The sequence below is a fragment of the Larus michahellis genome, chromosome 1, assembly GCF_964199755.1.
Source record: "Larus michahellis chromosome 1, bLarMic1.1, whole genome shotgun sequence".
NCBI classification, from domain to species: domain Eukaryota; kingdom Metazoa; phylum Chordata; class Aves; order Charadriiformes; family Laridae; genus Larus; species Larus michahellis.
Genome location: NC_133896.1, coordinates 193,511,177 through 193,655,355, shown reverse-complemented (window position 1 = coordinate 193,655,355; position 144,179 = coordinate 193,511,177). Strand labels below are relative to the sequence as shown.

The following is a 144,179-nucleotide window of genomic DNA, read 5'->3' as shown; positions in this document are numbered from 1 at the left end:
GACAACGCACGCTGGCCCCAGGGGCTTCACTGACATCAGGGCCCGAGCTCACCCATGCATCCTTCATGTCTCTCGTGTTTTTTCCTTTCCCTTCCAATTTCCAATACACATGAGGAACAAATGTGCCCTGGGCAGCAAGCTTCTGGGAGCTTGCTGCCCTACTCTGATGGTGGAAAGCATGCAGGTTTTGGCACCTTGCCTAGCAACAGACCCTCAGCAAATAATATACCTCCGTTTCCCCCAAGACAGCCCAATCACTTGTTTCTTACTGTCTTTTTATTTTTTCCCCAGGGCATTTCAAAATAAATAAAAAGACAGGTGCCAGAGTCTATTTCCTCTTGCCTCTTAATCATTTCACATTTATCATAACACAGACCAGTGCTTTATTACATGGGTTCCTATTTCCTCATACGGGCATCCCATATCTGAACCTCGAACTCTCTGCCTAGACAAACAACTCCGTGGCAAAATCAGAAAAGGTTTCCCTTTGCTATTTCAAATCCATTGAACAAACACCAACAGCTTCATCTGTCCCAAAGGAATAAAATGAATTTAATATCTCCCAGGATAAAAGGCTGTTGTTCAAAGGGTTCTCCCCCCTGCCAGCCCTGAGCCAGTAAAACCTGAGCTGGCCCAAGTACTCCCTAAAGTAGTATAAGGTAAAGGTCTTTGGGCAACCAGGAGCAGAAAAAGCTCAGAAAAGGCCATTGTTTCCCCTCAAGGGAAAGACCCAGGCTGAAGATCCTCCTTTCAAAAGGCAGGAGTCTCCCACACACCAAGGTTCACTTCCCAAAAATATATGGCTGGTCTTCAGGTTTGCTCTGCACAGCAGCAGCTGTGCCTTGTGCTGGGCTGATCTAGCAAGTGCTGCTATTGCTTGGTCAGAAGAGCATCTCCCAGACCCTGCCATTCATTGCATGACCACCCAGCAAGGAGGCCTGACCCTGCTGCTGTTTGCTGGTGGTGGCATTGGCTGCAGATGCCCTGGCACTGCTTGCACAGCACTGGGGCATCCACAGCCAGTGCCACTGCTGTGGAAAATTGGGAGTCCCATGAACCCCGCGGCATGCTCTCACCCTGGAATTCCCCCGCCCTTGCTCAAGCTACTTCCACTTCATTATCTGTAAGAAGTGTCTCCCGGTTCCTTCCATGCCGGAGGAGAAAGGGATTTCCCCACATGCCAGTCTGCTCGATCTAAGACCACACCGTGAGACATCTTACTATGACATGTGATGAAGGTATTTCCAAGTGAGGGGGAAAAGGACGTATCTTCGGGCAGAGGAGGTAGCTCTGCAATGCTGTGACTACCAACACGTCTATCCAAAATTTCACGTGTGATATGGAAAAACTCACACTGTCATGTAGGGAACCAATCCTGCCTCTTCAGTGGCCTTCTGCCTTCTTGTTTGCACTGAAAGCCTTCAGTATAAGACACTGATGGACGATCACTTCGCTAGAGCATTTATCCGATGAGCTTCAGCCTCTCCACTAGCAAAAGCTGCTATTTCAAGGCTGAGAGTTTGATCAATTTGCCTAAGCACAGGTGGACAGTGCTATTTCCAGCTGCCTACAGTATCTAAGGCACCTGCACAGGGACAATCATACTGGAGAGGCAGCCAGAGGCCATGCCAGGCACCCGAGGGTGCCTTGGATGGCACTAGATGTTTGGGTTTAGGCAACTGAATCAGGTCTACAGTGTGTACACAGCAGGCACCTTGCCTAGAGCAAGAGTTGCAGCCTCATGCTCAAGTCAGTGCAGCCTCCATTCAGTAAACTGAACCAGAGACATCCTCATGCTTTGGAAGGATGATAAAGTGCATTTTGGGGTGTGCCAATTTGGGGTGGGTCATGTCAGTGTGGCAGGAAGAGCTGCACCTCCAAGAGCTTCCATTTGAAGGAGCGCAGTGTGAAAGCTTGGCTTACATGGAGCACCAAAAAATACAGGGGCAAGATGCCGGGCTTGGAGCTGTAGGCTAATGCAACAGCCTCCACTTCAGTTTCTCTCACTAGTGGGTTTACTTCAAAGATGTTGATGCTATTTTTGAGTGTTGCCTTATATTTATTTCTCCTTGTTATCTGTGCAGTGAGTTAAAAAATGCCATATGCCTGTTTTTATATTCTTTGGGCTTCACCCCCACGCACACCCCATACACACACAGAGTTTCCAGTTGACTAAGGAATGCTAAACATTTATCTGTGGCTCAGCACAGCCACTGGTATACCAATGCATACATCCAGTGTGGGTGTACTGAGAGATATAGATGCCATATGGAAACCACATCTGACACATACAGCTTGGGACAAATGGGAGAGAAATCTGTGCCACTCACGCTCACCATGCAAGGAATATTTTCTGAAAATCATTGTTTGCTTTGGCTTTATATCTCTCTGACACACCAAAGCAGAGGGAGAGATGGGGCTTGACTGTGGCATGGAGGGAGAATGGGTCGCCCTCCGCTTCCTCCCCTCCCCCACATTTGGGAACGGGCAGGACCCCGCCTAAGGAGGCAGTGGCGCTACGCCCACCCACCGACTGGCAGCTCCACGGCATTCCCATGATTGCCAGGAAAGAGCTGGCTGCCATCCTGCCTCCCAGAGCTCCCTCCCTTCAGGGGACAATATACACTTCACCTTCTAAAAACTGGATTCCCAGATACTTTATACAGCCAAATGATAACTGATAGGCAAAGAAGAGAAATCAAGCAGGGCAAGGAGTTTAAGGTGGGTTGAGGAAAAGATAAGTTAGAAAGAGGATTTAATTATACAGATGCTATGGTGATTAGGGTCATCCGAGTAGGTAGATGGATTTGCAAATCCAGGAAGTTTTGCTCCAGTGGCAATGAATTCTTCCCCCTCCGTCCTGCCTCCACTCAGAGCTGGTCTAGACAGCACAGCACTCTGAGCGCCTAGAGGTAGCCGACCTTGGCAGTCCCCCTGCTGCTAATGACAAGCGGGGTTGTACCAGCGCTGATGCAACTTGTTCGGATGTTCAGGGCAGGCTCAGCCCCCAGCAGCGTTCAGGCGGTCTGGAGGGAGGCTGCTTTTCCAGGGGTGGGGAGGAGGAGAGCCGTGATTTATGAAGGAGGCTGGCACCGATCCACAGAGAGCTTTGCAAGTGGGAGGCTCCATCACCCACTCTCTATGCAAAGAGACTCGTACCACCATCAGTGGAAGCCTGGCTGAACAAAGACCCAAGGGCTGGGCTGGTGGAGGGAACATGTTTTTCTGTAGTGTGAAATGAATGCAGAGCCGAAAAAGTTGGTTTCGGGTGGAGCCGGGGTGGTCGTGCCTCCCAGTGGCTGTGGGAGATGCAGGCAGCAGCGCTCCCCTCAAGCCCCACAAGACCACAGCTGCAACACGGAGAACTGAGCTGGGCAAATTCACTTGTTTAACCCCTAAAATGAAGCTTCTAGCTGACTGTGGTTGCTCATAAATCTTCTCAGATGGAGTGAATAATGAGAAAATGTCACAGGTTTTTTGCCTCCCCAGCATCAAAGCTGTCTCCAGTACTTAGAAACTGCTGGGGGTGGGGGGTAGGGGGGATGGTGGTAGTTGTTGGCATTTCCCAGACAAACATTTCCCGCAGCAAACATTATTCTTTGTCAGTCCAATCCAACCTGAAAACCTGAACATCAGCACAGTCCTAGAGAGGGGACTAGTTCATGTCCATCTAAAGGGGATGGAGAGGAGGAAAAGGCCAGGAGGCAGAAACAGGCCAGGTTACTAACACATGGAGGGGAACTAAAAGCGTTTTGCAAAACAAGAGCCAAGGAACGTGCCTGCTCTCCTTCTCCTTCAAGCAACTGCACAGCAAGGTGCTGACTGTAAAAACAAAACAACATTACAATGCAGAGGCAGGAAAAAACCAAATCCCAATCACACAGAGGCAGAGAAGGAAAAAAATTAATCAAGTAATGCCAAACCTAATAATAACATAGTCCTCCCCATCAGCCTCCCCGAAAGAGAGGAAAGGAAAACAAAGGCTCTGAAACACTAAACACAGGAATTAATGGAAAATATCAAACAAATGTAAGAATAACAAGGAGTGCAAGACTGCACACTGGCCTCCACTTCCCTTTCCCCCCTTATGCATACAGGGACAGAGAGGGAAAGCAAGCACCGTTCCCCAGACATGGTATTTCTAGAGTTGGTAGATTGGAAAATTATTTGTAAGCCATTTGAACCAAGACAGCTAAATTCTACTCTTCTGAATGGTCTCAACTCAGTGTAGTCATTCTACTGAATTGGGCACGAGGTCAATGCGATTGTATTTGAACCATCCTCTGAACCCCTACACTGAATTGGACTTCGCAGTGTATGCAACCCCCTACCCGAGAGGTGATTGCTTCGAGAGACAGGGTTCTTACTGAAAAATAAAAGGCTTGGGCCATCCTGGAGAGAAGCATCCTGGCCTGCATTGCTGATGCCAGGGTTCCTACACCCTCAGTTTGCATGCCGTACCAGCTAAGGTCAGGAGTGAAAGAGAGAGCAAGCCAGCCTGGCAATCTGTACCCAGAAGTGGCTGTGGGAAGAAGTACAGGATTGTTCTGGGATTTTGGTTGTTTTATGGTGGACAAGCAGCAGCTCGAGACAGACAATGATGGAGAAGGAAGCCAGGTGAGCGGACCTGCATGCCTGGACCTCAAGTGCTCCCAGGGAAAAGCCTGATGTGGCGCATGTTCCCCCCTGCTCCTGAATGGCATCCTCCAGCCAGGCGTGGGGACAGGAACCCGCCACCTTCTGCAAAGACGGTCTGTTGGGGCTGCCACATGTCATCCCACCCGGCATGGTGCCCAGGCTCAGGGCAATATTTTGCTGTGTTTTTGGCACCGGTCCTGACTGAGGGATGGGATTCATTTCACCTAACTCTAAATGTCCACAGAGGAGACGTTTCCAGCTGAAATAGTCACCTGAGGGCTGCCCTTGGTATGCACTGCAGAGAAACAAGCCTTTCTAAGGTGAGATACACCTCACCTTAAAGGAGGTGTCTAAAATAGGTCAAGTGTGTCAATCCTAACAAGTACAATTGCTCTCCATTGCCTGTTAAGAGAGCGTAGGTTTCTAGTTCAGGTGAAGGTCTATAGTTATATGAGATTAATTCCATCCCTGGTGACCTTTGGTGCTTCTCCACTTCAGTTTCATCTTCAGGACAGCAATAATGATACCTACCCTGCTCTGATACATCTTCTCCAAGTACAATGCTATATAAATACGGAGTTTTGATTATTAATATTATTGTCCTTTAAGAAAACAGTAAAAGTGTCTCCCACTTCATGGTGGTGGTGGTGGGGTATGTGTGTGTTTGTTTTAGCTGCATTTATTTTAGCTCCTTAATTTCCTGTGTACATATTCAGGGAATGTATTTATTTATATTGAATTTATTTTCATGGATCAAACGAATTGAGAGAGAGAAAGCACACTCCCCTCAAGCAAAGAGACACACAGCTCATATTTGCCTTCCCTTCTAGCTCCCAAACCTTTTTCCAACCTCAGCCACCATAACTTAGCTTTTTTGAGGCGTGCGGTGATTCAGCCTAAATCTCCGCTTTCCTCTTCAATCCCTTCCCACTGTCTATCCAGCTCACCCAACCCAAATTTCCCCACCCAGCCCTCTCACCCAGCTCTCCCAAAGCTTGCCTCTGCTCCCTCATTGCAAGACCATTGAGACTGCAAGAGAAGTAAAATCGCTACACCCAGCGTCCGTGTTTGGACATGGCTGTGGCATGGGAGGCAGCAGTCAGACTGTGGGGGAATCCCCATTCATCCAGTCGCTCCCCTCAGCATGACCATATAGAAAGGAGCAAAGCCTTTATGGATATAAGTCACAAAGCCTCGCTGAGCCAGCTATTTGTAAAGGGATGAGAGTTGTGCAATCACCAGCAGATTTCCACACAGATACAAAGGTACATCCCTAATGCAAGACCATCATCCTGCCAAATTTTGAATCTATGTCACAGTGTGGGGGAGGCGAAAGTTCTCAGAGAAAAGGCAACAGAGCTTTTTAATATTGATGAAATAATATTTATTTCTCCAGTGTTCCTCATGGAAATGGATGAGTCTGGATGGGTTTTTTTCATTCCTCACCTCCCTCCACATCAAGGTAAAACATTTGAGGCAGGTGAAGAAATTCTACATGGCTATGAGAACCGTCTCCAGCAACTTCTGTAATAGTGGGGCTGTTCACACTGCTGTTCACAACTAATAAAACACAACATAGCATCGATTACTCACAAACTTCATTCAGCTTCAAAGTTCAGATGATGGCTTCTAAAGTGTTTTACCCTTACTTCCCAATAGACAAATTCTGCTCTCACAATGAGATGGACTTTACAGCCAACTATGCCAAATCTTACATAAACAAGGTAAAAAAATTGCCCACACTGGGTCTTCATCTGATTTTTTCTTGGCCCCGATTCAGTACATGTGAGTAAGCTGAAACACTGAGTCCACACAACCCACATTTTGGGGAAGTTCAGCTCAGTACTCGCACACAGTGGCTTGCAACATGCCTTTTTCACAGAAGCCACAGTAATGTTCCTAAAACTTGTTAAGAGTGCAAAGATGACATGAAGAAAAAGGCTTTGAAAAGCTAGCAAAATAGATACACTTTTAAGGACCACTTATTGTATGTGAGCATGTGAACCTGCCCCCTGTGTTTTGACACTCAACCCTGGTCCACTTTCTGTTCACTTCCCACGCTTATGAAACACTACCCTCAGTGTCATATTGGCCATTTTTCTCACACAGCATCACAAGGTCAGTCACTAAGTTTCTCCAAAGCAAGGTCATCTTTGTCTGCACATTTCTGGGAGCCCAACCTATACCAAAAGTTGGGAATCTACGGTTTCCCCACACAACCTCCTGCAATATTTCACTATCCCCACTGGTGATCTAACCTCAACATTCCTTGCCACTGTTTAAACCCAACCTATCTTCCCCACCACAGACATGGAAAACAGATGGCTTCCTTCCATTATGCATCAGTCTTACAGATATCCAAAGGCTATTATCATCCCTTCAACTCTCCAATACTCTTTTCTTTCACTTAAATCATGCCTGCCATTCAAATTTTCTTCACAGCACAGGATTTCTAGACCATTGACCACTGGTTTGGCTTTTTTCTGAATTTCCTTCCACAGGTCTACTTTTGTTTTGAAACCCAGTCTCCAAAACCAGGTATATGTCATACCTGAGAATCCACTAGCAGTGGGCAGGATGGACAACTGATAGAGCATGTCAGACCAGACTTCTCCATGCATTCATGGAGTGAAATCATGTCTAGTTCATAGGATGTGCCTTGACGTGAGGTCTGGGTTGTTACCATGACCCTTACATCTCTGTCAAGGCTGTATGGCAGAAATTGAGTTATAGTATTGACTGAGGCACTTAGCCTAGCCTGCCTGGGTGGTGAGGGAAACAAGACATACCATTCAGGAGGGAATGAAGAAGGGTGGGCACCCTGGACCAGTGTCGGAAGGAGCTGGCTAAAGAGGCCCCAAGGTATGACTTGTGATTAAATAGTCAGAGGACGTTAGGTTTTGGTTCATGGCATGCAGAATGAGTGCCTTGCAGAGAGGATACCCGCCAGACCTCCCCCGGGGAGCTGGAAATCCCCACCCAATGGCACCAGTCAGGCTCCTGCATCCGGACCACAAACCGTAGAAGGGCAGCTTGCCAAGTGGTTCGTTCAGGGCGTCCGCGTACTTGGCGTGGCTGCGCTTACCGGTTTTCAGTGTGCTTTGAGCCTTTCCTCACATCATCCTCTTCTCAAACCACAAGGCCTGGCATATCTCTGCTTCTGCTTATATAATGCTCCCAAATTGGCTTTCACATTCTCTCCGAACCGCACACAAAAACCTTTTGCCTTAGAGCAAAACACTCTTCTCAAGCAAGGAGGAACCAGAGCAGGCGCTGAGGTTAGACGACCGGACTCCCGCTGCTCAGGGACGGGCAGCCCCACACCGCAGCATCCCCTGGGAGCAGGGGTTTAGCGAGGTCCCCAAAACACCTGCTGCTCCCCCAAATTCCCCCGCCTCAACCTCAGCATGCATATAAATTGTTGCAACTATGTCAGAAGACCAGGAATGCATCATGGAAACACTTCCCCTGTAACCGTAGCTGGGTGTAACGTTTTTCAAGCGCTAAGCGCTTATGTTTGTGCAACAGCGCTTCCGTACACCGTGTTCCACCTGGATCGCGGGAAGAGGAGTTCACCGTGACCCCGTCACAGCATCATATTTAGGCACAGTCACACTCTCCTGCCATGAAGGAGGTGAGGGAGGGAGCGGGGAGCTGAAAACTCCCGTTTAGTGCCAGCTGAAGCAGTGAGTTGAAGTGACAAAATTCAGGTTTCCACCCACTTCCTTCTAAATTTGACATTTCGTTGCTATCATTTTCCACAATTTATCTCAGGAACATGCACTTTTAGGAATAGCAGTGTGAATCTAGCCCATAAAACTCAAATTAAAGAAATCAAGTCATTGTACTGATAAATGTGCCAAACAACAACACAAGCAGTTCAGAAAGGACATCAGTAAGGGGACTTGGGCTACCAGGACACTGCAGAGGTGGGACTGACGAAGGGATCAGATTGCCAACAAAAACACTCAGACACACCTCAAATTTCTTCGTTCAAGGGGGAATCTGGTATTAATCCAATAAATAAGGGATCAACTCTACTTAAGTAAGGGATAGATACACCTCTGTTTAATCTCCACTTAAACAGCGATAGACAATGCTTTTATTAGATCAACTGTCTCTTAAGTGTAACTACTTCATGGCACGTGGCAAAACAAATGGAGCAGAGACCAGGCAGCAAACTAGGCTGAGCGCTTACCTACCATTTGTCAATATCATGAGACTCATGGACGGTTTTTAAACAGCAAGGAGTTAACGAAACTAATCAAAATGCTACACAGATGGAGTGACCTGCATCTGGGTGTTGTGTTGGGGTTTGGGGCCAGGACATGCGCTGCGGAAGAGCTGCAATGGGGTCCTGGGAGAGCTATGGAGAGGTTTCCGTCAGTCCCTGGTAGAGATGCTTCTAGCTGTGAAACAGCTCAGTGCTCCATGGGAGGAAACGAGGCCCAGGGATGGACCCTACAGACTGAGTATCGGAGAATTTAAGCAAGGATGGAGAGACCCAGGCAGCCTTCACTGTTCCAGTTAATCATTCCGTGAAAGGTGGAACAGCCTGAACATGAGAAATTGGAAAGAAACCATCCCAAAATTCTCAACAGCCTGGTAACTGGAGGAACATTCAGGTCCCATGAGAAAGCAGAGGGAACAATAACCACAGCTACAAGAGGAAGAGTGGCACATTGCTCCTCCCATCATTTTGTGCGCCTCGCAAGGGAAAGTTTTCCATCGCATCTGTTCCACTAATTTGCAGAATATTGGTGTCAGCTCAAAACTGCATTTCTCAATTGTTAAATTATTGGCCAGGAAGAAAATGGGGAGGCAAAGGGAGAGGTAATGTCCAGTCCTCACCTGCAGCTCTTGGAAACAGATGGAGCTGAAGATGACTTCAGAGAACAGAATCAGGCTCCTCTCCTGCTGCCGGGGATCTCAGGGAGGTGGAGGCATCATAGCAGTGTGACAGCAAAGATGAGAGCTTGTGGTCCCCCTGCTCTGCTGCAGCTCCAGCTGCAAAGGTGGGCAATGCTGGTCCAGCAGACCCCAGAGGTGACAGACACATCTGCCAGGGCTCCATCAATGCTACCAGTTCCCATCCTTGACAGAAGGAATAGCTTGGAGGTTTGTCCTCCACTTGGCACTTATCCTGCCTCCAATGAAGTAAGATGTTTTTTAAGATAAATATGTTGCCCCAGTTGAGAAAAAAACATCATAATTGGAGTTTGTTACAAGCTCATAGATTTTGCCAAACAAAGCCTAAGCAAAGATCGCAAGATTTTTTGGAGCAGAAATCAGAATTTGCTGTTTGTCTAAATAATGCCCCATGCAGTGGGATCCCAACCTATCTGGGTCCTCCAGATGCTCTGAAAATAAAATAGGTTACTTAAAATATTAATATATTTCAATAAAGCTACTACTGTTACTGATTATACTGCTATTATATCAATACCCCTACTGGTTATTAGTCCTAAAAATTGTAAGATTAAAGTAATAATAAGCCCAACAGAACTGAAACTGACTTTTTAAAATGGAGATTCCTGAAATCTCTTGCATTTTGAGCTGAAATTCAAGAAACAGTCCCATCATCTCTATCTACTGAACAAATCAATGTTAGCCTGTGAAGGAGCGGTTCATTTGCTAACGGGCCACCAGAAAGGCTAACAAAAGTTACTATGTTTGTAATAGTGCCAAAGGACAGTATCTGGATAGACAGCTTTAAGCCTATCCTAATACTAGCTTTTTTCCTAAAAATAAATCAAAACTGTCTCCTTCAGTAACTAAAAATAGGTGCTCTCAAGGGTTTAAAAATCTAGTATTGACCTAGACAGTCCAAATGCAAGAAAAAGTCAACACTGAGAGGGGCCCAAAGGAAAACCTCAGACCTGACCAAGTCTGGTTCATATAGATGTCCCATATAAGAGAGAGGTGATCTCTGAGCTCCCTTTGTCCTGGGGACTTTCTCAGCCCTGTAAATGGTGATGTGTAGGTTGCACCTATATAACAGTGAACTTTCCCAGGCACAGAAACTCTAGTACCTACACCACAAGGATGGCTCCTGGCATGCTTTCAGCTCGTAGCCACCAGCCCCCAGGACTGGCTCAAGAGGTCTGTGTTGTGGAGGACCCCAAGTAGGAGAGAAGAGGGCTGCTCCTGGGGGTGGCCTTGCATGGCAGGCACCTGTGTGTCCCACCCCTGTCTGCCACTGTAGAAATGATGTCCATGATGTGAAGACCTGCTCAGACCTTCCTATCATTTGCAGCATCGATGCTCGCTTCATCTTCCGGCTGTCTCCTGTTGTTGTTGTTGTTGACGTTGCTGCTTCTTTGGAGGAGCGCAGGAGATGTCGCCACCCATGTATGAAAACAAAACTCACTTTATGTTACATCAGTAGCCTATTGACATGCAACAGCATAGTAAGCTTTCTTCCTGATAAATAAAAATGATTAGCCTAACCGGGTTGTTGTATATTCATCATTCTTGATACCTGGCAAACATTCTGGTTGTCAAGCCGGTAATATCTGATACATCTGCCCTGTTGTTTATCTCTCAGGCTACACTAACTCCAGCACTCTGCCCTTGTCTTCATTCTTTGCCCACTCTCTCAAAAGGCCTGACTGAAAACTACGGCCATATTTCCATATTTTTAAGTATGTTTTTAAGCTGCGCTAATAGTGGACTTTTGAAAGCTTATAAAAGCTGCAGCTCATACTTAGTACCGTTATTAATTCCCACCATTTACTACCTGCTAATATAATAAACACTTGCTTAGGGCTATATTCAGACTACCTAAAATAGCATCTAGCACTCCAGCTTCAGAGCCAAAGCTCAGGGGAGGAGAAGAAGTTTAGGTTGGCTCCCCACAAAGCCTTTGGAGATAAATAGTCCCAGTGTCCCCATTAGGCACTTTATAAGTACCAGTTAGAAAACACAGTCCCTACATCTCAATTGCCTGGATAAAAAGACAACTCTGCAGCCCTGGATAGCAAAAGCAGCTTGTTCAAGTCTCAGCTCCCTTAAATTTACAGTTTTTAACTGGTGTTTAAGCTAAGCTCATGTAAGGCTCTTTAAAAGGCAGACAGGATACTGCTTGAAGGGCCACATTCAGATAAAGTGGGATTTTAGCTAAGTTTGTATCTGGAATCAATAAAGACTGACAGGCACTTACAAAACCTTTTCAGAGCAATTTAGAGAGCTTACTCAAGGTGCTGAGTGCCATCTTGCTTCTTTATTGGCATAGATTCAGACAGTAAACGGTTCTCACATGATCATGACCATTTCTGATTAATTAAACTATCTCCTGTAGATCTAAAAATAAATGAAAGGTGCCTCTGATCCCAGTTTTCAGCTTTTGCAGTCAACAAAGACAAAATTGTGGTTGTTCACCCTTCCAGCAAGACCTAATGAATTTTCTTTTTTGAAATATCAAAAACAAGAACAGCAACTGAATTATCAATCTTAAAAGAATACTGTTTTATACTCAAATTACTTTAGTAACAACTGGAAAGAAGACATGTAAAAATAGAGAAGATCTTCAGTGCTGGGACTTGGCACTGGGTCTCAGCCTACCAAAATAGATGCAATGCCATAGGCCTTATCCTGGGATCATTAGTTGTCCCAGCTCTTCCCTCAAAAATTGCCACAAGGTATAATGTGACCCCCAACCTAGACACGGAAAGAGAGAGACAGAGGTGAAAGCTGACCTTTCCAGGTGACGAGCAGACAACCAGCTGTGCCAGTCCAAAAGCAGCAGGGCCGCAGGGGAGGCAGGAATAGGGTCGACAGGGTTGTGGGGTCAAGTGGGGAGAGATGACCCCCGCCTTCTCCCCACAGAGGGAGGCTCTGGGTAGCGGGGCGGGAGGAATAGAATTCTAATTGGCTGGGCTTTTTCATTTCAAAAGTAGCAACTCCAATGCTACGTGATGCTTCACTGACCGTATACCCCCTGCCTCCGACGTGGCTGGTTTCTGCAAGAACAAAACACACAGACGTGCATCCCTTTGGCTGAGCTCATGTCATGTAGCCATTCTGCATGAACTCCACGCTGTACCAGGATCCTGGGCCTTTGCTTATAGCTTGCCCAGATGGGTACAGATCACAAGGAATCCAGGGAATCTGAGTAGCATTGGAACCCGTGCTTGACAAGAAACTTGCCCTTGAGCAAAGCGGGGGATGGATTTTTTCCCTCACCTATTGTTTTCTGCACTTCAAAAAGTCCTGCCCTTTCCTTTGCAAGGCTTTATCAAATGTTCCCATGTCTTGATGACTGGAATGAGCACAGTTGAGAGACAGAAATTGTGTGTAGAAAAATAGGAAGGACAAGTGGAAGCCAGAGAATGACAAAAAAGCCTGAGACTGGAGAAAGAGATGGGGAGAGCCCCTCACTTCCCACAACTAACTGTTAAATGGAAGGCTGAGGGAAAGGCAATGGACAACTTGACAAGGAGCCATGTCGCATGTGAGAGCTGGGCCTAACTGAGCAGATTAACACTGGGCAAAACACTGACAGTAGACAAGCAGCCCCAGAAGGAGACCAGCCTGTGGAGCTATCTGGAGAGATCACCAGGAGCACAGGTGAAAATAGGGAATGACGAAAGGGAAGAACTCAGCAGCAAAGAGAAACTGGTGACAAAGTGAAAGTGCTACAGTGCCAAGCAGGACTGACTGGTTCTGGTCAAAACCAACTGGGGAGTTTGCAGTGGGAAGCCATTGGAAGACCTGCTGCATGAGGAAACTGGAACTTGAGATAGCAGAGCTGAAGATGAGAGAATGAAGTTGGCTGGACATGGAAAAAAGGATTGGAACAGGCAGCCAGATTTGGCACAGGATAAGGCAGGAGGATGTGTTGATCCTGTCCACTGAAATAAGCAGTGCTTCTGATCCCACCGCCAGGAAGTTAAAACTGTGCCAGGAGATAGACACAGGAAATTATGATTAAGTTAAAACATCCAGAAAGAACCTTCACTCTTGGTCTAACTTGGAAGAGCTGAATTTTGCAGCCTCGGAGTTCTTGTCACATGCTTTGTGTGCATGTACATTTGTACTGTACGGCACAGGATGGGTTCAGTTTATTCTATGCCAGAAGCCAAGAGTGCGAAACCAGGGCTTTCCTCCTTTGTGATTTACTGCTTCTGACTCTTCAGCTGAAAAGTTCATTGGCCTGTCTTGTTTGTGCTCCATATTACAGTACTTAATCTCACGTCTGATCAGTTGTTAGACAAGGCTCGTCAGGGCTGTCTCATCTCCATTACCTGTCCCCCATCCTAGTTTTTCAAGCTTACTGCTCCACCAGTTTCTCCTTTCTGTGGGAGGAGACCTTACATCACCTCTAGAGGACTGGCTTATTTTTACCTACACTGAATTCAATTGTGCTTTGTTTTCCACATATTTTAAACACTGATGTATCTCTTACTTATTGTTTTTCTTTCCTCAGTGAGACTCAGATCAACAGTTTAGTTTCCTCCGGAGATGTCACCTTCAGCCATGAGCCACCATTCAGCAGAGTCCTTAGCAGGCCACTCCTTGGAAGTGCAGGTCTCGGAGACCACCAGATAGTCAGCTACTACTGAAGTGGCAGGAGAACAGACCTGCCAGCAGTACTAAGAAGAGGGCAACAGTACATACACCCCCAGCTTTCCAGTCCTGCTTCACAGGCAAGACCAAGCTCCTTGTAGAGCACCTGGTGGTGTGCAGACACATCCCAGCCTGGTCAGAGCATTTTCTCTGGGGCTCCAGGCAATTCCACATAGATCTAGCTATGGATTGGGGGTAGCCAAGCAGCCTCAATGTTGCCACCAAAACACTTATGGGATAACAGCCTTTTCCTCTCTCCTGCCTATTCTGGTGGAAGCTCTCTTCTTACAACCCTTCAACTGCCAGCTCCCCAAGCCAGGACCCCTGGCCCATGCATAATAGGATTTCTGCTTCTCTCATTTCCCAAACCCCTACCAGTCCACATGCAGCCCCAGTCTCTCGATTCCTGCTGCCCACTTCCTCCCACAATTACTTCACAGAAGGAGCACTGACTGCTGACCTCTTCCATACTCCATGTCCATAGCCCCTTTTCCTTACTTTCCGAGCCCATGCCTCTCCCACATCCTCAGCTGAAAGAATTCCTCCCCAAAGTGCTCCTGAGATGGCTATAGAATAGATACTGCCGCCAAAACTGCCACCTTACACAAGACCAATTTACCATGTGAAAGTTGACCCTTGCTCAACCATAACAGCTCCTTTGCTCACCCGCATCATCACAGCACAAGAATTTCTTCTTTATCGCTATCCTAGTGCTGCTAAAGTCCATGCAGTCCCAAGAGAGTAGGCAGGAGCAGCTGATGTCTCCTGGACACCTCAAAACTAAGACATATGGAGAGAATCGCTGATGAATTTTGAGATGTATCATGTGAGAGGTGCTTTTGGCTCTGGTTGTCTGAACGAGGGCGAAGAGGTGGAGAGGGTCTCAGATGGGTAGTTTTCTAGTGGAGGTTTAAATATGCCTAACTATGAATCATTCTTGTCTATGCTGACCACAGAGCATCACATCTGTTGTTTTTATGGTCAAAAAAAATAAAAAAAGAAAATGACTAATACATCCTTATATAGACAAGCCACTTGAGTCAAGCCTAAAGCAGAGTCTGCTAATTGGACAAAACCATGGCTCATAATAGCATTTTAACATTTCTCCTGCTTAATGTTTGTGTTTTGGTTAGTTACTGAAGTGTGTTAACCTAGAAGTGGTCACCACAAGAGTTTGAAGTTACAGTAACACCCCATTAAGCAGAACATGGTAAATTCACTTCACACCTGGCTTGCCCGTGGTAGCATTTCACACTCCGAAGGCTGCCAGCCAAGCCAAACAGCAGCACAGGGATCCATGCAATGACTGACAGTTTTACAGCCAGGAAAGCAGGCAGCGTCCTTCTATCTCTTGCAGAAAGCGTGGGGGCGATTCAGGCAAAGACTGTGAATTGACCATGTCCATGTCTGCAGCTCAGATGGCTCTTCTCTGCCAGCACTCCCTGTACAGGTACATGCACACGCGTGCTCTGCGATGGGCAAAGCTGCCCAGCGCATGTGACAAGAACAGCGGGGAGCCGGTCTTCATACACTGCCTGGAGCTGACACAGTCAGATCCCAACAGTGGCTTACTCTGAGGTGGTAAAAAAAACATGATAAAGCACACAAAACACTGAAGTGACAATAGATAAAGTGAAAGTGTTGGCTTGTTGGTCCCAGCCCCGTCTTTCTTTGTTATGACTGAGTTAGAGCCTATGAGGTTTTACCCAGAGCTCCGGGTAATAATTCTGTGCACTCCAGAGCACTCTTCATGGCTGGTTCTGTGGTTTTTAGCCCTCTTTGCCCTTCTTCCCTACCGATACACTCTGTAGATTAAATCACTGTGGCCTCAAATCTCCTCTGCTACCATCCGACCAGTAAACACATAGCAAGGGGGAAAAAAAATCTTTCTGTATTCCTGTAGTTCCCCAGGATCAGCTCCCAAACTTCTTCTGAAATAATGCCAGCTGCTTTACATACGTGCTATTCATGTTTTTTATTTATGTAGGAAAATTTATTTAACCTACAGGGTGGGGTTTGCTTCTTGTCCACTGAATAGCGCTGCCTTCAAGCACGCAAACTTGATCTGTTTGTGGCATCCAAAATAGAAACATTGCTCTAACAGTAATTAGATCAGAGTTTAAAAGGATCAGATACTCATTAAGGCTTTTCCTCAAAGACTTTACAAGCTTAGAGCTTGAAGCTAATCTTCAGTGTCAGCTGAAAGGGAAGCCAGGGGGGTTGGAAGAGGGGAACAACAGCGGTAACTTGCAGTGGTTGCTCTTGGTGAAAAGAAACAAGGGTTTAGTGCTGCAAATAGTTAAATCCATAAGATCCTTGAGGTAGAGCCACAGCCTTGAGACTCTCTTAAGTATCCCCGCTTTCAACAAGACTTCGGTGTATTGTAAAGCAAAAGCTGAACTGCCGAGTGTCCTGACTTTCCCATCCTCCCTCTCCCTGCAAAGCAGCTGTCCCTGCAAGGCAGCCACATTGAGCATGTGGAATATCTTTGGAGGAAAAATCCATAATGAGGGTGCCGAACCAGCCAGATTTCCCCTGGTCTGGCTTAATTCAGGCTTCCAGAAGCTTCATCCTCTCTTTTTTCTCTCTGTTTAGTTTTGGTTATTTCTTCCCTTCTTCCTGCCACACTGGTGCCCCTTCTTCCACACCCTGTTTCTAAATAGCGCAAATGAGTCATGAAATATCCTGGTGAGTTAGCAAGGGTTTTATCATCCATGTTTTATAGTTAGAAAACTGGGGGACAGAAATATTAGGTACCTGACCTAATTAGCTCTAAGAACTGTGTGGCAGGGCACAGACCCAACCTACAGAACCAGCTTTCCTGTCTCTATCCATTGATTCACACACAAGCCTTGCACAACGCATTCCTTGTTTACTTCTTCTGTCCTTGAAATCAACTTTCTGTCTTAGCCTCCTGTCTAAATCTTCAGTTTCATTACCCCTCCGCTTCTTAATGTTCTTTTTTCCATCTTGATCTTTTACTACAGTCCTCAGTCCCATAGGTCTTTACTGGTACCCCAAAGCATCCCCTTAGCAGGGTTCAGTAGATTTTCTTTGTGCCAAAGCTTTGCACGCCCCAGGAAAGCCTTACGTTTAAAACGTACGAAAGGCAGCAAGAAACCTAACAGGCCCTGGCAGATTTATTTCAAACTATAGGGATGGGTTTAAGATACAACTGATTCTTAGGACCTGGTACTTAATATGGAAGATGAGCTGGAGGAAGTAATCCAATTGATCTAAGCCTTAAATATGGCCCAGCTCTGCTTGCTAATTAAAAGTAATAATTACCATAACCTATAAAAGCATTGATTTCATTTTAATGGCCTTTGCAAATTGCATTACTGGTTCATTTGTTTACAAGAGCAACAGATTGTATAAAAATCTATCACCTCTTACCCCTGTTACCATATTGATTATGACGAGTTGTGCAGGATATAAAACTTAGTGCAAACACATCCATATTTTTGCTAATGCTGAACTTCAAATTTCTGTCATATAAAAAGAAGACCAGTTTCCTCTTTAATATCCAAGATGCTTCTCATCTAAATCTTTCTTATAGTATTAAGAATTGTATTTGTACCGGATGAATGACATCAAAATGCTGGTACACAAATGAACTGATTATGAAGATTCACGAGACAAAGTGCAGTTTATAATTAGTGGCCACTGGTCTACTACAAAGCCAGGAACAGAGCACCCTGCTCATAAGCCACTGAGTACATGTGGTATTACCTCTTGTCTTACCTCTTGACACTCCTGAAATAAGAGGGTAGCACCTAAAATATTTTTTCAGTGGTGCAACAACGTTTCTTCTGCATTACACTTCAGTTCCATTTATTAAGATGCGTTATCCACTTCATGCTAAACCCTGACATCTCTTTAGTCACTAATTAGCTAAAGTCCCATTGGACCTGCTGTTACACAGTTCTGAGATTTGTGTAGTCGGTTAGGCCTGGCCTAATCAGAGCAGTTTCATTGTACAATCAGTCCTCAAAGGTATAAAAGTACATAAAAAGGATAAGAAAGAAAAAACAGAGTGTTACCTCACATCATTCATTTCAGTGAGTCAATGGGAGGTCTGAATAAAAACTGGGTAAGAGCTGAGGAAAGAACCTGATAAATCAGGGCAACACAGATGACATTGTCAGGCTATAGAAATGCTTTTCCAATAAAATAAAAAGAGGGTCACCGACATGCTGTGAGAAATATTTTAAGTGCCTCCAACTTAAACAGAAGTAAAAAATAAAAAGGGATTATGCATTCTGTACAGAAAGCCAAGGATGTCAAAGTGAAACAACCACCACAGTGAAGGATTCTCTAGTTCAGTGGTCCTCATAATGGAGAAGGAGAGGAAAGAAGAGCAGACTATCCAGACCCCACCTCCCACCCCTTTTTTCCTCTCCCTGACAACCCCCTGGGGATCATAAGCATTAGCTGAGCCATGAGGAGCCGGAGGCAAGCATGGTGCGGATGCTGCAGCCAGCCCATGGACCAGTCCCATCTCCTACCTTCCTGTGGGATCTGGGGCCAGGCCCACGAAGGGATTTGCCAGAACAGGAATTCAAGGATCGCTGCAGGGAGAGAAAGCAGTGTGAGCAGATACTACCAACTGCTACACTCAGGGAAATGTAGAAAGTTTGGAGGGGAGGTTAACAAGGCAGAGTAGAGGTTATGTATCTGGGAAGATGGGGACTGGAGAGGGAGTAAGAGGAAGGAGGACAAATTATTGAAATGGAAGTTATTGTCCAATTGAATTATTACTGAATTGAAATAAATTCAATAATTACTTAATTTTTTAAATTATTGAAATCTATGTTAAGGAGAGGAAAAAGGAAAACCTGACTGAGGATTGCTGTTCTGCAATGTTTGTGATGGTTGTCATGATATATGGTTTGATTAATGCCCTAAAAATGAAATTTCTACACAGTAATAAGGCAATTTTTTCTTTGTGGAATGAGGGTTCTCCACGTTTGCATCTAACTTCCTAGGTATGTATCTTTGCAGATGCCTCTTTCTCTGATGATTCAGGGTGGGGTTTTTTATGAAATATCATATACAAAGTGTACTTTTTATTCTATTTGTACTTTTAACTCTTACACAAGCAAAAAACTTGTTCCAATTGGTTGTGGATTCTTGTTTATTGATTCATTGTTCAGCTTGAAGCTCGGTGATCAAAATACTCAAAGGGCTTTCAGGAGGTCATCTAGTGGTGCCCAAAGGCAGAATTGACTATACATCAACCATTCTTGGCAGCTGCTTGTCTAACCTGTTCTTAAAAACCTCCAGTGATGGAGATTTCATCATCTCCCTAGGCAGCCCATGCCAGACCATAACTATCCTTATCATTAGAAAGTTTTTCTTCCCAGTATGTAGGATCATCTACTGGAAGACATATCAGTCACTGAGAAATGCTTTGAGATAATGCTGTGCTGTCATCCAAATCCACCAGGTGCTTACTTGGGCCTAACATTTGGTCAGGAATATGCCATCCTTGAAAGATACAGAAATGTTTTTGAGCCACTCCCAAGACAACAACTGATAGCAACCAATTCAGATTCAATTAGCTATTGGCTCCTTAGAGGCAATAAATATCTCAGTGGCTGCTCCTGGATATCTTCCACACAATGAATAGGAATGAACTGGGACCAACACTTCTCCAAAATATTTAATTCTTAAAGAATAGCCATTAAGGGGGGGAAAAAAAATGCCTGGATCAAATACTGAAAGCATCCAGCCCCTGATGAGATCCAGATGGCGTTGTGAAACAGATCAGATTAGACTGGATTAGGCCAAATATATATTCCAAGTTCCTTTGCCAATGAGCAAAAAGAAGAAGCTTCCAAGAAGGCCTACTGAGTTTGTAATTTAAATTGGCACTGCCTGCAACACAATCAAATCACTTTAGTGACAGGCAGCCTCGTGAATGCATGCTTATTTTGTGCATGGCTGTTCTAATGCAAAAAAAAATAGAGTTATTTAGTTGTTTAATGGCGCAAAAGAAAAGGCATTTCCAATGGTGTCCTGACCAGCAGCTCTTACTTGGTGTGCACATTTCATGAAGGAAAATGGAGGCCAGGAGAAACCAATAACTCAATCCATTTTGGCTAATTCAATTTTCCCTGCCTGAGATTCCTGACTTGAAAGAGACAGAGATGCATCTTATTCCTTTATTAACTTTTGTAAGAAAAATATTGAAGCTGTTCTCCTCCTTTCCATGGAAACCAGATAATGAGAGTTAAAAAGAAAAAGAAGAAAAAAAAAAGAAAAAAAAACCAAAACAAACAGAAACTCCAAGTCTCAATCACAAGCCCTCCATTAAAATTTTATTCTATTCAGATCCTAGCACTCACTTGGTCCTCATCCAAATGATGGCTGAGAGATCCTGCTGAGACACCTACTTTTTTTGCTTCTATTATCTGGCAAGAAAATCAGCCCTGTGCTTGTGTGAAGGCTTAAGCACATGCAGGGAGAGTATGATGTACAGGAAAGTTCTATGACCCCAAGAAAGACCTGGATGGCACACGAAGCAAGCCAGATGTGAGAGCAGCTGAATACTGCAGTGGTTTTCAGTTGCCCCACACCAGACTTCCCAGGGGGCTTGTGCCTGGATTCACCCCCTCTAACTCAGGCACATAACTGAAGTGCCTCTTCACCTTTGATGACCTCATTGGTCAGCGGAGGGAGACAGCTATTTCCAGACCACCCAGGACTTGCGTTGCCTTCAGAGGTCTCACTCGTACACCAATGTTGACATGGGAAGTTCAGAGCACCAAGGCTCATAAATTAGATGTTTCCTTTAAGTGTCCAAAATTATATAGGATGCAATCACGGCTTGTTGCACGGTGGGATTCAAACAGGGGATCTTAGCTAGGCACATTTAACACCTTGGGCAATGTAGGGTGGCAACTGAGGGACACAGAAGCCTATGAAAGACTGGGGAGGCCTGTAAAGTGTTCTAAGAAATAACCACTAAGAAAGATTAGAGCTTGAATCCAGAGTACAGAAAGGGCTTTTCACCCCTTTGAGATTCTTCAGGACTTGGACAACATGGCAATCCTGTCTCCTCAAGACTGAGTTGGAGAAGGGTGATGCAAGAGCCTCCCCACCAGAGTACTCCCTGGGGACACAAGAACCCCTGGGCAAGCCCTCCTCCTGCCTGAGGGCATTTCAGACCACTTCTCCTACAAAACAGCTGTAACCGCAAAGGCATGGGGCATTCAGAGGAGCTCTGTCTGGTTTTGGCTATATAGTCACCATCTTGGCAGGCTGGGAGATCAGTTAATTTCTGTAGCTGTGATCAGGACACGTCAATAGGGCAGGTCCTAGAGCAAAACTGAATACCTAGCTAAGGGTCTACTTTCTGGCTCTGTGTGTGTTTGTGCACATAGGAACGTCTCCATGTGACTTTCCCTGCGGATTCTTCACCAAGGGCTAAAAAACTGAAGCCAAGGCTGTCCCCAAATAGTGCACCCCAGGTTTTAGATCAAACCTCTTATTTTCTGGCAGCAGGAACTTAGTCAGCATTTTGGTAACGCTCCCACATTGCAGACACGATCATTAAAAAAGGTTTATGGTTGGCTGCAGTCAAGGCTCCCTGTTAGACCCCTTCATTTTGCAGCGCTGAGGCTGTCTCCCAGAGAGGCTGTGGCAGCACCCCCTAATCCTTTAAACTCAACCTTTCCGGGCTACCGAGGACAAGCAATCACAGGGTCGGTATGGTGCAGCCTGTAGTTTTTCGGTTGCATGTTAGACCACCTCTTTCTCGTCATCCCCAGACCAAGGCTGATCTTTCAGGCTGCAGTGGCGCTGGTGTTATACCTCGCAGGGGGCTGCAAAGGGAGCAGCTGCTGGCATGCCCAAGGGATGCATGGAGCCCCAGGGTGTAGGAGAGCCGTTCCCCGGGCGAGTGGGCTCTGCTGCCGCAGCTGAGCAGCCTGGCCTTGAAGCAGCCCCTGCCCGGTTGGGGAGCGAGCACGTGGCTGAGCACCCCGGCCCCATGGGTCTGGAGTACCTTACCCACCGTCTCCATCCCTCATCCCATCCCAGCCACCGCATTCAGGCACAAAAAGGAATAGCAACCAGGTGTGAACGCAGGAAAAGAAGGGGGTCCTCACCTCTCCACAGATGTTATTTTGCCCAAACCATTGAGTCTGTAAGAAGGAAAACATTAGGAAGAAGAATTATTTAATCTTAGTTTGGACATGACTAGTAATTAAGAAAAGCTTTGTATTACCAACCCATACGTTGTCATGAGATCATATTTCTCAACGATAAACAGACTTCAAAATTATGGTTAGACTGGGATATTAAATTTTATTGATTGAAAATATAACTAAAGATTATAAGCCTAGAGCTGTCAATTGGTCTGTCTTCCATGTATTGAACAGCAAAAATTGCCCTGGCACTAAGAGCTGGGAAAAGAAGAAAAAGAAACAACTGAAGTTGTCTCTGTTTTTCCTTCCCACCTTGAAGTCATCCAGAGCCAGTTCCTTATCCTAATAAGGGCTAGTTAATAACTCGTTTTAGAAAGAATAAGTATGCATACTTTCATCTTGAGCCATGACTACTTGCTAATGAAAAAAATAAATCTCTTCAGGCAGGAATTTAGGAGAGTTTAGAGTGGCAAAAAAGTCACAATTTCCTGAAAGGGTATGCTGAACAATCTAGATTAGATTAAATTATTTTCCTAAATCCTTGGTGAAAACCAGCCCACCTGCAGGTTTGGCACTTTGAGGTGGGTCAGAGCTCTGTGGTCCCCTGTGAGTTCAGCCACATCCGAATTATAAAAGGTACATCCAAATGGAAGCCAGTCAGTGGAAACTCAAAGATTAATTAACGGGTCCGGAAACTCTCAGCCTCCAGATTCCTCTCCTGCAGATACCAAACCTGTACAGAGCAAAAATCCACTTCAGTATTCCCTTCTCCCTTCACTCCTCTCTGAAGGCAGGTCAGATAAGCTTGGTCCATGTGAGACCGCTTTCCCTGTTTGATGTAAGGTGCTTATTTCAGTACCACTGAAGCAGGAATTACTATTAATCATTCATCGCCATCACAATCTTGACTCATCCAGAACTGCAGGGGTAGGTTTTCTTTACAGCTCCAATTAAAAATAGAGGTGGCTTTATCCTTCTAAAAAGGAACTGTCGGCAATGAAATACAAATGACAGAGACTTTGATGATGCCTCGGGATTTTCCATCATTCTCCGCTGTGAGGTTCAAAAGGCTAGCAGGTTCCTGAAAAAAATGTATTCAGAGATACCAACTAAAATTGGCTTTCAGCTACTACAAAAAGTTTATTTATTTCTCAGTGATCAAACTGCTGTTATGATTGGCTGGAATTTGTGTGTTTCCAAAACAAATGACTGGCTACAGGGGATGCTCTAACGAGCAGGGGGCTGGTATCCAGTCACAAAGGAATATGCATTTTTAAATAAAATTATATAGTTGTAATTGCATTTTGACTTCTAGTTGCAATGGACCAAATCACAATAATTTCTCAACAAAAAATTCAACTATTAATTACTGAGCCATGAAAATACTTGGGCCCCCAGATGAATTTGCCCTGGAGAGTTCGAGTCAGGAGATCACTTCTGCTAAGATGTGATGCTATGAAGTGCTTCAAAATGCAAGCACTGGGACATAAGGTTGGCTTTTGAGCAATCTGCCAAACAGCCTTTGCTTTCAAAGACTCACTTCCCACTCGCCAAGGCGGGGAGGATCTGATTTGGTGTAGATGTCACAGTTTATGCAATATCGCCCAGCAGAAAACTAAAATGCACGTGTCCCACACTGACTCAGCAGAACGGGGTTACAGGGATGTGGTCTGGTGAGGAGGGATCACGCACAAGCTCAGGTCACGGGTTCCCCCTTCATGGCCTTCCTCCTCCCAGGCAAACACCCCACGAGTGGCAGCTCCTCCAGTGCCACCACAGTAGATGTGTGGCATCTAGTAGTATGATACCCACATCTACTGTGGTGGCACCCAGCCACTACTGCCCCCAAAATGCACCCGTGGGTATGGGACCAACAACCCAACCAGAGACCCTCTTTGTGAGGTCAGGGATGCTGACGCATGTGAATCATCCTCCTTCCCTCTTTCTGGGTTATTCCTTCCCTCCCCCAAAACCACTGTCCCTCTGTCTTCCCCCCGCACCCCGCTCCCACCAGACCCATGTCACGAGTGGCACTTCTTAATCCTTTCTCAGGGCCCCACTTCCCACACTCCCCAGTCAGGAGCTGTTACGTGTGAGTGCAAACTTTGGCATTTCTTCTGTGTTACGAATTCATGCTCCTCTCTTCCTGAACTTGAGCTCAAAACTCAGCTGGTGGGGACAGCTGTCATCTGTCTTTTTTTCTTTTCGGTTGCTTGTCGAGGGACCACCCTTCACCTCTGACTCACCACCTCGCAGGCAGGCCCAGAAGGAGTTAACTTCCTTGTCACCCTGTTTTGAGGTTTCCTGCTTTGATACTGCAAAGACTCTTCACACAGCAAAGGAAAAGGCAGGGGGGGGGAAGTCCTTCTGGTTCTAACACCTGGTCACGATCTGCTTGCGTGAATAAAAATTGCACTCCCCTTTCTGTTGAGTTGAAGACAACCAGGATGATTTCCCTGCAACCAGAATTAAATAAGCATACAGCCAGGCCAAGTGGGGAACGGGGAACTGCACATCAGTCAGTGTCTGAGATACAAAACCCCTCAGCTGCTATCGGCTTCAGGAGCTCTGTCTATACTGCTATACTGTCTATACTGCAGCGGAGGGATGCACAGACCAGCCCATGCTCACGATGCTTCGGGACTAACCCCTCGATGGCAGACAGGTTACGTCTGTACCACACAGCACATGACCCTGGATCTCTGTCACCATGGTCCCCTATAACACTATTATTATTTCTCGTGCTTTTCTTAATTCAAAATATCCGAAGTGGTGAGGAAGGGGGATCTTATGAATGCTGATAAATACTTAAAGGATGGGTGTCAGGAGGACGGGGCCAGGCTCTTTTCAGTGGTGCCCAGGGACAGGACAAGAGGTAATGGGCACAAACTTGAACATAGGAAGTTCCACCTAAACATGAGGAGGAACTTCTTTACCCTGAGGGTGGCAGAGCCCTGGAACAGGCTGCCCAGAGAGGTGGTGAAGTCTCCGTCTCTGGAGACATTCAAAACCCGCCTGGATGCGTTCCTGTGCAACCTGCTCTAGGTGACCCTGCTCTGGCAGGGGGGTTAGACTAGATGATCTCCAGAGGTCCCTTCCAACCCCTACCATTCTGTGATTCTGTGACTTGGCTCCACCCCAGGGGCATAGTGTTATGGCACTGAGAGTCCATGTTGCATATACCCAGGGTGGCAAGAAGGTATGTGGGCATGCTTGAGGGTACAAAGCCCTCTGAGACAGCACTGCATGACTGTGTAGGGTGAAGGCACACACAGCTGGTGCCTTCCCAGTGGGCACTGTGAGCTGTTCCTGGGACTCTACCAAGTCTGTGTCTTGGAGACAGATCACTGAAGGAGTTCTAAAGAGATACAGGGAATGAGTTAAGCAGTAGGGTCAATCATGGCTTCAGTACTCAGGCTTCTTTCCTGGCCTTTTCTATTTAACACTGTGGACATACCCTGTGAGGCTGAGGGTGCGGAGTGCCATGCGGACACAAACCCTGTCCAGGAATGCCCACAGTGGCATGCCTGCAAGGCTTTTGTCACTGGGAAAGAGGAGATAGCAAGGATATAGGATCCACTTAACCCAGATGAGCTGATCCATGGCAGTTATGTATGAGTCTGCTTTCTGTCTGTAGTAAATGCAAAGAGGGCTCGGCTAAACCACAGTGATAGGGGGTTAAGCTGGGTCAGATTTCCTCCCATGTGCCATAGGGTAGGAACATGCACTCAATTACCGTGCCCCAGCTGATGCTCAATGTATTTATTGTGCCACAATATGCTGATCATATGTCTGAGCCTCAAGAAATGATTAACATTTCTGGTTTGATTAAGTAAAGGTCCCTTTTGAAGCTGCAAATGATGCCGCTACAATCTATCAAGCAAATATGTATTTATGAATATTTAAAAATGCTAGTTATGCAAATGTGCACTTAGGGAATTTAAAAATACACGTAATTAATCTCTTTGGGGTTGCTGTGATCTGTTGAGTGAATACATATCCAAGGAGAATAATCAAGCCAATAAGCCACCAATGACTATTGCAGATGGATACTCAGTTGTATCTCCCTTCTCCCTAGGTGATGGTAACCCACAGTCGTTCTGGAATAGACAGTTATCGTATGTCTTCAGTCAATTCTCTGCTAGGCTGCCATAGCTCAGGCTGGCTGATGAAGCATTCCCTGCCACAGCCACACCTAATCAAGGCGTTAAAACTCATTACGAAATCATTGCTGGAAAAAAAAAAAAAAAAGAAAAAAGAAAAAAAAAAAAGCATGCAGCATCTTTTCTAGATTAAATTTTTGTGTTCACATCCTTCATCCTACCATTCACTTCAGATATTCACTGCTTATTTTTGCAATGCCTGACCCCACAGCGCCCCACTCTCTGGTGGAATCCTCATCCCCAAGCGCATGTGATGCCCAAGGAGCATGGTTGTCTAAAGAAAGAGGTCCTGGAAACCAGCCAAGTTGGGATTCACTGCTTTGTGCTGTTGCTAACTTAAAAGAGACGGTGCTTAAAGTTGTTTCCATTATCTAATAGCTCAGCTCCCACGCTTACTCCTGCATCTTGGTCCCCTTGCCACCCATACTGCATGTATATTACTTCACATCCAGGATGTTTTTTGTGGAAGTCAAGAAGATAAAACAGGAACACAGTAACAGCAGGACAGACATAGCCTAAGAGGCTAAATGGATCAGCAGTGCGTGTCTGCGGGACAGTTAGCACTCACACGCTCACTGGCTGTCTGGCTGCTCTCTCATGACTTCCACCTAAGCCTATCAGCCTGTTCTTGTGGAGCAAACAAATGTCTCTAGGAGCCACGCATGGTCTCCAGTCTATACAGTTTAAAGACCCATTGAAGAAATCTGGTATCTTTGAGACTTCTTTCCATTTGCTGAATTTGACTGAAATTAGATAATGGATTCAGAACTTATTGGGGGCTGGCAGGGGGAGAGCTAGCAAGAACATGCATGCAGTATATATAAATATATTCTCAGAAGACTTTTGTATAATTTTCTCAGAAGGCAGTATTTTAAAAACTATCTTTGCACATAAATCTCATTGGTTACTTACCTGGTGATCTGTAGGAGATTGTTCTACCTGAGCTGGAGCAGATTAAACATATGTCCTCTTAAACTTTCAGGCATTCTGGAGTGGGCTTTTAGCTAGAGTTATTTCATTTCTTCTTCCCTTATTCCATACCAATTGGTGATTGGCTCTATAATCTGCTCAACAGGGCTTTCATCTGAGATATATGAGATCGAGGATCAGATCCTCCTCATTTGTACAGAGTTCAACAGGCCAGATTAAGAAAGCCTCACCCCATAATTCTCCACAAACAACGGTTCACCTTGTTACTTAGATTGAAGAGAAGGATTTGAACCTGAGGGAGAATGCTTTTGACTGCCAGGGTTCTGTTCTTCCTGCCTGCTGGACAAGAAGCCTTTGCCAAGACACACTCTGAGCACATGCTTAAGGTTTGACTGGAGCCCATCTGCCCCATGACTGGAGCCAGCTCAGCACCTATCCTGCATGCGTGCTTAGAATTTAATTTTCTGGGTTCAGTAGTCATGATATTCAAGACACCAAGATAACTTTGTCGAAATACCTTTAGATTCAAGGCCTCACACATAATTGTGGTAATGGCGGGAAAGGCACCATGGCAAGTACTGTTCTCCTGTATCCGTGGCTTTCATGCCATGCCTTGCCTGCTTATCCAGTGACAGAGCTTTGGTCCATATAGGCCACTGCCTTGGGATAATCTCCCATGAAAACTCTGAGTTCATGTTCACAGGATTTCTCACTCATCCTGGCATGAGGAGTGTGCCCTTGCTGCAAGGCTTGCAGAGGATTCAGCCTGCAGCAGACCAGCATCCCTAGGGATCACTGGTATCTACCGCTGGCCTGTCCATGGACCCCATCAGCCCGTACTGCCCACATGCTCCAGCGGTTAGGCTCCACCACAGGAACCCAAGAAAGTGAACAACTACTTAGTCAGCACTGACTCACACCTGGAGGATAACACTAAGCCCCAAATATTACGCACTGTCAGCTCTATATAAGCAGCATAGCTGATTTTTTATATATTTCACATATCAACTAAGACAAGCAGCCAAATTCCAACTCCAGACTTGCCAAAATAAAACAGAAAGGAGAAAAGAACCAGATAAATTTTCAATGACAAAACTGAGAATGCAGTACAGGCATTTAAAAACAATTGCTTTGAAAGCACGTGAGCTGGGTCCATTCTTTCTGGAAGCGAGAAGTATATCAGGATCCTCAAAAAGGCATTTGACAGGCTAAAGACCTGGGATACAAAGAGTAAGGGCAAAATTCATCCTCATGCAGATGTCTATGACAAGTTTGAGCTGCACTGAAGCCCAAACCACAGTCCATGTAGTCCTGAGCACTCTCCATTGCACACGTTGTAACATTAGCAATCTGCATTTGTGGTAGCCACCCCGTGCAGGAACAGTGCTGGTCCCAGAGCAGGTTCAGGAAACATAAGGGCAGCTGGGTACCAATGCAATGCAGGAGGCGATACTCTGGATGGTTACATTCACTTGGCAATTCCTTTCTGAAAGCAAGAGAAGGCATCACAGCCTTTCACAAAACAGTTGGTGAAATCTAGGCCTACGGACAGGCTAGAAGTGATGTTCAGCGTTTAGGGAACAGGCACTAAGTTCATAGGTACCTTTATTAGCCACATCCGAATCCACACTTATGACCACAGGAGCAGCAAATGCACTTCTAAACCCAGCCTGGAAATCTGATCGGTGTGAAAGGGACCAATGAACTTCACCATAGTTCAGCAGAACTGACTAAAGTTTAGGAAATGGCAGCCTGTTTCTAATTTCAGACGTCTGTGAGAAAAGGCAAAATCAGGGCCATTATGTTCAGCAGTGCACTGGCTGACATTTTCACATGCTGAGTTTCAGTCACAAAACCACTTATCTCTAGTGGAAATATTGACACAGATATGAACAGCAAGACTAAATACTTTCAGAAAAGCATTTTATTCCTGAGCTTAAGACCTACTGTTTCAAGTGGCCACAACTAGTAGTTCTCTTAAGCAAATTAAGTCCAATTATCTGATGTCTAAATTATAATCCTCTCCCTCCTCAGCTCCATTTGCAGCAATTTTTAGCACAAGAGCAATAACAGTTACGCACACTTACCTAATTATAGATAATGATCTTTATAAAGAGCTGCTAGAATATGCTAAGCATCTTAGCATAAACATACCCATTCATTCCTACAGTAAGAGTATGGTAAAGCCTAGTGATCATGGCAAATAGTACCCCCGTGGAAGCAATCCGCTCAGTACAAAATACTGTGTTAGTCAAATGACCTGCCTCCTCCCTTTTTTCCATCTCATCGGCTGCAGGTGTTTGTTCCCAGCTCAGAGAGAAGATCTCAGTCCGTCCCTCAAATAAGCAGTTTTTAGGAAACCAACCTTTATTGCCTCTGATTTGTGACACCTTCTCTCTTTGCTGACATGAGAGCGGCCGGTTTGAAGACCCATTTTTTTCCCAGGCCCTGCACTGCTCACACAGTTTCCATGTGGAGGAGATAAAAATTAATGACCAGATTCTTCTGCCAGGGGAGATTAAAGGCACCACTTGTTACAAAAGGCGCAGATTTCGTCAGTATGATTGGGACAGGCAACATAATAGACGTCCCATCCTGTCTACTACCCTTCCTTGATCTTTGAAGTCTGATGCTGGACACTGATGTCACATAAAAATTGAAAAGTAGATGAATGCGTCCTTTTGGTACCCAATGACTGTTGGTGAAACTATACCTTCACCATACTCCATATGCTGAAATTTACCTGCACGTTACAGATTTTCCTCAGAGACGGGGTCATTGCTAGGGACAGGTGAAAGAGAACTCTCATCCACTTGTAAAACCAGGGGCCTGAGCCCAAATGTGGTGCTCGTGGACCTGTGGAAGGCCATGGTCACATGAAGAAAAGCCCTACCTGCAAGCAGCCCTGTGTCCTGACAGTACACAACGCACAACCCTGTATCCCTGGGATGTCCAGGACCCCTTGGCTACTGCTGGTCCCCAACACACAGCAACCCCACAGGCAAAGCAAAAGGCTCCCCAGCTGCAGTAAGCTTTCCAGATAACTTCAAGGAGCTGGAAAGGGAGAGGATAAATGTATTGTAAACCCAGATTCTCCAGCATCTGGGCAGTGGAGCGTGAGACTATCCTGGCGTCAGGATCACGCCTTTGTCTCTCCTGACATTGCATCCTAGGAGTTTAGGAGCAAATGCTGCTAGCTGCCAGGATGGTCTGTGCCACACTTCCCAGCCCTCCCTGCAAGACAAAAACAGGCTCATCTCACAAAGGGCAGCTACTGGAAAGACAAGCTCTCCTTTTACCACCATGAACTCCCACTGACGTGTTTCTGAAAAACAGCTATGCTGCTAAAAGAGAGCTCAAAGGAGCTGAAATACAGCCCTTGAGTGAGCAGGAGCAGCCACAAAGGCCTGGGGAGGTCCTTTGGCCACTTTTGGAGGACCCAGCCCCTAATGTGCTGTCTGGAGCACGCACGTTTTTCACGTCTGAAGACCAGGTCTGCAAGCTCCGGGGAGGCAGGCTGAGCAACAAGTGCATTTCCTCCCCTCGCTGCCAGCAGACCTGAGAAACCACAAACCGCGGGGCTGGGAGGGGCTGTGGGAGCAACCTCTTCACAACAGAGTGGTCCAGCATCTGCACCTGACACAAGAGCCTGCTGAGAGAGACTGCACCGGCCAAAAAGTTTCTGCCAGAGCCATCTGTGGTCCTGCAGCCCTGACAGCACTGGGCTCACTGCCCCCCCCACCCCGCCCCGAGAAATTATTCCTGCTTTGTATCCCTGTGAAATAACAAAAAGAGAGGAAGCCTAGTGCAGATCCCAGGTCCCAGTTCTGTTCTCCAGCCCATCAAATTGCCAGTGGATGCCTCAGGGTTGTAGGCAATGGGGACATGACAGCAGCCTGTGGTAGCAAATTTTGCCACCTTGGTCATCTGCCACCCAGAAACAGAAATTCCTACACAGGGCATTGTGAGAACCATCACACGGGGCACTTAAAAGATGTATTTCCATGAGCTGTTGAGGGTCTGCATCTCTTGAGCATACAAATAAGACACTTCTATCAGGCGAAACACAGGAAGGCAGCACCTTTGCCGCTGTCGGGAGCAAAAAGAGATGCAGCTATAAGAGAAAATTAGAAAATGGCCCCATTAAGGCCGCAGCTGTTTGATGCTGCCAAATTAAAAGATCTAGTCAGAGAAAGGCATGATGCTGAAACAAAGCTGCTTGGAGAGGCCAATCCCATGCTTGGGAAAAGCAGTAGAGATGAGGCTGTTACAAAAGAAGTATGTCTGGTGAAGGACCTGCTTCTACGTGTGGTACACTATCTGTGTGAATATCAGCTCCGGCACAAACTCATATGACAAGTTACTGTACAAAACCTTTCGTAACTTAGAGGTGAGGTTGCAAGACTGCTAACCTCACCAGCACAAACCTCACGGCTGTAGACAAACCCATCGCATGGCTGCTGTTTGCAGCCTACAGCCAGACCCTCCCCACCGTCTCCGTACAAAACAACCATACAACGTGTTTTTAGGAAAGTCACCACTAATAGTGTGCAGAACAGACGAGCTTGTAGCTGGTGTGCTGGGTTACGAAGACTTCCTGCCTCTTACCCAGGAAGGGCATGGTCTGCAGGTGTCATCTGGGGTGAAAAATAAAGAGCAGCTCCCAGTGACTTATTCCTAGTTACCGCTTTGACTTTCAAGGTTTGTGCTAGTGAGAGAAGCTCTTTAGCCATGTTGTATTTGTAAGGAAAAATATATGTCTAGAGAACTCATGTGACAGTAGGAAAAAGAAGTATCATGTTGTTTTGGGCAGGCAGAGTGCAATTGAAGCTACGCACACACAAAACCCCACTCCTTGCAGTGACGGAAGGATGGATGGGTCTGTTTCCAGTGCTGCTGGAAGCAACTCTTGAAGTCCCTTTGCATGACCAACCTTTGCATGTCCCAGGCGAGCGGAACGCAGAGATCCCGGGGCTGAGGGAAGCTTTCCACCAGCTGCTCACCGTAGCAGCTCTGTGAGAATCCCCCAAGAACAGCCTCAGCTGGGTGGACTTAACTGTCAAGAAAAAAGTCGTTTCCTGCTGATATGAGCAACAGCACTAACTCTCTACTGCACAGAATTGTATTTGTCCCATTTTACAGATCAACAAACAAAGAAACAGAAAAGGGCTGTAATCCACCAGACCTGAAGCCAGGCCTAGCACCCATCTGAATTGGCCAAGAGCTCATGCTACCCACTCCTGTGATCCAAGACTTTCTCATTAAGGGAATACACCAGCAGAATCAATTTTAACAGTGTCAGCCAGGAGCTATTCTCTGGTGAATGCATACAGATGTACATTTTTCCATACTTGAAACTATGCAGATTTTCCACCAAATGGGCTCTGCTATGTAATCAGAAATATTCTATCAAATAAAATCTTGATTAAATAAAGCTTTCTATAGAATAGTTCCTTTGCATAACTAGGAAACGTGAAGGGCATGCTGTCTTCTGCATACACAGGCCTCTTGCTGCATAGGTCCAATAGGCATTAATGATCCCAGTGTTGACAACTATTTGCCATAGACCTAATCTGAAACAATAATTCTTACAATGCCCTTGAATAGTTTCAGCTGATTCACACCCGAGCTCATTCTTTCCTTTCAATCACTAATCTTTTTTTCCCCAGTTAATATTATGCTTTGCAGAAAGATGGTGTGCCTAATTTGTGTTATTACTACAAGTATTTTTGAAAATGGTGTTTTAATGAGATCAAGGCACAGTGGGTCAGGTCCCCATCTCCAAGGACAGGGCTGCAAAGCACAGTAATGTCTGTTTTACTAATCAAAATCCAAGCTAGCGAGATGAGCTGGCAGCATTGTACATGGGCATGAGATATTTTCTTCCTCTTATCCTGTCTTTTCCAAAAGAAAAGTAAACCCAGCAGGCTCTTCTAACTAGTTGAAAGAATACGGAAGTTGTTCTATAGAGGGGCACATATATATTTCACTCAGGGACAGCAAAGTATTCAGCTTCATTACACCATGATCAGTGGAGAGGACTAAATCTTTTTATCTACTTGGAAGCACAGTTTTCATCCGTCTTAGCCAACAGATTAAATGGAAGCAAAGGAGCAGCACCTGCAGTGATTTACAGACTGCTGATGATATCAAACGCGATTGCTCAGAGCAAGAAGGTAACTGTGGCTGGGCTGCACTTTCCTGTTATGATACCTCCGGCAGAACCCTCCGGGTCTCGTTCCCTGGCCACCACCCACTTACCCAGTCTATGGAGACTCCTCAGCCTACTAAGTGAGCATGTCCCTTGCTGCTCCAAGTGGAAAGTTTGCAAGCACAGTTCTCTTATCTGTGCTCTCTGGTAACATCTACCCTCACACAGGCATTACCAACAGAGAGAGAGAGCCAACAGAGACCACACAAAGCTGTGTGGAATAGTGTGTACAGTTGCACGAACATCTTGTAGCCCAGCATCCCCATGCCTTCAGGCCTATGCAAAATACCTGTAGCATGGACAAGACATGATCATGGTGTAGCTACATCCTGAATACTGCAGCATATTTTTGCCCTTCCATCTCAAAAAGTATACAGCAGAATCGGAAAGGGTAGAGTGAAGGTCTGATATAAAGGCAAAAAAACCCAAGCAACTTCTGTATAAACAATAGCCAAGGAGACAAGAACACTTCAGTCCAGAAGAGCAGGGATGGAGGGGGAATTTGTCATCCTATATAATGACTTGTATCAAATCCTGAATGGTATGGAGAAAGCAGGGAACTTTTCTTCATTTTTCCTCTCATATGCAAAGAACTAGGGAGCATTTTACGGAATTAACAGATGGCAGATTAAAAAAAAAAAACAAACCAACAAAGAGAACACTACATATACACACAGAGTTCAGCTGTGCTCCTCACAACTCACTACTGTGGATGCTAAGCAGTTTAAAAAGCAACAGAACAAGTTCACAAAACTTGTGAAAACTTTGAGAGCTTAGGAAAAAGAAATGATCTATTGACAGCTACTAAGTACAAGGCGACTTCCTACCCTCCCAGCCGAGGAAGTGCCTCGGCAGATAGCTGTGGAAGTCAGGAAAACCTTCCCATCGAAGTGTGCACTTGTCCTTTGTATCCTCATCCTTAGGTGCCCACTCTGAGCCTGCTGGGGAGAACTGCCCGCCTTCCTTTGGTCTTACCCCTACAGACCCTTTTAGAGTGTTTCTCATGAGACACAACTGTCTGGTGTCAGACCCTTAGTCAGCTCCTCAGACCATGCCACGGCAGCCCATCATCTATGGGAGTCACATAGCCCTGCGAGAAATCCCATACCCTCTTCTTCATCTGGAAGAGATAAACATAGGATTGCAGTTTTGAGAAGGCCCTTTACAGCCACTGTGGGGTTGCAGAGAGGTTACCCATGTGTCACAGTGGGTACAGAGGGAAGAGGGAACTGTGCTAGATAAAAGGAAATGCTGAAGGGCTACAGGGCAAAAATCCACACAGCACACCACCACAGACAAGCAGGATCCCAGCCCCTGAGCTGCATCAGGAAATAACATACATATATATATATTTATAAAATCTAATAGGAAAAATTACCCGTCACAAGCAGCATGATCCTACACCCACCCAGGTCCTCTGATGACTCAGCAGACATCACCAGAGCAGCTGCCATGGGGACTCAGAAGGTGTCTATCAGAGCCATCCACGCCAGGAGGGAGAGGAGAGAAGAGGCACTGGGGCAGCCTTTAGGAACACCTTAACCAGGGCAGTGCACATGTGGCCATTGTTTCTCTGATTACAGATCAAGCATGTTGACAGGCATGTTCTGAAGTTCCCCGTTTACGTCCTAGTTGTCTTGATGTGTAAACCTTATATTTTACCTTACGTATAAGACTTAGTTTGCGCCTGCTTGCAAAGCTTGTTTCCATTAGAGGTTGTTTCACCATAGCTAAGAATAAAGGACCTCAGAAGACAAGGTGCTGAGCTCCATCCACTTCAATTCACTTAGAAGGGGTTGAGCTGTGATTCACAATAAGCTGGAGGTGATGGCAAGTGCATAAACATTGGAAGAGTGTGTTTTCTTTCCAGCACAAATCACTTCACTTGACTAGGTCTCTGTCGGCCTCATTTACAGAGGTGAAAATATTTACCCTCTTTGGAAATCTACAAACACAAAAGCATGAGAAAAGTGCTAAGTATTAGCTGAGGGATTGTAACGCTTCACAGAGACATCGCCACCATGCTGGAACTTCCTTTAGCAATGAGGAAAAGACATTGCCATCAGGAGAGGAGGAAAACATAACTCCTTCTCATTCACTCACTGAAAGCATAATTGTAAATTACCCTTGACCAGATGACATGAGAGGAAGAAATGCTGCTTCTAAAGTTATTTAGAAATCAGTGTCACAAGCACTAAATGCTCCAAACAGTTGTTTTTAAACTGGGGACAGTAAAATTACAGTCCTTGCCATGCACATCAGCAATGACAGATACTGTAACTAAACAGTTTCTATTACACTCCTGCAAATTAAATGCAAGTGTTCTCAAAGGGATGGGTTTGTATTCAATCAATGAACAGCCACAGGGCAATTAATTACTGAACGTAGACAGTAGAAAAATTGCCTTTCTCTGCAGGCAGATGGTTTAAACTATAGACCCTGCACTGCTACTTGAAGGTGTACATCCTAAGACCTGTGGCGTTCTGTCAGTTTCTGCCAATGGAAAGTCTATCCAATCATAATCAATGTGAATATCATTGTTCGAGTCTCTGTAAAACGCAAACACGCTTACCACAGGTTGGAGGAAATTACAAGTGAGCCATTACAATGATTAAGTAACCGAGCAACCTTTTGATAAGTTCCAAGTAATTTAGTTTTCCCTGGAGCCACGCTGTTGAGTCCATACAGCGAGCAGCGGAGGCAAGGCAGCGAGGGGCTGGCTGGGAGGGCAGCCATCCTGCAGCTCTGCTCCTGCATGCAAACAGCGTTTCTGGAACATTCACCTCCTTAACCACACTTCCACTGAGCTCACTTTTTAAAGCTACAATTATGTTACACGGTCCTGCCAAAAAAGCAGCTGACACATGATGAAATCTTAAAGAATTCTATTTGCGCTCTGACTACAGCACTTGTCCTGCCCCATGTTACTTCTCTTGGCAACTCTATAGAAAGTCAATTTTTTTTTTGGCTAGTTCCTGTAAATAGGGTTTTGGGGAGTGAGCACCTGGCTCAACCCCACGTCTGCCAAACTTTCTTCTTTTAAAGAGCTACTTTTCAAGAAACGGGGAGCATTCTGCTGAGATGAAGAGTGACATCAACTGCTTTCTTTCTATTGAGACTTCTTGGTCCTGTTTTGTAGATTAAGCAACCAAGCCTTAAAGATGGGCTGCAATTTAGCTAGGAGCAACCCTGCAGGAGAGGCACATGGAAATGAGCATCCGGAAAAACCTGAATTAGCATCTGGAAGTGCCTACACTGCCACGTTCCTCTGACACAAACCCCTAAAGTGCCAGTGCCCAAGCAGCACTACTCTGTGTGCACAGAAATAACAGCATAGGACATACGCACAGACCTATTAGACAATTTCAAATGTCTCTCACAACATAGAGAAGTACCAAAAAGGCTAGAAGGAAGAAAATGGGTATCCAAGCACAAGAGGTTTCCCTTCTCCATGAAATCACATCCCTGGAAACATCATCTCCAACACCCAAGTGCACCTTCAGGTGCTAGATACTTCCGCAACTCCAATCCAAAATGAACTTCAGTCCCTGGGGTTGACATCTTCACAAGTGCTGTCATCACCTTCATCTGCAAAATAATCAAGTTCTACTCACCCTTTTTTAAGGGTCATGTGTTCTCCTTAAAAATGTCTCTTAACTTGCAGGAATATAGCAGCATCCCTGTAATTTGCCTCATATTACATGCAGACGTAGCAATGAGATAGCAAAGCCTTCTGGCTTTAACCACAGCCCGCCAATAAATGTTGCGTAGGGAAATGTAGTTCAGAAGCAAATGAAGTTTTAACCAAAGGTTATAAGTGCCACTGTGTCATTTTTCTAAATGGGAGAGAAGCAAACACCATAATTTGAATCTAATGTAGTTTTCCATGTTTTTCATGACAGAAACCAAATATTTGGCTATGAAAGTAGATCTGCTCTTTCCAAAAAGACCTGAGTGGCATTTTTTTTGCAAAATTAATGCTGGCCCATCACCACCAGCACTGAAGTCAAAGACATGGGGAGACTGCAGGTGATTTCAGTAGAGCAGGGTTAAGCTACCTGCCCAGCCCAGAAGGTCCTCCACATGCACAGGTTGTGCAAAATCAGGGCCCAAATAGCAGAACTTTGAAGTGGGAAGGAAGTAGGTGAAGAAGAGACAGCAGAGTTCTGACAAAAGGGGAAGTATCAGTCTGTAGAGAAGCTACTAATAGAATTACTGAGGGATCCTTGGCCCCATCTTCTTTAATGTTTTTGCAAGTGACCTTGATATATAAAGCGAGTGGGCTGCTGATATTTCTCATACCATAAAGGAGACAGGTCCCATTTTTCTAGGGGAGGCTTGCAAAGCCAAGAGCTGGAGGAGCAAGGTAACTGGAGACACAAAAATGGGATGAAATTCAAAGCTACTTAACACAAGATCATATATTCATGGAGTAATAGTGAGAACTGCTACCATAAGCTGAGAGCTCATTAACTGGGGATGACTGAGAAGGAGAAGAAGCAGGGAGCATTAGTTAATTATAGGATGACTTAAGCTACCAAGTGATGCAACTATGAGAAAAAGCAAATGTGATCTTAGGATATGTCAGTCAAGGTATTTCCAGAGGAGACAGGTAATTGTTGTCATGGCATAAAGCAGTGGTGCAACATGGAATGGTAATAATGTACAAATGGCCATGCTAGCTCAGACCAGGGTCTTCCTAGCCCATTACCCTTTCTTCAGCTGTGGCCAGAGTAAGAACAGGAAGAATAAGAATAGGACAAGCACATGTAAGACTTCCCCCTGATACTCTCACAGCCTCGAAACATTTTCAGCTCAGGGGATTTCCTTTGCTAGCTGTGGTTTGACTATTAAGCAACCCACAATGGATTTTTCTTCCAAATGATTCTCAACCTGCCCTTGAGCCAGTGTAAATTCCTTGAATCCACTGTGTCCTTCAGCAAGCACTTCCTCACGTTTACTGCTTATCACATGAAGAATCACCCCCTTTTTTTTGTTTTGAATCTAGTTCCTAGTAATTTCATCGTGTGGCCCCTAATTCTTGTGCGGGATGAAACAAGGAACAGTCAATCCGCATCAATCCCTTCCCAAATTTTGTAAATGTCTATCATATCTTCCCAAGTGGCCTCTCTTCCAGGCTGAACAGGCCCCATGTATTCAGTCTGTCCATATCCCTGATCATCCCAGCTGCCCTATTCTCAGTTTCAATACACCCTTTTTAAGCTAAGGAGCGAGGGACTGCACTGAGCGTTCAAGGCATGGTCAAGTCACAGGTTTAAACAGTGGCATAAAGATGTTATCTTCTCTATTCCGCTCCTAGTAGTTCCTACATTTGATGTGGATGGGGATTTTTTTGTTTTCTGATGAGTATAAAACTGATGTTTGCACATCTAACACGGTCATCCGTGCCCAAGAAACATTAACTTGACCTCGAAGAGGTACTGAAGTACAAAATCAGGCTAAGATAATGGAAGACATGAAGAGTTGAATTTAGAAGAAAAGTTATTTTTCCTCTCTGTACATATCCCTGAAAGCACCATGCAAGGAACAGAGTTATTGAGGGTGAAAGGCATTGTTAGGATGAAGATGTAAATTGGGTTTCGGTGTAATTCAGGCTTGGATATATTCAAACTGGTGATTATAAGAAAGCCAGAGACTGGGAGACTCTGGAACAGCCTCTCAACAGAAAGGGGATAAAACATGAAATTAGTTCTAAGATGGGGCACAGTCAGTTTGTGAAAGGACAGTTGCCTGCAGTACCGGGAGATTCGTAACACAGGAAGGCCCCACCTAGGTATGCATTTAATAACATATGAGGTGCTTCACACCAGTTCCTTCACGGCTCCATTTAGGCCTTCCCAAGGGCGATGCTGCTTGATTTCCTTTTAGGATGGAGTACGTTCCTTTGCACATAGACATCCAGAGACTTACCGAAAGCATCCATAAGGAAGTGAAGGCAGAGGAAGGCTGTAAAGCTTGCTGCTGGTTAAGGCTATGAGCCTTTACCAGGTGAAGAATTAGCTTGGGCACGTACATGGGAGTAAGAAACCTACATTAAACCTTCTACCACAGAGCAAAGCAGTGGGAGGAGCAGGTTACATAATCCCTAACCATTTAAATAATTCAATACGTATTAAATACTTAAATCATTTAAGCAATTATTTATGAATTGACTAATCCCCTCATTTATTGCTCCTTGTGTAGACAATCTCGGAGTAACCATTACTGCAAATACCTGAGCTTATAGTAGGACAGATAACAGGAGTGTGGAACTAGGCACTGGATGGACAAAGAAACTGTTTTGGTTTAGGAGAAGGGGCTTTTTGGTAGGGCTGGTTTTTTTCACCAGCCTCAGCATTTATAAAACCTCAGACTACCACCACATAAAAAAGAAAAAAAAAAACAAACACAAAACCTCCGCAAGTCTTCAGGCTCGCTGTTTTCCTTATCACTCAGTATATCACCAAAACACTAGAGGATACTTGTTGGTGAGTTAACTAATCAAAGGTATTACTGAATATACTGCCATAATGCAGGCACATTTCAGAGAAATGTAAGGTAAGTTTAAGGCATTTCTTTTCTCTTGGGAGGTCAGAAAACTGGGAGGAGACATTTCCGTGTGCTCAAAGAGATCCTGTCTTACAGGCAGGAACAGTTAAACTCTTCCTTACTAAATCGCCAGTAAAGATGCCAACTCTGATTCAAAAGAGACCAGTCCTGTAAATCTCTGCCTGTAAATCTCTCTTTACCTTGGCTGTGAAACAGTCTTTTTAATGTCACTGACAATCTCAGAAGATTCAGCCTAGTGACGCTGGTTAAAGCTGTGCTTTAGTGCCAAAGTCATCCAACCAATATCCAGTGTCCACAGGGGCAAAGATTTAGAGCTGACTACAGGTAGATCTTGTTAAATAATCTTAAAACATGAAAATATGAAATATGAAAAAGTAATGTATTTTCTACAAGGTGCATGGAAAAAATGCATATCAAGATTTGTTAAAATTATTTATTCGATTACTTGGTGTATATGGGCAGTGCACAAATACATTCTTTTCTCAATAAAAATATATTTTGCCTGCCACAGAAACACACAAATGTATTTTTCTTTCAAGAGTAGAGGGATGGCTCACAACAGCAGCTGCAGTACCACCCAGCTATAGACACCTCACAAAGAAGAACCAGCTTCCACATCAATGAAGAGAGATCAGCAGAGAGCAACGCAGCCTCCCCAAAACACAGTCGCAGTAAATTAAAATTCCTGAAATCTTGTTTGGGGGGAAAAAAAAAAAAAAAAAACAAAAAACCACTGATGATTTCTTTTCTATTTCCACTGGGACTGTGTCATCTCATCATCTAGAATAACAATAAAATCAATTCATTATGTTCCATTGAAAGCAGCCTCAGGAGAGAGATCAAAGAATGAGAGGAAATGAAAGCTGACCGACTTTATCACCTTTGGAGTCAGTCCCAAAGATCTCAAATTAATTTAGATTGGTGGGGCAGTCCATAAAAGCTGGCAAGCCCTTTACCAGTGCAGAGCCTCTACACAAACCAGTGAAGTGCTGTTGTCTCCGGGGTTTTTCAATAAGCCAAACATTTTTGCAAGCGCCAAGTACTCCTTCCTTTGGCCATTTCAAGTTTATTATTGGAGGCGGGAGGGAATACTTTCACGTTTTCCTCTTGAATTCTGCAGGGAGCCATCTCTCTCTCCTGAAAGACCCAGCGGTGACATTTCTGTGTGAAAACTCTTCCCCCGTGGGAGGCTGCCGGCCATCGGCCCTTCCCGTTGCTGGCACCAGCCCTCACCGGCCAGCCGCTCCGGGACGGCATCCCGAGCCAGCAACGGCGCCCGCGGGAATCGGGGGCTGCCTGCAGCGAATCTTCCTCTCTGCTCAAGAGGGCAAAGAAATTCCCCAAAGCTGTGAGTCATGGAGGGTTTGCCAGGGTTGCTGGAGCACAGAAACTGTCTGGGAAGGGGCTGCGATCCAAGGGGGATGCTCACATGGGGAGAGGGGATGACTCCACAACTGGCTGCAGCGGGCAGCTCAAAACCTGACCCCAGCCTCCCTTCCCTCATCCACACCAGGGCCGCAACAGCTCTCAGAGCTCCCTCACCCTGCTCTTTATTTTTGTCCCTTTCCTAGGAATTTGATTTCAGATATTTGAGAACAGTCCTCTGAGCTCTAGTTTCCCCTCCAGTCTTTCCTTGCAATGCCTTATCGTGTTTTGTTTTCAAACCAGATCACCATTTCCTTTCCAGTCTTTGTTTTAATACCCAAGCCCCGGACTGCCAGACACGAGACGGGCTCTGTGCAACTGCCCTGCCTTATCCCGGGCCAAATTCCACAGCATCTGCAGGGAGCTCACGACAGACACCTTCCCTTCCCTCACCTCCTTGGTAAGTGGCTGCTTACTGGAAACACCCAATTAGTCAGTGGATCCCATCAGCCCTGGTGATTCAAAGCTGTGTCATCCGCAGCTGCAGACGGGCACTGCGTTTTTCCCCTCCGCTGCGTGCGACTCTCCGAATGGCGTGAAGCTATTAAGCATCTCTGGCCTGATTTCTTAGCAGCCAGCTAAGAAAGAGTCCAAAAGGTTTAGCAATCTCCACCAAAATGAGACGCGTTTGATACCTTAACACCTTCTCCATGAGCCACAGGTTGCTTTGAACTGTGTGTTTCAGAGAGGAGACAGGCTTTAAAGAGGCTGCCAGGTAGCTGGGCAGTCCTCACCCTGTGATCAAGTCCCCGCCACCAAACCCAGAGCCCTATGAAAGGGCTCTCTTTTCAGCTACTCACTGAAAATCCAACAAAAAATGAATTCCCTCGTTCAGCCCCAGTTCTACATTCAGTAGGAGGCAAAAACCTCATGAAAAAATTATATTTTATGGAACAGTTCCTGATCTTCCAACTTAACTTACCACCTGAGGACTCCCACAGGGAGTCCCACAGGGACCGTACAAAGTACTGTATCAGCCAATTTTGAAGTCTGAGCCCTGAAAGAAAGCTGCTCTGAAGAACTAAGAAAAGACGCATTTATCGCCATCAAAAATCTGTATTCTTCACAAGCAGTTTGAAAACCACCACTTTTTTTCGCTAGCCCCCTCACTGTGTTGCCTCACTGGGAGGGCAGCTAATATTTGCGGAGGGTCTCCTTGCCTGCTATTCCCAAAGCACGGTGGAAATAGATTGTGAATAAACCTAGGCGTGAACTGCGTGCTCAAAAAAAAGCAGCTCTGTCCCCCAGTCCATCTCTTGATCTACAAGCGTTCAAATTTGAGTGCAAACAAAAAACAAGAGAAAAAGTTGTGATTTTTTTTTTTTTTTTAACCATCTGACAGCTGTTCCTGGACTTGAATGCGAGGAGTCGTTTGTCTCAGCGTAGCTCTTGATGGGTAGATCCACGTGATCGAAACCGCTTTCAAAAGTAAAGTGTAGCCGGGCTGCTGGCAAGCTCAGAGGGCAGAAGGGAAGAGAGACAGAAGGACTTTTCAGCTGCTTTTCCTGGTGGTCAGTTCAGCTGAGTGTCAAAGTACAGCGATAGCCTAAAGAAGAGATGCTGTCACTGGCGCACGCCAGCCTCGCCTGTAAATAAATAAAAGGCATCATTTTCCTCTGCTATGAATCTGGCACTTTTCACCGACACTAAATTGATTTAAAACCTTCCAAAGGAAAAGCCTCAATGTTTAATTTCTCTGGCTAGCCTTAGATTCTTGGCCCTACTTTTATTTTCCATAACATCCAGTTTATTTCTTTTGACGCTTGTTATCCTTCAAAAATGCTATTGTAATTAGATCGTGACACTCTACAACTATATCCAAACTTAAATATTCCCTTTCATTTAAGACAGTTTATGTGTAAATTTCATAAGATTTTGAACAATGTTATCTTGAAAGTACACAGTGTTCAGAGCCAGGGTAGAAGGAAAATAAACTCATAGAAAACAAAAAGTAATTCAAACTTCTGCCCAAAAACTTAAATTAAATTCTTTTGATCCTCCAGAAAAACTTGCTTGATTTTATTTATTTTCCCATTCTTCTGTGCTTCCGCTGCTCAGACCAGGAGGGAAATACTGAAATACCGCGTGAAAAAAGTATTTTTTACCGTATTTTCAGCTCAGCAAGGACTGTAAAATTAAAAAGAAAGCAGTGTGACCTGAAAGCAATCTCAGTTCATTCACCTCAGGACAGTTGAAAGTTGTCTGATTAAGGACCGCTGTGTAATATATTATCTGAAATATGTATCTGTCCGTTTCAAACTGGTGTGATGCCACAGACTCACCAAGGATCACCTGCTGGTATGGCCAAATTTGTTGCTCCCCAAATTCCTTTGATTTCAGCCTCAAATAGTTCACCATCAAATAGTTTGCTCTCCCCTATTTTTTTCCACAGTGGCTGTGGCCTAAAGGCAGAAGATTTTGCTTTCTTTTCCCAAATCAATTCATCTGCTGAGGAAACCTCTCCAAAAGCAAGCAAACTAAATAGCGGCCAGCTTTTAAAGGCAAAAGGTTCATGCTCAACCTCTGTTCATCCCCATGTACACGAGATTGCTTGGGAGTTTGGTTGGCACCTCTCTCTAACTGCTGGCTGCCAGCCTTGAGGGCCCCTTTCCCTCCCAGCATCCAGGGATGCATCCATAAGCTTCCCCTGGAGCTTCTGTATGGGCCAGAGACAGGTCCTGGACTTTGCTAGGCAAAGCTGCATGACCAGTCACATAAACACACCTTCAAGACATTGGCTACGGGAGCAAATGATTGCAGAGGGACGCATCTCTGAGCTGGTCTCAAACAAAATCACAAGAAGTGGTGCCAGAAAAAAAGAAAAGAAAAAAAAAACATGCAAGAAAATATATTGGAACCCATAATAAGGAACCAATAATAAGACATTGGAACCAATAAGGTCCAACAATGTTCCCACTACCTTTGCGTACTACAGGCACCAAACTTCTGCAAACCAGTGCCCCCTCCAAACCAGAGAACAATGTTATGGATAGGGTTATACAGAGGTCCCAAGGCAGCAAAACAAGCCACAAAGTCACAGAGGTGGTTCCTTTTACTACAGACATGTTATGGGGTCCAACTACAATCACCTGCAGACTATCTGACCTACCCCATCCTGCTGCCACACAACAGCCCACTGAGCTGGACAGGACTCAGATTTTATGTCCGCATTCTGGGTATATAACCTCTACCTAATCTGCTCAAACTGCCATCTACATCACAGGCTTGCAGTGTAGGCTTGGTTTCCCTGAAGTTCCAGACTTTCTCAGGCTCCCAGCTCTCCCATCCCCACATCTCAACAACCCCACCCCATAACAAGGCATCTGGAAGACAACATTGCTGGAGTCTAGAAGGACACCAAGGATGTTTCTTAACATGCTATGGAGCGAAGAGGCCTTTCTTTACCATTGGTGTGCCCAACTTTTAGGAGCCCAAACCAAGCTCCTGAGACTATTAAAACTGCAGAGAGTTTAAAGCACGCGACTTTAGACCAGCCGCCACAGAAATCTGTTGATTTGGTGATTTGTTCTGTGTTGATTGGTAGGTTTCAAAGCAGATAAAGAAAAGTCTCCTTTTTGGCACATTTTGTAGGTGAAAAGCAGCTTTCTTAGGCCTGCCTATGAAATTGTCCTTCCCCCTTCAAAGCAGACTGCCTTTAACAGCCGATGTCTGGGGCTCTTTCCCCAAACCGTGAGCTGTTCCCTTGAAATCATTTCCTTTGTCCAAGTCTCTGTATTCCCTCAGTCCAACAGGCATGTTCCGGAGAACAGTCCTGGAGGTAATGAAAGCCCAGGAAGATTCACATGATCAGCTTGACCTCACCTAACCTCCCTGCCGTCAAACACCTACAGTGTCCCAGTGCTCCATACAGTGGTCTCCAGTGGTTCTCACACAACAGCATGAAGAGCAACCAAGTCCATTCCTTGTTATCAGACACACTACATAACACTCATGTACTGCATTTCTTAAACTCATGGGAAATGTTGATTCAGCCTATACCTCATGTAAGAACTCCTTAGAGGGAAAAAAAATATTAATAAAATCCTCAAACATTTTAATCAAGCATTAGGAAAAACCAGCAGCTCTCTTTCAGGCAACTTTGGAGCCCTTTTCTGTGAGATCCTGGTTGCCCCAGAACTAGCTGGCTTCAGAAATGATGGATCAGTTCAGGATTTTTAGGATAAAGGTGTCGCTGAAATATGCAGACATTTTACCCGAAGCGTCAAAAGGAGTGACCGTTACAAGGCTCTTCTGAAGGTCTCCCCCTCTAAGCCCTCTTTATCTTAGGCCAGCCTAGTCTCTGGGAGCAAACACATGGTAATAGCATTAATCCCATTCTCTGTTGAATGGGTTTGTTTCCTTCCTCCACTGATACCCAGTACAACTCCCAACACCAATGCACCACGAGTAGGAAAGGTTGTGAATGAGCAGTAGTGCCAGAGGCTTCATTTCTTCTCAGCTTTTGGGACAATGGAGTACTCCTCAAAATACTGGTCCTACACCTCCCAGGTTGAGTACCCATCAGAGGAAATTCTAGCGCCTCTCTTCGTTTTCCTTTTCTGGAAAACCAGTTCATACTGGGAGGAAACTCATCCAGGCTTAACTCTGCCAGTAGAAAACTTGGAAACACTTCTGGGTATTTTATGAGCAGGTCAGAGGGACTAAATAGGTGCCCTGTACAGTTCAACTAAGTACAATTCAAATTTTAAAAATGTGTAAAAACAACAGAAGTGCAAAGTTCCCAGGAATTAAACTGACCTCTTTCTTCTACTGTTAGAGGAGTTAAAGGGGATGCTCTTTCCAATTAACGATGGTATACACCCAGTATGTCCCAGGGTCAAAATGCTCCTTCAGTTCCCGCAAGAACAAGATGGAAAGAATTTCACAAGACATTATCAGAAAGAATTCACAGTGAGATAAACACTTACTTCTTCCATTTGTTTTCATTCAGACTTGACTTGTCACTAATAATTATGACAGAGGATGTGATAAATGTCCGCTCAACATTTGTAAGAACAATATGCTTTACCCAAACATAAGAACACACAGGAAAAAAGGCTAATCATAAACTAATTATTTCTTTCACTAATCATTACTGCTCTGAGTCACTGTTTCTATGAATTGCCTTACTTTTTTTCCTTCAGGAGTGAAGGAAGGGAATATTTCAACCTTGTTTTGTTTCTTACTGTGCATCTTTTTCTTTTCATGTTCTTATGTATTTTATTTCTCCTTGTCAAGAGTATGTTGATGTTCCAAAATCCTATGTTGAATTTTCCAGCCTTCATAAATTTATTTAATGGCTAAGAGCAGCTAAAATACCAAAATGATAAACCTGACTGTGTTTTCATTCACACAAAATGTAGCTCCTTGGCAGTTAGAGTATTTTCATGGAGTTGGATGAAGCTTGAACGACAACGCAGACCCATGCTTTACTCCTCTTTCACCTGTGACCTTTCCAGGGGGTGGAAAAGCTCTTGTGCCACAGAGATAAGAACTGTTCTTATTTTGGGCCTCTGCTTTCCTTTCGTACCTCAGCAATGGGTGAAACATCTTGAGCAGACCACCTTCTTACCATTCCCGAATGAAAAATAAGTATGATAGTTTCAAAGTCTTGACACTCCCTCCTGCCAGGAGAATGAAAGTCACATCAACAGCCCTGGAGAGCAGCCACCCCAGGTAGGAGAAAGGTGGTGAAGAAAACAACACAGGCTCTGTTGGAAGATTACAATTGTGGAACCAAATACAACGTTTCACTGAGTATAACATTTCCATCATGAACTGTCAAGATTCTTTCATCAACGGGACTGTGTAAAACAGCAAAACTGAACAAACACTTTGGACTGTTGTAATTACCAAGGGAGTTTCACAGACACAGGATACCTGTGCTTCTTCTGGGTACGTTCCGTAGAGCAACGTGGACTCTGAAACCCACCTCCATGCCATCCAGAAAAGGGACCGTGTATCATGCTGGACACCTTTGGGTTTTCAAGGTGGCAAGTAGGGTTTCTGCATGTCTTAGGATTTCATGTTAAAAGACAAATTCTAGATCCTGCAACTAACTATGTAACTCCTATGGTATTGAGTGCTCTCACACGCTCTCAGCTTCTTAAAAAGAGTAGGATTCTCAGTGCTTTGCAGTAGGATCTCAGCAACCTGCAGGATTTAGCCCTTGATAGGAATATACTGTTTCTTAGGTAGGAAACTCAGGTCTGTCATTTAGTTAACATTCAAGAGATGTGAGAAGTTCTGGGTATTGCACGATCTCCAAGGAAAAGAAAAAACCACCAACGACCAACAAATGAGCAGGAGCAAAATTAACAAATTGCTCTTTAGAAGCTGCACACTCTGACAGTTAGATAGCAATTTGGAGTTATTGTCAACAACCCTATCTCCTTGGAGACTGGCTGACACTGCAGAGAAATATTAGATGGGAAATTAAGGTTAACAAAGGGTTTCCTACTGTTGTTCCTAGTAATATAAGCACTTTACACATCAGTTCTAATTCTGTTGAACTGAGAAAGAGGAAATGGAAGAAGAAAATTTAAACAGGGACCCTCATTCTACAGCAAAATTAGCTAGCAGAAACCCCACATTAAAATTAAAGGTACCCCATCCTCCCTAGACTCACGTTCCCACCAGCAAATCACTGGTGCAGCCTTACCTTGCCTTGGCTGGCTTGTTCAGAAGCAATCTTTTTATTGTAATTGCTTTCGAGTTCCATTGTTTTGCCATTAACCCAAGTACAATAGCTGTTTTTTCGGCAAGGTCTTGTTTCTGTTCAGGTAGAAACATGACATGGTAATGCCCTCAAAGACAGGACAAATTGTTTATCCAAAAGCTGTCTCAAGGCAGTGGGCAAGCCTGACAAGCGGTACCACTAATGCAATGCTTGCTCAGCACTGCTCACCCCCATGTACGTCAAATGTTTCAAGTTAATATCAACTCAAGTCTCTTGATAACACCTGTGTTGTGTTCTGCTTTCCAGCCAGGCTCTGTCATGAATAAAAGTGAAAGACAAAAATCCACGTTTCTCTTATATAGATGTGTCAGCAGTAAAAGAAAATATGACAAGAGGTCTAGGAGTTCACTTCCATTCAGAGTCTGCCTTTTCCACTGTTTTCCCAAAGTACTGCACCATTGCCATCTTGCACTGAGAAACCCTCAGGTGTTCAGAGATCATAATGCCAAATCCACATTATCATGAGTGGTTATGGTTCTCCAGGTTCTCACATGCTTGGGAAAGAAGGTGGCTATTTTGAAGTAGAAGCAGCACAGTGTTCCTGCTTAGTGGATCTTTCACCAGGACCCTGAGAAGGAGCTAACATTTCCTTCCTATCTGAAGAGAAAAGGCTCTCGCCCTTCTCCTCGTTCACATAGAGAAGAACGCATCCAACCTTGGGCACTGAACATTTCTATCACACCTGGGACAAACGGACCTCCAACATCAAGTTTTAAGTTCTGCTCCAACTTGAAGACTCATGGCCATCCTGTCAGTGCTCTTTGCTGCTTCCAGCTCTGCCTCACTGGGATAAACAGGTTCACAGAAACTCAGTAGGGAGAGAAAAAAATTTGGTTGTCCCTTTATGGGTAGAAAATAGACTTGGCCTGTGAAACCTCTGCCAACACCATGTGTGTAGCCAGTGCTGCTGTGTACTTTCCTGCTTCTTTTTCTTGCATTAGCCTGTCACTTCATCTTGGATTTGGACTGAAAAAAAAATTTGGAGATGGACCCATCTATCTGCACAGTATACTATATGCTGGGTAGAGAATTACACACCGTAAGCTTTCAGATAACATCATTATCATTTAGAATTCAAGATTTAGGAAGTCTGAAATTTTGTAGAACTTTTTTTTCTTTTGAACAGTATAAGTCTGGTTTAAAAGAATGTTGATAGAGTAGAAACGATGCAGACTGGATAGCACAAAAATGACCTGCCAGTAGCAACACAGCTGATAAAAATCAGGAATTCTAGATTTGAAGGGAGTGTGACTATATTGGCCAATTTCCTCCAAGCCCCTCCAAAACGCTTCTGTCCCAGTCTCTCTTCCTTACCCCTTGGTCAAGCTACCTCATGCTCATCTACCCAGTTCATGCCAGTGGTCCTGGTCTATATTCCAGACTATCACCTCCCTCCCTTCACTGTTTCGTGTTCTCTTTGTTCGGTCAGTCCCAGTGTCTCCTTTTCTTTAGCCGCATATCTGCCCCCAGCTGCCTTTCCACCTACCTCCCGCTTTGCTAGTTCCCATTTCCACCTAAACTGAATTTCCCTCCATTCAACCTCCCAACACTGTTTCTCTCCTGTCTTGTCACCTTTACCAACTGAGGTCCATATTTTACCCCCCTATATTTGGATAAGACAGCTTTCTCCTCCATACTACTGGGGCACCAGGAAAAGATGATGGACAGGACAGCTGTTCTGCATTCCATTCTCACTTCCAACAGCTGCTCCCAGCTCAGCCCACAGCAGTTCAAGACACAGCCACAGGAGATGCTTTCCAACCCGCCATGGACTTAGATGTTCTGCAGGGATGGAGCGTGCGTATGAGGACATCGCCACGGCTGGAAGATGGCCAGCGAGGAAGGTATCTTCAGGAGATTTGAACTCTAAGGAGACCTGCAAATTTCTACCTCAAATTTGTCCAAAATGCAGATTTCACATGGCTTATAACTTGATCAAGCCTGAAGAGATTTTCACAGGGATGAAAAAGAGCCATCTTTGATAGAAAAGCAACAATTTCCTACTGTATTTTGAATCTCTGCCACAAAACGGAGGGAAGCATGGAAAGAAGAACATTAAAAAAAAATAATAAAATGATAACATTTTAAAATTTTTTTACTTTATCTTGAATTCTCTTTTGGGGAAAAGAAGAAAAAAAAAAAAGGCCATTCTGGTCTCATTTGCCTATTATACTTACCTTACGGCAGCACACCGCGTTGAAACTTTCAGCCTACATAGTTGAGCCTTGAGAACGTGAGTAGTAATTAAAAACAGAGTACTGAACTGCCAGGTATCACATGACTTTAGTGATAATCAAAGCTACCAGCCCCACCTATAATCACATCTTTAAAAGAATAGAAATGAACCAGCCATTTCCAATCTCTTTATGTTCATTGTTGCTACACCTTTTATTTTTTTTTCCCCATCGGCCACTCTTCCCCAGCTCCTCCCATCCCTGCCGGAGTACGTTGTGGAAAGACCAGTCACAGCCTGGGGGTTATGATTGTTTTCTAGGACATGTACACAGAAGATTTCACTACAGCTGGCAGTTTAATGCTACGACACGTTGTACAATAACAGAGTGATATTTTCAAGCAACTGTGTAATGCTCTATTCTTTCTGAATCAGCCAAGAGTTTCATTATCTAAATCCGTGTGAGAACACAGGAAGCTGTGTTTCCCCAACTCCTGAAATATCTGCCTCAGGAAGGAAGGTATATTGTCTTTTTGATGCCTCTGTTTTGCTTGTGAGGTGGTTCTGTGCGCCTGTTTTGCAACAGCGCTACAAAAGCAAACCAATTCAAATCTCCTATGGAAATGCCATGTTTGCTAGACACAGTTTGCATCCTTTTAACTCAAGGGTGACTGGATCTCGAGCATATCTTTAACATCATCAAAACCTCTATGTTCTGGGGAGCTCCAGAACGCGATCTGTTTGAGCTGCAGTGGGAAATGAACAATATGAAAATGATTCCTTGCATTTCAATCACCCCATGTTTTTGTTTTGGGAAAGGGAAATATACTTCCTGAAAGTCTTTCACTAAGTCCAAGACAAAAAAAGAAAACCTACTCTAATCTTTCCTTTTAGTGTGTGAAAAATAATATCTGCAGCGAGGGATGATTTTTATGACCTCTGAAGGCACGAAAGCAGAGCTGAAATAATAATGATTACCCAGACTTCAATCTTCCTCGTTCTTTGCCTACACAAATCCTACTCCAGGCACCAGGAATTTGATCTGACTAATAAAACCTAAAGATACAGAGATTCAGCACAGTTAGGAAAGGAATACTAAGCAAGTCACTGACATGATAAATCTCAATCCTCAAGTGTAAATCATCAAAATACCTCTGTGAAGTTTAACTTCTTGGATTTACAAGGAGGCTAGTTTTATAATGTTTCAAAATAGTTTCTTAAAATTATTTTATTATTATTATTTTTTCTACTCTCTGCTCTTCCTCCCCTACCAACAAAAGACACAGTTCAGAGAAGCACTTACACGTGCATATACAATGACCACACCATCAAGTCCCATTGACATCAACTGGGAAGTGAATTTGAATTTGCACCGATCAAAACTACCCCTTGGACTGCTTCTCTTGCAGGGTCCCATCGTCACTGACTTCCAGGAACCTTCCTCTGATACGTCCATGTCCTGTCCCTGGGACCTGACCCATCATGCCCGTGCTTCAGTTTAGCTGCAGGAATAGCCCCGCTGGCTCACAGGCTTGCTCCTGGCTGCAGTAGGCTTTGGGTTAAAGCTGGGAAGATTGCTACTATAAATTACCACAAATGCCAGCAGAGACAAGCAAGCTTTGAGAGAGCTGTCAGAAAAGGCTGGACATTGATTCGGTCGCTAGGGGAACAGCAAGAGGGACAGACAAGTGCCCAAGGAGCAGGTAACTGAGTCCCCCAAGAAGACATCCCACGTGACTCTTTTCCAAAGAGGGATGTGATCAGAAAAAAGTCAATAGTCAGAAACAATCTTTATCGATGGAGAAGGAGCACTGGGTGTCCTGAGCCATGCTCCAGCCTGCCATGCAGACTGGCGTTTATTCCTGTGGTGAGAGCACAAGGCAGCTGTAAGCAACAGCTCAGCCTTGTGCTCATCAGTAATTCAGGAAATTTTACCCTCACCACATCTACTGTTCTCATATTTATTGGTCTGGGAGAGGTGGCATGTTCTAGCAAGGCTAGAGGGAAAGGATAATACCTGAAAAAGGTGACAAAGGGAGTTTTCTTCTTGAGCTCATAAATGAATGTTTTTAGAATGGCAAGATGTTCCTTAAGTTTACAGGATACCTTCTCCCCCTACTACTTTTTAGACTGGATAAACATTTCACAGCAACAAAATAAAGCCTAGAAATAGCCGTAGTGGGCTCTGGTAGTCCATACCGCTTGTTACTCTCTCTCTCAGCTTACAAAGGTAACTTGAATTTTTTTTAAATTTCACTTACCCATTTTTATACATAGTCAACGTTGGCCTACTGGTATAAAATAGAAAAAAATTCTGAAAGGTTAAACATAGTGCTTTTGGGCCATGTATATTATCAGCTCAGAAATCTTCCCCACAACAATCTATGCTAAGAAATGAAGAACAAAAAAAAATGCTCTTAGAAGGCTGCAGAATAAGGGAGATAGAACACTCGTTCAGGACTCCTTAATGTGTTTTTTATATTCTCCCCTGGATACATTTGTACTTTACAATTCAGTTTCTCCACTGTTCAATTATCTACAGACAATTTAGTCTTGGGTGGATTATAATAGGTTCTGCTTCAGTTCAGCCAAGGCAGAATCATAGATGGTTGGTACAAGGCCAGCAGCAAAGGAGTGGCAGATTGCTGAAGTATTTTCAGGGTCACTTCTTATTCCAAGCTTCCTACAGGGTGTTCAAGCATATTGTAATCTTAGCTTTTTGTGTTCAGCATATACCCCGGTCTGAGGTAGAAGCTTTTACTTCCATGCTTATTTCAAACATCTTTGAGATATGAACAATTACCAGCTCACCTCTTGCGTTAAGTCCAGAAATAGTCTACCTTCCTACTCTCTGTCCTCCTAACACCACTGTTTCTCTCATTTTTTCAAGACCAGCAGCTAAAAACAATGCTCTTTGCTGACCAACTTATCTGATGTGCAGTCAAGCATAAGAGCTTGGTTTTGATTGTTTTATTTTAACCTTTTCACTTAGGAGGACCGAAACTTGGGGAAAATTTCTCTTTAAGTGCTTTGTAAATGACAAGTCTACACTGCACGGTTCACCCAGTGTGATACTGCATGTGCCTGGGAATATACTGCAAGAGGGATAAACTGAATGTGTTGAGAGCTCAGTTATTACAGTGCATTAATACCACAGACCCTAACTTCTCTGTGATTCTCACATGCAGCTTCCTGTAATATTATAAAGTCCCTATTGTCTTGTACAGAACAGAGCCTGGTACTTTCCTCCTTTTTAAATGCACTTGACATTTATAATGCCATCAAAAGCTTTGAGGTTTTTTGACAAAAGCTCTCAAAACCTTGCTTCCTGTTCTGATCTACAGGCAGACATAAAATTCACAGCAGAGCAGCAAGTGCACCAGCAAGCCCTCAGCCTCTAAAGGGTTTGTGTGTTTTAGGGTTTTTTTCCCATTTTTCCTCTCCCAACATGCACTATTAGCTGCTACTCTGTTTGAAAATCAGCATCAAGGTGATCTTAAGCCCCACTTTGAGTGAAGGTAGGCTTTCAAAGTATTAGCTGCCAGACACCAACATGCTCTTCAAAGCAGATTTCTGGAACCCTTGAATGACCCTTTCTATTGTCTGGTTTGCTTTTTCCATCATTTCTCCATCAGAGCTGAAATCTGCTGCTTTGGGATGTCGATGTGGCAATCAACACTGTACATCGTGAGCTAGAAGTGATCCAGGTGGTGTGAGTCCTCATCCCAAACCAGTAGGCTCTCCCTGCTAGCCCTCGATCTTTCTGCAGAACTGTGGGAATGGTCCACTTGATTCACACACACAACACAGGTCCAACTTCAGTGGCTTTCCTCCAGACTTGGAGTCCCCAGCTGGCAAGAGCAGCCTGCTGCGTAGGTGTGCAGGGTGACATGAGCTTCGGATCCTGCCAGCAGAGACACGCCTGGAGCCTCCCACAGAGAGCACCCGAACTGTTCACAAACAACTATCCTGGAGAGCAAATATTCTGTTCCCTCTACAGGTTTCTCGACATTTCTGAACTTCCTATTGTTCCCAGAGAAACAGCTCCTGGATTATAACTCTGCTTGGTGGAGTACCTCTCCCTAAAGCTAGGAACATGTTGATTCTGTTAATAATGGAAGGACCTCGGCAATAGCTTGCACCGGATAATATCCATTTCCTCCCACTAAACAACTCCATTTCCATCAAAAAATATCCTTAGAAGGATATTTTTCATTTAGATGTGCTGCCTCCAAGATCAACCAGTCAGACAGGTCTATAGGTTTATTCCTTTGTCTCTAAAATCTTTTTAGCCTGAGACACCCTTAGAACCCAAAGGCACAACTAAAAAGCCAATATTCACAACATCATTAAATCGTTTGCGAAGGATTTAACTTCAAGACAATAAACTAATGTAGTCAGTGGGCTAACATAAGCTAGGTTGGCTTTCACTATCTAGCCTCTGGTAGTGACTCTGCCAAGTTTATCGGGACTGTTTACATTGTAGATAGCCTCTTAATTACATCTCCAAAATCTAGCAGTATATCTTGGTCCACACCCTTTTTTTACAGCAAACAGCAATGTCTTTCAGTGCGTTTAAGGGACTGCTCTATGATAATTAGGCCTGTTTTGCAGAAGTCTCTGGGCTGCAAACAGCTAAGGACACTCAACTGATTCCTCTCAAGAGCTCATCCCCAGGTCCTAGGACAACACACCTAGTTCCCGGGCTGGTTTTGCCCATGGACCATTTCAGAGCCATGAGGAGTGTAGTAGCAGAGCCCATCATATCTGGTGGTCTGAGAGGTACGTCAGAGAAGAAAGTAGTGTGCTGTGATCCCTTGCACAATGGGAGATTGTGCCACAGAGTGAAGGGTCAGCGTTCAAAGGGGCTGAAGAAGGTGGGCTACTCCCAGCACACACATCAGCATCATAGCAACTTCTTCCCCATAGAAGACAAAACATCACATTGCAGCTGGCAAATCTGATGTGCCAATGAAATACAAAGCGTACTTATCATGGCCTCATTACGATCATTAGGATCCACAAACTACAATTTCGGAACCACTAACTTAGGCTTTAATTATACAGGCAGTCCATACATGGCTTAAATTTTGGTAAAAGCTATTCACCTTTATGGATCTGCAGACAAACAACTTTTCTTGAAATCACTACTCCCATGCTAACGCCTAGTTTTCAAGCTTCCCACCAAACATTTTCATGTTACCAGAGGAAGAAAACGCTTAACACTACAACTCTTAAGCAACAATGGTGTTTGTGGAGTAAGATAATCAAAACAGTCTAAATGGTTATTTCTGACTCCTTCATGCCATAAGTTCTGAGACTCCACTCAGAATATTAGTGCTGTACTAGGCAAGTTGAAGACAGAGGTGCATCAGGACTTGGAACCCCCTCAACGCTCAAGGGTGGAAGAAAACTGGAAAAAGAGGAAGAGCATGGACAAATTGTAATGTCATATTAGTACCCCAGGCTAAAGGGTAAATAAATAGGTCAATCCCATTCTATCAGTCTGATACTGACCCTAGTAAAAGAATGAAGTGATTGACAAAAGGATTGAGAATAATGCAGAACTATATATAGTTAATGATAATCAACATGGATTTACGGAAAATAAATCCTATCAAATTAAATAAATGACAGAGGTTTTCATAGCGGTACTAGGGGTGGTAGAACTGCTTAACTTTATATAAAGTATTTTGATGGTCACTAACATTTGGACCAGGAAGACAGAAGATGAAGAAATCAATAAAATGCATGATAAGTTTAATCAAAACCAGTATTGTCAAAATGTCAATGGCAATAATCATCAAGCAACTGTCTTAAGGGATGCTCCATAAGCAGAGAATCCCCTCAGGCATCCATGACTCTTACAGATCATGGGTCATGATTTGATGTCAAACTTGCAGTGCTGCACTTTGACCAAAACACAAATGCAATCTTTGGATGCGTGAACAGACCTGTACTAAATCCATAGTGGGAATCATATGACTGCTGCTGGTTCAGTGTACCCAACTCTGATGTCAAGGGGAACACTGGAAATCAGAGGAACTTGAAGAATAACTAAAGGGTTTAAAAGATGTGCCTTATGAAGATTCCAGCCAATCACTCCAATTTGTTCCTCAAAGAAGATTAAGAGAGAAAAACCACAGCACTTTACGAGGGAACAGAAATTCATCCACTCTATCAGAAAATATGAGGACAAAATTCAAAGGCTGAAGGCAGAGGTTAGGCAACTGGTGCAGCATCTTCATCAGGGTTGGTTACTTCAGGCTCCCTTTATAGTCAAGAGACAAAAAAAGGATCTTAAAGGATGCAGTTCATCTACACCCACTTTAGATGTCTAACTTTGGATGAGATACATCATACCCCAAAAGCGCCTATATGTCTTCACTGACCAGAGTGAGAATCTGGGGTGAAGGGAAACAAGCTTGCGTCTAGATATCCCTTTTGTAGAGATCTGAAGTTGGGAGGGAGAGAACCCACCTAGCCTAACAGGGAGTCACATTCACTTTTGACAGTACTGGGACAATGTACCAAGAGGCAGAAGTAGATTTGCCTTCAGCAATGGCATCTAAATCAGTATCAGAAGGTGTATTGCTGTTGTGACAAGTCCCACGGCCTGCGTTACGCAGGTGGTCAGGCAGCACTGTTGCAGTGCTTCCTTCTGGCCTTCCATCATTCTACGCTTGGCTAAACTTCTTGCAAAGCAGCCTGAATTCTTCACATGAGCAATTTCATTTATTTACACCATCCGTCATTGGTCACTGCCTCTTGTCATGTAACAATGGCTATGCTATGCAGGCTTAAATATACGTTGTATATGTGCTTGTGTACACATATGCGTGTAACAGGTGTATGTGTATAACACATGTGTGTACGTATACACACACACAGTTTTTACATTTATGCCTGGCTCTTGGTGAGCAATGAGCAAGATAGAGAGACCTGTATACTTGGATCTAGGTTGCTGGTGTCTTTCTTCACCAAGCAGCCCCTTGCTCTAGAACAGTAGCAGTTTCCACCTAGACACTTGCAGTGGTGAAGAGTCACCAACACACAGTATAAGAAAAAAAGGTAAGGTTTGTTGATACTGTTTTTGATCCCCTGTGAAGCAGCAAACTTTTCCCTCAACCCAGAGAGGCAGGAGCAAAAGCAGAAACATATCAAAAAAGACCATTAAAATTGTTTTGCAAGCACCAACAGTTTAAGCTCAGTAACTAGACATAAGGTCTTGCCAGCTTTTCTTCTTGGTTTGTCCACACTCCTAGTAAAAAAATGAGATTTTTAAAGAAGATACCTACAAAGGCCAGCCTAGCATCTCTAATAACAACATTCGCACCAGTTGCTTGTTTTTCTGCTCTTCAGGTTCCGCCTTGGCGCGAAGCAGAGGCTGAATGAAAAGCAGGAGTTAGCTAGGGCAGTTCGAGTCTTGTGTTGCAACCTTGCGGGAGGGATTGCTTGCTCTCGCTATTGTAAATTAGGGAGAATAATTCCCTCATCTCTGGCTGGGGTGGAGCTGCCACAGAATTGCACACCTTTGCTTTCTGAAACCCAGCCAAGGGCTATTACAGTTCCATGTGTGACCAAGAAGCAAACAATCAGCTCAACCTGTCCATGCTAGCTCAGGTGTGGGACTCTCACTGTGCTGGCAGGCCTAGGAAAAAAGATAATAAAGCAATGGGAAAAGAAATAGAAAGCGACGTGGCTATTTTCAAACGACCAAGTGAAATCTGTTCTTCAATACAGCACATAGCTCAGATTAGTTGGGTCACTGTTATACCAAATCAGAACAGCTGCCAAACAAGAATCCAATCCACTAACAAATGGTCGAGCCACCACAGGGGGAGAGGGTAATGTTACTAAGAAAAGTTGCTCAGAACAGAGGACGTCCGGTTGCTTTCTGTATTTTGCCAATAAAATACTGTATTGCAAGCTGAGGAGTGTTTCGGCCACTTTTTTTTTCCCCTTGTGTTTGCTCTGAGCCCAAAACTTGAAGTTAGCTCAAACACCTGTTGCGTTTATCAACGCAGTTCCTTGGAAATATCAGGGAATGGCCAAAGGGCTCCTTCAGTTCTCCTGTGCAAGGTGCTTGTACATGCAGACCTCCTCTCTACTGTGTGCACCAAGCTGGGAGGGAAGCTCTAGCTTAAGTGGCCTCTGTAAGAACAACATATAGGCATATATATGTGTTTTCATCTTGAGAACTCAAAGCATTCAGAAACTATCATTAACTAAGCTCTTAAAATCTCCTGTGAAATAGGTATGTACCCCCATGGCTTTGGGGACATGGTATAGAAGCTCTGGAGTCATTTGTTTGGGTTTTTTTTCCCTTTTACCAGCCCATTTCAGTTTGAGAGTGAGCTGCCTGGAAGCTAAACAAACGCTGAAGCAGAGACATTAAAACTGGAACACATTTGTGGATTTAGCAGCTTAAATTTTCCAACAAATGCAGTTTTATAGCATGAAGTCTCCGAAGCCGAACATCTCAGCCCTAAAGACACTGGGCTTAACCTATGCTCAAAGGTCCCTCAGCACCTGATAGACTTCACAGCTGCTGAGTTTTATTGTTAGAACCAGACAGTTCAAACTGAGGACATCAGCCAGTTTAATAAAAGCACAGCAAAATATCCCAACAGTGACCTATTCCAAGTATCATGTGTTATGGGCATTCTCATGCCTTATCACAAAGTCATGTTTGGACAGGTCGTTAGACTGGAAACAGCAGCTTGCTACACCTGGTTGTGGAGTGCTTGACCATTGCAAGGAGAAGCTGAACTCTCTGAAAGTTAAATCCACTGCACACCGACCACAGGCTCCAAAAAAGTAACACTCCACAGTCAAAAGATTGGATGGAGAAGAAACAGGAGGAGGAAAAAGCCTGAGTCTTCTACTACAAACAGATGTTTTTTCTCCAAGATAATTGTGAGGAGCTGGGAGTAAATTTGAGGATCGGACTATGTACAGATAGTCTTGTTTTGCAAAGATCCATCCATGTCTAAAAGTAACAGACCTCCTAGAAACCCTTCTGTGCTGCAAAGTATGCATCTGTCGGGTTCTACTAATTTATCTAGGGGCTTTAACTGTGGACTACACCCACCAGAAGGTGAGAGGGTGGGTGGAGAGTGCATGTCAATTGTCATGAATTTTCTCAAACAAATGGGAATAGCACCATAATGGAGGTTAGACTTCTCAAACCAGTACTGGAAGAACAAGCACTGGGAAGTTTCCATGGCAGGAGTAAGTTTAGACCCCAAGTCAGGCAGGGCTGACTGCATTCACTAGAAAATTTAAGATGCTAAAGTCACAACTGTGTTCCAGTTTTAAGGTCTCAGCTTCAGCGTTTTTTTAGCTTCCAGCCAGCTCACTTTCAACTAAAATAGGTTGGTAAAAGGATAAAACAACAAATGACTCCAAAGCTTCTGCACCAGGAGCACTGTTTGGAGTTACCTTAATCAACTGGATCTGGCTTTGCAGAGGAAAAAAATGTAGTGGGCATGGGCGAAGTAATACTTAAAGCATGGTCCTTCTGGGTTCTCACAAAAGTGAAAGCTGCCTCGTTTGGCCAGTGCTTTCTCTCACTTGTGTTCACGAACGCAGACACTGGTGTAGGTCTCAGCACCTGCCTTTTAGGCTGGATGGTAATGCCTGGGTTTTCCTGTGCCTTGCTTTGGAGGAAGTGCTGACCCAGCACAGCTCCATCTCTCAGCCACAGCTGCTCTTCTCCAGCTCCTTAATGCCCAGGACCGCTTTTCTGGCAAGTTATTTTTTGGCTGAATCAGCTCCCTGAGCCGGTTCCCTGAGCAGCTGCCCTGCGTGGTCAGCAAAAGGGCCAGGACGAGTAGCCGGAGTCTCTCATGCTCTGCAGTCACTAACGCCGTGGAGCCACAGACGGCGTTGGGTTTGGCTGGAGCTGAAAGGTGTGTCTCAGCTGTTTGTTTCTGCAGGCGAGTGCCAGTTTGCACAGACCACTAATAGCCCCATCCCAAAGCTCAGCTACGCAAATCCCAGTTCCAGTTTCCATGAAGACTGGCAGAAGACCAGCCCCACACAGCCTTGCCAACAGGTCTTTGAGGGGTGCCGGCACCCACCATTTTCTTGAGACTGTCTCCCTAGATACCACAAACTCGTCTGCTTCACTGATGCTGTGAACAAATAGGTGATAGATTAGATGCTGATATAGCAAGCAAAGATGTATTTAGCAAAATCTGAGAACAGATTTGATGTCTTGGATACAAAACCCAAGATTTATCCCCACCTGTAGCCCGAGGGATTCAGGCAACATTTTGTCTTTCAAACACTGCTTTCAGTTCTGACTAATCTCCATTTCCATTGCCATCTGCCTCATTTCGATTCCACTGGTACCACACTTGCACAGAGAATGGCTCTACCTGGTGTCAGACTCTTCCAGTAACTGACAATGTGTTCGTGTTCATGGTTCACACCTGATCAGCCACCCAGATATCGCTAAGGACTCCTCCAGGAACTGGGAGTCCATGGTTCCCAGCAGCCTGGTGGCCAAACGCTCTCCATACATAGTCTGGACTATTCATTTTATAGAGGACTGTTAACACACTCCATGATATTATACAGTTATTCATTCAGGTATGAAAACCTCCATTAAGCTCATTGTTTTGGCATAAAAAGCATACACTGCCACGTGGGACACAGCGGCCGAGAAGCTGCTTTGACTGGAGGAGTCCTTAGCGATTTTTGCTGGCTCTCTGCGCCACGGTCACTCTCAGACCAGGGACGTCTTGCCCAGCCACTGGTTTGAATGCTTGGTAACTCTCCCCAGCTCTCTCTGTTCTGCACTGACCAGCAACTGAGTTTGCTTTTACACATTTCTTTCTCCACCTGGCCCTCATCTCTCCTCTCCAATCCCATCTCATTTACCTCCATTCCTTTCTGCAACTCATATCCTTTCGGTTTTCTTTCCCGTTAGCTTCTTTCTTGCTAAACACATCAAAATCAAGTATGAAAGAGTGAGACCATAACACTGGTTGGCCACATGCTACTCAATCCATTTCTTTGTTTTCCCTTTTCCCACCCTGCTTCCCTTTTCACAACAAAGACCATAAAGGCTGCAAATCAGAGATTACTTCCTAGAGTAGGTTTTTCCATCAACCAGCCCAGTGGGGCCCCATTCTGCCAAATACAATGTTGATAAGTAGCAGTATAAATCTCTTCCAAAAGGGAAGGACCGTAGGAACATGGATAAAAACAGGTACCCAGAAGCCTAGCACCCCTTGATTTCCATCATCTGCCAAGGACTGTGATCATATCCCTGTTCCACATTATTGGATTTCTTTCAGACTGTGTCATACTAAAGGCAAGTTGACTATTTCTCTGCACAAATCTAGTAACTAAGATGTGCCTCGTTCAAACACATAGCTAAAATGCGTCTCAGAATTGTCTGTACTCCAAAAGAGCATGCAGGTATACAGATATTTTTTTTTCATTTAAATTCACTGATCAGAGACATGTTTTTGTCTTGTCTTGAGAAAAATAAGTCAAAACTCCTCCCCCTCCTCATTAAACGCAGTCCTATCAATATATTAGAATCCATTCGCATCTGAGCAATAAGCAAAGAATTTTCAAACAGGGTTCATGCATCTTGACCTTAAAAATCACACTTTGAAAGTTTTAAAACAACACTCCCCTGAAAAAATGAGAGTCCCCTGGAGAAGTGGGTCATTTTTTTCAACAGGTAGAGCGCACCCTGAGTAAACACGGCTGCTGTCTTCCTGTGCCACTGAAGTTAGAGGCTGCTCTCGCAGTTGCTGAGCATGATTTATTATATCTGCACCACCAGAGTCCCTGAGAACCCGAACATGCAGAATCAGAGACCATCCTGCCTATTGCCTTTGGGAAGTGTTTTCCAACTGAGTGGACTAAATCCTTACAAAGAAAACAGAAAATCAACGCCATCGTGTGCCCTGCGAGGACCGTTCCCTTCGTGCAGCCATCAGCAGGGAGGGCTCGGGGATCTTGGTGGGCAGCTCACGAGCACTTGCGTTGGAGGAGCAACCCACCTAAGCCTTCGGAGATGGGGGTGGCCAAGGCTTTGGCAGTGGGCTAGGCAAGCCTTCGTTTGCCAGGGTTCGTGCTCTCCCCTGGCGCCATGGGTAGGAGCCACGTTCCAGCAATTAGCAGTGCAGCACCAGAAACGCAGAGCGAGCAGGGCTGCCTGACTGGGACCCCGCGCCGGCAGATCTGCCAGCTGGATTTCATCCCCTTGGCTGCCAGAAACAGCTTTGTATCATCACTCAGTTAACTAATGCGCAAAAGGTAACTGTAACGTTGGTATGCAATTGCCTCTTAAACGAGGGAATTATGAGGCCTTCCTCTGGATGCACAGAAATGCGGTGAATAAGGGAGCTGTCACCGTCAGCTGGGTTGTGGGTTCACTTTACGTGGCCAAAGGTGCAAGAAGTCGTAACTTCTGCTTCAATAGGAGTTACCACTTCTCCACAGAGCCGCAGTAACTGACTGTGTAAATACCACCAGACCATTGCACGTGAGGGAAAAAAAAAAAAAAAAAAAGAAAAAAAAAAGACACAAACCACCTCCAAATTAAGTGTATTCAGAGGGAGTAGGCTCACATGTTTCCCGGTGTCCCTGCGCATGGCAGGGGGGTTGGAACAAGATGATCTTTAAGATCCCTACCAACCCAAACCATTCTATGATTCTATGTTTCCCTTTGCATTTGCAATAGCCTCAGAGTATTTTGCACAGCTTCCTGAAGCTCTCATAATGACCTCAACACATCTTGACGTTGCTAATGGGTAATGCAGCCAAAACAGGGTTCAGGACAAACTAAGAACTTTGAGGAGCGGCATAGCTGCCTTCAAAACCAGTCATACAAAACCATTGCTTACTACAAATGGTCAGTTGCAAGCTTTTTCAGAACAGGAATGTTTTCCTCATGTTTGGAAGCGTGCTTCACACCTTGAAAACGCTACTAATAAAAGCAAGCAAAAGAGAAGCTGCTAAATAATAACAGATGCCAATATAAACAGGAAGGAGCTCCAGATGCCCAGTCTCTGACATTGGACCCATGATTTGGGTGTCACTGAGCCATCACCAAACCTATCGCCAAGGAGAAGGTGGGTGAGAAAAGACAGGGAAGAAGGAATGGATCTGCTTGACAATAAAAGCCCAACCAGTGCTTTATAAAACACACAGTTCTCTATTATTCAATTTGAAATACATTAAAAAGTCCAGGTTTCAGTCAGTTGAGGTGCCAAACATTAAGTTAATTTAAACAACTTACAAGTTGCATTTATGGAGGTTTAGATTTCTCCATTTTCTTTTAATGGTGGAAATTTAGAGAAAATAACCACTTGCTCTTGAAGGGCAACATACAGAGGTGACAGCTTTCTTCTTAAAAATTCTTTTTGAATGTTTTGAGAAGAGTCAGCATTGATGAGACTTCACATTTCAAAGCTTAGCAGGGGAAGCAGCTTTGGACACAGATCTAAGGAAAGAGAGCTACGTTTGCAATGCATATGGTAGTCCATTAGCATTATATTTTCAACACTTGAGTGAAGTCTGTGATTTCCTGCATGTTGACTGGTGAGCTGCAGCATAAATTCACTCTCACCCAGTATTTATAGCTGCTGGCATTCAAGGCTCTGTTGCGATGTCTACTCAGTGTCTCTTCACATGAAGGTCTATAATGGGCCGTCTCAGCTACAGGCAGGATAACAAGCCTTACCTTTCCTTGCATCTTCGGGTCAGCATTTCTTAATCAGTTACAGTCAGTTAACAAGCCTGCTGTCATTCTGTTAACACACAAAGGAAAGAGCTCAAACTATGGATCTGGCAAGAAAATGCTGTTCTGTCCTGCGCTAGAACTCCATTCTACATCATTAAAATATTTAGAAAGAGATAAAACTGCATATTTCACACACATTTCTCTTCTGGCTGACCTCAGCTGTCAGCACTGGAGAAGCTGCTACCATTACACAATGACACACCATTACTTCTAGACCGATTCTGCTAGGCTCACTGTCCAGTGTCCCTGTTGACTATCTTTGAAAGGCTTTCACACGGCCATACAAATGACTTTAACCCCTTACCTGCCCACAAAAGCAGAAAAAGAGTAGTGCTTCAGTCGTGGGTGTGGAAGGGAGGCTGCGGTTTGTAAGACACTGACTTATCCCTGCGCTGAGCACAGCCTCCATAGAGCTGCTAGGGAAGAATTGAGATTATGTTTTGGTCTGTCTTCCTTGTGCGCTTTTTTCTGCCCTAAAAGCTTACAAACCTAACCAAGTATTTTGCATCTGTTACATTGCAGCTTATTACAGTGAGAACATAACCTCAGTTGATATCTCCCAGTGAAAGGTACCAAGTAAGACTCTCAACACAGAGACAGCCAGTCCATGACCACTACCAGAGACCTGGAAAGGGACAGATGGATGTCTGAAACCTCCTCACAGAAGGGTGTTGGGCAGCTGATTCTGGCTGTACCTATTCCCAGCACAACTAAGAATTTGAAGATACCCTTGTTAAGGTCAGATCAAAGGTCCGCTTACGCCAGTGTCTGGTCCCTGATAGCGGCCGGCAGCGGATGCGTAGGAGAAAAGAGCATAAGGAACGGGTCACAGATTGAGTAATCCCTTCCCTGGTACATGCTCCAAGCTTCCAGCAACTGGCCACTTAGAGACTTCCTGAGCTAGAGGCTGCATCCGGACCATTGTATTTAATAGCCACTGATGGACCTATCTTCTATTAATTTTTATAATCCTTTTTTGAATCCATTTATATTTTTGGCCTCCAGAACATCCCGTGGCAATTATGTACTGTGTGAAAAAGTACTACTTCTTGTTTGTTTTAAACCTGCTGCCTGATCATTTCATTGGGTGCCCCCAATTGTGTCATGAGAAATACTGATTAAACATTTGCTATTCATCTTCTCCACAGCATCCACAACTTCACAAACCTCTATCACCTCACTCATCTATACCCACCCTCACTCATCCCTTCTTCTATTTAGTGTGTGCTCCTGGCTCTTTGTAGCCCTGCAATACCCTCTTTGAAAGCCAAACAGCACACAATATTTTCTATATGGGTGTATTTTGCATGTAAGCAGTAACACAACAGAGGTTTTCCATTCTCTTCTCTTACTCTTATTTCTACTGTGTATTTTTGTCAGCTAATTGTGAGCTGAGACTTGCAAGAAATCCTTCCAATGACTGAAAGATCTTTCTCACGGTGGTAGCACCTCATGCAGGGTTCATTATGCATGCATATGCACTAGACTCACTTTTCCCTTCTCCCCTGCGCATTGTTCCACATTTATCAACACTTAATCATATCTGCTGGTTTATCAGCTAGTCACAAAATAGCCTGAAACCCTTCCGCAGCTCTTCGCACAGCCTGACATTTAACCATCCTGTATAATGACGCACTCAGCAATTTAGGTCATCAACCACTTCTGCTGACCGTTGTTCAAACTCATCGAACAGCACAGGTCCTTGAGGGAAGGCAGTGGCAGCTTCCCTAGTTTGGAAACGCCAAGTACTCCTCGCACTCGGATGGACAACCCTTTAAAGCAGCGTAGGCACTGAGAGGACCTCCATTACATCCCAGTTGTCTCAGGAACTTCAGTGAGGAAAATTTCTGAAGCCACTGAAAACCCAAACAGGTTACACTGGTCACTCGTGTCCCCATGCTTGCTGGCTTAGCCACATTGGTGAAGCACAGCTCCCTCCAGCAAACACTCTTTCCTCCCATCATTCTACGCGTTACACATTCTGTGAAGTTACCCCATGTGGAAGTTAAACCCAGCTCCTCTGATTGTGCTAGGACTTCTTGCAAAGACCAGCATCACCATTTCTTTAACTTAATTTATCTGCCAACATGTGCTATTTAAGCAACGGGTCCCCTAGCAGTTATGTTGGAGTCCAGCATATTCAGTATTCAGTGTTATTTTTGGAGTCAATACTAGCCCCATCTGCCTGGCATGCTGCTGTCACCAGCAGGCACTTGGCTGTCTACACCTACCACGCCAGGACCACTGAGATGAAGCCAGCCAGCTGCTCAAGGAGTCTGTAGGAAGGAGGGCTGCACTTCTTATTTTATGCTGAAAATAAACTTCCAGACACGTGGGCTTACACCAGCAGAGTTTGCCTGCAGCAGAATGAGACATCTGGGCTGCAGAAAATGCAGAAACCCCTGAGGGCTGCACAGAAAACCCTCTTGTGAAAACCCTGCCTTGCTGAGCAACAAGGCACAGTGCAAGGACACCAAGGCAGGGTGGGACACCAGGCCAGTGGTGGAGCAGTTGCATGTCCCTAAAACGTCCCTTCCCCAGGATTTCCCTTGCAGCCTCCAGGCTATTTTCAATTTAGAAGCCCCCCAGCAGGAAAACCAAAGGCCAATGAGACTTCCCACCTCAAAGGGCTCCCGGAGTCACCCATGATGTGAATCAGCTTTGGCTTTGGGGCTCATTTGGGCATTGAGAGGTCTGTTGTATGGGCTGAAGGAGGAGGAGGAGGCAAAGAACTTCCTTATCACAGCTCCACCATAGCTGCTGGGGCTGAAAGGACACAAGGCCTTGCCTAGCCCAACTCCTCTGAGCAGGGTGGAAAGATTAAAAAAAAACAGAACCCAAGCAGTAACAGTCCCCTCAAGTGCTGTAAATTGATGGGGTGAGGGGGGAAGAAAGGGAGGAGCAGGAAGTGGTTACTTATTTGGACTCCCGAAATGAGACTCAAGCTCTCTCAGAGTTTCACAGCTCATCACTTGTTTTCACCTGGTCAAAAAGTCCCACACAACAAATCAGCCCAAGATGTTGTGCCATCTGTGTCTGCTACTGGACACAACTTCAAAATCCAACAGAAACGAAGCCCTTTTCTTGCTACATTGAGCCCTTACCCCAGAGAAATCCAGCCTCCTTTGCCCTTTGAAGAAACCATCACCCTGCTTCATCATCCCAGAAAATGGCTCATTACACCTGCAGAATTTCTCTTCCCCCCTCCTATCCTATGCATATGCATGCACTTCTATAATGTTTTTTTCCATGAACTTCTCTGATTTCAGCAAAATTTGAGTTGATTGAATATTTCAGAAACAATTTATACATTCCTGCCAAACTCCACAGTTCCCTGGAAACCCAGCAACGCTCTTGTGCAAGCTCTGTGCAGTTGCCTGCTCAGGTAGTGTCACTCCAGGGCACTGAGAAGGAAGCGCAACCACTTGGAAAGGCCTCTTCATTTAAGGATGGCATGAGCAACTGTAGATGAGCACACAGCAAGGATGTAAAGTGTTGAGGTTCCAAGTTACAAACAAGCTCCTTGTCAGATTCTTCACTCTACAGCCCTATTATACCCATCGGAAGCTCCCTGCACTGCTCCTCCAGTTGTACTGCACAAAGCCCTCAACCCTTTTCCCATCCTCTCAGTGATAAACACCCACGGAAGAAGTTTACTCGCGAAAAATACATGCAAAATTTCTGAATGCCCCAGGGTCCAACAGCAAGTGTAAAAACATAAAATAAAATAAGATGGGGCGCTGTCCCTGCCTCCTCATTTTAGCTATCATTTTGGCACATGCCAGAACATTACCCCAGGCAAAACATCACCAGGTAATGAACCGGGATTTGCATGCAATTCCAGCAGTGGGCATGACCACAGGCACTGATCAGTGCAAGCTCTTCCTTCTCATGGTCTCCACAAAACTCATCTTTGTACACCAGCTGCACAATAAATGGCCGGAATATTTAATGCTATTTGTATTTTCAATTGGATTATCAATTGACGTGACATAATAGCTGATGTTTCTGCACAAAAACATGTTATTAGATTGATGCAGAACTGACTCAGAGCACAAGGATGCTTTGAGGTTTCTGTGCTTGATCAGCAGATTCAAATCCCTTGTTGCCACGTTGGCATAAATTGCTAGCCGGTCCCTTCCCAGGAGACAAGATTTGACCGTCTCTCCCGACAGCGGTAACTAGTCATGTACCAATTAGATGCGCATCCTTTCCAACAACGGCTTCGCGAACACCCAGAGAAAGTATCTTTGAATCTTACAACCCTCCCATTCCAGAAGTCAGGCTTTTCCAAACGGCCGTGAAGATATCCTCAGCTTCCCCTAACGTGCAAAAACCCTTCCAAAACATACACTGAAGAAAAAAAGGACAAAGCTAAAAAAAAGATGGAACTGAAAAGTACGAGGGAAAATTATTTCTCAAATGTCTTTAAATATTCCTGGGTTTATGTGCAAAGATACTCTTGCGTTCTTTCATGCTCTTTAGGTCTACCTCTGCTCACTTTAAGATCAAACTGGCATTTTTGCCAGCAATTCATTAAAAGCCTGCTCTCTGCCACCCCTCTCCCTCCCCACCTGCAGGCAAGCAGGGATCTGGGCCTCACAAGACTACTGTGGCGTGGGTGTTATTGGCTGTCTGTTTTGGCAGCCTCTCCTCCTTTCTTCCAGCTCTGTTTTGAAACACAATCTAAATTTAAAAAAAAAAATAATAATAATAAAAAAAAAAAAATCGGCATTCCTGCTCTCTCTACTCACACCGGCGCTCCTGCCGCCGCGGCGTAAAGCACGGCTGCGAAAGGAGCAGCACCGTGCAGGTTGGCCTATATATAGCCCAAATGTTCGGCAAAGAACAAACTCTTAACTCGAGAAAAGGGGCAGAGGACGGCAAGAGGCGAAAAACAAGGGGAAAGAGGGGCCAAGAGAAGGCTTTGTGAACCGTCTCGCTTTAACAGGGGGAGCGGAGGGAAGAGAAAAATGTCTCTCCAGAGCCGGCTCTCTCCCACATTTAATAGCATTAGGAGCTAACGTGTAATTTGGACTAAAAGACTAACTCTTTCCTGCGGTTTGATGGATGTTAGCGTCCCTTTTTTTTTTCCTTCTTTAACAATGTATTACATAACATTCTGATACACTAATTACCATCTCATGTCATAGCAATTTTATTAAGAGCTTATACTTACAAATACCCATTCTGAAAGGATTTCAGGACCTTTTTTTCCTGTAATTTTCTCTGAGCTAGGCTTGTTGAAGCACTGGCAACACGGTCTGATGCTGCCTAATGCAGGTTCCAGTAACAAAGCGTCTCTACACAAAGATCTCTCGCGAGCCCCAAGCGTCAGGCATGGATTCTTCTTGCGTTTAGTCTCAAAGACTTGTAAACAAGTTACTTTTAGCACACTATGTTGTGATAAAACACTGGTAACACAGCCCTATTAGGTTCCTGTACCTGCTACAGTTCCAATTCCAGAAGCAATGCCAAGAGAGAGAAATTCCTTTATACCAAGTAATGGAAAATTTGTTAACTATTCTGCAGTTAGTGTTTGCGCGTTAATATGGTATCACCTTGCCAGGCAAGACGTGGTACCATGAGGTATTTTTCTGTATAAAATTGCTAATGCCATCAAGGATTGTCCAAATGGGATCATCATCATTAAAAAGATTACGCGGTAAGGAAAGTGATTACGACAACGTCTGAGTAGAAGGATTACTAATCACAAGTAGAATCCTGGTACAAATCTCATTCTCCGTATACAAGAAAGGACACAAAACCTTTTAAACATAATTTATATACATTTATGGCTTTATACAACAAACTGTCAGGGATTGTTCTCGTGTGTCTGTAGAAGTACATCAGGCACTTTTTCTGAAAATATCCACGTACGAATTTTAATTCTGCAATGTGACTAAGTCAGAGCAGTGAAGCGTTGAAGAGCTGTCACACCACTCGCAAGTAGAACTAGCAGTATGTACATGCCAATCTCTCACGATATTGCTGGTTTGTGGAACACCCTCAAAAAGGAGGCCAGGTTTAATGCCGAGTAATTTGCCTTTTGCCTGCATAAACCATGCTGCATCTTACATTATGATTACCAAAATAATAACAATAATAATGAGAACACCTTATTTAAAATCAGTCATAAATTAAGGATCCTAGCAATTTCATCACGAAAATAGGAATTTCAAATCAGTAAAAAAATAAAAAAGTACTAACATACATCCAGTGGTTTAACAAGTGCAAATTTTATACTGTTTTATAATTGGTCCAATTTTAACTTCTCTTTTTAGGGATGCTCTGTTGACTTAAGCCAATAATAAGCAATATGACTTTTGCTTATAAGTGTAGGCAAATTGTCAGTTTATCAAAGCAGAGCTTTCCAATTAATGCATCTACTACCTAAACATATATCATATAGCTATATTATGGAAACAATACATCTTTATATTTAAAATATCTGAACAGCTCTATAATACAATAAACTTTTAATAACAGTACAAACCAGAGAAAAGTCAAAAACAAGGCTGCATAGGTAAGATCATCTGCACAATTCACAAACCAATCATTTACAACAATTCTGACAAACTAAGTTACTCCGGAAACTTGGTACTTTTACTGAAAAAGGATTTATTACTAGAGGTCACATAATGTTTGTTTTCAAGGCAGACAACATGCCCCTTCACCAGACTTCACAGTATTCCAGAACTACGATTGCAAAACACTAGGATGGCATCACAAAAAAAAAAAAAAAAAAAAAATTTGACCACACCTCTGATTATCTACAACTGCTTTCTCACAATAATTAAAAGGGGTTTCCTACAGACTGTCATAATTAAGGAACGGCTACATTTATGTTATTCATAGTTATAACAGGAAATAAGGAAAATATCTGTATGCAGGAAGTTATACAGTAGCAGTAAATAATAAACAGGAGGTATATAGTTAAATGTAGCATGTTCAGCTGCAACCCCACGGAGCATAGCACTAAGTACTGCTTTCTTTGCATGCAGAGGTGACTTTTACGACTACTTTGGCCTATGCATATCAGTGCCCGTTTGGGAGCAAACCTTTTTGCACACACAGCAGAAAGAAGGACTGTCAGAAACCCACACGTGAGCCCTCCGCCTGGCTCCACTGCCAGGATCTACCACCATGTTTCAGAGAGACCGTGAATGTGACGGTGAAGATGCTACCGGAGAGATTTGCCTGTAAAAGCAGGCGGCTTCATTGAGGCTTCGGCACTAAGAAGGTTTCGTTTTGCTCAACAGAAGTTCAAAGACCGATTTCACGCTGGGGGAGAGACCCCGTATCACAGGACAGCTTAACATCAGCCTCTGGAACTGCTGACAACCATAACAGGATATCTAAAAAAGTAGGACCCGCTGTAATTAGTAGTGATTTAAGCCCAACAGGGAGCTAAATGCTAGCACATCAATAAATACATTACAGAGCCTCAGGAAAGTCGTAACAGGATCGTTAAATGTATGTCTTGTTACTAAACTTCGTTTTCTTGGCACATCCCATTTCTTTCTCCACCACACGCCATCACTACAGGGAAGACAGGTTTCAATTAGAACATTTTCCAGTTGTGGGCTATGCAGATAAAACAAAAATCGGGGGAAAATTATTTACTTCTCCCCTTCTTCACAACAACCAGCCCTAGCACAAAACCTGTTCATCCTGCCAGTGCATAAAAAAGCTCCGAGGATTTCTATAGCACAAACGATGCGTAGCAGCCAGTGAAAAGACGGGTAAGGCCCGTTACCCACACATCCATGAAAACTGCATCGTGCGATTACAAAAAAAGCAGGAATTATTTATCCAAGACCCAATCCTGAAAACGCTCAGGTAGTTGTCAGTGTGCCCACTCCAATAAGAGCAGGTTTTTCCACAGGAACAAGGCCTCTATCATTAAAGCTCTCCCCTACCCTAAAGCTCATGTATTTGTATAACTTTGACACTTACTGTATCTTTCTTATTTAAAAAAAAAAAAAAAAAAAGTAATGTTTTGCCCTGTAATAGGGGGTCGCAAAAGTTTTAGCCTCCCACTGGAAAGTAGCACTTTCACCTCTTCAAACACACTGCATTACAACAGAAACACTGACAGACCCTAAACCTAGTGCTAATTAAGACGAGTGACAGTTTTGTCATTAATTTTTTCTAAAATGATGGATTTTCTGCAAAAGGTCCTGCTCTTGACTGCACAAACATTATGAGACCTCCATGAAATAAATATAAATGTGAAGCATTGTACAAGCGTCTAACAATGAATACTTAACACTTTGTGGTAGTCAGAGTTAAAATGATAGGAGAAGCAGATGACATTTCTAAAAATGCATATATAAAACTGATTAAATATCTCCTAAACATAAAGTTGTCTATATTTATACATCACACAACAAAAAAAGGGACAGAAATGTTTTGTATTCAAGATACTTATTAAGCTTTTCCTTTATTAGCACTCCCAAGTGCTAGGGAAATTTATAAAAACATGTACTTAATCCAGTTAAAATACTGTACAAAATGAAGAGGTTATGAATGCTGCCAGATCTCAGATTTATTTTTTTTTTTTTAAAGTTGCCTATGTAACAAAAGTAGACTTTAATTATAAGAAAAATAGCTTGGAAAGTATTCCAAAAATTATCTTAAGTCCAACAATAAAGTCATTAGTCTGACAATGAAATCCAGATATATTCTTGCATAAATTTACATGAATACAGGTAACTTATCAAATGGCATTTAACCTACTGTTTACTCTGAATAGTCAATGAGTTTAGTAGGATCATATTTAACAGGCTATTCTGTTCCCATATGAAATGTGTGGCAAATTTGAGTAAAACAATGCAGTTCATACTGCTGCAAGGCAAGTCCACATTTATCTCAATTCATCAGAACACAAGTAACATCAACGAAGGTTAAACTTACTTAGGGCATGAGATCATCACAGTATTCTTACAAAAGTTTATAAACTTTTCTTGGACCAAAACAGATAGTCTTAAAAAACAATTCTTCTTCTACAGATCATACTGTACAAAACCGAAAGCACAACATGATGTAAGTGAGAGTCTTTGCTGTGATTATATGGTGTAGTGAATTTGGCACTTCAGAGTAATGAAACTTCCAATGGCACAGTTCTTATCTACAGCAGCACATAACCTGCAAACCTTGGGCAAACATCCTGTACAGGAAAATACTCTGTCTGCTGCCAACTCTGACGAAAGGAAGAAAAAGAGAAAAAAAAAAGACCCAAAAAAAAAGCTAGTGCATGCGCACAGCTTTGTCAAGAAAATTAAAAAGGAAGGTGAAGGACATCTTTGTACTGCTTTTCTCAGTTCCTGCTGTCAGACAAGTCTGGAGAATTTAACCGTAGCCTATGAAGAAAAAAAAACAACAAAAAGAACAAATTAACATCACACCAAAAGATTAAATCTATTAAAATATGCTCAAATTAGCTTTAAATTAACTTAAATAGGAAAAAAAAATAATTCCTTAATTTCTAGTTACCAGCAAGCTTTTTGTGTAAAATATTAATGGCAAAAACATTAATGCTCCACATGAAGTAACAGAAGTTGGTACACGGCAATCCTAATGCACCGGTGCAAACTTGATTTGCAAACAAATAAAGGCCTGGAAAGTGACTGAGTGTAACAGAGGCACTTCACATGCTAACACAGAAGACCACCCAGATTTTAAGCATTTTGAGATCTCTTTTTCCCTTTAGTTGTTTTTCAGATTTATTATAAAAAGCACAGCTTACCTCCTACTACATCCTAGCCTGACACCCAACTGTGTGTGGTTGTCTTTACGCTGTGCTGAAAACTTTGGTTAGGCAATACACTGTCAAAGTTAAAATCTAACGTTTCTCCATCCATAAGGTCATTACGGATAATTGACTCCATGTCACAGTCCAACCGTTCAATTAACATGTCATCTAAGTCACTGGGAAGCTTCTCCTGGTGGAGGGAAACAATTCCCACCCTTCCGTAGCCATTGCAACTGTTAACAGGGGCGTACGGGTTCATAGCATTCATCTGCATCGGGTGACTCATAGGCACTTGTAACGAAGTCTTCACTGTCGACAAGCGATTTAGACCTGAAGTATGGGACATGGTGTTCACTGTGTGTGACAAGGCACGACCATTAACTGCAGGTGTTGGCTGGTTATGTCCTTGGTGAGGGCGGGCATTAGGGTTCATCATTTTGTTGTGGGGTGGCTGACTACCATAAGTTGGCATCACCGAGTTAGCGACCATCAGCACACTTTGGCCCAGTGCCCTGCCACCAGCCTGGGAAACACCAGTGTCCACTGATGCCAAGATATCATTGTGCGGCGGAGAATCAGAAGTCAGTAACTCCTTCAGAAGTCCTGCAGGACAGTTATATTGGCTCATCGATCCAAAGCTTGATTTACTGTCTTGGAGAGTCTGCATAGGAATCTGGGGCAAAGAGTTCATGCTAGCTTGAGCATACGTAAATTTCCTGTAGTCTGGATTTGGTGAACCTATACTCGTGGTCGAGGATGCAAACGAGTAACCTGGTGTTTGCTGCATCAGGGTAGCCGATGAAGACTGGGTTGACACAGTCATTGACGTATTGGGTGACAAAAGATTAAGGTTATCCAAAAGATTTTCCATGTTCTCAGAATTACTCATCTCTGAAAGGCTGGGTAGAGTAGAAGTCATTTTGGTGGCTGATGATGGGTATACCATGGAGTGCACATCCCCATCTCCAAGATCATCTTGCTCTGGCAAAATAGGAGAAAGCCTTCCACTAATCGTACTAGCATTAGAGCTAGTTCTAGGTCGAAATGTACTCCAGTTATCAAAGTCATCATTACTGTGAGAGCTGGGGCTTGCAGGCCACTTCGAGAACTGCGATCCGGGGCTGTCACCATTTCCCTCTTGACCAGACTGAAGGGACGCTTTTTTCTTGGCAGCTCTGCCTCTGCTTTTGGCAAACTTGCTGTTGTTATCCATGGACGCTGCTCGCCTCCTAGGAGATTTGCCACTCTTTCCTCCCTCCGGATTGAGCATCCACCAGGAACTCTTCCCTGTTCCCTCATTCTGCACTCTGATGAACTTGCTGTGCAGAGACAGGTTATGACGGATTGAATTCTGAAAAACAAAATAAGGTGTAAGAAATGGAGAAAACATGCTTGTTTCATGGTGTACTAATATTTGTCTTTGCAAATGTACTCTCTTTTTGTTAGAAAACATGGGGTAATCAAGAAATGGGAAAACATGCCAGTCTGGAAACATCTGTTATCAGCTCACCACTCAAAACTGGCTGAAATAAGCTTGCAGAGAGTTGCCATGTCAATTTATCTGTCATATGGCCCAATCACATCTGACGTTATAAAAAGTTAAATTAAATACCAAAGGAGCTGTTCTGAAATACAAATTCCTCATAAAGGAGACAAAATATACCAGAAGACCAAGAAGACAACTGAAGATCTTATTACCAGCTTCACTCTAATGAGTTGAACCTGATTGCAATTAGGAATTTTTTTTTTTTTTTTATTATTATTATTATTATTATTATTATTATTATTTTACACAAAGTTCAGGAATGATAGATCCTGTTCTATGGTCCTTATAATGGCATCTCATCACGCACAGCCCTAAACCCTGCAAACGTGCCAGCCTGTGAGTATTGCCACTGAATATCAGTGAGGTTTATATTACTTGCATTACGTGAGAAAACACATATACAAAACCAGTTGAAGACTAAGTTCTAGTCTTTATAAATAAACATCACAAATTGCCTAAGAAAACATAAGAGAGAAAGGAATGCAAATAGCATAGACAAAATTGCATTTAAAGCCTCAGTCTTAAAACCATCTTTCTCTTTCAAAATCAACATTTTAATATGCAAAACTGACTCTTCTAATACCAGAGGGCACAAGATTATCTTGTGTCAAGACTGACCAGAGGTACTGAAGCTTTTCGTTATTCGTCAGTCACAAATAACGTTTCACGTTTTGTTCTTATATAAGAAAAAAAAAATCCCAAAATCCAAAATCCAAGCATAATTGCTAACAAAATGCCACAAGTTCAGAGTGCTGAAATAAGCAGCCTACATGGGGACCTCCAGCCTGCACTAGGACTGCAATTCATGCCGAACAAGTAGGAGGGAACCGCAAAACATCATATGAAATGGGTAAACCTGAAATTAGACCTCAATGGCAGAGAAATCAATGATGCAGTAGCTGCCTTCCATTCATAGCCACTTTTCATAGGTTGTCTAAAGAAAAATTTGGGTAAGCAAATATGGAAAGACTGTTTCTAGAAAGCAGTAGTAAGGCTGATCTTGACCAGCAGGCCACTAGGCCAATTATCTCAAAACACTAAATAGATGCCAGAACTACAAAAACCCTGTTTTGTCTTTCCTGTTTTCCGACCTTTTTCCTCCCACCTACCTTCTCTTAAGTTGTTATACTGACCCACCAAGACCCACTACAGCACCAAACCAAGAGGACGATACAGCTCATGGACCTTTGCGTGCCTTGTGAGGCAAACCAGAGGATGAGAGACACAGCCACTGCTCTCGTCTCTGGCCGCTTCTGCTGTATTTCCCGGCCCAGAGCGCTGCCTGTGACAGCAGCATCTCCAGACATGTCTTCCTTCACCTTCTTAACTGTCCCGTACATCTGTTTTCTCAAAGATGCTGCCAACACATGCATCTTGACTCATTGCCTACACGTCCAGCTGACAGAAGAAAAGGAGCAAAGACCATGAGGAGGCATGCCAAGTGAAAACAGCCATCTTGTGAGGCCTGGCTCAAATCAGAGACAACACGCTCAAATTCCCTGCAAGGGTCATGACATGTTGTGGACCACCAAAAGCCAACTGGCCAAAGCAGACCTGGCCACCTGCAGAGCCCAACAGGAATGGTTACTCTGGGATCGAAGAGGAGACCTTCAGCAGATGAAGGCAGCAAGGAGGTGTTCAAGTCCCGTAACACCTTATAGGCAGCAGTGTCCTGAGACTATCCTCACAGGAGTGCAGCTTCACCCCAAAGAGGGGCACAAGGTGCTCTTTGACAGCAGAAGATGGCAGAACGTGGCCTCATGGCAGCTCGCTGTTCAACCAGCGCAGCAAGGAGTCAAACCACATGCCTAACCTCAGAAGTCTTTCCAGCCTCTCCTTCCCTTCCAAAGAAGCATCTTTAACAAATCATTCCAGTTAAATAAACACGAATGACAATTTGAGCGTTTCCTCATTCAATTTTGAAAGCAAGCCAATCTTTCTCATATTAACGAATTAACGTAGGACTGCATCTCTTCACTGCAGGTAACCCTGCAATCAAAACCTCATTCTCCATCCAGCTACAGGGTGTTAGGGAAGGCCTTGAAATTCTATTTTCACCAGCTGCAGCTAACATGTCGGGAGGGTAAGCCTGAAAAATCCCTCTTTGGACTTGCCCCTGGCCCCAAGGGCCGACCGAGAAGCCTCATGAGGCCGCACGCCGCAGCCCGTTGTTTTCACTCAAAGGCCAGAGCTGAATCCCCGGCTGACACAAGTCCAGCTCTAGAAATGTCGCAAGAAAGTGGTTCTGCACGTCTGTTGATTAAAAAACCTCCTGCGCTAGTTCATTTTTTTTTTATTAGTATTATTATTATTGTATTTTGTAAACATACCCAGTTGGCTCAGGCTTACTGTTTACTATCAAAATAGGCATATCAAACACACAAAACATCAGGCAGAGAAAATACCATGCTAAGGCTCAGTTCCCTCTTCTCTGCACCAGAAGTGTTAAATATTTAAGAAATCACTGCTATTCCTTAGTCATCAAAAATGTTATAATCTGGTATTATTGTACTGAGGACATCTGAGGTCGCTCTTTGAGTAACAGAGCTGTCTCCTAACTCTGCCAGCAAGGAAAAAAAATTTTCCTAACAGGAAAAGGTTTGCGGCCCAGAGCTTGTTACATAAATTCCTGTTTTTCAGGCAGCCAGCAGGACATTAAAGAAGCTATGATTTACTAACTTGGAAAAAAGTGTTGAAGAGGTAAATCTTGTGAAAATATGCACTGCTGTTAATGATGTTGTGTCTACAAATCTTTGCCAGACGCAAACATGACCTGATAAAAAAGTATAGTTTCAGCAGTGGATCTTGGCAGGCGGAGGGAGAAGCGACGGGGCTGTCAGCGGCCCGGGCGCTCGGTGGCACCGCCGGCCCCAGCACGGTGTGAGATGCCTCCAGCTGTGGCTTTCGGCAGGGCTCGGAAGAAATGCCACCCAAAATGGCCTGAATGACGAGAAAAGCAAGCAGCCACAGTTCCAGGCGGGTTTCCACACAGCGGCGACGCACGTGCCAGATCGCCCGGCGAGCATCCGCGCTGGAATTTTATCAAAACCTTGTCAGGACGGCAGCAGGGCTGCTGGCACCTGTGGGGTGTTTCCTGGGATTGAGTTTCCGTCTTTTGAGATAAAGCGCCGAGAGCCTCCGCTCCTGATCAGTCTGCAAACCAACTTCATGCCATACTTCGGCATACAGACCAGGAACTGTGGATACGCTTATCGCTACTTGCCAATTTAAGAGCCAAAATAGGCAAAACCAGTATCTGCGAAATGCAATGTGATGAGCACTTGCCAGCCAATAAAACTCGTGAAACCAAGCAAGCGATTCCTTTGAATCTACACGTTTATATCGTTCAGCTGTATTTCCAATCTCTCCGACAGCGGAACCGCACTGCTGCGAGGACACCCACCTTGCTGCTTTTCTAAGCAACCAAAAAAACCCCAAGCTGCTTTACGTTTTAGAAGAAGTAAAGAAATAAATATTTCAGCCATTTAATCCCTGGGTGCAAGTAGCTCTGCTGATATCTAATACTGCATTTAAACCCAAGAGATACTCTTAATTTAAGTTTAACCTGACTAACTGCTGAAAAAAAATCACATCCCTATTACAATTAAAGTTGAGGTATTTACTTATTTTTTCAGTAAATTGTTTTGGTGTTTTACAAAAGAGAAAAACCTGTAAACACAGTTGATTTGTTAAACCTGACAACACTGTAGGCCTGTACTTTCTGGAGAGAGACCACACGGTCACGTCGGCCATCTTTCCTCCACCCCGGTTCTTGGAGCAGGCAAGGCAGAGGGAAGCAGAGAAGACCTCCTGCTGCAGACCCCCTGCTTAACCCTATTGGAAACCTCTCCAAGCAGGATCTAACTGTGGATCTATGAGTGTCCAGGGAGCTGCAAGACCCAAAAGACCTTGTAAAAGCCCCTACGAGTGCCCATGGTCTCTCCCACCCTCATACCCTCACACACGGGCACAGGCAGCACCCGTTCAGCTACAGTACTGCGCCAGCCACCAACAGGGAGAGCGGGGAATGGATGCGACATGTGAATGTCGATACATTTCACAAAAGTTCTCGGATCTCTCAAAAAACTATCTAGAATGGCTTTGGAAGCAGGAGAGAAATTTTCAGGGACTACAACACTCAAGCCTGCTTCTGCCGCGACCCTCTAAGATAATCACAATTCCAAAAAAAAAAAAAAAAAAAAAAAAGAGAGAAAAAGAGAGAAGGGGAAGATTGTTTGTTTATTTATTTTAACTGATAGTTGTGAGAATGTTGCAGTAGGAATACGCTTAGCAAGAAGGTCAGGTTGAGGACCGGTAGGAGAGAAGTTCAGAGTAACATCATCACTGTTAAGAGGTGTCTGCTGTGGGCAGTGGTGGCTGGCACATGAGCCCGCTGTATTAGCACGTCCTGTTACTGACAGCTTAGAGCAGGATTCGGAACCAGTAGAGTCCCTCCGTGGAGACAACACCAAAGCAAAAGCTTTTCAGCAGAGAAGGGAAGACCCTAGGATTTCCATATGCTGTTACAGAGGACATCAGACCTGTCTGTCAAGGTCTGTGTATGGGGACTTTACAGCAGGTCCAGATGTTCAAATCACCTTCCTTGGAGCCTCAGTGGCAAGCACCACGCTAAAAAGAAGTTATAAAAAAACCTCTTAGGAAAGTATGCAAAAGACAGGAAGTTCACCATCACACACGCTCAGGGCTCCTTCAGCATCAACAACCAGACAGCAGCAGCAGGAGCTAACCGTGGCGAGTGGCACCACATAACATCTATCCAAGGCTAGACTTGTTGAAACAGGCAGGTCTGCTTGGAATAGTTACACTGCCTGCACCCGCTTTGCTGTGGTTTCCAACCATCCTGCCAAGTTTGCAGGGGCAGGGTGAGGAGGCTAAGGAGGAAAGAGAACACTGATAACTCCAGAGGTACCAGAATTTCCTGGTACAACAGTCTGGTGTAAGGCAATCCTGTTTGTCTTATGACGATGAGATAATGAAAAGTTCAGATACAGATGCTGCACATGGAGCTTGGGTTTGCCTCAGAGCTAGTGTTGGACACCCAAAAACATTCACTCAACAGATAGCACACTTGTTCATAAAAGAGCCTTAGCCGCATTTCTCTCTCAAAAGCGTTCCTGATACTACAATGTTCACCAACACAACCGCACATCTGGCTGCAGTGTCAGAGGCTTCAAATGCTAATGAAATAGCTATCTTTGCCACCCAACTGCAGCATTCTTTGATTACAGCTCAGAAACCTTCCCTGTCGTCAGATAAGAGCATGGACAGAAAGCATGCCACTTAGCCTCAGGTCAAAGAGTCGTATTTAGAAGATGCTGGCAATTTGCCACCTGCAGCTGCATGAAGGTGGAAGGGCAGGATTTCCTCCTGAACAGGTCATGCTTTTTTGGGTCCTTTGTTCTTGCAGGGGGGGTGTGCTTTTGTTTGACTTCATTTTTGTCCTGCGCTGTTATACGGTTAAGAAGCGTCAGCTGGAAAAAGTGCAGAAACACTTCAATCCTACTAGAGGGACTTTGCACTATTTCTCTGGATTTTTCATTAGAGATGGTGGCATAGCGGGAGTCTTTCCCAGACCACACGGAGAAGTGGTCAGGGACTCCATGTGAAATACCACATGGAGATACTTTCATAGACTGTTTCATTTGATAGGATTTCAGCAATGCATCCCTTGTTCCCCGCATGAATGTACAAAAATGGGAAAGACTCTGTGTTATTACTATATGGTCGCTATAGATGACTCTCCTGTACAGAGGGGGCTCTCCTGTGAGCATTATCTGTGGTAATTATCCAAACTGCACATTCTGCAGTCAAGTCCACATATTTATATTCTCCTATGCTTCGTTCTCATAGCTGTAGAAGACTCAAAAACTTTGGACACCAAAGGGACTGGAGGACACCCTCCAGGTTGCACACCACTGCCACACACGGCAGGAGGGACTGGATGGGATTTCGCATCCTCTGGAACACAGTATGTGGTAACAGAAAATCCATGCACAACTCCAGACATTGATGTTTAAGGGACTTGGCTATGCATATTTACGTGTCAGAACTGGCAACTCTACTGTGTTAGAGTAATTCCCAACTGCTAACCCCAGGTACCCTCCTCTTCATTCTAGGCAGACTCCTTTGAAATACTTTTCCATAATGGCAGTTGGGACATTTCTAATGAGATGATAACACCTGCCTACTTCCTCTACATGGGCATTTAGAAAGAATAAGCATAAAACCCATTAAAAACGTAAACCATGAAACAGAAGTATACACACAAAGGGCAAGTACACTTCTGGACACGGTTCAGATGTGATGACCCCAAATCAAAGCTCCTTATGACCACCCTTATGTTTTCTGTACCTCCAAGAGAGAGACAGAGCCACAGCTACGTTGCTGATCACCTATACCAGTGCCAATACTCTGCTTTATAACTACATTTATTTCTATAACCAAAATACAGGCATGATATAACAGCGACAGAGCATACACCAAATATATAAACATTTGCTAGCATTTCAAAGACGAGGAAACTAAGTGACACTGATTAGGAAAAACAACAGACGAAGATGCATATGAAAATGGTGAGATTTTTAAAAGGGATTTGTCAAATGGAACTTCCTCCCTCTCTGGTAAAAGCATCTGGGAAGCCAAGACAGCCAACAGGTTTGTCTAAAAAAGGGGCAAATAGCCATCAGGATAAAACAGAAGTTGTGAAGTTTAGAAAATTAGGAAAGAAATAAATATCATGTGAAAAAATTTAAAAGCTAGTAGGGATAACTACGCATTTGGTGATCTAGAAAAATCCTAATACTGCCTTTACAAAACTGATGCTGTAAGCTTTCTATTCCAACAGACAGAAAACAAAATAAGGGTTCCATATTTGTAAATAAACATTTCTATTTTCCACAAATACGGAACATATATATATATACACACACACACATGCATATGTACATATATAGCATATGAAGCATTTCCCAAGTTCACTAGTGACACAGGAGGCCAAGACTCCTCCTGAAGGGAAACATTTCAAAGTCAGGATGCCCTGATTTTGGGGCCTCTTCTCCTCCCTCTTTCATCACTCTCAGACCTCGGGCCGTCGCACGCAGCCTGTGCTGCAATTACACCAGTAACACAAAAACAGCAAAGCAGGAGGACGCATGCATAACCTGGACACCCCGACATCAGTCCCAGCTGATATCATAGAAAAGATGATAAAGGATTCAATTAATAAACCATCATCAGAGGTCAGGGATATAATTAATGTCTTTCAAAACAGTGCCACAGAATATAGGCCATCGCACGTACAAGAAAAACACCTTTTGTTCAAGAAAGGTAAGATAGAGAAGACTTGCAGATACGCCGGTGCCACACCGGTCGACACTGCAGCCAAGATTAGCACCACACACCACCACTAATGCACACTCGTCAAAGGCATTAAAACCCTTAAAATTATCTGCGGCGCAGTAAGCCGTGAGGAAGGCTGCCGCGATTCGTGACGGGCGGGTGGCCCTCGTGCAGTTATTCACTGCAGGCTCCAAGGCTGCAACCGCAGAGGGGACGCAGGCACCGCAGCGGTGGCAACGGCAGAGCTGTCCTTGAATGCAGAGCAGACAGGCAGGTTATCGCCAGGAAAGCACGAATCACGGTTATAAGCAAAGTTTATTAAAATAAATAAATAAAAACATTTGGAGTAATGAAGTAGCAGTTCATCCGTACAACGCCAGAATGACTAATAGCTTAAAATTTTATCCCGCGACTATAGCAAAGAGAGACTAAGGGGTGTTTATTTTTTTTCAGCCAGTGGGAATAATTATGATCAGTAGGACAAAAAAATGTTAATCACTCGTTTCCTGTTTAACAGACAGCCTGTTTCACCTCTGCCACTCTCCACGGTTACACCCAATTCATCACAAAGACTACAGCACTGTTTATAGAAAGCTTCCCCCCCTTTTTTTTTTTCTTTCTAAAACTAAGCTGCCTTTTATTGACATTCGTTAGCTCTAAAGAAGAGGTACAAATGTGTATACATGCTAAATATATCAATACTAATTACACCAGCAGATAATCTTAAAAGAAGCACTAGAAACACGTTCTCAGCAATAAGAAGCAGTAAGGTGAGACACAGGCCAAAGTCTCAGCGTAAACCACAGAGGTAAGAAAACATCATAGTCCGAAAATAGGGCTTATTTTGTGCATTGGCCTTTGTGGACACGCAGAGAACTTCCAAGAATAATAGAAAAAAAAAAAAAGAAAATTTTAAAAAAAAAAAAGAAAAACAGACATGATTACTCTAAAGGCTTTAACAGGGTAAGTGAAGCAATTGGAAAGGTCCCTGCTTGAGAAATCGCATATGCTTTACGTGCTTCAAGCTCTGCATAATGACCAAAGCAGTCATTTGCCATTTGCCTATGTAAAGGCACACACAGGCCTAACCCTAAATGTTTGGTTTCAGTTGGATGTTTCACTAGGGAGCCACGTATCTTCTCTTCATTTTCATGGATCAAGACTATTTGCTTTCACAAAATCACTGATAACCTAAAGGGTTGTAATCATTGCCATGACCTGATGGATTTCCAAGCAATGGGCTACCCCACAACAGTGGAAAATAAGTTAAAATTGAAGCTGGTAACGCAAAGCCGGATGCACTGGAGACATGGGCTACATCCACGACACTTGCCCCATTCGCTGCGATGGCTGGAGAGGCTCGAGGACTTATTTCACCTGCAACAACACCCACTGTCTAGACCTCTCCTGAGGGACACAGAGAAGGAGCAGCTGCCAGTTTACAGCCACAAATCCACAGAGGGAGCCAAGCACACCTGCAGCGCTGCACCCACGACTCCTACAACGCACAAACTCATCTGACAAGGGCAGCAGAGGGATGTTTGCTTGCTTTTTTGCAGGAAAGCCACCAAATCTGTCTCTATTTCTTACTTTGAGGAGCGATATACCAAGGGGATGTACAGATGCAATAATGTAAAAAGTTGGGTTGACTGAATCTTTCTGCAGATTTAAAAAAAAAAAAAAAGAAAGAAATACATCTACTTACTACACTTGTACCAGCATAGCAGAGGGAGCCTTTTCCTTTAGCAAGGAAAGGACTCAAATTCTCCAGACATGGGTGTCACTGAATACTAGTTTTTCAGAAACAAAGAGTCAATGAAAGCAGCAAGCTTCCTTTGCAGCAGGGTTAGCTGTGCCCCACAGGAAATCCCTGGCTGAAGGAAACTGCAAGTCTTGTAAAAAGAAGGGCAAAACCTTCCATTTACAGGCTGAACAATATCTTACGCTACATCTCACTATGCATTTGATCTTTATTTCGACTACAGCAAGTGCAAGGATAGGCTAGCAAAATTTGGTATACTCCCCAAAACTACAAAAAGGAAAATAAAACAGAGTTGAGCAGGTTGGTTTTTTTTTTTTTTTTATTATTTAGTGTATCTTCAGAGTTTCCTTACTGCATCTAGTGGCAAAGATGCTGAAGGTTCCACATTTGTAAGGGGACAGTGTCAGCCTAAAAATAACAACAGCCCTCTGGATTTCACCTAATATTGTATATATCTGATGTTGCTGTAGTTACCAAGAGAAACTGAGGAAAGAAGACAGGAACATTTCTCTTTCCTTTAGTTTCTTTTGTACGTTTAGTGCAGTCTAATGTATAAAGCCACTGTTTTTACTAGTTATTTTTCCTCTAGCCAGTTCTCCCTTTATCTGTCTCACATATAAAAAAAAAAATATCATTTTCTTGTTAACAAAATATTAGCAGAAAAAAAATCGATTTCTTAAGTTTTTATTAAAATAGCTTAAATAGGATCAGATTTAAGTTCTCTTTAAACTACTGCATCATCTGCAAATACGTAGATAAAGGATATTGCCTTATGCAGTCAATATTTGTTCATTTTTCTTTGTGTTCTGCTTTTCATACTTGTTCTTTTTTCCAAAGTTACAAGAAGCAAGTACCGATTTCCAATTTCTCCTTTTTGTACCTCCTCAAGAGGCAGCACATATACTAGGTATTGTGTTTCTACTCAACTTCTTTGAACACAGTTTGCCTTGGTACTTTTTTTTCCCCCACCACAGAAGCGTGCCAGACCACCAGCGCACTCTCTTTGGGAGAGCTCTTTCCAATTCAAGCTTTCTCCCATAGCCTAGTAGATTTTATATAACATGATTTACTACTACAATGCCCAGAAAAAGCCTTCATCCAAATTTCATTATAGCCTTGAGCTATATTCCAGTGTGCACTGCATCTCCACTGTCTGGCCAGCCACCCCTCTTTCACGTAAGGTGTGGTTTATACTTAAAAGGCTTTTAGTTTATTTTCTCGCAAGAGGGTCTCGGCACTCGGAGGACTCCTGATAGGTGGTTGCACTGTTCATGCCAACGTCTTCCTCTCGAACGCTGCTTTCCATGACGTTCTCCAGGCTGCAGTTTCAAGAAACACTGGTGCTCATCACTGGGTTTTATGACATCTGTTCAGCATTATAAAGCCACAGTCGCCCAGCCTTGCAAAGCGTGTAGCACCAACTCTGAACCAAGTTACCCCCAGACAAGCACAAAACGTTCAGTAGGCTATGGGAGGCAGAGTACAATTTCTCAGAGCAAGCTGGGCACACAGAGGAGGGAAATCTAAAGGGTAATTTCTTCCCTCACACCAGTTTTGGAAGCATTCCTATTCCCTCACTACCGTAGGCTGTGCTCTGTACTTCACAGACCCTTATTAAATCAAAGGACTATTTACAATCTACATACTGGCAAGTCCACATTCCCATAGAATGTCATCTGGCAACACTGACTTAAACCATCAGCTCTGTATTTACTTGCTTTTCTCTTTCCCAAACAAGAAGAGTAAAAAGGACAAGAGAAAAAACATTTTTCTAATGACAAGAATGCAATTCATACAGCAAGCCCATGAGCTCTGGAACATCACCATTCATCATAACAGCCAAATGTCCAAATTTCTTTTAAAAACAGTAAAACATTATAATAAGGATGATAAAAAGGAAGATAAGCCACACCCTTGTCATTTAGGACCTTTTCCATCCGCAACCGGTGATAGAGAGGTGCAGAACCATGCTGGACACAAACTAAGACAGCTCCCGGAGTGGGATGCTGTTACGCAAAAATGAGCTTTGTTAGGTATTTTAAGTGCTATTTTTCTTCTGCTAACTAGGTCTAATTAATCTCCCCTCATGATTATTTCTCTCCATTTGATATACGCAAGGAGATCAGCCTCACCGCTTGGAGCAGACCTCACTCATTCTGCCATTCCCCCGGACACAGCCTGACACAAGGAGCCTCTGGGCACACTGGGGACTACCAGGTACAACAGGAGGTGTCCCAGGAAGGACACTGCCATCATCCTCATCAGTTCAGAGAAGAAAACACTGCTTTAAAAGCCTCCCATCCCCTTTCACTAATTCCACAAACTCAAAAAGCTCTTACCAACTTCTGGATTAGGCTCCCTCCTCTCAGAGGTCACCGTCTTTGCTTGGTGCAAAATTCACCATCATTGCTCCCATCCTCCCTCAATGAAAAGCCCGTGGGTAACTGGGCAGCCTGAGCCTGCCTGGCTAGTTATTCAGATTTAAGGACTGCAGCATCCAACTTCTCAATCACAAAGGCTACCATGGGCCTCCCATCCCTCCTGTGCCTTCGCCCAAAGACAGGGAAGGCAGAGGAGATCTCCTCCAGCTTTCCCCAAAAGCGCACTTAAAGCACTGCGGTGAAAGCACAGCCGACACAGCGAGCTAAAATGCCTTAATCAATTCAAAGGGCTGCAATGAGAAAGCCTTAAGTCACTCTACAGGGATTTGCTCAGTATTTGTCTCCTGACAGCTTTTGCTCCTTTTAAATACCGCAGTTTAGCTTTCCCCCTCACAGATGTTCAGAGAGAGAGGCAACGCAGCCCCACACACAGCTCCGAAGACGCGCAAGCTCTTTTCTTGAGAGAATTGGCTTCCTCGGTCAGAATGGGGCACTCGTTTCAAAAAATAAAATTTAAAAAAAATAATAGTAATAGTAATTCACCAGACACAAACTTACATCAGATTAAAAATAGCAGGAATGTCAGCAGTCGGAGCTGTCATTTGCAATAGTTATCAAGACACAGGAAGTTATTTATTCCGTGGATCACATAAAGGCCTCTTTAAAAACAAAGATGAAACAGAAAAAAGCAAGCATGTTTACTGAGGATCGCTTTCCAGTATTATTTATCTGGCCAAGTTTGTTTATGAAGTTTTATAATAATTTGTCATGGATACATCTATGGGTTTGCGTCCACGGATCTGTTAAACAGCTGGCAAACTCCAGCAGACACTGCAGCCCTTGCTGCTCTTGCTTAATTTTTGGATTATTTTCAGTTTTGAAGCTATTACAGAGAATGTTTCCACATTTTCATTTTGTTTTAAAAAGAAATTAAAGTCTTCCCCCGGAAAGTCAGGTGTTTTCAAGTATTTTGTTTGTTGATTATTCATGTAGTCATAAATTACGCACAGTATTTGGCAAGCCGTGCTTTTCTCTGTTAAAACGTTTGTTTTTACTTTTTCAGTTATTGTTTAGATCCTGGTCATAACATGCTTCAGGTTGTTTTGAACAGCAAAGAGGAAATAAGCAATATTTTAACTTATATCACACTGTAACTACATTAAGTGCCTACGCAGCAATACGCTGTCTATTCAGTATTTTCGACTTTCTTCCTGTCGGCTGCTGACTTACAACAGCAAGAAGATAATTCATAATTTCACACAGCTTTGCAACCTATAAACACAGCTATGATTTGGCTCACAAGCATGGTCAGAAAAAAACCAATAACACACACAAAAAAAAAAGCAGCAAGGTACAGGATGTAAAAAAGCAGCAGAATATAAAGTAATTGTATTTGCTGAAGGTTGGTTTTCAAATCATAGAAAAAACAGCAACGCTCTTCTGGAATCGGCTCACACACACCCAGGCATCGCAAGTAACACAACTGGAAGAGGCAGAGCCCCAGCAAGGCACTGTTTGCCTACGTTCACCCTGACACTAAGGCAAAGAGTCGGAAAAGAGACTTTGAACTATATGCCATCCCCGCTGCTCGTCAGGATCATGGTCTGCTCTGGACATGATTACTAACCCGTTGTGACGCCTAAGAATATGCCCTCTGGATTAGCAAAAAGAGAGACATCATCCCAAAAGTCACACAATTCATACAAAGCAGTCTCTGTGCCAAAGTAGAAATTACGGAACTACATTTCAGGAATTTCTCACGGATTTTTTTTTTCCCATAGGGTTAAGTTGGACATTATCTTTCAAGCATTCAATTCTCATGCAGCAGGATTTACGCCTCTCCTCCATTAGAGACATCTTAGGAATCCCAATAAATAACAGAGAAGAAACATGACTGTTTCACTACGTGTTTTCCTTTAGCCACCTTTGTGAAAAATGTATCTTCAAAATTTAAGAGTTCGAGCTTTGCCATAACATCACATTCATGCCTCAAGTCCTCCAAGCACACAGGCTCAAAAAACCAACTCTTTTTGTTCTCAAAAGGCAGAGTAAATGGCCTCACCTAAAAATACCTTATTTTGGATCTCCCTAACATGAACTTGAAAGATCTCATTTTCTAGGAAAATAGACTTTTGATTCAAAAATAAAGGTGCTTGGCAAGATAACTCCCTCTCCCCACGGACATCTACAGTCTACACAAGCAAGCCTCAGTGCGCTACAGCCATCCAAAAATATCCTTCTTTTGGAGCTGGAACACATTTGCCAACTTACCTGCAGAACATTTCTGGCAGACCAGCAACAAGAGAACTCCTTTCCCCATCCCCAAATTTCAAGTGTGTAGCTAAATAAAAGCACAAGGAAACGTGCAAGAAAAAGCAGATCAGCACGTCTGTAAATCAGAAGAGCTCATGGACCTTTTCTACCTGTAAACTTCCAAAGTTGCTATGTCAGCCCCCAAAACATAGAAACTGGGGACTGGGCTGAGCCAAATTATTGCCAACCGAGCCATACTTGTTGGGGCACAGACAGTTTTCCTAAAGATAAGCCATTGTGCATCAATCAATTCATTTTTCTTCCCTTTCTTTCCCACCACCAGTTGTATATGTGCCAGGCTTGACACCAGGCATCACCATTCTCTATTTTCAATTTTACCTAAATTTTATTTTCAATTAAATTTAGGTATGCCAGCTTGACAAAGCTACATCAAAGGAGCCTGTCCAATACAGCAATATCGTATTGGAGCCTCTGTGACAAAGTTGGGAACTGAAGCTTCAGAAACATTGTGGCAGAAGTTGCGACTAAACATAAATAATTGCAGTTTATCTGCTTTAACACTTGAGCAATATTAAATATACCCACTTCACACTGCTTGGCCTTAAATAATAATAGTAAAGCTCATCTACCCTACCCCTTCTCCATTCTTTCCTCTTCCCTTACTCCCTCCTTCCCTCCTGGAATAAAAGTAATAAAATCAGAGAAGGTAACAGAATAATTATGTGCTCGCAGGGCAGAGTCTGGACCTCAACATTTACAAGTTAGTTGTTGTTTGCTGCAAGATTTTGTATCTCTCAAAGAGACTACAGTTAACAACTGCTCTGATTTAACTACATGTTCCTCATTTACCTAGGAAGGAAAGGCAGCTGAAGGAAAGAAGAACGTTTCTTCCAAGACCGGCTCTGTAAAAAAGGTACTTCCAAAACTCAGTTTTGGAGCAGTGAGTGAAGGATCTGGACCTAATACCTTGAAGATACCTAGACACCAATTATTATTTTACCAGAGTCTAGTATCCCCTTACACACTCCTTTTAATAAAATTCTTCAGGCATCAGCTGAGTTCAGGACCTACCACTTAAAAACACATTGCATGCGTCAGGCTCAAATAATGGAAACTGGCAAAACGGACGTGGGCTCAATCCTCCTTTTTCCTCCTCCGTCAATTATTCAAGGACCCCTCATTCACTCCTCCACTGCTGCCTACTTCCTTCAACGCCAGGCATGGCTGGGGCATCTGATAGGGAAGCTCAGAGTTATCTTTCTCAAAGTTTGCCTAACAAAAACAGCCACCCCCCCCACGCACACACAAACACACACACATACATACATACACATGCAACGCATTTGACTGATTTTCCGAAAAAGAGTAGTATCTGTGTAATTTTGACAACAAAAATACAAATTTCCTTGCTCTACAAATCTTTTCAAACAAGCAAGTGATATTTTAAAAGAAAGGATGTTTTTTTAGCATTTCTCATCTATTTCCCTCTATTTTTGTGTTACGTATTCAAACGTGAAAACATTCAAGATTGAGCATGATCAACCAAAGCATTAAGATACGCATTCACCCCTAAGGGAGAGTCGTAGAAAAGTCTGTGACTCATACAAATCCCCCAGCTGCAGTGATTTCTAGCCAGTATGGCTGGCTAATAAAAGCCACAGAAACACATTTAAAACACATTTAAAACACGCTTAAGGGCCTTTTACCCTAAGAAAGAACTTGCCAGAGAGCAGCAGTGACAAGGCGATTGCTCCCTGGCACAGCTAAGGGCACTCCACAACCTTTGCATCAGCTTGCAATGACTCCTCTGCATTGCCACAGAGGCTGCCCACCTTTGTCACCTCTCAAATAGCCTTAACCTTACAGATTTTCAATTTTTTAATCAAGTCTATTGGAAAACTCATGTCCTTTCTAGGGTAGTTGTTTTCAGCTTGAAGCCTACAGACTTTTAGGGCCTCTGAAATACTTTTAAAAGCCTTTAGAAGGCAGCTGGCTTAAATACACCTGCACCACAGGAAGAAAATAGACAATTTTAAATTGCTGACTCTACAAAAAAGAGCAAGAACTGCCTAAGATTAAGCCCAGCCCCCAGACTTTGTTGAAAGGCCGATTTAAAGGATAGGGCCAAAGGAGATTAACACAAGTACGATGTCAAAGTACACTCAAACAGCACCAGCTTCTTGACAAACACTGAGGGGTCATAAAAAACAGGACATGTAAGAAACCAATACCGCAGCAGAGAACTCATGCGGTCTGTGCATGAAGGAAAGCTCTCCCAGACCAGGGTCTGGCACCCGGTAAACTCCAGCAAACAGTTTTGGTTGTAGTGACGCAGCACAACTCACCAATCCCATAACCAGAAATGCAGCCAGCACAGATGATTTCAAAGTAAAAAAATCCTCTGAGAGACATATTGTCCAACAGAGAAGGCAACATTCCCATTCTTCCATGCACTTTGGGACCTGGTGGTTCTCCTTTCAGCTGCCAGGAGCCAGGGAGAGATGCAGTAGCGAAGTAGTGCACAATTTAGAAGGGGACATCCACAAACCCATCTGCAACGTTAGCAAGGGACAGGGAAAGAGGAGGACTTGTAAGCTGCCACCTCTCATTCCCGCCGTGAGGGGCAAGAGGCTTTTGGGATCGTTTCCTACAGAGAGACCTGTTGGCCCCTCACATGCAGGGAACAAACAAGAGCAGGCCCCAGGTTAGGAAGCTCTGCCAGTTTGTGGTCTTCTTCACCTAACAGTGAAAAGACACTGGGAGAATAACCCCCCACTAACAGCATTAACAGAGAAGGATTTAAAGACTATGACACATCTTTCTACAGCTGTTTCATTATAGCTGCTCAACGAGCCACAGTAGATACCAGTCACTTGGTGACACCGAGGGAAGGAGTGTTGGCCACTGAACCAGGCAATGCTTCCTTGAACACTTCGGGTCATCCACCTCCTCCGAGGCAGTCATGGGCTTACGGGGTGGTAGGAGCAGAGGCTGCCACTCAAGTTAAGCCATCTTTAAGCTGTTTCTGCTTCAAATGAATCAGGAACCTGCAGCCACAGCAGCAGCTTATCATAGAATCATAGAATGGTTTGGGTTGGAAGGGACCTTAAAGATCATCTCGTTCCAACCCCCCTGCCATGGGCAGGGACACCTCCCACTAGACCAGGTTGCTCAAAGCCCCATCCAGCCTGGCCTTGACGTCTCCAGGGATGGGGCATCCACAGCTTCCTGGGCAACCTGTTCCAGTGCCTCACCACTCTCACAGTGAAAAATTTCTTCCTAATATCTAATCTAAATCTACCCTCTTCCTTTTGAAGCCATTACCCCTCATCCTATCACTACATGCCCTTGTAAAAAGTCCCTCTCCAGCTTTCTTGTAGATTCTCTTTAGGTACTAGAAAGCTGCTATAAGGTCTCTCGAGAGCCTTCTCTTCTCCAGGCTGAACAACCCCAACTCTCTCAGCCTGTCTTTATGGGAGAGGTGCTCCAGCCCTCTGATCAAAATAGAAAGGCTGCTTCTTCAAAATAGACACCCAGAGAGCATCCCTACAAGAGCTTCAGCCGAACTTGGTTCCTTGGTTCCTATTTCTCACTGAGAAACATGGCCGATGACACACGAGTTTCCCCATGCAGAAGATACTCCTCCACACCTCAGTTGCCATCCCCTGAATCTGCATGTTACCGAACTCAAGCCCGTCACTGACCAAAATTTTCCTTCTCCTCTTTCCCCTCCTGCCCACACCAAGTTTACTTTATTTCTACTGGAATGACGATGTGTCCAGCAGCGGGACTGAACACTGGCGCTTTCCCCAGTGAAGAAACCAATCCCCCCACACACCAATTCCCAGTGGCAAAAGTTGCCAGTAAACACATTTCAACAATTCAATATATTCATTATGGACAAAACTTATGCTACTCAAGCCAACAGAAACTCTACTATTTATTTCTCTATATTCAACGCTCATTTTCTATTAAGCGGATTAAAACACTACAATTAATATTGCTAGTTCTACTGTATGAAGATCTGCTCTGCTTTGGTGCTATTTTACCTTTGTCTACATTTTGATACAACATGCTTGAATCTTTTTGTTTCCTTTTTTTTGGGAGATGAGTTTATTACCCATCCCACGAGCCCCAAAATAAGAGAAAAGTCTGTAAAGGCGGTATAAAGAGTACTTGTGAAGATTAAACACTGTAATGATGCTCGGGGGTCACGCAGGAGGCTGACATCCTCACTGGTATTTTGGTTGTTGACTCTCTAACCACTTTGCAAAAGTCTAACAGAGCAATAACAAACAGCCACGAAAAATAACTTGCTCTCTCAGATGCAGCCCTCCCAGATGAGTCGAGACACACAGACCTGCAACACGCAGTAAGTTGCCCTCCCTTATCTACAGCACCGCTGCTAACAGGCGCTCCCATCAGCCTGGTGCCTACTCGCATGTGGAAAGGTGGAGGGAGAAGAGGATGGAGGTGAGAAGATGCCTGGAGCCTCTGTCAGATGTTCGGAAAACACCATTTTCTCTAGCACAGTGACGGAAGCGAACAGCAAGCGCCGTCCCTCAGCCATGGCAGCTCGCACACACATGCACACGCATTTCCTCCGGCTTCACGAAAACAATGAAGAGTGGGGAGGCTGGCTTTTATATAAAGTACCTACCAGCTATGTATAAAATTAGGAAAGCAGCTGCTTCAAAAGCTCAGTCACCCTTTTATCATCAACAGGGCTTTAATTAGTACCCATCTGCTTCCTGTTTTATACTACAGGACTAACTTTCACCTGTTTCAGCAAAACATCCCTTCCCCCCAATGCAAGCGTGTGCACACACACGAATACACACAAAAAGTTAGCAAACACCGTTACGCTTAAGTAATTAGCATCAGAAATCCTTAGTCTGATATCTGAGCTATTTATTTGCTTTTTTAAAAAGCTAGGCTTTGACAGGGTATCAGATTTCACAGCCTACACCTTTAATTCACACACGTTATATGCTTCACCATTAATACTAATTCCTTGGCACACAGGGACCAAAGGAGGACTGGAGCCCCGCTGTCCTGGCACTGTACCACGGAGATCCTGCCCAGAGGACTCACAATGGAAGTGTGGGTTTTTCCTGAGGTCCGTCACACACATGAAAGGATTTATGAATAAACAATGGCAAGGCTGATAGTTAAGAATGGATTCAAACTCACCCCATTGTTTGAGGAGAAGAAACAACATGCAGAAGAAAAATATTACTGAGGGAGGAAATAGCTTCACCTTTGAATTTCCTGACATTTTTCCTCCCACGCTTTTCCCCTTCACACGTCAATTATTTATTTATTTTGCAGGGGAAGACAAGTGAAAGTTAAGAACGCCAGCAAAGCTACGTGCTGTCAGACCTGCCCACCTCTCCCGCACGGAGGAGCTGCCAGAGCTTGAACGCTTGCCAGGAGCATGGTACCCAGAGAGCCAAACAAGTGAAGCACCAGGAGAAAGAATCGCTTGGCAATGGCCGAGCAAGGAGCACCGCTTGCCTGCTCAGCTATAGGAATGGGAAGAGGGGCGAGTGCTGCAAGGAACAGGCTTCCTAAGGACTCTACATGAATTTTGTGAGTATGCGAAGCTTTCTCGAACTTAAAGCTGCTCACTGTAGAAAGTTCTGAGCACACCTTTAGCATCAGCCACCACCTCCAATGATGCTTCTGCCAAAATAAGCCTGGCAACCGCTCAACTCATGCTCCAGTTCTGGAGTGGGAGGAGATCATTCTCTCTGTACAGTTAGAAACCTCATCTGCCAACAGCTTTCCCAGGTGCACAAAGCTGACCTAACTATTAGAATCATAGAATAGTTTGTGTTGAAAGGGACCTTTAAAGGTCACATAGTCCAACCTCCCCTGCAATGAGCAGATTTTCCCCCATAGCAACTTGAAGCTGCTTCCTGAGGCTTTTGGACCTGCCTGGCTGCAGGTTCCATGAGATTCACCTCCAGAAGGCTATTTTGGAAGACTCAGAATTTTTTCCATTCATTTGAAATCTTAAAGCATTTGCTAGGTTGGGGATTTAACTCCTCAGAGACTGGCAATTAAGTAGGAGAGCCATGAGAACAGGAAAAGTTATGCGCTCCAGTATCAACCATGGCAAGTACATTTATTCCCCTTTCTCTCCCACTCAGTGAAAAAAGAACAATTATTCTGACATCTTCCTTATTAGGGTACTTTTCCATTTCATTCTTCGGAGTTGGAAGAAAAAGATAAGGATAATACAAACACTGAAAAGTTAAAAAAAAAAAATTAAAAATCTCAGTAAACAGAATTTCAGCAGTTAACCTTCGATGTAGCTACTCATGGTGTGTTACCATGAGCAACCAGCCTACAATATCTTCCTATGCCCCCTACACGATCACCCAAGGGGAGATCACATTGTTGGCAACACCAGAAGGGTCAACACTAACAACCCAACTCTGAGTATTCAGACTAGGTGCCCCAAGAAATTTATTTGTAGCACGCTGTCATTTGTTATTAAAACAGCACACCAAAGTACCATCTACCTCTGTACATATATACAGAGGGGGGAAATGGAGAGATTTGTCCAGCATCACACAAGTCCAATAAAGAATAAGAACTGTCATTCAAAAGTAAAGATTGAGCCTTGGTTTTAAACCTCCAACTTCTGAAAGTTCTCACCAACTCTTCTCCCATATCATTAGCAAAGGCAACATTTAGTACGTACACTAAGGGAAGTACTAGTGAAGGCAACGAGCTGTCTCTAGAGGAAAAAAATCGAATGAAAACAAAGGGGCTTCCAGGCACAATGCTCTGAGCAAATGAAATCTGTGAGAAAGGATGGAGCAAAATGAGCACCAAATGTGAGAACTCCAGATATTCATTGGAAAAGAAAAGGTGGCTCACTTCTAACTCAACTGCTGCAATCAGATATGGAAAGAATAAGTGTGCTAGAGTCTTGGGCTTTTTTTAAAAAACATTTTATAGATTTTGTTTATTGATAAAACCGAATAATCCATTTTCTACTTAAAAAAAAATTATAACCTTGTGTTTTCACCTAGAAGATTACACTACCACTTAGATATTTTTCCATGATATCTCAAGCAACATATTACAAAACTTCATCCAGGACTGAAACAACAGATTGTCTCAAGAGCAAATGACAAAATATTTGTACCAGAAATCCTGGCAACGTTGTGTGCAGATGGGTTTCTGAAAAACGGGGTTCCAAGAATAAGTCACCCGTGGTTCCAAAAATAAGAGTTAAATTCAAACAAAAACTGGATGTTCACTTAGCAGGGCACTGCAGTCCCTCCCCAGGGTCCCACCCTCACCACACACACGAGACACTTGCTAACCACAAGCGTCTGAAGTCTGAATTTCAGCTAAACAAGCGAGACTGGGGGAATGCAACCAAGTTCAATGTCCTGGCTGCGTAACCCAGAAAATAGCACGCTACAGGGTGGCCAGCCATTTTACTGCCGATGGACTCCAACCTAAGCATTGGGGCAGCCCCAAAATCGCATGGCCACCATCTACAGGGGCTCTGAGCTGCAGCACGAGAGGGACCATCCTATCAAGCCGGGCCAGGAAGACGCCTGCCTGTGGTCAGGGATGCGGGGATGCTGGTCAAGTCTCAAAACCTGCCTGGGCACAGCTGGGACCCCCTCCAAAACACTTGCCCTCCCCAAAGCACCAGGGCAGGCGCCGTGTGAACTGAGGCACGGAGACATGTCACGCTTCGGCGGGGGGGGGGGGGAGCACTGGAGCATGACTGCACCACTGCAGAAACAGATGCCTGAGACTACCCTTATAAACAGGGACGGAGAAATTTAAAATCCACAGGTTATTTCTCCTCCTCCTCTTTTTTAAGGGGAATCAGAAGCAAAGTTCATAGGACAGTACTGACCTTTTTTTAAACGATTCTGGGTTTTGGGACGCACTGCTTTCAAGGCTCTGTTTGGTTTTGAGAACCTTACTCAGCCAGCCGACCATGTTTACTGTATGTTTTTTGTTTTTACTGTCAATAGCTACTGACCTGATAGGGAATTCAATGGTATTTTGAAACAAGAGGAAGAAAATGGATCCTTGTTTTAAAAGACATATTTAGTCAATATATTCAATCCCTAGGATCTAGAGCATTCAACAAACTTTTCACAAGTACCTTGTCTTCCTTGGCAATGGCCAACTTCATATATATAAGTACTTTTCATAAAGGCTATGCAAAGCTAGTGATGTTTGTTAGGAGACAGGCACACATTAACAGTTCTAGCCTGAGATGAAAAAGCTAACACAAATTTTTTTGAAATTCGGCACTCAACCGAGACCAAACTTTTCCGTTAAGATGATTAAATATCTGGCTTGACATATTTTGCATAAAAGACTTAAAAACATAATATGGATATGGGGGAAGGAGAAGTGAAACAAGAATGGGATAATGACATTTCATGGTAACAGAGAGCATTACAGTCTGGTGCACACAAGCTAACAGTACCCTCCCTTTCCTTTCTTCCCCTCCGTATTTCCCTCTAAATATGAAGTTTATAATTAAACTTTTTTTTTTTTTTTAAGTTTACAAGATGACATAAAAATCAAGGCTTAAAGTAAAAGCTTGGTCATACTCAATAGAGCCCAAAGGAATGTGATAAGAGGAATAAAAACAAACTCAGCACCTCATAACATCAGCAGATACAGTACGCACCTATATTTTTGGTTATAATAATTACAAAGCCACACACTGAAGTTTATTCATTCTCTGACATAGTGTAAGCTTCCAACTTAGGATCCCGAGTGTTCAAGAAAACCCAAAGCTGTTGGTGTGACCACAGCAGCCGTCTAAAGTATACACTATTCTCAGCATATAATTAGTTCAAATGACAATTAGACCAAAACTTAATTTCTGCCCCCCGAAGAGTCAACAATAATGCATCAAGCTGATGACTTTAGAAACTCAACCACTTTCCAGAAGTTTACTGCCTCTCCATCGTATTCATCTTACTTTGACCAAATACACTTATTTGCATTGGATAGTCATGTGCAATTTTTGTTGCTTCAACTCATTTAAGGCTTACTTAAGCTGCACTGCAAATTTCTCTTAAAAAAGACACACGTGCATACATAAGAAGGCTTGAATTAATGCTCATCCAACATAACTTTGTTTTGAGCAGGTTGATCACTGGACAGAACCTGCAGATGTCCATACAGGTTACTGCTGCCAAGCGATACACCTGAATTCGAAGGCTCTCTGCCACAAGTACTTACTGCATCTAAATAAGCATTCATTGGATCTATTAAACAACCTGCTTACTCAGGACGAGAAGTATTACATGTTAATTCAAAGTTTTGTCAAACAAAAGTAGTCAAAACGTTCTACCACGGTTAAAAAAATACTTCTTCTTTAAAGATCTTCTCTTTTCTTCCTTGAAATATTAGGCTAAATGAGAAAAGCAAAACATGCAGCTCTGAGCAGTTCAAATAAGGAATAAGGGAAACACCTACGGGAGCACAATAAGACCTGCAGGGGCTCAAAGGCCAGTGAAAAACAAACAGCCCAACTCCACCTGATATTTTTTTCTTTAGAAGAGAATCATGGGAAGGGCCATTCAGTGACAAACCAAAATCAAACGACAATGGACCTAATGGACCCCACGGAAACACAAACTCTGCTTCAGAAGCTCTGGACTTCAAGAGAAGCGGGAAGAGGGTTCCCTGCTAAAGAGGAGAGACAGCAACGTGACCAAGTAAGACCTTATTGCATCCTGCTCCCTTCCTATCTCACCTGGGGGCAAAGTTCAGCAAAACTGGATGAGCTTATAAACTCCTAAACTGCAGATGACTTCCTTTGGTATGGGGAAAGGCAGAAGACATGGCCCTGAAGCACAGACGTGCATGCAAACACCAGCTGTAGGAGGACACCAGCAGCTTCACGCTCATCCTGAAACCTCCTGCAGCTGAAGACAAGCAAGGGCTCCCCTATATGCTTAACTTCTAACAGCAAAAGAATCACCTTCTAACACCTTTCTTAATTTTGCAGCTGGGCATTGTAATAAGAACATAAAACAATAAGAACTAATACATTTCTTAGAAATTTCAATCTTTTAGAAATACTAAGTACGTTAAAACTAGCATTTTTGAGCCATCGGCGTAACAGTAATCTTAACTGATATAGCACTACTGACCCCCGGTTCAGTCAGAAATTACTTATTAAGGGCTGCTCTCCATTATGAAAGAGCTCAGATTTTCAAAGCCAACATTTACCTGTAGCTGTGTCTGACTACTAACATATCCTGAAGTCTGATGTACTGCTAGCAAAACTCTTAAGCACAGCTGTGATGAGGCATCTTTCTGCATCCAACTAGAAAGGTCACTTTACTTTTAAATTGATTCATTTAACTTCAGTGTCATTTACTCCTGTAGTATCTCAATCACAGCAAGAACGCACTTCTTTAGGCCACAGATTGATGATACATTATAAGAAGGAAGGAAGAAAAATTCGTTTTCTATACTAGTGCAACGAGACCACTCACTTTCCCTGTAAAGTGATGTTACCTATATTACACTTCTCGAAAAGGGAGAAAATCATCTTCCAGAAACTTTATTACAGCCAGCAGTCATTGGACTCACAGCCACCTAATCTTGCCAGCTGGTGGGTGCTTTGTATTACAAACATAACCACAGACAAGACAAGGTAGAACCAAAGGTCCCCAAATTCAGCTGGTCGTGACACCAAGGCCAACAGGACTACAACAACCCGACAGCAACTTCATTACTTTTCCCTGCCTCCAGCCCAACCACAGGCAGCTTCTTGCCACCACAAGCACAACGGTGACGTGAGCAGAGTGTTGCCCAAAAGCCAGGGATGCAGCACACTGGAGTACAGACACATGGAGTTATGCCAAAATCCCCAGAAAACAACCTTGCTCTATTTTATTTTCCATGGGTTTCGTCTGGCCGATCTTCCCCGATAATCCTGCCCAAATTGGTTCAGAGCAGCTTTGTGGAGATGAAATCACCCCTCAACTGTTCCCCATCCAACCCAAACCAAGGCCAGGCTGCAGCATTTTTAGGAGATCAAACCTCTTCATCTGACAGAGGTCACCCTACAAGGCTAGTTCAGTTTTTCTGTTGCCGTATTTTACACATTTTCACTTTAATCCTTGAACTTGGCTGTACCCTTTGGATCGCAGGGCTGACAACACAAGGGAGCTGTTCATGCAGGTTCACTTTGATAAAAAAATTAGGTGTTAACATCGTATTTTACTATTACTTTCTTGTGTTATGGATTATCCCATCAACACAGGGATTGCATCCCATCCTACTAGGCCTTCTACAGAGGGAGAGACACGGTGGCCTCTCATGCAAGGGGTTACAATCTGAGATAGGAGAATATAGCAACAGACAACTGGTGATAGGGAAGCAGCCCAAGGAATCAGCACGGGAACGTGCATCTGCCAGGGAGTAGTAGGAGCATACCAGCAACCCAGCCGGTCACCAAGGTCTTTAAAACACTACAAAAACTTGAAATGGGCGGATAATGAAGCAGTTTCATGGCAGGTTTCTCTCCAACAAGAGAGACCACCAAAATAGGTTTTGTACAGGTGCATCAAGTAGGCAAAGTAGATACCGCAGGCAAACTAGAAGCTCGTGTGAACATCACAGGAGTGAGTAAAAGTGGAAGGGAAAAATAACAGTAGGTTAAATGAGGCCCTGAAAGTGAAGATGAGACACTCAGACAGAGGGGAGGAGGTGGTTAGGCAGGATGCAGCATGGCCCAGGAAGGGATATGGGGTGCCGTCTTTGCAACCACACTGTGAATGGACACGAGCATGGTAAAGGTGCTTTTCGCATGGTTAGAAATAGAGTGGAAACACAGAGCAGCTTCTGGCTTGTCAACAGTGATCTCCAATTTGTTTCAAATTTGCTTCAGATCTTTTAGCAAAATTGAAAGTGATCACTTGCTTTCATAACACCACCTCATCAGGTCCCTGACACTATCTCCGCTTTTCCCTAGGAGACCACCATTTCCCTGTTTTAAGAAAAAACACCTTTACTGTGACAGTAATTAAACAGTGGCAAAAGTTGCCCAGAGAGGCCGTGGAGTCTCCACCCTTGGAGACACTCAAAACCCAGTCGGACCTGGTCCTGAGCACAGCCCTAGCAGATCAAGCTGTGAGCAAGGGGCCGGACCGGAAGATCTCCCAGAGATGTCTTCCTGCCTCAATTCCCATGTGATTCTGTGACTTCTCCCTTAGCCTATCTCCACTGATAGTCATCTTGGAGGCTCTAGCACTGCCACGGGAGGGATGGCTGCATACCCTGTCTCAAACAGCACTTTGAGCCATTCTGCCTCTGACCTCTTTTGACAACTTGGGCCATGGCAATTCCAAAGGAATTCCACTCTCTGTATTTTATGAAAAGTATGAAAGACTTTCAAATACTGAAATGGAAAATTACAAGGGGCATCATGTTCCCAAACCATCTTGGACACTGACTCATCAGTGTCCGAGCTTTCCAAACCCATGTCAACGCAGCTCCAATGTACTCTTATCCACCCCTTGAAACAGAGCTGGCCCAGCACAGCTTTGGTTTACCCTGCTCTGGAGCAGGTTTCAGTGAGACAATGGGCTTTCCCTGAACACTATAGTAGTCAAATAATGACTTCTCCATAGAGCACAGGATGGATTGAAGAGCAGACAGGTTGAGGAGATGTTACTGTCTCTTTACTTAGGAAACCGGTGTTCAGACACAGTCACTGTATTTCAGCTACTATATGGATAAAGTTTAAATCACCCTTAATTAAAAGGCCCAGACAGCTATGAGCATGCGTCTGAGGAGTTCTGCACAAACCAGTAGCAAGCCTCGCCTCACTCCCTCTACACCCCCAGGGACATCCATCAGCCTCAAGGCCCCTCTGAGAGGATCAGGGGTGCGTTGTCAGTGGGGGTGTCCAGCTCTTCTTGCTTCAACCTGCAAGGAAGGCATCAGAAGGCAACTGTGGTCTGGGTGTTGTTCCCAGTACTTTCGAGCGGCAGGACAACTTTATGGTCACAGGCTCTCATTTCAGCAACAGTAAGGCTGCGGAGAAAGTAATACATGGGTCAGAAAAATAATGAAGACACTGGCAAAGCAACTGGTGCTTTGGGTAAGGGAAGTTCACCCAAAACAGCGTCAAAGATTGCAAGTATTAATGTTCTTGATGTTTATACTTATAAACTTTTTTTGGCATGTGAACTTCTCCCAAAGAAATTATTCTCCCGAAGAAAACACTTAGGTAGAAAAAGCAGAACTATTACAAAGTGATATCCATCAATAAAGACAGATCAGCAACTTCCTTCAAATTCATTTGCATTAAGCATTCTAAAAAGCATTTCTTTTTCTGAAGAAAATGTTCAGTATAAATTCTAATGCATTTTCAGCTCATTACCTCCTGATGCATTCAAATGCCATCAACAAATAAAGACAAGAAAGAAGAAATATCTCTCTCTTCTCTCATTTATCATTAAGGAAGTTTGGTATGAAGTCTATCCTAAAAAAAAAAAAAAAAAAAAAAAAAAAAAGGAGGAATCAAATCCCACAAGCTGTAGCACACCCCCAGAAGAGAATACAATTCTTAATGAAAGGAATGCAAATAGCTGTCATAGTAGATAGCTTTCACAATGGACTAACTTATTAATTTATTTTTAAAGCAAGATCATAGGAGAGAAAAAAAAAATCTTCCGCACCAAAGTGAATCAAAACACCATTTTGATTAACCACAGCTAAGACTGTGCAGTATTACTACGGATTTCTGAAAGAAAATTCCAAGCATGTTCACAAAAATCAGACTATTTTGATTTTTTGCCAGACAGGCTACCTTCCAAGAATAAAAGTGTGGGAAAAAAATGCTAGTACAGTGACAGAACAACATCCCCACTTCTCACTCCTAAAAAAGAGACAAACTGAAGACAAAATGAAAGAGTTGACAATTACTTGGTGGATCTTAAAGCGCATGTATTCCAAGAACCAAGGTGTGATAATATGTGATGTCATCTGGAAAAGCAGATGAAAAGATGGAACAGAGTGTCTAAAAAAGCACCAAGATTCTCCTGAGCATTTATCAATGGCAGATACTAGAAGTAATGAAATTTATGGATGAAGGCATTTTTCTATTAATTACTCTGAAAGGAAAAATATTATTAAATTTCAAATTATACTTTCATTGCCAAGGGTGGGTTTGGCTTGTTGGTTTTTTTTTGTGGGGAGGGTCTGATAAATTTACTTCTCTCATTTCTTTTTCACGGTCAATGCAGAGATGTCTTTAACACACAAACTATGTAGGTTCCACCAACCTACACTTAACGTTTTAAGTGTAATCAAATTAGCATTGTCTCAGGCGTATCGAGCCCATAAATTTTTAAGCTGCTGTAAAGCAAGAGTCACTTAATGCAACTTTTTGTTTGTAAGGAACCGGGCAGTACTTGATGGTGTAAACACGGCCACCTGTCTCTCTCCGAGTCTTCACGTATTGCGCGAGAGCCAGCGTGAACATTTGTTCGCCTGAAATGCTCGGCATATGGTTGAACTGACAATTTAATAATATCTCGATAAGGATGTTGCCAGATTTTTGGCGGGAGATAAGCATGTTTTATCATTAAATATTTGTACTGCAGTAGCACCCAGAGACCCTGAGCAGAAAAGGGGCCTCGTCGTGCCAGGCACAGAGGCTTACAGAGTCAGTGACCCAGAAAGCTGACAGCCCAGGATAACCAGGCTACAAAAAGAGACTGAGGAGGGCATGTACTACGTGTAACACGCTGGAAACAAGCCTTCCTCCCAAATATACCTACACCTACCCATTAAGGCTTCTCCTACAAGTCATAATTGATCTGGAGGCAGAAATTGGAAGGAACTACCCTGCACCGACCTCCCCACCGTGCTGAGAAACCACAATGAATTTCATGGGGGAGGGGAATGGTTTATCTTCAATACTTTCTTCTTCGTGCATCAGAAAACCACATTTGAAAGGCAAAATCAAAGTGGGCATTCCTTTTCTGGATATAACAATTAGCGGCTACATTAACAGCACGACACACAGAAGCTTTGTTTCCGACAAAGTTTCCTTTAAAACGCTGCACGTGAACATTGCTCTGCCATTGCAGATCATTCTACCTGCAAGATTTACAGCGTACTCTTATTTACAGCCCATGATCCAGTGAAAATCCCTCTTCCTCTCTCCAGTTCCATGAGTACGATTTTTTGTTCCCAGGATATCTTCTATCCTCAACAACCAAGTGAAAAGTGAATAGATGAAAAGGATAAAGCATGAAATTGGGTCTTGGGATACCTTCGTTCCATTCACACTGCTAAAGCCAAGTTATTTTTGTAGACATTACTAAAAATAGTTCTCCTAGGCTGTGCATTAAACCCAGTGGCAACCCCATAAGAATGGAAAACAACCCCCTGTATAGCAAAGATGTCCAAGTTTTACCCTTCAAACAGTATTTCCTACTCAGTGATTTCTTATGAAAATGGGCTTTAAATCAAACCACGTGCCAGGAGACTGAAAATAACTATGGCCCATGGTACAGAAAAAAGATGAGAGCAACAAAAGTTTCTATTCAAAAAGAAACTGTATGCATGGAAACTTAGCAGCAAGACTAAAAAAAAAAAATTAAAGACCTCATCACCAGTAGAAACGTCTCAAGTCTGATTGATTCACCTTAATCTTTAGACAATGACACAATGCATTTTCTCCACTTTTACATCCACGACATGAGAATAACTGCTGCAGAAACAGGATTTTAGCACATAGATGTTACATGTCTCCTAAAGGCTGCAGGCAATTAAAGCATCTGCCTTCGCAGCAGCACTGTTATTTGTGTATTGGCCATTCTACATGGGTTTGGGTTGGTTTGTTTTCTTTAATATAAACACATCATACACAAATTAGCAACAAAACACTAATATTTATATACATATATACACAAGTACATATATACGCATATACCATCACATGTGTGTGTATATATCCTTAGATGAGGAGGCTTACATTGCAGAACAGCTGGCAACACCTCCTTTTCCCCTTCTCCCCCCCCAAAGGAATAAGCAGGGGCAGGCCCAGATAACTTACTTTCATCTCAGTTTCATGCCAACACACAAATTCTAGAATATTTTTGCCTGGCATGCGTTTTCAATTGCTTTTTGTGTACCACATTTGCTCCGACTCCATATTTAACCAAAGGTTTATATAAAGTAAGCCATAGCATTTTAACCTGCCTTCACAAGCCCCGTTCACCGCTGACAAGTGAGCTCTGTCCTTATTGCTGCTTGCAGACGTGTCTGCACACCCAAGTCAGCTTTATTCTGCCTTCCTGCTTCTAGGACTTGAGGTAGTATAAACAAGATACCATTTCTAAGAAAGTTAAAATGGTTTTGGTGAAAGGTATTCTAAAAGACCAGAGACCCTTACTACCTTTTTTTCCAAAATAGCCAACAGGATTAATTTATTTAATATTTTTGCGATTTCTTCCTCTTAAGAAGAAATATGACTGCAAGCTTCAACAGCAGCAAGTACCTTCTTGATGAAGACTGCCAGCTTGTAAAATTTAACAAGCATGTTATGCGCACCAATGACAGCAATACTACCTCGTATTTTAGGAGCCCAATGTGACACCATTAGCATTACTTGCTATTCATTTAATCTAACGTGACAAATGAAGAAAATGAAAATATAGTATTTATGAAGATAACGTACATAACTTGAAAATTCAGTGTGTTCCAGCTATCCATCTAGTTTAAGTTATAATTACATGCTTTCCACAAAATTCAAAGCCCTTGCTTGAAGGTGAAGGTGTTTCACTGGACAGATGCATGCCTTGATCTTGAACTCTAAATACAATAGGTCCCAGGCAGAGAAAAGACTGGAGTAGAAGGATCTTAGGCCTAATTCACTAAAGGAAATTTTTACAGTCTGAAATTCACTTTTAAAATATCACTTGGCTGCAGTCAGATAGCAAACGGAGCCTTGCAGTGATAAGCGCACTCAGATGAATTGTTTTTAATCCCGACATTAGGTCTGACAGCTCAAATGTCTCGCGTTCCCACCAGCTCCACCTCACAGACCCCCTGCCATGGGTCCTGCCTGCTTCCCCCCCCCCCCGGCCCATCAGTGCTTTCCCCCGCGTTTGAGAAACCCAGGCACAGCTTCCCCCGGACAGACAGGGATACTAGGGGGGAGAAATCCTTTTACAACTGGAGCTCCTCCCTGCTCCTTCCTCCCTGCGTTCGCTATCATTATGCTGTAAAACAAACTGGAGGGGAGATGTCGGGATAACAATCACAGGAAGAGAGCTTGTGACAGCCTGGCCGCAGAGTTACGGTGCCCCGAGATGGGAGGGCAGAGGTCCACGCAGGAAACGATGCCGAGACCAGGACCCTGCCCCGGCTGGCAATGGGCCTCTCAGGGCGATAAGTTTCAGGGGGCGGAGGGAAGAGGAGGAGGAAATGTTATTTTGCTCTTTATGGTTTTAAAGGAATCGAAGTACAGGGTGGTGTAGAGCCGCTGCAGAGCACAGGCTGCAGGGCTTTTGCATTTAGGAAGAATCCCAAGGATTCGCCGTTAGAAAAGCTCGCTTTGCTGGGCTCTGCGCTGCTGCGAAGCTCGCAGCGGGCTCCGCTCCGCAGCCATTTAGCACCACACGAGGAATTCGGGCGTCTCTCTCGCTCCAGTCGGGAAAAATTTCAGCACCACCTCCCATAGAGGAAGGACTTCTCTGGCTCCCAAGATGACTTCCAACAGCAGCAATAAGATAGTCCTTTAAAGAAATGCCTCTGCCAAACCAAAACACGGCTTCCAAGGGACTAGGGTGCAGTTGTCTGCTGTGTCTCCAACATCATTAAACATTGACTACAACCGAAACCATACAATAAGGAATGAACTAATATTTTCTTTTAAAATAAATACATGTATTCTAGATGATTCAGAGTAATGTGTGCTCTAAATTAAAAAAATTCTTGTGAAAGGATTTCAGATTATGCTAAACCAAGTTATGCCCAGTCCTTTCTGGTGACCGCGCACTCTCTCCCCTCACCTTCTGCTGGAGGAGAAACAACAACATCACATGCTGCACTGCAGGTCTGGGACGGGACAGATGTTCAGAAACACTCAGTCACGTGTTCTATCCTGTTTTCCACATTTCTAACTTCATGCCATTTATTTATACATTTTGAAATTCCAATATAAACATGAGTTTATATTAAAAGCTGCCCATTCTGGCCATAGTGGAGCTTGGCATTTTACTTATACATACTGGAATAGAAATACGACTTTTTGTGTTTCTCTACCCCATTTCAGTCAAAACTGCTGTTTGCCCACGCCATTCACAGCAGAAATAGTGGACTTTGGCTGTGCATATTCTCATACTTCTGGTAACAGCTTCCCTTATATTTTACAGCCCTTCTAGCGTGTTACTGACTCCAAGGGTGGTTTTGAATTCGGCCTCCCCGCATAAACGCTTCTTTGAGAAGCTCTAGCCTGGCACCACTTTCATGCTGATGCATGTGATAGAGGCCAAAGTCTCAAAGCTATAAAACCCAGCAAGTTCAATCACCCACGGGAGCAGGAGGCACAGCAATTCTGCCCACACATTGCTGCAGAAAAAAAAAAAGCATACCCAGACTTCCTGATCCGATTAGCAATTCTGGCATCAAACCCTCACCCAGACAGAAGTACGTGTGACTGATACTTGCCTAGGACCAGCTCGAGATTTCTCAACAGCATAGGCAAAATTTAATGTGGTGGCATTACCAGGTTGGTAAGTGGGAAGCTGAGAACAGCTCCAAAAAGGTGTTTTCCATTCCCTGCAGCATGACATCCTCCATCCATCTACGTCATGCTCATTCCCACTGCAACATGCCCATCCCCTATCTTCTCAAACTCAGACTCATTCCCTCTACAAAAGCTGTTCATTCTCCACCTTGCCCTGCTGCAAAATCCTTAATCATGGTCAGGCAACTCTCAGGCTACTGCGGCAGGGAAGGACACACCAGACTAGGATTTTCTTTGCCTTGGGGAAAGGAAAGGAGGTGGTGGGATGGGACAAAAGCAGCAGGACTGAGTCGGGCTTTCTTCTTTTACTGCTGTCTTACAAAGCTGCAGTGATGACTGATGCTGCTGAAGAGGGCCTTCCTCCCACAAAAATGCGGGCTGCTCCTCCCAGTGTGGCAGAGGGCTGTGTGGAGGAGAAGTAAAATAAGCCATCTGGGCACTAGGTCAGTCCCCACAGCCTCTGGTTCAAACAATGCCAGCAGCCATCACCCTGCCAGCTTGACCCATGCCATAGCATGCCCCGACATCCCCACATGACTTGCACAAGGGCTGGTGTTCAAGGACGCAGGAAGGTGTCTGCACCCCAGCTGTGTAGAAACCATCATCAGAAGGTCCATTTCCCGACAGGTGTAAAGAAAGAGCCACTAGCTGCAATGCAGAACCTCCTTCTTAGAGCAGCTTTTTAGGGTGCATATTTTGTAACAGAGGGGAGGTAACAGGAATGCTGTAGTGAGGAAGAATAAGGCATTTTTAATTTTTATTTTTTTTTAAAAAGGGATGGGGCACAGTTGCACAAAGCAATGGAGTTCTCCATCCCAAGAAAAGCACATTGTGCAGACAATGCACTCAAAGAAAAGCACCGTTTCCATGTCCCAGAAAGACAGACAACTCAAAACCGCACCTAAATGCTTCCTACAATGCAACTGCATAAGACTTCTTTGCTGCCTTCTACAATTTTCCATGGATATCACCTTGTGGGGTAGAGGCTTCTTAGCTGGATATTCAGTGGTGGGTTCACAGAGCAAGCAATGGCTCAAAGAAAGGGGGTGAGTGGAGATCCAGGGGCAATAAAGATCACACCATGGTTTCTGACACATTATGGTTTGGGTTTTCTCTGCACTGTGAGCTCAGTGCTCTCTCACTGTCGTCTTTTTAATGAAATAATATACTTCCTAGAAAGACCCTTCCTATTAAATATTTGGGATCACTACCACAAATAGGGTCTAGCAAAATACTGCTCACAGAATTTTTTTTCAGTCTCCATGTAGGACAAATCCAGAAGTGGTCCAATTATAAATACTTGTTCTTAGAGGAAAAATTCAAATTTTTATTAGTGAATGCTCCCAAGTTTTCCCCAGAAATATATGGAAAAATATACATATATATTCAGCTACAGTTTCTCAACAAAAATTCTTATTGTAAAACAAATGGCTTGAGAGAGGCCCACATACTTAAGCTTAATACAAATCTAGCTTGATAAATTGATGGGAATATGAGGTTGGTAGGATTTAATTCATTCTTAGCCTTAAACCAGTCTTTCATAGTAAGTGTGAAGCTAATAATATCAAACAACTGTAGTAGAAAGATGTTTAGCATGTGTAAATTAGAGTTAATCATCAGTACATTCCTACCTTACGATTCTAAAGCTGCCCATTATCCAGCACCGTGCATCCAAGGGAAGACGTAACCCCTATATGTTTCTTTACTAACCTGGATTTAAGTACCTAGAATTTAGTCCTGCAATTCGCATTTTTATCTCAACGCTTTTTCTCTCAGAACATGCACAATAATGTCTTTGCTATTTCATAAATTATTTGCGTCAGTCTTTTGAAGTTTTAAGGAAAGCATCAGGCAGAAAACTATCTTAGCTGGATACATGGCTTGCATAGAAAAGGACTTGTAGTAACAAACATGCAATGCAGTGCTACAGCCAGACTAAGTAACAATAGCAGAGAAAATACAAAGTGTTTTGACAACACAACAATCTTAAAAAAAAAAAACACTTTATAATCCCAAGGAACACCTACGTTTACCTCCTTTGTTGATACACACACAAGGGTAATTTTAGGGCTACCAAGATGATTAGGGGAGTGGAACACCTCTCTTATGAAGAAAGACTGAGGGATTTGGGTTTCTTCAGTCTGGAAAAAAGACGACTGAGGGGAGACCTTATCAACACTTATAAATACTTAAAGGGTGGGTGTCAGGAGGATGGGGCCAGGCTCTTTTCAGTGGTGCCCGGGGACAGGACAAGAGGTAATGGGCACAAACTTGAACATAGGAAGTTCCATCTCAACATGAGGAGGAACTTCTTTACTCTGAGGGTGGCAGAGCACTGGAACAGGCTGCCCAGAGAGGTGGTGGAGTCTCCAACTCTGGAGACATTCAAAACCCGCCTGGACACGTTCCTGTGCAGCCTGCTGTAGGTGACCCTGCTCTGTCAGGGGGGTTGGACTAGATGACCTCCAGAGGTCCCTTCCAACCCCTACCAGTCTGTGAATCGGTGATTTACGGAGAACTATACTAGTTGCATACTTAAGTTTCTTCTGCATGCAAATATGCAGAGATTATGCATTTATGAAGAAGCATCTTAAAAGACAGACTTCATACACAGAGCTGCCCTGCCTCCAAAAAAAAAAAACCAAAAAAGAAGGACAACAAGAAGACCAGTAACCAGTAACTTTGCTTGCCTCTTCTATCATAGAATAAGTTAGAAAGTCTATGCCTTCAGCTATCATACATTCTTGCACACACTAGAGCTTCAACACAGCTAGTGAAAGTTCCTGGGCGATTATGATGAACTGCTTGTACCTCCGATTTTGCCATTTCCAAGGAGCCTGAAGCTACCAGACTATCTCTGCTAAGTTTTAATCCGTATGCTTTCTTGTATCCTGATTTTGACAACATGAAGTACCACATACCACCTCCCTAAAGATGATTTAAAAACAAACCACCAAGTAGAATTTGCAATGGAAACCTACTAAGCAGTCTTTCTGATGCCTTACTCAAATTAACCTGCACACTTAAGTGGGCAACCTACATTGGTTAAACAACCAATTATTTTGACTCCCATCAAACATCTGGTATTGCATATATCCAATATTGTGAGACAGAAATGCTACAACGCTGGTGTACTTTCTGAGCACCCAGGGAGGGAAGAGACAAAATAGTAAAATATGTGTTGAATCTAGAGAATGCTGTTAAGTAACGGCTTCAAGAAGACATGAGTAGTGTCCTCATCAAGAAGAGAGAGGATGAAGCAATTAAAGGGCAGTTTAGGAGTGGATCATGCAAAGCCTAGCTTCTTCAGGAGAAGAATGGCAAAAAGGCAGCTCTTATATGCATAGGAGGTCTCATTGAATCTTGACTTCCTATTTGTACTCAAACACGTACTCAATACCTGGCAAGCAAAAGATTATTGTGTTTGTCAGATGAGCTCAACAGCAAATGTCACCATAAGCTTAACTCTGAGGTTAACTTCGACATCTTCCTCATAAGAAACCAATCCAATTCAAGCTCTTGTGCACATGAGCTCCACCAAAAAATCAAGGGCCAAGATCTTCAGCCATGCCAACCAGCTCTTCTACCTGCAGTTTGTTTCTTGCAAGCAACTTTTGCATGTGTTAAATGGGTAAGGGCACATTTGAATCACACTCCATTTGTCACCCACTGACAAAAATCAAGTCGACACGAGAATCTTTCAACTACACAGCTCGGGGAACACATTAACGAGACACCAGATTAAACCAACTCACCAGCAAAACCCCATCTATTGGATCGCTTGCCACCTCCTCCCCAAGAAGCAAGTTACAGGAAAGAGCAATGAAATACTGTCAAAGCCCCCATACGTGGAAGGGACTGCAGCACCTGCCTCAGCAAGCCAGCATGGGAAGGTAACCGAAAGAGGGCAGATTTAGATTAGATATTAGGAAGAAATTCTTTACTGTGAGGGTGGTGAGGCACTGGAACAGATTGCCCAGAGAAGCTGTGGATGCCCCATCCCTGGAGGTGTTCAAGGCCAGGCTGGATGGGGCTCTGAGCAGCCTGGTCTAGTGGGAGGTGTCCCTGCCCATGGCAGGGGGGTTGGAACGAGATGATCTTTAAGGTCCCTTCCAACCTAAACCATTTTATGATTCTATGGTAGGATGAGGTTGTCTGAACAGCAATGCCCAGGAGCAGAGCACTGGCTACGCTCTTATATTTGAAGACATTCTCAAAGTAGACATGACTTTCTGACCTACCTTTCTATTTCTCTGATTCACTATATACATGTAGCTGTGGGTTTGAGTAGACTAGAGACATCCAGTCACAAGTTGCCCACTGTGATGCTTATCAAAGAGCAAGAGACCACCTACTATGCTTAAATAGCTATGTGGGAAGAGTCCTCTTAGCTCATCCTCTAATGAGGATCTCAATATCCCTTTCCCAGTCATCTTTCAACACTTAGCTATTAACAGGCCATGAATTTCACAGATGCCCTCATTTATACGTAAAAGCAATAGTATTGACAGACTGTTACTGAAAAAGTAGAATACAAGATGATCTGTCACACATTTCATAGTAAAAGAAGCATTTTTGGAGTTGGTTCGGCCAGTCAAACGCTCAAACTCTGGTTATTTTTATTCCCAGGCCATATATTTTGAAGTTATTTATACAAGCGCCAAACATGATGGGACAGATGATTTCACGAATGCAGAGAATGAAACCCAGGACTTATCATCCAAAAATGCGCCAGAGCATTTCTCGGGCTATACGCAAGTGCGGGGCTAAAGTCACTCACCCGACATCAAAACACAGTTACCTCCAAGGTGCGATGAAGCAGCCGCTCCGCTTGAACACTAAGGGATTGTTTATAAAAAGGGAAACGAAGCTCAACTTCTCCAGCTGAAGCTGCAGAGGAATTCGAGGCAGGCAGAAAGTAATTATTCAGCTGGAGTTTGGCCAGGATGCTGGAGTTAGCACTGCTGTTCTTGCAGACTGTGTCGGGGGACTATGCAATGACCACCAGTGCTGTCTACTGAGTCATCAGCGCCACTTCCCGCAGAACTCGGGTTCTCCTTGGAAATCTCCCATTTCTGGATTGAGCAAGCCCGGCCCCGGTCGGTTTGGGAACAATGCAGGACAAGGAGGAAGGGCGAGAAGTATAACTATTAGTGTCACTTTCAAGAGCAGTAAAATTTACATGGATTAAAGGGATGAAATCTTTATATATAGTAAAAAGGATAATTACAATGAAGGCATCTGTCTAGCTGGCACCACCTACAGCAAGACCTGCAAGCAGTAATTGTACAATAACAACGTGGTGTTTAGTGTGAGGTTTAGGACATTCTGCCAGAAAACCTAAAGCATCCAGGTTGTAAAACACTGTAATAAGTAGGTAATCCCCAGCCTGGCGTCCAAGTTACTGCCCTAACCTGTTCCTTATGATTATAAAATGTCTCAGTGTCAGCAGGTTCACTGTGAGTCAGAGCTGAAATAATAAATGGCTTATTTTCCATCCTGATGGAGGAAATACATCACGGCTCATTGTGGCTCACTGAGGCTTTTTTTTTTTTTTTTTAAACAGGAAAATGTAAAAATAACCAAGTAATTCTGTCTTATTGCACTTATTTTTGATTAACAAAGCCCTTATTACAATCAAATTAGCAAAGAAAAAGAAGCATGTTTTCAATATGGTCTGCAAAAACAATACCTTAGGAAAAAATACAGAAGGAAAAATACTGGACAACCAGCCAAAGAATAAGAAATTTGTGACAAATAGCCTCTTTGCCAAAGTGATTCCACCGTTTCGCTCCTGTAAACAACGGGTTGCCTGAGCTGAGGTAAAGTCTAGGCTTTAACCTCGCCTGTACTTTCGCCGCTGAGAAGCTGTCTTTAATCAGATTCCAGCGCTCACAACACGCTCACAGCTGCTCAGTCGTGCATTTGCACACCCCGGACCTCTGGCTGTAAACTCCAGAGGAAAGTTATCTCTTGCTATCTCTTGCTTCATGCATCGGTAGCAAGCGAATAGTGCCCGACTGCTGGCAGGTCTGCCCAAACACTACATACAAACCACACAAATTGTCCCCTGGAAAAGTATTAAGAGACAGGTGAAAGACCAGCATCCCCAAAACACTCATCCTTTACCTGACACAGAAACACGTAATAGCGGGAGCATTGCAAGCAAGGTGCAATCAGTCCTTACACCATTTGCAAGATAAAAGAACTGTAATGAGTAGAAGAAAATAAGCGTCATTATTTTGTGGACTTGGACAAAAAGCACAGACATATTAAGATGGCTATTTCAAGCTCAGATTTGGAGCACATATATTTGTATACGCGTATACAGAGTGGCCTATATGCATAGAACATGTAAAACAACGGAATAATATAGAAAAAATAATAGAAAAATATAGAAAAATCTATAAGCAAACTATGTATGAAAGCCTTAAGTATCATCCCTTTTTCAAAAAGAAAGAAAAATACCTTAAAATAGTTGAAAACACAAACAGACCAGTATTTGCACAAGCTGTAAAGGGAAAAAAATCTGGGGTGAATATCACAAAGACAGCCCTGATTTTTTGCAGGGGAAATACCTGTCTCAAAGGATTGCAAGCTCTATGACTCTGCATATTTGAAATACACAGTAATTGACATTAGACATACAAAGAATGCAAAATTATTTGAATTAAAATAACATGTATTGAGAATATAGAATTTCTCCAATAGTGCACTGTAGGAAAAAATTGACATTTTTCTGCATTATATGTAGAATAACAAATTGTAAACTAAAGCTTTAGACTGGAGTATGAAAAGCAAATGTTAATTTCCAGAGTACTACTGCTAATAAGCTGGTAATCAATAACTACTAAGTTATCTATGACCAAAAGTCTAACAGCGTACGAAAACGCAGATAAAAGTACAAAGTTGCTTTTCAAGTGGTATCTCTTGATTGCAAGTTTTTTTAAACGTACGCTTTAAATGTACAAATGAACAATTTCCATTCTTTTTTTCATATCCTTTCTGCAGCTTCTTATGCATGCTTCGGTAACTCAGATTTATCACGACCTTTAAAACCTCAAGATCTTTTGGGTAACGGTGGTCAGAACTCAGAGCTGCGATTGCAGCAGGCCAGACCTTTTCTTCCCATGCACGTTTTACCGTGCCAGAGTTTGTCTGTGAGACACACTGCAGTGTCGGTTTCCACCCCATGCTGCTTTCTAGCTGAAAACCCCGAATAATTCAAGTTCTGTTCTGGTGCTATCCATCAGCCTTAATTCTTGGCAGCCCTTAAGGCAGCTACTTAAAAGGACTAATGGTCTTGCAACGGAGTCATGGGACTTTGACTCACGGTCCCAGATTCAGCTCCAGGTTCCACCACCAGCCCCCACGCAGCTCCAGCCCTCTCCTTTGACCCATCTCCTCCTCAGCTGCCCCACCACCGCCAGCGAGGACACCAAAAACCCTCTTCTCTTGGGCCTCCCTCGGCTTTGGATTATTTGGTGGAGGTTTCTGATACATTCAGGGTTGCCTTTGCTTGCAATTGCTCCTCTCAGCTGTCCTCAATACAAATACATGTCAAAATAAGTAAAAATATTGGCATGTGAAAGGCTGATACACTAAAGCTATGCCAGCACAACAAGCCACGCCATGGTCTCCTGCAAGCCTACCTCCCCCCCCCAAGCCATGTCCCACACAGCTTCCCATGGGCATAACGTCAACCCCACGATCTGCACCTCCTTTCAACGTTAGCTACTTTCAGTCCTTTATCTTTTAGCAGCCCCCAAATACTGCAAGCCCCCAGTACCCCAAACTCCACAGCAACCTTCAGCCCCTCCTAAACAACATCCCTTGGGGCTTCACCAGGTCCACAACAGAGCTTGGACTGGCCAGCAAGTTGCTACCCACCAGGAGTCAAACAGGAGATCCCAAGGAAGGCTATTTAACTCTTGAACTGAACATTCTTTTTTTTTTTTTTTTTTTTTTTAGTTTGGTGATGTTTTCTGACAGTTACCCATAATAATGAATATTACAGTGATGAGCACAGAAGCTGGATTCATTACTGCCTTGTGACTCATTAAAGGTTTTTGCTGAACTGAGTAAAGTTTCCATGATTTTTGGGCCACGTTTCACATCAGAGCTACACTTCAAAAAGTGTTATGAATCAAAACAATTTTGATGACAACACTACAGGGAAGCACAAGCACCCAGCATTTGTAATGGCAGGAAATTAGGATTTATAAATAACCCACAGATACATTTAGAATTTTTTAATCCCTTTCACACTTTGGATCTCAACCCTTAAAAATGCAGGAAGAGTGGTTCATTTTAGGCTTCTGGATTTTTTTTTGTAAATTTATTTCCGTTTTGGCTTGTGATGCGAACAGATCCTTTCAATGACATTACACAGCACTGCTTCTGAAAGCAGAAGTCTGCTCTTTTCTATCCTACACCAGTAAGAGCAAAAAAGTCTCTTCTGACCCAAAGATCATGGAAAGAATACATGTGTCTAAAGACAAGACTTGCAGACAGACGTCATACCTTCTACTGGACAACAAAGTTGGAAAAAGCAAGCAAGCTTTGAATTACACAAGCTCTTCCTTTAACTCTTTTTATTATTTTCTGCATGGGAGACAGCCATTTTTCTTAAATACAATTCATAGCAAGTTACCTTCCTTATTAATTGCAGCTTGTTTGTAACATTCATTTAATTCTGCATCTTTTTCTTTTATTCTCATCTGCATTTACAATGTTATTGAAGAGTTCACACTTCCAAGTAAAGATAGTTTTTTTGAACTAATAGGAAATCCTGTAAGGTGGCCTCACTGTTGCAGTTTTCCTCTATAACAAACCCTTCCGTTACGTAGCAGATCACATACCTTTAAGATACTCCTTTTCTTTGTGACACACATTGTCTTCTCTTTAGAAAGTAAAACTTTCCTTAGTAAGCCTCAGCAAGAGAAAGTGGGATTTTGCAAAGCAAAAAAAAAAAAAACAAAAAACAAAAAACAAGAAAAACACAACAAGTCATGACACTCACGATTTAACTCACATTTCAAAGCCTGCTCATTTCCTCTCTCGCCTTTTCTTATAAACACCGCAACCAAAACACATTTGTTTGCTTTGATTTTCAAAGCTCTACTACTCCCAAATATGAGGAAATTTCTAGTTCTCTGCAACCCACTGAGGTTACCGGCACGTTATAGCCCTTTGTCCCCGTATCGAAACCATCCAGCCTTCGCAGACTTTCTAGGAAGCACAAAACAACTTGTAGTTCAGATATTTCTTACGTCTGTCCTGGGAGTGGGCAAGCCTGAGACTGACGGGCGTTGTGGCCATCTCTGGCTCAAGGAGCACGTTTCATCATACGCAACCGGGATGCACAGCGTTCCGCTCTGTATCCCTGGCCTTGTTTTCAATTTGGAAAAGGGGGAGAACCCTCTTGGACTGCAAATGCACGGAAGATACGCTGTTTATCTGAAAAAACACACCTACGCTATGTGTGAATAGTGTGGTGCTGCTCGGTCTTTAGGAAACCAGAGTCAAGACTTCCCAGGGCTCGCAAGCAGGGAGTCAGGCGCTGGTTAAACCCCATGGAAGACTGTCACCTTTCCACCTCCTTGGAGGAGCAGACTCTTGCTACTGCATGTGACACCCGTGACTTCTCTACAGACTAGGAGATTCTCGTTTTCTTAATCCTTCTTAGAGAACCTTCTTCCCAGTCCTTTAGTGGCCACTGTGGTATGGACAAGAAGATGCCCAGAGCTTGGTTTCCAAATCAGTTTGCCAAAACATGGCCTGTACAGAGAGAAACACAGAGGCTCCTAAACTCTCAACATCTGCACAACAGGGCAAACTGGGCCAAACCCTCAAGGACCCAAAATACAAAGTCCTCACATGAGCCAGAAACAACATGGTCTGAGATACCATCTCAGTCCCACTCACTGAGGACTACAAGCTTGAATTTGATGAGGATATTTTGTCAACACTTGAAACTGTCCCTTGGGCTTTTCCCAAAACGGATGGTGTCTCATCATTTGAGCCTAAAAGGACATCTGGGGATGTTCACAAGGGCTGCCTCCTTTCTCGGGAGCTATTCACCATGCCTGATGAAGCTTCTCCTTGTGAACAGTTAGAGCAGGAACCTATTCTCCTCCACTGACTACCAATCCCAAATAGACAAGCCTCCTAAGCTAAAAGCAGACTACATAACCCTCTTCATATCTAGCTGTTTTCTTTCCCTTCTCCTGTTACCCAAGGGCTTGCCTTGCAACACCAAGAGGTACTTTGAATCACAAAAGTGAACACATGGAAAGGAACCACTAGGCTTAACTAAAGGCAACTATTAGGCTTTCTAACTTCAGGCAACCTCACATGGAGTTCAGAAGAGGACTGTGGTCTACACACCAGCTAACCGGGCAAAGGGACAAAGAAGAAACCTCTGTTTCTTTCTTTGAAGCTTTGGTGCCGCAGAGGAACCTTAGAACCTCATCAGGCTCTCACACAACCGGTTCCCATCAGCAGTTACACACGTGATCTTTAGGTTGACGGTACAAGATGAAAAGTCAAATCTTAAATGGTAAGTGAGTTCTACTTTTCTTACCGGCACTACCTATGTGAACATTAATGCGAGATTTACATGGCAAGGGATAAAAGATGTTAACGGGGAGAGGGAACATTCAGGTCAGTACAGATATGTTTTCCTACTCTACTTCTATTCCTCATGTAATAAAACTCAGTATAAGAGGTAATTTAGCAAATCAGCAGCACAAGCAATAAACCTGGTCAGAATTTTCTGACAATGAAAGCATATTCTGCTCTCTCTTTTTTTTTCCCCTCGCTTAATTTTGTAAGGAAGTTTCATGTTTCAGTATAATTCAGACCATGTTAAAGACATTTCTAGGAAAAGGCACATTTCCTACAGCAAAGCTCATTTAACAGTCACTTAACAGCAACAAACTTAAAGCCTTGGTTGACAATTTCAATTTCTTCTCTGCATGATTCATTTATCCCTGGGATAGGCCTGAGCAAGGGATTCTCCCAGCAAAAGACAGACAAATCAAATTATTTCAAGTCAGTCAGGTATTCGCTTTATGCCAGCCAGCCCCGATGGCAAAATCTCTTGTAATAGCAGCTCTCCCAATGTTAAAAAAAAAAAAAAAATATTCATGGGCTAAACACTGGCTTAATCAGAGCCGAGAGGCAAAGCTCCTTCAGTCAGAAAAGACATAAATGGTATCACTGTCTCATTCTCATTCCTAATCTTTCACGCTGTGTTGGAAAGCTGCTTATAGGGTACATATGTGTGTGTATATATATATATATATATATGTATGTATGTATATGCACCCCATTTCAGACACACACTTGACAGAGCACAAAATTGCCCCCACATGCAAGGCAGCATTGCTACGTCGCATCCCAGGGGTTGGCACAGAGACGACAGATTTTCACAAGATGCTGAAAGATCCCAGCACAGCGGCCAGGACTAAGCAACAAACCTGAAAACGCTTGAGGCTCTCCACCCCTCTTTCCCAGCAGATGGGCCATGCACGTGTATCCAAACATACCTAGTTCAGAAGAGCAAAATTCTCCTTTCCAGTTTCCTTGAGCTCCACCAAGGAAGGGAGAAAGGACTCACATCAGTCACCCCAAAAGTTTACAGAGGGCAGCACAGCAAAGTCCCCCATCATGCCCGCATCCCCAGCTTTGCGTACTGCCGTCGGGTGGGGACACCAGCCACAGGGACACCAGCCACAGGGATGCCACCCCGAGAGCTCACTCGTGAAAACGAAACACCAGCCTGGGCCACAGCTGCAAATTCAGCTGGTGTGTTACTAAACCCTGCCATTCAGCGGAACAACTGGAGCAGTTTGGAAGTGTCTATCTCAGAAGAAATCTGTTCAGCCACAGCACTGCCCTGGGTCACAGACGGGCTAATGTAAAAGGCCTGAAGACCTTGGCGCGAGTTGTGTTTTATGCACGCATCATTTGCTGCTACTTTTACACAACGCATCTAACTAAAGACACCTAACCTGCTAAGTGATTTTTGGTGTCAATATTTCTTACCTCTGTCTCAACTCTTATTATAACTTGAAATTAAGATGTCTGGTGCACTTTTGCTTTAGCCTGGTTTCCAAAGGACAGGCTGCAGCATCAGTTCATCTGCTGGGTATCGGCGCTGCATGGCACAGCAGCTGGCTGGCGGTGAAAAAACACAGCAAATACCAGCTCTTGCCCCAGGAGTAGATAGGAAACATGGGGAAAAGATCAAGCAATGATGCTGGTAACTACAGTAAGTTATTCTCTTTCTCCTCTCCCACCAACATCTCCAAGCTCCAACAGCTTCCCTCTCTCCCTGCCTTGGGAGCGCCACTCAGCCCTCCACCTCCCCTGGTGCCCCTTCTCTGCACCTGCCAACGATGCTCTTGCTCTGATCATCTTTGAAAATGAAAATATTTCTTCTCAGCTATATAGTTTTGAAGTTGATCGCTTTTATTTCACACACCTCCTGCACACCTGAAAGCTTGCCAGCCTTTCCCCCACGGTACCGTTGGGCTCTAAGAAAAGGCACTGCCTCCTTTAAGAGCATCATGACACCGCCACCGCTATTTCCTACGTTCTCAAACCCAATGCAGAGGGCAGTCACATGCTCCTGTTCATACATCCCATAATACAAGGCCCCTATTTATCAATAAATGCCTTGAGGTGCAGAGCAAAGCCCAAGCTAATAAAAACCTGCCAGGATTATCTGCGGGCGTTTCACATCGGCAACAGCAGTGGCCAGGGAAAAGTGGAGGGAAACGAGGACGCAGCAGTGAGAGTCCAAAGAGTAAAAAGCAAAAGGAAGGGGTTGCTACAGGTATTTGAAGAGTTGGGGAATGAAGAGGGAGGAGAAGGCAAGAGAAGTAGAGGCCCAACTTTTTCTTTTTTTTTTTTTTTTTTAACTCTAATCCAAGGTATTAAAGAATGACTTAAAAAAATACACAGACAAATGCTATGTTTTGTTCATTAAATAACTAACCATTGGAACCCATGGCTGCAGGATAACTACTGGAAAATAACTTGCAGTGATTAAAAAGGGATTAAATGGGTTTTATAAACAACAGTATCTGTTGTTAAACATGCTAAAATAAAATTACAAGAGTTAATAACCCATTTGCTTCAGGGCATAAACTAATCCTCATCTAAGGGTAGCAGAGATCTGCCTGCATGTCAGCTCGATATCTGGTGCAACAACTCCTCTCCATAGGCAAGCAATCTCTGCTTTTAATTCCTGGCGTTTAAAAATTGTCTTTCTTGCCTGAAAAAGAGAGCATGCTATTGTTCAGGCCTTCAACTGACCTCATATAATTAATTCTGGAGTTTACCAGACATATCATTCCCTTGAGGGACGGGGGTGAAATGCATGAAAAGGGAGGAAAACAGTTTAATTGCTCTGCACTTCACTATTTTGTTCTCAGTTTCTTCAAATACGGTTTGTCAGGGCACTAAAATGAAGCACATGAGATAAAATTCTCATAAAAAGCTTGAAGACATGAACAAAGCACAAAATCTATTAGTACTTTTTGGTGTAACAGTACACCAGCCAAATCAGTTTATGAGAAAATGAGATCTTTAGGACAGGCAGCAAGGGAAGATTTTTAATATATTAGAACAGAAGAATTTACTCTGCCTGGTAATAATTAAAGCATTATCTAATATCATAGCCTGTTCTCAAAGATGGGATAGGGTTGAAGTACAAACTTCTTGAGATTACGATTCCAGCCCTCTCCAAACCCAAATCCAAACCCATGAGCCTTATTAACAGATTGGCCAGTCTCCCAAATAATTGCTTCTGGACAAAACACAAGATGGGACACAACATGTCCAATGTTCCACTGTGGTTATGAATTTTTGGTTTCAAATGCCAGCTCACTCTTTCCCACAGGTAAAACAGCTGGGTGCTGGGGACGCTCCTCCCCTGGTTCAGGAGAACTCCTGGAAGAACAAGTCTTGAACATCAGCCCTATGGAACTCATTTCACAAGTGACCCTTCCCTCTACACTGCCAGGCTACCCGCTCCAGTTTCATTTGTCTACCACTTTTTTACCACTATTTTTTATTTTTAGTGGGGTGCAAATTCAAATTTCAGCTGGCTCAGTTTGGCAATCCCAAGGGTCAACATTTGAACAGTGTTTTCAAAAAAGGACTTTGCAACGCTCCACTCCAACTGACTAGCAGGCCAGATGAAGCGTGCCCTGCAACTTGTGAGTCTCTGCAAAGTTTTGCACTGACCACCCAACAGAGCAATATCGGCGCTGGAGCCACGTGTTAAACTGATAACCAAAGCAAGAAATATAAAATGCCTGCTAGGAATTTAAAAAAAAAAAAAAAAGCTCTGAAACGTAAATTAATTTTCTAGTGAATGCAAACATACTGTTTCAGACCAGGGTATGTATATATTCCCTCTCCTCCCCTACTGCTGAAACAGCAAAGCATGCATGGCAGATGGCATGATTCATCTGAAAATTACTCTAGCAGCACTCTATTAGCCTCTAAGGAGTAAATTAGGATAAAAATATTCTGAATGTTAACTTAAACTAGGCAGTTGTCATGAGAAGTCGTCGGGTCAGTCTACTTGCTTAGTTTGCAGAATTTTTCTTTCAATCAGCAGTATGCATTACGTATGAAGATATCACCATTTATTTGTTCTACCTACCAGGAATTAATACAGAAGCAAGAAGGGAAGCAACTGAGGGACAAAAAAAGGTTTATTTTCTGACACATCAGTAAAAAAGTACCAGCCGAAGTCAGGCCAAGAGCCACTGAACATCACGTTAATGACAGCACCAGCCATTGCATAGAATCATAGGGTTGGAAGGGGCCTCTGGAGATCAACTAGTTCAACCCCCCTCCCAGAGCAGGGTCACCCAGAGCAGGTTGCACAGGAATGCGTCCAGGTGGGTTTTGAATGTCTCCAGAGATGGAGACTCCACCACCTCTCTGGGCAGCCTGTTCCAGTGCTCTGACACCCTCAGAGTAAAGAAGTTCCTCCTCATGTTTAGGTGGAACTTCCTGTGTTCAAGTTTGTGCCCATTACGTCTGGCAAGAAGGGATAGATTCAGTTTCTAGAAACTGCACATCTTAGCTGGGAGAACAAATTCCCACTGGCCCAGTCACTGGACGTGAATCTGCTCAGTTGCAGACATGGAAGGGACCTCAGGAAGTCTATCCTCTGCCCCAAGGCATCAGCAATTATCTCCAAGACATTTGCAAGAAGCTGCGTGGGAATAACATCCACCGAGGGAGCCACCCCCAGCCCCAGTCGCGGCCCCCCCCAGCTCACTCACAGGTCCACAGAGGACAGAGGTGGCCAGCAGAGACCCCCAGGGAGGTGAGTGAAGGCCTTTGCTCAGCTGCCATCCCGCTCCAGGCTCTCAGGGCAGCACTGGCCGCCAGCCTGTGTGCCACACAGGGTAACTCGCCAGGGGAGTGACAAAACAAATGCCGTGTCACATTCAGTGTCAAAGCAGGCTTACCAATCAGCCTGCCCCAAAAATGCAGTTAGGGCATCGTGCCATCAGCCCCCCTCCTTCACACAAAAGACAGGGGTCAGAGGTGCTGCACGTCTTCTTCCAGAGAAATTAAAAACCATAGGAAGTAAGGAATTGGGTTCCCAGCTGCAAGGCACACCGAGCACTCGCTCCCGGACCTGTTGGTCTGGCACACGATGCCTCCAACTGAAACTCCGTCACTCATTTGAAAAAAAGAAACAAAACACACACTTAGATGGTTCAGACTATGCTGACAGTACAAAAACTCCCTGCGGTGCAGGACACTGCCCCAGGGCCGACTACCGTAACGTTAATTGCCTGGCCTCTGGGCCTCAAGCTAAAAAAGTCCTTCCCAAATAAACAGTCCACAAGAACTAATTTATTTTTTTGCTCCATCAGCGATAATCCTCAGTCAACAGAGGCTAAATAGTTGGTGTGCTTTAATACGCAGGTTAACCAACCAGGGGGTGAAGCCAGTAATGCAGTTGCCCTCAACTTTGGGGAGAAGGTGGGGAAACTGTGCTTAGTGTCATCTCTTCAAAAAGGCGTTTTCTACATATGTATACGCTACCACATCAGCCTCGTTGCATAACCGGGTTGTGCAATCGTTGCAAATTCATTTACATCTTCATTTTTGTTCCAGAGCTCCAGAAGGGGGAAGGAGGGATCACTGTCAAAGGACGGGGTGAGCTTTGCAGAACTGGTCTCCTCAGCCACAGGAGGATGGTCTGAAGAAGGGTGGGAGGTGGTGGGAGGGCACCAGGACTCCCCCACTAATGCCACTACCTCTCACCCGGAGCAGATGTTTGGAGCAAAGTCTTAGCTGGAAACCTCAAAGCAAAGGATGACTTCATAGCATCAGGGAATGACTAGCGTTGGCTTGGACTGCAAGCAGAGAAGATTATGGTTTCTCCTTTTAATACTTATTACTATGTCATTGCCACAGGACTGTAAAGAAGAAATATGCAAGAGTGCAGGATCAGGTTTTCATAGACTGAACAAACTGGATTATTCAAGAGTGCCTCAAGTTTCCTAACAAGCATGGAAAAGTCTGCATTAAGATAGCACCTCTTTATTTTCCCAAAATCAATTGCAACAGGCTGTGTTTTAAAATACTGCTTTAAATGGCCATCCTCATTTTTTATTTCTAGAATTACTACATTTGTGGATGAGGGCACAACACACCAGCAGCAGCAGGGACCGGACCCTAGACCAGCATTAATACTCCACCAGCTAGAATATACACTCACACAACGTTAAGAGAGATGCTCAGCTCTTGCAGCAAAGGCAAACCCTCGACCATAAAGATCTGAGACCACGGTTTTATTTAGAGACTGTGTATATTCATCAAGGAAAAAGAGGAAATAAGGCCAAAAAAAATTAATCCCCCAACTCGAGCCCAAAGAGAAAGCTCCTGGTTCAGCCTTCTCCATCCCTCTCTGAGGTTTCTCAGCACCGTGCCACCTGCGTTTAAAACACACAAGTGCCTTCCAGCTCTGCCTTAAAGCCACCCCAAGGATGGCAAGGCCAAGATACTGTGACTACTACAGAAAAGTGAAGCTATTAAGCATGCAGTCACACTCTGCGTTTTCATGTCTAAAAAAAAAATAAATTTCACCTTTCTTTTTTTGGTATTGCTTCCTGCGCTATAGATTTCTAGATACTAATCAAGATCTAAATATATCTAGCTAGATAAAAATACATAGTGCATTTTTATTTATGTTTGAATTATATAACGCAATTTGATCAGATCACACGTGAGGCTGCATCCTCACCCTGAATTTCAAAGAGCTTCTGGTTTGAGCTGCAGATCCGCCAGCCAAGCAGAGCTCAGCTCAGAGCGGCAGGGCTGAAGTAGGACAAGGGCGGCAGCGGCGAGAAGCAAACAGCAATGGCAAATACCTGAGCCAGATCCAGCTCCGGCAACTCAACCTTCCTTAACATCACCACAGAGCTCATTAAAAAAAAAAATAAAAATTTACACACCATTCATTTACATCTTCAATTTTGTTCCAGAGCTCCAGAAGGGGGAAGGAGGGATCACTGTCAAAGGATGGGGTGAGCTTTGCAGAACTGGTCTCCTCAGCCACAGGAGGATGGTCTGAAGAAGGGTGGGAGGTGGTGGGAGGGCACCAGGACTCCCCCACTAATGCCACTACCGCTCACCCGGAGCAGACGTTTGGAGCAAAGTCTTAGCTAGAAACCGCAAAGCAAAGGATGAAGGTAATACTAATGAATCTAATCAGCAAACGTTTATCTTGGAACAACACTTCCATCATGAATTTTTCACTTTAGCATTGCTTTCCTCACCTGAACCTCCAGCGACACTGGACCAGAGGATTCGGAAAAACCTTACTGAGGAATAAAGGCGGCAGCAGCAGTAGTATGAGGATAGGAGAGGCCAAGGGATGTGCCTGAGCTGCTCTATGTCATGAGGAACCTATAGGGTGAATCACTACAAACTTCTCCCAGCTAAGAGGAAATGGGATTCCTTTCCCTGACCTCCCCCTCACATCTGAGCAGCAAAGGGCGAAGCGCCCACAAACGTGCCTGATGGACACCAGCGTTTCAGCAGGATCCCACCAGCTCCAAGCATGGAACAACCACTGGATCATGACTGCAACACCCAGAGACACCTGCGCAGCATCACCCTGCCAGCGCCTGGGCAGGAGCCAGGCTCCAGATGTCCCCGAAAGGCCTTCTGCTCACACCTCCCCCCCTTTCGATGCCTTCCAACCCTTGCCTCCAAGAGGAATGCTGCTAAGGGCAGCGGGGAGCAGCCCTGGGAGCCGGCCCTGCAGCACTCCGATGCTGGACCCCATGGGGCAGCGCTGCAGGGGAAGGGGGCAAAAAGGGAAAGGAAAGAAGAAGGGGACTAACCAAACAGTTACAAATTACACCTGCTAATTACACAGAGGGGAGACAACAGCGAGAATAATCCCTCTTCCCTCAGCGCGCCGCCTTCAGAGCCAGGTTTTCTGGGAGAAGGGGTTGTGGGGGTTGCAAACAATTACATTAAATTTGAAGGTTCGCACTTGAAGAGAATATTTTTGGAAAGAGAAATCAACACGTTAACAGCGAGCGGGAGCACAGAGCACATAATCCTTTCACATCCTGACAGGGGAGAACTGCGGAGGCCTGTTATGAAGCATCTCTGAATAACAGCATCTTCATTTTTTGAATATCTAATTAGGAGTTTCTATATATTGCAAAGCATTGCTATAAGATATAATTTAGTTGGCAAACACTAAAGATCTCTCAGTCTGTAAGTATGCTTTTGGCAATCAAAATTTAAATCCGGATATATATCCAAGATATGTACGGCACAGGTACCTTTTTTTTTTATTCTAACAATTACATTCAAATTAGCAGATTAACTCGAATCAGTTCTAAGCAAATGCAAGCTAAAGGCAAATCACCCTCCACCACCACCACAACGGTGTATTTTTTGGATCGTTAGTATCCTTACTCCCGTTAGCAGTTTCAAATACATTTAACGTATATTAAAGGGCAGCAGACAAAGTGAAACAAGTTTTGCCTAAATCTGAAAAGGCTACAGATGCCAGAACTTAGCACCGACTCGGACTTGAAACTCACACATGCCAAAAACACATTTGCAATTGTGCTAATTCCCACTGTGGGAACTGAAAGGCGGATTCATATAACACAACGGGCAACAAATGCATTCCTTTAATTTCAGTCGCCAAATTTTAATTAATTTCCATCCCAGGCAAACATTAAGCGTTTCTGCTGATCTTGCAGGATGTAAGCTCATTTGCACAATAAATGCGGTCTAACAAGTCACCACATTTATAGCAAGTTGCTTCAGCCTTATCTAACTGCGTAGTTTGAGAAGTCAGTGATGGGTAAGTGAAACTCCACCCACGGCACAGTTTCTGGAGTTAAGCGTAAGAAAACTGAAGAAGTTGCTACCTTCTCATTGCGAGACTGACAACGGTATTTGGACAATCGGAGTCCATATGCTGACCTACGCGTATAACTCCTGTTTAGGAAGGGGAGGAAAAGCAAGCAATTTTCACTACGGTTTTCTTCCACAAAATCAATGTCCGTATTCCACGCGCTCCAGAGTTCCCCTTCCCAAAAAAAAAAGCAAAAGTCAAAGACCCTCTGCTGCCCGCTCGCGGTAACTGCCAAAAATGGAAAAAAAAAAAAAAAAGAAAAAAAAAAGGAAAACAAACCAAACAAATTAAATTGTATAAATTTAAATAGGTCAGCACATAAACAAACAAGTGGCAAGTTCTGCCTGTGCCAGGAGGCACCTATCGCCACAGCATTAAAGTGGAGACCATCAGCAAGAACAGGGTTCCCCAGGAGGTGGACGTGCCAGCAGAAAGGACAGCCGGGGAACCAGCCAGCACGTAGTGGCTACTGCCCATCCACGCACGGCCAGCAGTTTTAAGACCAGCTCCAGGAGAACAGCAGCAGTGTAGGGCCCTCCCAGCTGTGTCACTTCTGCTCACTTGCTGCCCTCCTCCTCTGAAACACCAAAAGGGAGCAGGAGAGCGGTGCCCCGGCTGCTCAGCTCCCGAGCGGGGGGCTCAGCCTCACCTCTGCATCTCCCGTCTTTATAAGCCTTCAACTTTCCCCAAAACTACAGTTTCCATGGAGAGCAAAAAGGCTGCTTACACATATAACTCCTTCATGCGTGCACACTGCTCATTTCATTTATTTTTTTTTTAAATAAAAAAAAGAAAAAAAGTGTTTAATTTCCTGATTTCTGCGCATGATGAAAATTTCATTCTGGTACTAACTAAATTAAAGAGGGGGTGTCTGTAACCTTTTTGGAGGGAGACGCCAATATCCAAGCAGCAGAGAGCAGCCCACTTCATCATTTCACATCCTGGCACAGAAGCACGGAGGCCTGGCACGAAGTAGCGTCTGAACAGATATTTAAAAAAAAAAAAAGAAGCTGCTAATTAAATAAGAGTTCTTAGATATTACAAAGCATAGCTAGGAGACATAACTTAGTCGGCAAATACTATGGGTTAAGGACACCTCTGCTTGCAAGCACTTTTTTTGGCAATCAATCCAAATTTAAATCTGAATATGTACTATTTTAGAGACCGTGTCCCACACACACACAGTACGTTCTCTCAAGTACGCACATGCCAGGCCCCAGAACTTACACACCCCTCAGACCTATGCAACAAAAACAGCCTTGACGAGACAAAAAAGGAGCCCCACGTGCCCCCACCAACGTGAGCCCGGGCTGCAGTTCACACACCAGCAAAGCACCCGGGGAAACACGGGCTGCTCAGAAATGCAATCACAGCCATCCCTGGCACGCTGGCTTGGAGCAGCAACGGGACCCAGTGCACTTCCAGCTGCATGGATTCCTAGCATTCCCAAAAATTAGGTTTCTAAGGCTAGAACAAGAGAAGACTTGTACCTTTAAGCTTAATTAACTCTGGAATAAGACGTGTTTTCAGACGGAACTATGCCGTCATTGATACTGTGCGGTGATGCAAGATGCCTTTAACATCAGTAAGTTGGCTGAGCAAATTGAGCGCTGCCCTCCGCTCCTCCAGCAAATTTCTAATCTCTGCCTGATGCTGCTGCTGTCAGAGTCCAGGGAGGTTGCCAGTGACTACATTTTTAAACACTTCTGGACCCACATACCACAAAGCAAAGCATTGCTAGACCTTTACCATTTACTGCAGAAGTGCTTCAAAACTAAATACATTTCCCTCCCTGGGTATTATTTTAAGTGATCCGGTAAAGATCAGTATCGACTATCGAAATCTAGCACAAGCACGAGGCCTAATGAAGTTCTCAGCAGATAATCATCAATCCAGTAAAAGCAGCTGACTTTGTTCTTTTTATTCCTCCACCTCCTCCGTTAGGAATGGAGACCTACCAAGAAACCTCATGATACAGCTGCTCCACTGCTAACTTAAGACATCTATCTGCATATCACAAACTACACTACAGGAATGTGAAGCACCTTTGTTTGATGAACACACGTGAACAACATTTACTATTTAGAAATAATACTTAAATGTGAATAGCACTTGCCCTCAGAGATCAATTTAATTCATGCTGAAGCTCTCTATGAAGCAGCAGAGATGCTGTTCTACAAAAACTGTGACTCTTCCCAGGGCACTTCATTTCTGAAGAGCAGTGTTTCCCCAATATTTAAAACCCATTTTGGCAACCAGACTTACAAACAAAATGCTACAAAATTCATTAAAATATTAGTATGCACTACCATATGCTTAACTATGAATAGCGGCAGCCAGCATCAGTGAATTTGAAGTTCCTACTTCACAGGAGTTGACAATATAATAAATATACCCATCTTTTATGTATTTCTGAACGAGGAAAACAATGAACTATTTACCTGGTGTCTTCACTATTTCTAACTTCTCTGTTCATTACTCAAGGTCATAAAATCATCTCCACTACGAATCCTTGTTTCATGTACAAACTTCCTCCCAAAACAGAAAGGGCTGAAAGTTGAATCTCTGTAGCCACAGCCCTACATATTTCACAAATCTGTGGCTGCAAAATGTATCAGCATTTTTCTTCCAAAAGGCAAGCGCTCATTTTTACAAAATATTCACCAGTTGTGTAAACAGAGGAGCATGTATTTAGGTAGTATTACGCTTTGGAAACTGAAAAAAGTCTGAACAGACATCTCAAGAGTACATCATTTCTGGAGTCTTATAAAAAACCTAACGTAACAAAAATATTGCCTATTTTACTGTCAATAATTGTATTTAAAAAAAAAAAACAAAACAAAAACAAAAACTCACATACCTCACCTAAACATCTTTATCCCCTTGTACTACACTGCTTCCCTTTTCCATCCCAGGCAGAAAAAAGCCCCAATTCCCTAAACCACCAACTTCGCTGTGAAACAGTGCAAGTGGTACAAAAATAATGATACTAAGGAAGCAGCTGAGCATGTCATTAGGAATACAGCAGCCAAGAGAGCAGTTACCTCGTTTCTGTATCAAAGTTAGTTAAAAGTCAGGCACTTCACGAAAATTTACTGCATCACGTCAGTATACAAAGCCACTCAGGCAGTTTTTTTTGGTGTTTAATCTTACCTATAAACATACAAGTAACTGAACAGAGAGCATAGCAAATAGAAAATGGGCCAAGAAAATGAAAAGTATTTCCAAAACACAATTCAAGGCTCTGGTGGGAAGCTCAAAACCACCCGTGAACGCTGGGACACATCACACAAGACAGCACAAGCCCTTGGCAATGGGCGCATCTTGGGCATCCCGGCTGCTGAGAGGCTGTGTGGTCCCTCCCAGCCGCAGCCGGGATGGGGTCAGGGAAGCCCACACACCACCCCAAAAACTGGGCAGCAACATGAGCTTTGAGGTCAGAATGGGCTTTTTCCTTCAAGCAAGGCCTGAGGTCAAAAGGGCAAACATAAAGGGAGAAACAAAATTAAGTTTAAAAGGAATAAACAGTTAAGGGCTGGCACTGCGATACAGCTTTGCTGTGAGTTATTCGGGCGCAGGCGAGGAGAGCACCTTGCTGTGCTGAACCTTCCTACCTGAAAGCTTCTCACTTACTAAGCGAAACACAAGCTGGTGACTCCCAGATAGAGAAGGAAGGCTGCTACGAAGGACTTTTTAGCAGCAGTGAGCAGGTATGCCAGCCACTAAAGGTCTGGCCATTTCTCGGAGCGTTCCCCAGCCGAGATCAGGCACCACGGCAAAGCAGATGCACCTACAGCTTCCAGCTGTTGAGGGTATTACTACTGGCACATGTAAAAGAGTATGACTGTAACCGCATTTAACTTGGCAGAATCCAGAAATAGAAAACCAAACGTAAATACTTATATATGCATATGCATGTGTGTGTGCTCAATGTACATCTAATACAGTGCATGATCCAAGGGGGTCCACAAATCATCCAGGGAAGCATCTAAAGGGACAGAGGTAAATCTCTACAGGTATGTAACCAGCATTGAGGGAATACACGGCAATTCTTCAAGGCAATCTTCAGCTGTGATATTTCCACATAGAAGAAGACGTGTAATAAAAACCTCACAAAGGCGTACTCATTTACACACCTCAGGAGGTGTACTCATTTATACAATTTAAATAAATTGTATAAATTTCCATGATTTAAATTGTTCGTTGATCTGGAATCAAAAGCTTTGGACAACTTCTGTGAGGACTATTCTTAATTTCTCGACGTCTTTCAAACACGTCATACTACGTGAGGCTTTCGAATCAAATACACCACAACCCAGAATTTATTTTGCATAGAGACCGATTCACTACTGAATAAAATCATGACCACACAATATTCCTATGGTAAGGCCACCCAAAGCACCCGTCCCACACCTGTTTCGTCCTCAGGCTTTCAGGCTTACATCCATTCATCCTTCTGCAGCCAGATATCATCTATTCTCATTCCTTCAGCAATGTCAACAAATAAATTTAGGTGATCAAGTTTCCTCGGGACAAGAAGTCGAGGAGGTGTAAATACCCGCGGGACCTTAACACCTGCCACTGTGAAAAATAAACAACCCATCCACCTCCAGACAAGTGCCACCAAAACCCTGTGTTTTCTGTTTAAGAAAAATTACAGGATTTGATTTGAACCCATTTTCCAAAGCAGGTTAAAAGGATGAGACCATTCAAGGAAGCTTAACTCTGACAGCTCCTTCACGATAAATCTCAACAACCTTGCCATAAAGCAAAGACATCATGAAATACGCACATCACAGAGATGTTTTATATACGATGATTAGCCAAAAAGCTATCAGATTTGAGTAAATGAAGTTATCTACAGCTGCAGTGATGTTCTCAGAGGACCATAGACTGTCTTAAGCTCTGTGTTTCCCACTAGCACAGGTAAAAGCAAACGTTGCTTTCACTTGAACTACTACCAGGAGAAAAGTTTCATTCTTCCATGCAACTTTCACAACAATGTCTTTGCTATCTCTGAAGCAGATCTTGCTCTTGCTGCAGCTTTCTCCAAGCAACACCGGTCGCTGCTGGCGCTGGTTCACATTCAACAATACAGCAGGTCTGGCACAGCCCGTCCCAAGTGCTTCATTCAAGGTAGCCGCCAAGCAGGGGTTAAGGCGGACTTTGCTCTCAAGAAGGTGTTTTTATTTATAAAGCATATATTTATATGTGCTTTAGGCAATCCTGCTGTAGCAGGGGAGTTGGACCAGATGATCTCTAGAGGTGCCTTCCAACTCTGAAGATTCCGTGATTCTGTGATAGCAGAGTTTGTGCTAAGAAAGTCTGGAATAAAATACTTTGTATGTACAACTGAGAACAATTTTACCTCCTTTAATAGGTTACTATTAATATTATGTTACCACCTTTAGCTTCTGTTCTTATTTAAAAAGCCATTTTTATTTGAATGTTTTTATTCAGAAGAACTCAGATGCTATTTTGAGCTCCCAGCAGATAATGTTGGCACCGTTGAACTTTTTTATTCAGTGAAAAAAAAAAAAAAAAAAAATGAAAAAGCAGCTCAGCATCAGACATTAAATCAGGGCAGTACACATTCACAATCATGAGAGCCGGGAGCCCTTGTCTTCTGGGTGAGAAACACAGCCTTGCCACTACACAGAAAGCGCACATTCTTTTTAATTTCTTGTGTATTCCATAGGTTTTGTGTATAGTTTGAAAGGTGCCTTGTTGCACTTGCAACTATGCAAACTCCAACAAGATGAAGTGGAAGGGGGGGGATAAAAAAAAATAAAAACAAACTAAAAAAAACCCACCAAACACCCTCTCTCATTCTGCTAAACACCCACGCAGTATGTACTGCCGGCCCTAAGTCAGTGCCAGGCTCTAAGGCGAACCCGCGCTCCCTCTGTCAGCAGAAAAATCCACCGCCGATCCCTGCTCATGGCCGGAGCGACGCTCCTCCTCTGCCGGGGCCCTGGCCTGACTCCGGCTTCGCTCCCAGCCCCCTGCGCCCACAGCGACAGCAGGTCCCCGGCCCCCAGAGCACGAGCGAAACCAACGGCCCCCCAACTGAAAAATAAAAATACTCCTTCCTCAAGCTGAGCCCTGGATAAATGGTGATAAACGAGGCAAACGGGCCGCACGCCTCCAGCAGATCAGTTACAGCGCTGTCACCCAGCGGCTGCCACTACCTGCACTTGAAAATATGTTTTAGAAACGTTGCACTTATCTGGCTAAAGGGGCAAAACCTGCAAGCCTATGACTTTCTGAGCAGTCCGGCAGTGAGGCAGCCGGAGGAAGGGACTAGGGCAACATGTGTCCAACGCAGAACACAGTAACTATTTAATTATGCTAGCAGAGTACATGTGGATTTCCCCACCAGCAGCGGCAGGGTACCTGCTGCGCCCTACCAGGGGGTACCACAGCCAAAAAACAGACCAGTAACGGCTCTCCCCGTCACAGCGGAGGTATGAGAGCATAGGAAGAGCTCAAGCAGTTGGACGGAGGTTGTGCGAGGCTTCTTATTTGCTGAAGCACCACAGGAAGAGCAGCAATAAAATAGGAAGCACCTAATAAGTAGCACAGTTAGCAGAGTTTCTTACTTGCTCGCTTGAATTTGGGAGTTCTTTGATTTTATTTTGGTTTGTTTGGTTTTTAGTTCTCTTCTCGTTCTGAAGAGGCACCTGATGTATCTTGCCTTTTCTCCCCCCGCCCCCCCTCCCCCGAGAGTGAAATACCACTGGAAGAAAAAAAAAACCAGCATTTTCAAGTGACAGGTTGCCTTATTTAAAAGTTGTCAGCTATCAATCATTTCACTCCTATTAAGGGTTTTCATGAAAGATGTCTTCAGACAATTATCCTTTAAATTTTTTAGTCAAACACATCGACAGAAGCTAACAAATTAGTTTTAAAAGCCTTAAAAGCCCTCAGCTAAGGAGTTTGAGATTAATCTGCATTTCCTTAGAAGGACGTTGCTTACCTCTAAAAAAATAATAAATTTATAAAAATCTGATATAACAAACATTCCTAGCCATGCAATTAAAAAATACATAAATACAGGATTAGAATTGACACTTTGGTGTTTTTTTTAAAAGGCAAATATTACAGATACTGGAAAGTGAAGCAAAAGTGGAAAATGGACAGTTCTGCTACAGCACTGCAGAGCCTGGCTGGCCCGAACTGGACCAAAGTCACCAACACAGCAGGACGCGCTGATGCCATGCAAGGTGCGTGCACCACCTCGCACATTTATTGCCATCATTTAATCCCTCTCAGGGTGGAGGAGGCTCTGCCTTTACGCAGACGGCTAAAGCTCATTCTGACAATGCCGTCACGCAACAGTGCCACGAAACTACGCGCTCTGCCTCCGCCACGGGCCGGGGCACAGGTGGGTGACACAAGCCGGGGCACAGACGGGTGACACCTTCTCCACAGAGGCCTCGGAGGAAGAGGATTTGTTCACAGCAGCGTTAAGCGCTCACCACCGGGAGGGATGCAGAGCCGGTGGGCGAGGGTCAGCGTGGCCACAAAGCCCCTCGCAAAGCGACGCCAGGCTCAGGGCCACCTGCGCGGGAAGGCGGCTGGTCCCCACAGAGCCCCCCGGGGACCTGTGGGCGAGGCGGGGCTCCGGCAGCTGGCCTTACGGCAGCACCAGCCCCTCGGCTCCAGCCTGCGCAGGGCTGAGCACAAACCCCCGTCGCCAACAGGTTGCTGCCGCCAGCCCGCTACGGCTACCGAGGCTGCGCTGCGGCAGGAAACTCCGTCCCACTATTTAACAGCAGAAAGACGGTCCCGCAACCCAAGTTTAACAAAGCCATCAAGACAAATACGGCGGCTTACTCATTAAACACACGGTATTTCTGCAACCCTTGTCCTGCCTCCGGCTCTTTCCCCATCCCTGTTTGCTTCTGCCCCCTCTCCGCCGCCCGACGGCAAACCCCGCCGCGCCGGGACGGCTGCCGGCACGGCCCCCCCGGGGCCGGGCAGCCCCCCGCAGCGCCCGACGGCCACCCCCCGCACCGCCCGGGTGTTGAACCCCGGCCCCGGCCGGTCGCCACGAGGGAGCGGGAGGCGGCGGCGGTCCCGCCGGGTTTGCCCGGGGACGGCGCCGTGACACGGCGTGAACTTTTGCTTTCGGCGGGGCAGGGCGGGGGGAGCGCAGGGGGGGAGGGAGGCGGAGAGAGGCGAACCGGGGGGGGGCGGCCGGCCCCGGCCCCTCCTGCGCTGCACCGGGGGGGAGGGCAGAAACGCTTTTTTTTTTTTTCCCCCTTCGGAAGGGTGAAAAATAAGTAAAATTTTAAGGGGGGGAACCAAAAAAACCCCATGAATCCGGAGCGCTGCGAACTGCGCGGCGGGCAGCGAACAGCCCGGGGGAGGGCACCGTGCCCAGCCGCTCGCAGCCCCGCGGCGGAGCCTCCCGGGATCCCCCTCCGACACGGGGGTCCCCCGCCACCCGGTCCTCACCTTCCAGCCGGCCGAGCTGTTGCTGTCGCCCTTATCCTTGAAGTAGGGAACGCTCTTGACCATCCACTCGTAGATCTGGGAGAGGGTGAGACGCTTCTCGGGGGAGCTCTCGATGGCCTTGGTGATGAGGTCCGCGTAGGACAGGTTGCCCCAGGCGTTGCGGCGCGACGAGCTGCTCTTGCGGGGCTGCCCGGCCACAGGACCCGGCGACAGACCGGCCACGGGCTGCGGCACCGGGGGCACCGGCGGCGGTCCCGGCGGATGGAGGCGGCAGCCGGCCTCGGGCGCCGGGAAGTCCCCGCAGCGGCAGGCGGCCGCCTCCGGGGGGGCGGCGGCGGGGGGCAGCGGCGCGAAGTCCTCGCTCTCCTCTAGCAAACTGAGGTTGCTGATGAAGTCGGCGCTGAGCCCTCCCGAGGCGGCGGCACCGGCACCGGCCGCGGCCCCGGCCGCCCCCTCGGGCTGTCCGCCGCAGGACGGCGCCGGGCTGGAGGTGGCCGAGCTGGGGGGGTTGAACTCCGGCCGCGGCAGGGGCCAGGTGCAGGAGCGGGGCCGCGGCAGCGGCTCGAAGTCGGGGTCGATGTCCACCAGCTGCGGTGCCTCGGCCATGGTGGGGCCGGGGCGGGAGCGCGGCGGCGGTGGCGGCGGCAGCAGCGGGGCGGCTGGGCTCAGCGCCGCCGCCCCATGCAGGCTCCGGGCGCGGACCGGCGGCGGCCCCGACGGCGCGGCCGCCAACTCCCCTCGCAGCTCCGGCCCCGCCGCCCTGCCCCTGCCCGGCTCCCTGTCCTGCGCGGCGGCAGCAAACAGCAGCAGCGACCCGGCCGCCCGGCGCGCACCGACTGGAGCGACCGCCCCGCGCGGGCCCGCCTCCAGCCTTCCCCCTCCTCCTCCTCCTCCTCCTCCCGGCGGGGAGGGACGGCCCGCCCCGCGCCAATGGCAGCGCCGCGCCGCCCGCCCGCCTCCCGCCGCGGGGCCGGTTTGGCAGGAGGGTGCCGGTGCCCCCGTGCTGTTTCTGGGTGGTTTTTTTGTTTTCCGGCGGCGAAGGAGTTGGGGGGGGGGCGGCGAGAAGCGGCGGTACCCACCGCAGCCCCCCGGGCTGGGCGGGCGGAGCCGGAGCTGCCTTGCCCCCCCCGCGAGGGAGTGAGAGCCCTTCGGCCGCGGGGTGCGAGGGAAGTAACTCTGCTCGCACGGCGAGCTGCGGGGGCGGGAGGGGTGGCCACGGAAAATGCCCCCGTGAGAGCGTGTCTGCCGTGGTCGCTGCCGGCGGGGTCCTGCCGCCCGCACCGACGGCCCCCGTGCCTGCCGACCCCGGGGACCGGCGGGGGGCCTGGGGACATCCCCCGCCTGCAGCGGGGCGGCTGGGGGGGAGACACCGCGGGGGGCCAGGCGGCTCCCCGCTCCCACCAGCAACCCGGCCGGGCGCCGCTGCCGCCCGCTCCGTGGGGGCTGCCGCCGGGGGACGGGACCGGGGGCTGCGACAGCTGCCTTCCGTCCCTCCTTCCCTCCCGGGCCGGCTCCTCACCAGAAAGCGTCTGCGCCTCCCGAAGTAATAGACCTCCCCTTCGGCTGAGCGTGTTTTCATACCGTGAGCTGGTGTTTCGCTCCGTGGGTAGGCACGGGAGCTCGGGCTCATTTCATTTTAAGTCAACTATTAAACAGGCTTTATATTTTTCCCGGCAAACCCCAAGGCCACACAATTTAGTAAGGCTCGTATTCCCCCTTCCAAAGAGGCAGCAGTTACAGGACATGCCACCTCCGCCTTCCGAGCCCATAAACATACAAAGAGATATATGTTTGAGGCAACACAGAAGTCTTATTCTACTTAAAATTAAATGGAAGACGTTGGCTTAAGCTAGGGAAACGATCCCAGGGACGGGGAACGACTCAACGCCTTGTTCAAACTGGCAACTTTTGTAGAAAATCCGTTTTGTTTCCAGTAAGGAGTGCTTTTAAAAAACGTACTTCAGACATGGCTTAGTAAGTCACGAAATTCACAACCAGCCCTGGCATTTGATGTCGCCTGTCAAAGAACCACCGGAGCAGGGTAACTGTCACCTTTGAGACCGCGAACCTGTTACTCTTCCCTCCTCTCTGCATTGAGGCAGAGCGCGCTAATGTTATTTAAATGCGGTTCATTGTTCCTATAAAAATATTTTCCGAAAATGAGTAACAATAATGAAGGAGAGAGAGTACAAGACTGGATTTAGGCCCACAGCATATAATTTAGTGACAGATCATACATCTACATACACATGCTGTCTATTATGAAAACACTTTTTAAGACATGTGATGACACCTAACTATATAGTTAGGGCAACATATGCATAAATGCATAGTAACTGATCAAATTTTAAAGGACTGTTTTTGTCATGTTTATTTTCCCAAATGCCAAAGGTGATTATACCTTATTATAGGTTGGCTGCTCGTCAAATTTCAGAGTTGCTTTGCCTTTAAGTTATTTCTATGTTTTCCGAATCTTGCAAAGGATTCAACCCACAAATTTATATTGCTTAGCCCACGGATTTTAGAAAGCCCCCCCCCCCTTTTTTTTTTCCAGTTTAAAAAAAAAAAAAGGAAGGCAAAATAGTCCCAGTTCAACCTAATAACTTGCATGCCACGTTTTCAGCTTGGAACAGCTTTATCCGGCAGCGTTACACAACTCGGCTACAGTAGTTGCCCTGCAGTAAGGGAGAGCACCCTGCCTTGGAGAAGCGGAGATTATATAAAGGGGAGAAGCAGCCAGGGACGCGCGGCGAATGGACGTGTTTAAATGGGAGCCGAAACAAAAGAAGTGCCCGAGAACACTGAAACATTTTCTTTTTCTTTCCTTAGAGTCTGAAAAAAAAAACCAAAACCCTAAGAGCCAGACTGGCACCCATCCTGCTCAAGGAAAAGGATTTATTACCCAGGCTTTCTTTAAGGATTTTTTTAAAAAAACTTGCACTCCTTGCTCTTTTATTTTGTTGAAAGTAGAGATGTTATTCCCTGACCTCTATTGGTATACACAGATGTTGAAAAAATAGCTTTCCTTTGTCAGATGCCAACTGTGAATACTGGGAAGAAAGCTACTGCTGGGGATTTTAGGAAGCCCTGGTGTGTTCCTAGTTCAGCCCGGCTCGTTTTGCAGGATAAGGGTTGTATGGCCCTTTCTTCGCCCCACACGGCGTTGCCATCGCTCATCTCCCCTTCTTGGCGGGGTTCTGCCACATTTGTGCCCCTTGTTGCTGCTTCCAGCTCAAACCTTCGCAGCGAATACAGTGGGAGAGCAGTTTGCAGTGGAGGGTGAGGGACATGGAGGTACAGATAAATAAAACCAGAGCCATCAGAATGCTGCGTTTGCTGGGTGAGTGGGGCCCTGTGACTCACAGTGCGACACCCAGGGCTTCTCTCTGTTCCGCGGGGATTTCGACTATCGCATGCTGTCGGCTGGGCCAGGGTCTGCCGAGGGTTGGAGGAAGGATGAAGGCCGATGAGACGATGCTGTGCACTTTCCTGGGATGAGTAATCCAGGCAGTCTGCTCTGATTTCGGCAGAACCGCCTGGGTGGGTGAGTCCTTCTGTAAGGCCACCCAGTCCGCACGTACGTGATCGTCTGCTTTCCTCGTAGGATTTCTTCTCTCCATCAAAGCTTCAGTAAGTGCTTGGGAGTTGAATCCTTTCACGTCAACCAATTTTAGAGTGAAAGCAATGAAGTGACACACGTGCCATGCATAATATGAGGGTCATGCGAGCGGGATGCTGTAACCCCAACCTGCAGCACTCCCCCGGTGCACCCCGACAGCATTGACCACCCTTAGGACACGCTGCCATGAACGAAACCACCCGTTCAGCTGCTGAAATGGAGGGGGGGGGGTGTCCTCCTCCCAAAACAGCTCAGCACAGCGATGGCTCAGTACAAGAAATTTTACCGCATCTACAAATGACAGCGTTAAGTTTATCTCATCTCCCACAATGCCGAAATGCTGATGGATGCACCACAATTCATTTTCTACTCCCACAGTCCTCCTCCCACACTCCACCTTTTCATTTCTCTACTCCTACTCCTGCTCCCGCTTTCCACTCCTCTACAATACAATATCTCCTATCATCCTTAGCATCAACTTGTATTTTCTTTCAAATTAAAGACCTGAAGATTGCCTTTTATCATCACTGGAATAAAGCGGAGCCTTTTATTCATATTCTGGGTTCGAGGCAGCCAAAATAAAGGATCTGTACTCTCTTTTTACTACCGTCTGTATAATTCACTTTCTGAGGTTTTGATCAAATTCAGCAGGAGATTACATGAAGTTGAAAGCACTCGTGCTCTATGTACAGCTCTTTTTTCTACATGTATGTGCGCGGTGAGAGAGTACAAACGTTTTAACAGAACAAAAAGCAACGATGAAATACCAGTTTGCGCCTGGTATCATAAGAGCTGGGAGAAAGCTTATTTTCCAAGGAAGGATGGGGGAGTTCAGCACCTCCAGTTTCCTCCCACGTCTCTCAGAAGGGATCAACTTTGGTTTGCAGTCTGCGTTTCCCAGGAGCCTGGGTATCGGAAGGGTGCTGTGGCACTTCAGTCACATCCCCTCCCAGCTCAGGGTGACTGAGGGTGTCCCCACACAACAGGGTTTGGACGTGTCCCGGGTGGATGGGGCATCCACGCTGCTCAGCTGAGGCAGTTCAAGGTGCCTGAAGCTCTCCCAACCCACCCAAGGCTTCTTACACAGCCGCTGGAGAAAGGCAGTCCCTCTGCAGGGCATTTTGGAACAGGATCTTAACTTCCTGCTGTGAGCTACCTCCCAGGAGTGCTCATGTCTCCCCACCAACCAACGAACCACAGAGAGAATTTAAGGATCTGCTAATCCCTTGCCATGATTTGATGGTATTAATGTCTCCACCCCCTTTCCATAGAATCATAGAATCATTGAAAGGTTCAGGTTGGAAGGGACCTTAAAGGTCACCTAGTTCCAACCCCCCTGCCATGGGCAGGGACACCTCCCACTAGACCAGGCTGCTCAAAGCCTCATCCAGCCTGGCCTTGAACACCTCCAGGGATGGGGCATCCACAGCTTCCCTGGGCAACCTGTTCCAGTGCCTCACCACCCTCACAGGAAAGAATTTCTTCCTAATATCTAATCTAAATCTCCCCTCTTTCAGTTTAAAACCGTTATGCCTCATCCTATCGCTACACTCCCTGATAAAGAGTCCCTCCCCATCCCTCCTGTAGGCCCCCTTTAGGTACTAGAAAGCTGCTATAAGGTCTCCTCGGAGCCTTCTCTTCTCCAGACTGAACAACCCCAATGCTCTGAGCCCGTCTTCATAGGTGAGGTGCTCCAGCTCTCTGATCATCTTCATGGCCCTCCGCTGGACCCATTCCAACAAGTCCATGTCCTTCTTATGTTGGGGACTCCATCCTGCCCTTTGCCTCCTGCCTCGCACAGCAGCACCCACAGGTGGGTCCAACTGGCCTGGGGAGAGGTGGGTGTCACATTTAGGTTCCCTCCGCAGTCAAGGGAGGGAAACACGTCCCCCCATGGGTGATTCGCCGTCCCGGATGACAGAGTTTACCAGCCACGGGGATACCAGGCTCTTGCTCCGAGTAGTTCACACTCATTTTCAGCCAGTTGCCTTCAGGCCAGTGAATCCCACCCATGGCATTTTATAGCACATGGAAAACACATAATCACTGCTTCCCCTGCCGTCACATCCCTGGGATTTTCAGGGCTCCAGAAGTGTCTGGTGGCTCAGTGCAAGCCAAAAGTGATGGGCAGGAGGATGCTGATCTCAAGGCATGACTTGCTGAAGCAAAAAAAGTGACGCTCAGCCTTGCCTGGCACAAACTTTTACATTATTTCTTGGTATCCAATGTACGCTAGCACCTATACACCCCAGAAGGGCTGCAGCCCTCCTGAGCTCAACGGTAAGGAAGAGGCCAATGCCACCCAGCGTTGGGCTAACAGGCTAACTGGGCACTGCGGAGCGATGGCAAAAGAAAGGTGTAACGATTAGTTCTACTTTGCAGGGGGGGGAAACTAGGCCACCATGAACTCGCATAACACGCAGAGGACATCACAGAGGACGCATGGGCAGAGACAGACTTTGAAGCCAAGTCTACCAAGTCCCAGTCTTTAGACAAAAAAAATTCATGTCACCAAATAGCTGTCAGAATACTTGCTAGTGTGGGAGTTGACATTACCTTCTCTCAGCTCCACCTCCTGCTATACACGGGTGGAAATCCTGAATGCTCCCGGTAGAGGCAGCGAGGCCCTTCTGGATTTACATCTGTATGGACAAAATTAGGGCCAGGAGCTGGTTCCACTGCCTGCTCACCTCACTGGACATATTTCAGAGTTGAGAACTGTCAGTTCCTTGCACAGCGTGGTGCAGATCCAGCCCCCAGAAAGACTCTAGGCAGCCCACCCCTTCTTCTCAGAGGAGATGTGGAACCATGGTTGGAGATGTGAAAGCTGCCCAACAGCCAAATGCCATCTCCTTCACCTCCTCATCGCCTGACAGGGGAAGCTGGACTGCTGCAACCAAGGGTCTTGCAGCAGCTGCTGCATCCTCCTCATTCTCATCCTCCTCCTCTTCTTCCTCCTCCACCTCCTCTTCTTCACCAACAGCAATCACCAGCAAGTCTCCAAACCAGACAGCAACAACCCACAGCCAGTCCCTTTCCCCTTCCCCAATTTTTTCCATAGGAGATTCGGTGGCAGGGAGCGGCTGAAGGGCTCAACGGGTGCTGCTGCCAGGAGGAAGGGCGAAAGGGAGCCATCAAGAGGGGTGAAGGCGGGGTTGCACTCCCCAGACTGGGAGATGGAGCTGCTGGGGGTTGGGCCACCAAAATCTCGGTGCAGACCTAGTGGCTGCTGAGGTCAGACCACCCTGGCTTAAAAGAAATGCTGCAATAAATATTTAGTTAAATAAATTTTAAAAGGGATTTAGGGGGAAAAAAAAGTAATTTTTAAATTAAAAATAGCTAGCAAAAATATTTACTGTATGTTTTTGGACAATTTCCTTTGATGTTGTTCGAACCTCATTCGTCTTCAGTATCTGCAAAAATGTAAACAATTAAGATTTGAGGGCAAGGTTTCATGGAGGCCACTTCTAAGTTGCACTATTTGAAGGAATCAGAATTTACATTTTCTTGTGCAAGAATTCATGTCAGAAGCACTAATATGTTTTTTCCAGTCGAAGAAAAGAAATAATAATACAGCCTTACTGGTTGGTGCTATTAATGCAGCTCAAGTTCCTACTAAGTGTGGTTCGTTCTTAGCATTTGGACAAAACCATATCCACTGAATGAGCTCAAACGAGGCGCACATTGCTGGGAACCACAGTCTGCTGCCACATTTCATAAACAGAAGAAGGTAAACTACAGAAAATATTTCATGCAAACCCATCTCTCAGCTCCCTCACAATCTAGGCTGAAGACCTGCCATTTAAACATATATCCTCTCACACCCACATATACACATCCAGAAGCGAAAGACTGAAGCACAATATGCCCGAGAAATGATCCTTACCAGGATCAATATGATAAATACCAAAGGTAGCGTCTACGTAGCGCTATCTGTTTTTAATGTGTCATGTGCAATCACTGGCTGTGATGTAAAAACAGAAGGCAAGAGTTTATCAGGTTTCAGATTCAGCTGAATCACCCGGCCCACCCCTATGCAGAGGCCAATGTGCCTGGAAGTAAACACAGTTCAAGTGGTGTGTATGTTTTCCAGGGTATTGGGTTTCTGTTTTGTCGTAAATACGATTTATTACAATATTCTCCCACATCCTACGGTCAATGTTTCAACATTTTCAGGTGCGTTTCTCATTTCTCGTTTTCCTTGATATATTGCTGGAGGAAAAACTGACTGGCTTCGCATGATAGCTTTTGTATATTAAATAATTTTATTGTGTTTGAGCAACAAACTAAAAACAGGACTCTTCACAGCTACGGTATAATTCAGTGGTTTCTCTTCAGCCTGTAGGAAGGAAAATTCATGGCATGCTACAATGCAATGCTTGACAACTATTTCATCTTCTTTCTCTTTGTTTCACTGGAAAACCGATAGCTACCTGTCACCAACCAG

At 44.5% G+C, this 144,179-nt stretch overlaps 1 protein-coding gene across 1 annotated transcript; it reads right to left on the bottom strand.

Annotated features, from left to right (window-relative positions):
- Positions 1 to 70,109: 70,109 nt before the first annotated feature.
- On the bottom strand, positions 70,110 to 136,951 carry FOXO1 (forkhead box O1). The gene is made up of 3 exons (XM_074566784.1): positions 136,114 to 136,951; positions 74,095 to 75,451; positions 70,110 to 73,708 (listed from the first exon to the last, which is right to left on the bottom strand). Exons 1-2 carry the CDS (start codon positions 136,717 to 136,719, stop codon positions 74,108 to 74,110), a joined length of 1,950 nt encoding a protein of 649 aa, XP_074422885.1. The 5' UTR covers positions 136,720 to 136,951; the 3' UTR covers positions 70,110 to 73,708; positions 74,095 to 74,107.
- Between the last annotated feature and the right edge of the window lie 7,228 nt (positions 136,952 to 144,179).

Excerpts from the sequence above, each read along its gene's own strand:
- FOXO1 (XM_074566784.1), bottom strand. The coding sequence starts at position 136,719 with ATGGCCGAGGCACCGCAGCTGGTGGACATCGACCCCGACTTCGAGCCG. Across the intron at positions 75,452-136,113 it reads ACAGCTCGGCCGGCTGGAAG|AATTCAATCCGTCATAACCT; the intron begins GTGAGGACCGGG and ends TTTGTTTTTCAG.